The 144,179-nt window shown below is 43.0% G+C and overlaps 1 protein-coding gene and 2 pseudogenes across 8 annotated transcripts; 2 read left to right on the top strand and 1 right to left on the bottom strand.

Annotated features, from left to right (window-relative positions):
- The first annotated feature begins 25,039 nt into the window (after nt 1-25,039).
- Nucleotides 25,040-115,268, top strand: ELAVL4 (ELAV like RNA binding protein 4). 8 transcript variants are annotated; one of them, XM_038558084.1, is made up of 8 exons: nt 28,264-28,530; nt 60,176-60,225; nt 63,173-63,413; nt 89,684-89,787; nt 105,208-105,361; nt 107,000-107,225; nt 108,853-108,891; nt 112,258-115,268. In XM_038558084.1, exons 3-8 carry the CDS (start codon nt 63,185-63,187, stop codon nt 112,625-112,627), a joined length of 1,122 nt encoding a protein of 373 aa, XP_038414012.1. In that variant the 5' UTR covers nt 28,264-28,530; nt 60,176-60,225; nt 63,173-63,184; the 3' UTR covers nt 112,628-115,268. The 8 variants fall into 8 exon arrangements, with proteins under 8 accessions (XP_038414013.1, XP_038414006.1, XP_038414009.1 ...); XM_038558083.1 differs by lacking the exons at nt 28,264-28,530; nt 60,176-60,225 and adding exons at nt 28,935-29,308; nt 33,832-33,980; XM_038558078.1 differs by lacking the exons at nt 28,264-28,530; nt 60,176-60,225 and adding an exon at nt 25,080-25,208.
- LOC100684452 lies at nt 80,520-80,918 on the top strand (annotated as a pseudogene).
- Nucleotides 115,269-124,689: 9,421 nt separating the features above from the next.
- On the bottom strand, nt 124,690-125,846 carry LOC610049 (annotated as a pseudogene).
- Nucleotides 125,847-144,179: the final 18,333 nt, after the last annotated feature.

Below are 144,179 nucleotides of genomic sequence, written 5' to 3'. Positions count from 1 at the left end.
GAATGTCACACATATCCCACCCTGGGTGGGGGTCATTTGTGGGACATCAGCTGTGCTTTGTCCTCAGCTAGCCCTGCTCCCTCATCAGGATCCTAAAGAGGGAAGGAAAGAGAAGGGAAGGGGAAGAGAAGGGGGAGGTGGAATGGGGGGAGGAAGCAGGATCAGACCGAGGGAGAAGTGGGGCTACGGCACGGTCTCAGTGAAGACCTCAGCCAAGCCCATGAGGAGCCAGAAAGCTAAGATAGCGCTTCCAGTGTCCAGAGTCAGAGTAGGGGTGCCAGGTCTCTAGACCCTATGCTGACCAGGCACTGGATGTGGGGTGCCCCAAGAACGGGGCATGACTTTGGGAGAGACAAATCTGTCTTGTCAGCTGAGGGCTGTTTAGGGCATGAAGTCCTTCTATCCTGAAGGAGGAGCTGGGCAGCTCCCTACAGCCTCCACTATAGCAACTTCACGGGGTGTTTGGAAAGCTGATACTTGTAAAAGCATACTGGGAAATGCTAAACAAATGTAACATTTTTAGTTGGTAATATTAGCAGTAGTACATTTGGGGCTCAGGAAATATTTCAGCTAAGTTGAGTCTATTTTTTCAGGACAGATTCCCAGTAAGAATCATGAAGTTGGTATATACCGTGGTTTTATTCCTCTCACTTCCCCCAAAGACACCCTTTCCCCTCTTTCTTTTGTTATTAATATCCTCTTAAAAGTGCTTATGCCGTCCTATTTTAAAACCTCTAGGGTTGGTTTGATTTGATTTCCTTTCCACTAAAATGACTGTTCTGAACCCTGACCTTAATCTGGGGTGGTTGGAGCAACTGGAAGCACTTTCTTGACTATCTATCTATCTTCACACTTTATATTCCATATAGGCTTAGGGAAATTCTAAGTTCGAGTGCAGTTTTTAAACATTGCTAACATTAACTATTCCTATTATCAGTGAGGTTAATTAAACATAATTGAGTGCCAGCCCTAGCATTCCCAACTCTGTACTGACCCTGGAGTCAGTCTGTCAGCTTGTAGAGCTCAGACATGAGAACACCACAGCAAAAGCCGTCAACGTGAAAGATGAATGTTCCAGAGATCAAGAGTGTTGAGCAACTCTGAGTCAATTCCGGGGGCCAGCTGCTTATAGAAAGAACTATGTATGAGAGTTCAAAGGTGTAATATATTGTTGATTTCACACACACACACACACACACACTCATGTACCCAGGCAGTACCACTGTGAATTCCAGCATCATGTGATTTCTCTCAAACATACATGTGTGTGTATTTCTAACTCATAAATTTCATCATGTCCTTTCTCTGCCAAAATATCTTCTGTTGCTCCCTTGACATCTCCACCATAAAATCTAAAGTCTTAGCAAAGCTCTTTTAGTCTCTGAATATGTCAGGATCTTGTATGCTGTTGTGTCTTTGCGGATGCCATTTCCTTTACTCAAAAAAGCCTTCTCAATGTCACCCCTACCAAGCAGTCTTCCCTGGCTTCATCACAATGCCACAGTGTCACTTGCTGCTCTGTACAGGCTTTACTCCCACTGAGCCACCTGATGGGAGAGAAATGAATTCATGGACCTTTCAAGAGATGACAGGGTCAGGGTGGAGAGAGAACAGGAGAAGTAATAAGCAAAACCCTTTTACTTAAAACTTATTATATCCTATGGAGTCAATATTCAGTTATAAGCATGACTTTATGTATCTGATCCTTGATTTTGGTTTTGGTTTTAAGAAGAACCAAGAACCAACCACCTTTTGACCCAAGGATTAGGAGCTTCTAAGAAGAGGTTTCGTGACAGAAGTAAAACTTTCCCCTGACTGCCCCCTTGTGGAGGTGCTGCAAGAGCCCAGAGACGATAGACAAAAACACAAACCTTGTTCCCCAGGTTGAGAGATCTTGAAATATATTGTGGATTGTTCATTGCTTTGTTTAGTCAGGCTACCACGTGTAGATAGTTACATATTTTTAAAAATTAGAGTATGGAAAGTCGTGCCCCGAAATGAATTCAGTTTGCCTCTGGTAAATCCGATGGTTCTTCACAAACATTAGAATACACAAAGAGAAGGCTCTGAACAGCACACGAAAAAAGGTCACGTGTGGTTAAGAGAGGCCTCTGGCAGGTGAAGTGCTAGATGCACACCAGCTTCTACTCGCTTGCCTTCACAAACTGAAGACAGCACTATGAAGAACACTTTCAGTCTGTTTTTCTTAGATTAATGGCCCTTGCCGTGCCCAAGAATCACCCTATGTTAAAATGCTGATTTCTGAGCCTCTCTTCCAGATTCTGATTCAGTGGATCTGGGCTATAGTCCAGGAATATACATTTCAATAAGCACCCTAGGGTGATTCTAATGGACACGCATCTTGCAGTGTGGATGGGTTTTACAGAGCCATTTACACACTTTTCCGTGGCTAGGCACCTTTCAGTAGAAGTTATGATTTCAGATATTCTGAACCATTGTCCTTTGATAGCACCCTTTTTAGACTCATGCCCTGATTTTTGGCTTGAAAGACGTGGTCTTCATTTCTGCACATGAGATTGCTAGTTAGAATTATCATTTGACCTCCAACTATGGAACAGACTTCTCCTTTTCCACCTCCCTGTCTTTCTTTGTACCCATCTACCTGTCTACCTCGCTGTGTAGCTATGTACATATCCACTCATAGATTTATGCGCTTTGTGTTCAGTGAAGCAACGTGAACCACGGGATAAGCCAGTCTTTTGAGACACGGGTTACACTAGGGTTCTGGCATTTTTGATGGTTAAAGGTGAAATGTGCTGGCCAGGAACTAACTAACCCCCCTGAGAATAATACCAACAACCATTTCTTGAGTACCTGTGAGGTACTTGGTACTCTACAGGCCTTCTTAGGTACATCATTACTAACCCAGAAGAGGGTAGTTCACAGGTGAGGAAACCAGAAACTTAAAGAGATTATATAGCCAGGACTCCTGGGTGGCTCTCTGGTTAAGTGTCTGCCTTCGGCTCAGGGTGTGATCCTGGAGACCCAGGATCGAGTCTGGGTCAGGCCGCCTGCACAGAGCCTGCTTCTCCCTCTGCCTGTGTCTCTGTGTCTCTCATGAATAAATAAATAAAATCTTTTTTTTTTTTTAAAGTGAGAGGGAGAGATTATGTAACTACTCAAGTCCTCCAGAGTCTTGGAGGTTGAACTATGCCTGAATCCAGGTGTGTCTGACTCCAAAACTCTCTGCTTCCTTTCTCTCAATGAACTTGTATCTTTGGCTACACAGATGGGCACCAAAGTTCGTTGACCTTTTCCAGGTCCACTAGTCAGTTTGTTTTCATTAAACATTCAATTTTAATTGGAAACTCTGTTTTTAGGAAAGTTAGCAAATCAAGAATTTCTCCAGGGCACTGCTGCTAATATCTTCCCAGTTTCTGGGAAATCTAAAACTCAGTTGTACTGAAGAAAAAAGAATACTTGCTGTGATTTTTTTTTTTTAGAGGTTTCTGAAAGTTGTTTTAGGACCAAACCGGGCAACCATGTATCTAATTTTGTATTTTTTTTAAAGATTTATTTATTTATTCATTCAGACAGAGCTAAGAGAGGCAGAGACACAGGCAGAAGGAGAAGCAGGCTCCATGGAGGAAGCCTGATGTGGGCCTCCATCCTGGGTCTCCAGAATCACACCCCGGGCTGCAGGCGGCGCTGAACCGCTGCGCCACCGGGGCTGCCCTTAATTTTGTATTTTGTAGAGAACCTGCAGCATTGTTGACACTCCTAAAAGGTCAATAACAACTTGTTTGATATTTCAAGTTAATTGTGAGTCTCTGCATGTTTGCATAGCTGAACCTTTATTGCTAAAGGTCCCTTATAAATGTTGCATTGCCCTCAATGTTTGGAGCTGCCTTGAATGCCTTGTATGCCAGTGAAAATGCATTTGTTGCAGTGGAAGGGCATTTGATTGAACACAGTGTATTCATTTTCCTTTAGCTATCAGAACGTTTTAAAAAATAAAGTTTGTATTTTTCTGATTATGAACTAGGTTTGAATGTTAAAAATTAGGAAAATATAAAATGGTATAAAGAAGATAAATCACCCATAATCCTCTTATTCAAGAGTAATGGTAGTAATAATAAAAAATGCTTTTTAAATCAGGCATGCTTACTGTGTGTCAGCTCACTGTTGTGAGGAGACATAATTCTAATTTTATAGATTTGGTAACTAAGACTTGGAAAGGTTAAACATCTATCCTCCTAAGTGGTAAGTAGTGAAGCCTGGATATAACATTCGGGTCTTTTTCTAGTTCCAAAGCCAGTACGCTTTTTGTGCCTCTCCCACATAACCACTGTTAACATTCTAGTATGTTTCTTCCAAGTCTTTTTTTATGCGTATTTTTTCATGGCTGAGATCATACTGTGAAGATAATTTTCGACCCTCCCGTTTTCACTTAACATAATGGCATAAGCATTTTCCTTATACGATCTGGCTCTGCTTTTCTATCTGACTTCAGCTCATACCACCTTCCACCTTGCATGTCACCTCCCAGCCACACTAGCCTTCTGTCTTCCCGGACACACCAAGAATGTTCTTGCCTGGGGACATTCGCACTGGCCTAGCTCAATTGCTCTTGTCTCAGCCCTCAAATGATTCATTTTTTTTCTCAGCCTTCAGGCCCCAACTTAAATGTAGAGGGCTTTCCCTGAACATCTATCTCAAGTAGGTCCTGTTCTCTTTCTTAGCCCCCTGTGGGTTTCCTTTGTAGCACTTGTTATAACTTACCATTAGTTTATTTTATTTGCTTTTTCACTGTATCCTCATGTCACCTTCATCCTTTTAGGTCTAGCCTACCACGGGCTTACACATGATTCTATACTAGACATTTTTGTGTGTAATATACTTTATTATTATGGTAGTTCATCTACTGGGTCAAACTATAGGAACATTTTGAAGCATCTTGCTTCATATTACTGCCAAAATTTCATTCCAGGCCCCTGGGTGGCTCAGTTGGTTAAGTGTCTGACTCTAGATTTCAGCTCCGGTCATGATCTCAGGGTTATGAGATCAAGCTCTGCATCGGGCTCCTCACTGGGAGTGGAGCCTGCTTAAGATTCTCTCTCTCCCTCTCACTCTGCCCTTCCTCCCCTCAAAAAAGGAAAAAAAATTTCATCCTACCATCCCAAATATATATAACTGCAAGCTCTGTGAGCTCTGTGTGAGGATGCTGCTTTCACTGTACCTTTACCAGTGCGATCAGTTTTAAGTCTTAGCTAAGTATATATCTGTGAAACCATCACCTCCATAAATTGGTTTAAAAATAAATAAATAAAGTAAAATAGACCAAAAACACAGCTTTAGCTCTTTTGATATGTGACTCAAATGATGCCCACACATTTTAGGTGCTCAGGACATTTTTGTTGAATGAATAGAGGAATCTCATTTGATAAGGTTGCATTTAGCCAGGGTTCCAAGAACACTCAAATCCTTTTCTGGACTCCTTTTCTTGTGAGATCACAGAGCAATATAAGTGCAGAGAACGAGCAGAGGTGCACAGATGAACTCCATCTGTAGTTCTTATAATCTGGACTGGACCTTGTGAAGAATTCCTTTTGCCGGGCCTACATGCGGCCGGAGCCTAAAAATGGGGTTGTCCTGTGTCTCTTTTCCCCATTTGTTTTGGAATGGTGAGGAAAGTCCTATTCAGAGTAAGAAAGACTATTTGCCCTATCATTGCTGGTATAGACCTGTCCATATGCCATTTCCATATCATCTCCTTGACAGATGAGATACCATTTTTATTCAAATATATCAAATCAACAAAGCCTTTAAAAATTGATAATATTTAATGCATGACATGATCAAAACTTTACCCTGAGATCATGATCCAATAAAAAGCTCTGAAACCTGACTGGATTTATTCCTGCAAGTGTCTTCTTTAAGTGGGCAGTAAAGAGGGAGACAGATACTCAGACTTCCTCTTATCAGTGTTCTTTTAATGTACATAGTTTTTAAAACTAGCTGTGAGGTTAGATATTTTCCATACTTGTTAATCAGCTGTAAGTCCTCTTTTGGATAACTGTTTGCATGTTTTGCCTAAATCTATACTGACGTCTTTTATAATTTATGTGAGTGCTTTAAAAAGCAGTAGTCCTTTTTTATACCTGTGGCAAATATTTTTCCAGCTCATATTCTTTATAATTTTTATTGTTTTAGAGACTTATGGAAGTTTTGAATTTACACATACGTAGTCAAGCCTATCAATATTTTTCCTTGTTAATTATTTTAAGCTTAGAAAACTCTAGGATTAGACAAATGATTATTTTTTTCTTATTTTACAATTTGATAAGCATGTCTTGTTTAGAAAGTGCTTTTTAATGGTATAAAGGAACACTGAAATTGTTTGAGTTGTAAATAACTGGTTCTGTAGTACCTTCCCTAAAATTGGTGTGAACTTTTTTCCAATTTGGTTTTGAAAAAATAGATTTCAAAATTAGGTGTAACTAGATAAGCTTTAAAGATGTTTCTTTGTTTAGTTCCTTGGAATCATTCAGCTTTTTTTTTTTTTTATGCTCTCCCTTCTATCTCCTGGAATAGTACGCAGAGGAACTCTTTAGCATACTAATATAATAAGGATGCTTTTTATGGCTTAAGAGATCTTGGGAATCCTTGGGAAATTGTTCGGTGACTCTCTGCAATGGAATTAATGTTTTTAAGTCAGAATCTTGCATTCTATATCAGAGATACATTTTCAGAGCTCTTCTTGCTGTGAGCTCTCCCAGGCCCTCCTTCCTGCTGGCCGTCCTAGGAGTCGTGCATCCCCCCCATAATTGGATTGTGGCCAGTGTTCCTTTGTTGTTTGCTGTTCAGGGAGGGGAGATTGTGTATTATATTCCCAAAGGAATGGGGGCTGTAGTAGTGTCAGCGCATTGTCTCAGGGGTTCTGCAGATCCAAGGCCAGTTCTTCATTCTCTGTCCCTCAAGTCACATCTTGGCCTTGGCTGTTCTTCAGCTAAAGAGAAAGATTCCCAAGTGTTACTGATTATTCTTATCTATTTTTCCAAATGTCAGTACCAAGGAAGAGGGTGGGTGTGAAAGGGCAATTAATTATCTTAAGGGCTTAAAACTAAACAAAATGGAAAAAACTAAATAGATTAAGGATACTTATTTTATCATCCATTATTTTCCTTTTTAGACCCTTCCAAAGGTGATTCTTTTCCTAATCACTATACTATTTGGATCCTCAAAACAACTGACTAGAAATGGCATTCTAAAACATGGTTTATTTTAAATTGTGTTTTCTTGTTTAAACTAACTTGGTATGATGAGGAAACAGAGGCACAGAAAGGGCTGGGGACCTAGTCAAGGTGGCACAGCTAGTTAGTTACAGAATAAAGGTACTTGGTGTTCGTGCTTCCATTCCAGTACTTTCCATTGTCTCTTCTTACAATCTCCAGAGAAATATGTTTTACAACTTTAGTTATGAACAGCAAACAGCATACATCTTTTGGATTGTATTTTTTAAAAGCTAAAATAACCCATTGAGGGGACCCTGGCTGGCTCAGTTGGTAGAGCATCCCACTTTTAATCTTGGGGTCATTAGTTCAAGCCCCACATTGAATATAGAGATTACTTAATAAAATTTTTAAAAAATAACCCATTGAAGATAAATATATTTTTATTTCTGTTAATTACACCTTAGCAATGTCACTTAAACTGTAACCACATGAAGTAGGCACTGAACTTTCTGTATGAGAGTTGCAATGTCCTGAATTGTGTCACTCCAAAATCTATATGTGGAAGCTCTAACCCTCCAATGTGACTCTATTTGGAGATAGAGCTTTTTGGAGGTGATTAAGGTTAAATGAGCTCATAAGGATGGGGTCCTATTTAAATAGGATTGTTGGCCTTATAAGAGAGAGAGATCTTTCTCTTTGCCATGTGAGCACACAGCCAACACAAGGTGATCATATCTGCAAATCAGGTAGAGCATCCTCTTCAGAACCCATGGCACCCTGATCTCGGACTTACAGACTCCAGAACTATGAGAAAATAAATTTCTGTTATTTAAGCCATGCAGTCTATGGTATTTTGTTACGGCAGTACAAGCTGACTAATACAAAAGTTTTATTGTCTTATTAAATTCTGGTTCCTAGACCCAATACACCCAGATCTTTGATACTCTGGATACCTTTTGTGTATATGGATTGTGAGCACTTAAGAGCACTTATTTTACTTGTAAGAAATAACTTATTGTTGAGAAATAGCCTCACTTACAAATTGAACTGGTGGATGGAAGTTGGCCTGTCCTCCGTTGAACCAGGAATAAAGGATGCATTAGAATTGTGATGTCACTGCAGCCAGAGGTCTTTGCTGGGCTGCGAACTCAGTTCTTGGCTCCTGAAATAACTTAATTAAAGGCAAGTGCACATAATACCTGAACTACATTACTGCACTGGTTTTGTCTTCCCTGCCATGCTGAGTTATTCATTAACATTTGTGTAAAACATCTGAATCATAGAATCCTTTTAGGAGGTCATCCAGCTTTTTCTCTGTAGACCAACTCTTCCGCAAGCATCTCTAATGAAATTCTGAGCCTCTCATCTTCTCCACTGCAGAGTTGGTGCCCTTGCTTTGACAGATTCAGCTGATGTCAAAACTGGAAACAAATATTTAACAATGCAACCTTGGACAAAGTATGAGATCTAAAAATGTATGGCTTTGTACCTTATAAAGTTCTTGAAATAAGAGAAAGCCACCTGCTGGTCTTTATGTCTTAACTGGATAGTAATGTTACTTCCATAATGTTAGCCACCAAATGTCCTCCACCTCCCAAGATGGTCAGGCTCCTTGGATCACTCAGGGCACTAGAAACAATGAAACAAGAAAGAACACCCACCCACATAGCCAGCCAATACCTCTACATCTTTCCACTGACCCTGCTCTCCAAATATTAGACAGAGAATAATCAGTTAAGCCTTGGTGACTGTCAGTAATACTTCAGATCCATTCAAATGACTGTGTTTGGTTCCTACTCAGAGTTGGTAGTTACTCTGTAAAGTAGGCTGGGTGCAACCAGAGCCCCATTTCACAGCTGATGATGCTGATGCAAAGCAAGGCTTGAGGGCTCCACAATAAAGGAATCGAGCAGCTCTGTTACTATGAACCACACTGAAAATTAACCAGCTCCTCAAGGATTATCTGGCACATTGCCAGGCACTGGCATTAAGAGAAGAATCGGGCATGGTCCCTGCCTGGCCTTGCAGAACTCTTAATATAGTGGGAAAGAAAGCCCCATAAACTGATCATTAGAGTGGGGAAAGTGCTGCAGTGTTAGAAAGGAAGCAGAGGCGGCTGTGAGGGCAGAGAGGAGGATACCTAATGCAGATTCTTAAAAATTGGTCAACTTAAGTTAAAGAGATAAGATATTGTTACTTAGGAAGGTTTTCCCTTTGATTCCAAGGTGATCTCCATAGCTTCTAATGGAATGAAAAAAACAAGACTTTTGATATATATTGGCTTTCCTGCATTTTAAGGACTTTATTAGACATAGAGCCATACGCTTTTAGATCTCATACTTTGTCCAAGGTTGTGCTGTTAAGTGTTAGTTTCCAATTTTGACATCAGCTTGATTTACCAGTGCAAGGGCACCAGCTCTGCAGTGGGGAAGATGAGAGGCTTACACTTTCAAACTTTCGGAAACTTTGATTTAATTTCAACATTCTCTCAGGTGTTGGCTTTTCAAAAACATCTTTCTTTCACATCCCTCCTGTAGTTAGAATGGGCTGTAGGGGTGCATTTTCTCAGCAGATGCCACTAGGGATGGGAAGGATGAGTCCCGGTACAGAAGAACACAGCTATTTGCTATGGCCACCTGGAGAAGAGCACCCAGACGGGGAGACCCAATGTCCAAGGGACTCAATTGTTTGTTTTAAGAGTCATGAAAACACTTGGCATATGGGTCCTAACATGGAAAGCATAGCAACAGGGATTCTGAGGTTGGTGTTTGGGCATCAGAGAGATAGGTGGAAGTTGTGAGAAGGTTTATCCACAGAAGCCAGTTGGTAGGTTCTAGTGCTGAAATCAGTGGGAAATGGCTGTGCCCAAGCATACTCAGGTTATGTACATCAGCCTGCCTGAACATCTGTTTCCTCCTGTTTAAAATGGTGGTGATTCCTCATAGGGTTATTATAAGAGATCAATAAAATTTACATGCATAAGGAGGCAAGTCTTTGAGAAAATGTGGCTTTTCCCACCTCTCCCTCCTTCCCATATCCTCTTCCCCTGCCTTCCCACACTGCTCCTTTCCATTTTCAGGAGCTAATGGTACATAGAGCTATATTCTACATATATTCTGTACAAGTGCGCCACTAAGCCTTCTAAGAGAGATTGTATACAGGAACTCCTAAGACCCTTAGGCTGGTATTGCCACTTAAAAAAATTGGATGGCTGGTCTCTATGTCAGAATATGAATTATTATAGCAGGCAGCCCTCAAATGTCAGTGGCTTAAAGCAGTGAAAGTACTTTTCACGCATATCACAGTCAAATGGGTCTGCAGGAGGCTGTGCTCCTCATGGTCATTCATGGCCCCAGGCCCCTTCCACCTAGTGGCTCTGCTCTCCTTTCAGGCCTCAAGAGTTCAGCATTGTACCATCTGCATCTACTCAGTAGGCAAGGGAAGAAATAGAAGACGAAGCATCATACAGAAGTTGTTGAAGGACCAGGCTGGGAAGGATGTGCATGCATTATTTCCATCCACATTCCAATAACCAGAACCCAGGTACTCAGCTCCAGTATAGTCTAGCTAGATGGCCAGGCAGAAAAGGAAACAGGATTTGGTGGACACATGACAATCTCTGCCCCATGGCCAGACCTAACCCCAAATTGGTCAAACTACTAGAAAAGTAGTGAATGAGCTCCCTTTCACTGAAACTGTGTAAGCAGAGTCTGATGACCCCTTGTTTGGAATGTCGTGCTGGGGTGGGGTAGGACAAGTTCAAGCTAGAAGAATACAGAGGACGGTTCTCTCTCTCAGATTCTCTGATTCAGTAAAGCAGCAGAGAATTGGAGCCGATTTACCCAGCCGAATTTCCGGTGCCTTAAACTGAGTTCTTGGAGTAGAAATAGAACATTGAATTTCATTTCATAAATTGTTCTTCCAGCTTGACGTATTGGAGGTTTTTAGCACGCACACTCACACCTGGCTACCCGCCACCTTCTGCCATTGCAGATACGCTTACAGGAAACCGTAAGTGGATCTGCTTTTGATGCTGGCAGCATCTTAGTAAAATGCTTTTGCTGGCATCATGGAACAGGAGCAGAATTCAGCTGGGACCAATAATGAGGCTATTTAGAAAGTTCTTTCCTCCACCCCCTGACAAGGCAGATGTGGTGGGGATTTTTCCACTCCCATTCTGTCGATGGTGGCCGAAATTAGTTCAAGGCCATCAAAAATGTTTAGACCTCGAGTGTTGAAACCCCAGGCCCATAAAAAGGACAAATTCTTTCTCCTATCTAGCGAGAGCAAAAGAAACTCACCCCAGAGACTCCTAGCTCAGAGGTTTGTCACCTATTTGTCCTGTTAGCAGACCTAGAAAAAGCACAGCCATGTGTCAGTTTAGAAGGAAAGAAGTATTGGTCTAAATTTAAAGTATCTCCAGATAACATTACTGTGGCTAATGCTTCCCCTCCCCACCTGAAATCATGTTATATTGAAGCAACATTTTATTCTAAGCATTTTCACTTCTTTCATCTCATTTAAAACTCCCAGTCGTTGTGTGAGGAAGGGATTTCATGCTTTATCCCAATTTAACAGATAAGACTAATTGAGGTCTAGAGAGATTAAGTGCCTTCACTTAAGGTTAAGTGACTTCAGGATTGGCATCTAAATCTCTATAGTTCCATACTCTATAGTTCGCTAGACTACATGAGGTTATATCAGCTGGTGCTTTTTTTGGTGTGGAGGAGAGAACACTCCAGGTCATAACTGAGTCCATCTGTATGTTGATCCATTCATCTATATGTTCATCCACAAAATCTCCACCAGGCATTGTGCTTGAGATACAAAGATGCATGAGGGTCTTTGCCTTCAACAAGTTCATAGCTTAGTAAGGGAGATGGACCTATAGATAAATAAAAAATAGATACAATTAACTATATAGACAGAGTACAGTGGGTAATATATGTGGGGAAGGAGCAGAATTGGACACACAGTGAAAGCATGGTCAGTTTTTTTTTAAGAAGTTCAGGAATAGTATCACAAAGGAGGCCACATTTGAGCTGAATCTTAATGACCATCAGATATACAAGGGGTATTGGGGCATCCCAGGTAGGATACCGGCTTGTGCAAAAGCAAGGAAGCCTGAGAGAATGTGGCCTGTGTAAGGATATGCTGGCACACTGGGGATGGTTTTGGAGAGTGGTAAACCCCAGGGTGCAGCCTGGCAGCATTGCTGGGCTAAAATGAAGGATGATGATCTGTAATACTTGTGTTCACCTTCATTTCTGGGCCCATGGTGACATTCTAGTTCTCAAAACTTAGGGAATATTTTAAGTCTGATCCACACAATCTATCTAGTCCTTGAATATGTACCGTCTTGTCTTGTTCTGTCCCTGTTCTCATCAATAAACCTGGCCTCCCAAGTCTGATTATAAATGCTCAAAGATCCTGAACCATATCACATTTTTGCCACATCACCATCCCAATGCTAAGAACAGTGTATTGTGGGTGCCAAGAAATTGCTTGGTGTTTTAAAAATGTTCAGAAATCAAGCAGCGAGCTCAAGGGAATGTTAGCAGGCTATGACATTGCGAGAAAGAAAGTGTGGAGCTTTCAGATCAACTGGGTAACTCAGGACTGTGTCAGTCCTGGGGAACATAGATGAAGGTGGGTTATGGCCCTCAGAGAGCTCAGTCTTCAGTGAAAGGTAGACATGGAAGGCAGCCATTGCAATTCCGTGAGAAATGGAGTAATCTGGAGGACAAGTTCTATGAGAAGTCAAATAAGAAACTGCTAATTCTGTCTGGGGAGATTTGGGAAGCTTTATTGTGGACTCTCAGCTCAATGTAAACTCTTGAGGCAGAGGATGTATGCGCCTTGTTTGATGTTTAATATTTAGTGTCCAGCACATAGTGGGTTCTCAGTAAATATTTGCTGAATGAATTTGTGGGAAATAATACTCAAACTTTATTTTGAAGGATGAAGAGCTGTTCAGTGAGCAGAAGAATAGAGAGAATAGCTCATACAAAGTTAATATACATAAGTGTGCATTTTTATTTACCGGAGTTATTTCCCTAAATATAATTAAAGAGGGCATTCTGGGAGAGTATGGCTATCAATGGGATTTCTGGTTTGCATGGACGGTGCTGGTTTCTGTATCTTGTCTCGATGTGATTATTAATAGAGTCTCCTTGCACTCTCCAGTGTCTGGATTTGACCAAAAGAAGGAGAGGTCCCTTCTCTTGGGCATCAGTCAAGAAAAGTGGTTGATGTAGAAAGAAAGGCCTGCTACCAGATTTCAGGAGCACTAATTCAGTGCTTATTCAGCAGATATTTATTGAATGTGATTCTATCCTGGATACTAGAGACTCCTAAGGATGAACAAGACATGGTTTCTCCTTGCCTTTATTTTAAAGTGATGATTGCACATATCCTTTCTTGCTTGTAGTTTGTGTGAAAATAGCACCGTAAACACTGTGAATATTTGTTGAATGATTATGATGAGTCAGTATTTATTATTTAACCTCTCTGTTCTCATTAGTTGTCCTCATCTGTCAATGAAGAGATAACAGTGATAGCACCTACCTTATAGGATTATTGTGATTTAAGTGAGTTAATGCATGTAAAGAGCTAATACTAGCACCTGATATAGTAAATTCTCAGTACATAGTAGTTGTTGTGTGAAACCACGTTGCAAATGGAAGAGAGCTACCTATAGCTCTCTGCAGCTTAAAAATGAGAATAGCAACTCTTTGGAATCTTTGTTTAGGGAAGGTTGGATTTGTTAATCTATTCATCCATCATTTATTGTGAATCATATATGTGCCCCACCCTTTAAAGAGCTCAAGCTTGGTAGGAGAAATAGACATGCAAAAGAAGACTATGAACTTATATACATCTGTGTCATGAACTTATATACATTGGTGTCATGAAACAATATCCTATTAGCTTGTGGAGCTGGAGGTCTGCTGGGTAGATTTCATTGGAAATCTCAGCAGGACAGGGATGAACATTAATTAATATTAATTGAGGAAGCAATGTGATTAACTTGGAATCTTAGGTCGATGTGTCTGGCTAAAGGGGTTCAGTCAAAATTAGAGATAAGGATATATTGATGATAATAATCCAGGTGAGAGATACAGAGACTTGAGTAATATCAAGTGAGTAACATTGGGTATAAGAAAAGTTAGGGAGATAGAATCTACACAACTAAGTGATTGGCAAGACTCCTTAAGAAGCTTACAGTTAAGTTTTCTTGACTGGAGGGAAGTATATCTCTCAGAACAAGATCAAGACACTTCAATATGTTCTAAGCCCCCTAAACTTGTGTGTCCCCACTGTTAATTGTTGAACTTTGTGCTTGTGTAATTAAAGAATGATTGTGAAGTAGATTAGTTGTGGACCTTTAAGGTAGGTATAAAGTAGGAGAGGAGTAAGCACTGTCATTGTTCTCCTGTGTGCTTGAGAAGCCCCAGAAACTGAGGCATTGCGCTTGGAATCTTGCATAGCAATTACCAAATGCTTTGAATTAGAGGTACTAGATGAGGAGGCTTGGGCCTAAGATAGCAGCATTGGTTTTTGATTCTCAATTCACTTTTCTCCCCACTGTAGTATAGACTAGACTAGACTAGCTTTAGACTAGATTAAATTGGTTTAGTGGGACCCACTCTTTTCCCAACCAGGAAAGCAGTACTATTTTATTTGTTTAAATATTAGGAGTTCTAATAGATTTTGCTTGGATAAAAAGCACTTTCTGGGGGAAAAAAAAGCCTCAAAAGTAAATCCTCTGGAATTACAAACTGGCTAAATAGCCTGTACTCCTATAGTGCAGAACTATTGGCTGGCTGTCCTTTTAAACTAACTATATATATGTGTGTGTGTGTGTATGTATATATACCTATATATAATGATATAATTTTATACAAACACACACACATATATATACATATACACATTAAATATTAACAGTTATTGTTTATAAAGGCTGTAACATTGTTAAAGAATATTTGGAATACGCTATTAATTCTCTTAAGTACTTGCACTTCCTAGAGTTCTTCCAGAGTCCTGGTTGCATAGAGTGTGGAATGTGGGTAAATGATGAATTCATACTCCAGGCTTCAGCATCAGCAGTATCCTCCTCTTTCCCATGCCTTCCACATCAGACAGGACTCATTGGAATTGTCTGTAACTGTTACTTCTCCAGTAATGGAAGCTCAAATTTAGTTTGCGAACTCTCACATTATAGCCTCTAAATGAGGTTGCAGCCAGAGAGCATTGTCATCTCTAGTGGTAAAATAACAGTCTTTGTTGAAAGCTCATGGCTTCAGCACCATGGGTTTGTCCTGAAGAGCAACTTCCACTGCACAGTTCTTGATTTTAGTCATTTAAGCATTTGCAGAGGGAGAAAGACCTTACTTTGGCAGAGATTTCTCACATCAAAAAAATGGTTCTATGGAAGGGTAGATCCCAAAAGTTAATTTTTTTGGAGTCATCTTTGGTATTCATCTGTTCATTATTTATTTCTAAGAGAAGCCATAGCTTAACCTGCCATGTGAATATGTTCATTTTACTTTAGCAAATATTTACTGAGCACCAACTATGAGACCACCAATGTGTCCAACCAAAGGAAAACAAAGACAAATAAGAACAGCAGCCTTTGCCCTGGAGTATCTTGAAAGCAGCTCAGGGAGACAGACCTGTAAACAACTGGGGTGGAGGTAGAAAGAATAGGCCACTACAAAAGCTCAAATAATGAATCAGCTCATTTTGCTTAGTGAGGTTGAAGCCTTGAAGGATGAGTATGATTTTCCAGGGAGAGAAGTCATTTCAAATGGAAGAAATGAGCAGGAACAAAGACTTGAGGTAGAAGGATCATGGAACATGGGAGAATAGATTGGCATGTGTAGAGCTGTATATATGGAAGGGAATGTCCCAAAGGACCAGGAAGCTTAAATGAAGATGAGATTGCAAGGAGCCTTGAATGTCACTCTGAAAAATTAGACTTGATATAAGCAGTGAGGATCACGGAAGGTACTTTAGGCAGGAGAGTAACAACATAGGTTGAACCATACAAAAGTGACCATATTTGATTCTGTTTAACCTACAAAAATAATTGTGTGTGTTTCTCCCTAATATTAAAAAATGTTAAAAAAATGTTTAGTATCTTTGAATACTACATATAGAGCATATACTACACCCTATAATACATGCCGTGCATGCATTATCTCATTTAAGCCTTACAATCTCAGGCATGATTATTGTCCCCATTTTGAATATGATGACACTAAAGCTCAAAGGAACCTTTGAACTTGATCAAGGTCCTGGTCAAAGCTGTTGGTTTTAATGATGTTAACCAACCATCTCTAGTTCTATTTTATTAAGATAACTTTGGTGACCAGACAGGATATTGGAGGAATGTGATGCTAACTTGGCTCTTCATTTGAGGCAGATTTTAAAATCCTCAAAAGCTTGACTTCCCTTTAGCCAGCATTCTTACACTGTAAAGTCAGTTGAAAATCTGAGTTAACCTTACGGAAAATTTTGTTTGCTAATTAAAAACTATTTATTTATAGACTCTGACATATTAGAGCTGGCAGGGACTTCAGAAATTGCCTAGTTTCAGTTCTTATTTAATCAAAAAGATTCTGGTCCAAAGAGAAGAGTGCTTTGCCCAAGGTCATAGAATTATTAGTGGTAGAAATGGAACTGGCCTTGAGGTCTTCTGGCTTCTCCTGTATTCCCTAGTGATTTAAAATGGATCTTACTTTCAGGAATACACATTGAGCACCTACTGTGTATAAGGGTCATTGTTCTAGGCATGTTTATCAGTAATACCCTGACACACAGAAACATGTAAAACTTCATGTCAGGTGGATGGCACAGTTTAGCTATCTACTGATACCAAGTTAAAAGATGTCAGGGATCCTGGGTAGCTCAGTGGTTTAGCACCTGCCTTCAGCCAGGGTGTGACTGGGATCGAGTCCCGTATCGGGCTCCCTACATGGAACCTGCTTCTCCCTCTGCCTCTCTCTCTCTCTCTCTCTCTCTCTCTCTCTCGTCTCTCATGAATAAATAAATAAAATATTTTAAAAAAAAAGATGTCTTTTCACTCCCCACATCTTGGAATTGGCACACAGAAATCAAAAGTGAAGGTGTTTGTTGTCCTAAGCCCTTGTGCATTTTGTGCCTCAGGGTACCCATGTGCTAATAAATAATAATACACTCAAATAGACATTTATATATTATCCTAGTTACAAAACCTTTAAGATGACAAAAGAGCTTCAAAATTTTTGAACAAGATAAAAATGTTAATGACAAGGATAATATATATGACATGTACATTTTATATTCCTAAGGGTTTTTGAAGGCTAGCAAAACCTTTTTCCAGCATTCTCATTTCACTGACAATGTAAAAACAATTAAATGTGATGACTTTTTGATTATCTCATGATCCATTTTATAGATAATGAAGTGAGCAAAATAAATATTGAATAATAATATCAATAAGTACCAGTTGGGGGTAAAGTTGGAATTTCTTTTTATATTTTTCTTTAAACTGTCCACAGAACCTTAGGTTATATGTAATAAATATAGTTTGTAAAACCCTGATGTAGGTTTTAAAAACTGTGATTTTAGTTATTCATTCTTCTCAGGGAGCAAACTGAATAGTGAGGTCAATATCAATAACTCTTTTTAAAGAACTTAAGTGTAATTTCTGTAATAACCCAGGATTAATGGTGACTTGATAAAATAAAAGTTATGTATTTGTGAATAATTTCAGAGTAGGACCAGGGCTTGTCTAGGGACTGAAATTTCACAGAAGCCCAGCATCATTATGGTTGCCTCATAATATCATAAAGGAAAGTTAGCATTAAATAGGTATTTGTAGACTACAAGGCTTTGGGGGTTGTAATGTTAAAACATCTGTTCAAAAACCTTACATTAAAAAAAATACTCATCTTCGTTAAAGATGTGATCCTTTTCAAGGAGGTATTTTGAACTTGAAGCTGCCGTTGCTAAGGGGTTGCTAAGGGAAATGAGCTACTCAGCACTAATGTGTAACTTTATTCGTCTGCTTAAAAGTAGTTAAATCATTCCCCCAGCTTCAGAGTCAAAGAAGAGAACCAAAGAGGGTCAAGTGGAGAGTTTCCTCTTTCTGACAGGTATATAGCATGCCTCTCCTGTTTTTCACTTTTTTTCTTCATCTCCTACAGAAAAAGGAAGCAACCTTCTTGGGCATAAGAAGGGTGAAAAGGTAAACTAGACTGCTGTGCAGGGCAGGGCTTATAATGAACGTATACTGTCCCTGGCTAAAGCAGAAGCAAGTCCCTGACCACTGAGAGAAATGCTTCTGCTGATGACCAACCTCAGGAAAGGGCTTTTTATAATAACCCTGCATTAAGGGTGACACGAGAAAGAAAGGTATGTGTTAATGAATAAAGTACCAAACAACTATGCCCTAAGCATTTGGTTCAAAAGTTTTTCTAAAATATTGGAATCAATTATTTATGTTCTTTTACTGAGTGCCCACTATGTCCTAGGTACTGACATTCTTCATGCTGGGATGATAAGGCAAATAACATACAATTTCCACCTTGTAAGCTCACAGTACAGCGTGAAAGTAACAAAGAACTGTAATTCGTTGAACACAATAGGTGATAGAATTGTTTGAAAATTGTTGAAGTTTAGAATTATGCCCGGAGTTGAATTTTTGATAAATAAAATTTGGAAAATATTTGGAAGGATTAATATCTTGGGGCTTTAGTAGACAATTCCATTGGAAGATCAAGCACTCTTTCCTCCACTTCGAGACGGAGGCACACACAAAAAATAATAGCAGGCAAAAGGTGACCCTTGTAATTCTCACCCCTTCAGGCCAGGATTCTATCATCACCTGGTGGCACAATACTGAAATTGTAAGCATAGATTAGGGTTTTTTTGTTCTTGGGGTTTTTTTTTTTTTTATTGTTTTTGCTATAATGTCAACAAATATCAATGACATTGCTTTTTTTTTGAAGATTTATTTATTTATTTTAGATCATGCACACACCAGAGGAGGAGGAGCTAGGGAGAGAGGGAGAGAGAGAGAGAGAGAATCTCAAGCAGACTCCTTGCTAAGCATGGAGCCCAATGCAGGGCTTGATCCATGACCCCCATGACCCTGGGATCATGACCTGAGCCAAAATCAAGAGTAAGATGTTTAACCAGATGAGCCACCTAGACACCCTGACATTACTTTTTTTTTTTTTTTAATATATAAGAGATTTATTTATTTACTTTAGAGAGAGAGGTGGGGCAGGGACAAAAGGAGAGGGAAAGAGAATCCTCAAGCAGAGTCCCTGCTGAGTGTGGAGCCCGACACAAGGCTCCATCTCAGGACCCCAAGATCATGACCTGAGCTGAAATCAAGAGTCGGCTGCTCAACCAACTGAGCCACCCAGGCGCCCCATAATAGACATTATCTTGAATGTTAGATTCTGAGTGTAGAATAATATAGAGAATAAGACTTAAATTTCTCTAGATCTTCACTCTTCTATGTAGGGTTGTATTTGTAGTGAAGAGTGTGAACTGAGGTTAGACGTATATAAATTTGCCTCTTACTAGCTGTGTGATCTTGAGCAAATTCTCTAAACTTTAGTTTTCCTAATTGGAAATCTCAGAGTTATGAGATTTATAGGCAAAGTACCTAGTGCAATGTTGGACACATAATAGATGTGCAATAAATGTTAATTCCTACTCCTTTTATGAAAGTACTTACTGAATAAAAGGTCTGTTCTCCCACAGTCATCATAATATTCTTCTATTTATAACTTTTAAAAAATGGAAGAGGTTGGAATAGATTCAGAAGAAATCTCATGGGGGATCTAGCTAGAATGAGCTGGCTGCCACTATCCCCTTCCTGTCCTCCTCCCCACCTTTGTTCTTATATGGAATATCTGGAATTTTCTTAGACAAAGCCTATCATTCTTTAAGCTTAGCCTTAGTTCCAGCTTTTTCCAGAAAGCCTTCCCCCATCAATCCAGATGGCATTGTCACCATCAACTATCCTTCACTATTTCATTTCGATACTCACTCTTTTTATATTCTCTACACTATCAAGATTCATGCATAAAGAGGGAAGTTCCTTTTCCAACCAGACTGTAAGCTCCTTGAAGGTGGGATCTATGACTTGTATTTCTTTCTGTTCTTCACACTCAGAATTTAGCACTGAACTTTGCCTATTGGGCAAAATCCTAATCTGCAACAGGCATTTTCATCAGAACTGGAACAGATTGGGGGCACCTGGGTGGCTCAGTGATTGAGCATGCCTTTGGCTTGGGTCATGATCCTGGGGTGGTGGGAATGAGTCCCACATTGGGTTCCCTGCAGGGAGCCTATTTCTCTCTCTGCCTGTGTGTCTACCTCTTTGTGTCTCTCATGAATAAATAAAATCTATTTTAAAAAAAGAACTGGAACAGATCATTCAGACTTTATTAGTTATTATTCTTTTACTATTCTCTAATTGTTTTTGAGAGTCTCTGAATTGTATCATCCTCAACATGATTGAATTCTTTTATAGCTAGGTACTAATTCATACAGTTTTTCCCTGTTCTCCATATTAATAATAGGTACCACTTCGAGTGCGGCCTCCACCAAACCTATATCTGTTTTAATCCTGGCAACAAACATTGAGAGAAGTTTTACTGTGCCCATTTTACAGAGGAAATTGAGGCTTAGGAAGCCAGCATATCTTTTCCCCTAAAATGGTGTTCAGCGCCCCCTAGTTGAAGCACATGAAATAGGCCTTGGGATAGTTTTTGAGGTGGTGGTCAGTGAATTGTTAATCTTTATTCCTTTCTTATAACTGAGTGTTGCCTGGAACCAGGCTCTCTCCTGTAAGGGGCTAAGGACATAGAAGTTCACCTAACCAATGTTTGCTGAGCCACTGCTCTATGTAAGGAGTTTTGCCAGATTTGGAAGAAGTAGGGAATGAGGACCTAATGAGGTACTCACTCTACTTGCTAAGATTTTTTTGCTTTCCAGCTTTAATCCTTTGTGTCTCTCTTACTTCAAATGTATAGCCTGGTCATAATGATAGATTAAATGAGATATATTCTGAGGACATGCTGAGTTAGAAGCACATCACAAAGAAATCTCTTGGCCCCTTTTAAAAAAAAGATTTTTATTTATTTATTCATGAGACACAGAGAGAGAGGCAGAGACGCAGGCAGAGGGAGAAGCAGACTCCATGCAGGGAGCCCAATGTGGGACTCGATCCTGGGACCCCAGGATCACATCCTGGGCCAAAGGTAGGCGCCAAACCGCTGAGCCACCCAGGGATCCCCTCTTGGCCACTTTTAGATGAGGAAAACATCTTTCTAGAAAAATGCTTAGTTATAACCATTGTCACCACTATGATGGCGTATGAGATTGTGCACGTCAGGTACCTACTGTAGTGTTCGGTATACAGTAGATTCTTGGTAAAAAAAAAAAAAAGTTTTTATTTGTACTTTATAAGTCCTGTTATTTGTTTCATTATCTCCTCCCTTTCCTCCCCTTCCCTTTATCTTTCCTTCCTTCTCCTCCTCCTTCTTCCTCCTACAAACTTCCTTCCTTGCCTTTTACAATACATCTATTTCTTTATTTATAGTTACAGAATTATACACGAGTCCAGGGTTTTGTTTTAACTCTATACTGAATTATTTTCAAAACTATATTAATATGGATAAAAACTGTATCTTTTGGTATGGCTACTCCGTATTTATCTGCTCAATGGCCTCTGATTTGGAAAGATTAATATTTATACGAAGGTTTATTGTTTCTTTACTTTAAATTTTTAGTGAAACTTATCTGAATTGAAATGGAAAGATTTCAAATCCCTTAATGCAGGGATTTTCAGAAATCTCTGTGTTTGCACATTGACCCTGTTGAGTTTTCTTAGGCTATGATGAAGAATATAACAGTGAAACGTCCAGACAGGGACTCCACCTAAATTAGATTTTTTTGATGAATGTGTATTTACCTTTTTAAGAATTTTGTAAGTAAAGCAGATTTCCTGTCCTTTAAATTTTTTTTCCCAGAAAAGACATCCTAATGCATTAAGGGTACAGTCAAAGGCACTTCTGAAAAAGTGTACATTGATCCTAGAAAGAACCTTCTACTTTCAGCTGCTATTGTAGTGTAAGGCGTAGGAGTATGGAAAGAAAACAGGAAGATCAAGTGTGAATCAACCTGGAGGTTGGTTTACCTGCACAGGTGGACTCTTGGCAATCTAAGTGGACTAGACATCCATTTCTCACATTTTCCTACACAGTAGCATCCTTGTAGCTCTTTCTCACAATCCATAGTAGATGAAACTACTTAGGAAAGAGAAAAACATCATATGGTCGGGTCATATATCTCTAAGAGAACATCGACAGTGAAATCCTGATCTTTCCCGTAGGCTCCGCGTCAGTCTGGTGCATCTTTCTCGCCTCTGTGATATGTTTGTATTTTTCTCATAAAATTTGATTTAATGTTTTTCATAGGAAAAAAAGACAAAACCAATACCACAATTCATCGAAGGAAAATTAGGTTTTAAATTTTATCAAAAGCCCTTAAATAGAATATACCATCATCAGGGCATGTTGATTGCATTTTCTCTAAAGAAGAAAGACCAGCAGTTTAGGTTGAGTTTTCAAGGAAAGAAGGAGAAGATAAAAAGAAATAGCATTACAGGAAAATGTCAGGTCATAGTCACTGATGATGCTATTTAAATCGTGTGCCATAATCATATTAGGACAGAGCACATGGAATTCCCGATTTCTCATGACAGTGAAGAACGGCCAGCAATTATCAGTGTGTGTGTGGTGTGTGTGTGTGTGTGTGTGTGTGAGTGTCTGTTTGCTCTACCTTCCCACCCTATTTTACTAATTCCTTTAAGTGGCAGGAAGAGATAATCCAGACACCCAGAACAGGAGAAAAAGGTCTGCAGCTGTGCTGGGAGGTTACTGGTATGAAGAGAGAGGCTCAGTCAGACTTGGAGTTTTGTGCTATTGCACGTGAATGCTCTGGAACTGCCCTAATCGACTGAAAATGAGCCGGCTACGGTCATATGGAACAGGTCTGTTTAGCCACATCGCTGGGTAGCATGGCAGATGGTAGGCCGTCAATGGGTGGTATTGATTGGCTAGATTTGCCTTAGGGTAACAAGACTATGGTCCTTAAAACCCCGCTTCATCTTATTTTCCTTTGTGCAGCTACGTACAGTTGTGGTTTTCTCTTCTCACTCCCCAAGCCCCCAATATCTCTTTTTTCTTCCTTTTCAAATCAAAAGTCTTTCTTGGTAATCAAAATAGAGAGGTTACCTTGAGATAAACACTCTTTAAATTATCACCAAGGCAAGAAAAGTCGAGAATATTTTATTTACTGGGCTGATTACATTTTAATGTTTGAAGAAAGTGACATTTTTTAATTAGTGTTTAAGACATATGGTGAGTGTACAAATTAGCTTATTTCATACAACCAGAATTTGATGAGAGCAACTCCTCCTTCTCATTCCCCAGTTAAAAATTGTCACTTGAAACTTAATATATGCGAGGAGGTTAAATGGTATTAAGTGAAGCAGCCTTGACTCAAAGATGAAGGAGACAGTCACTGTTGTGTGTGGCTAAATATTGCCTGGATGGGCTGGAAAAATACTAGTATCGACATCTGTGTTTGCAAAAGGATGTGGAAGTTCCAGGGCTTTAATTTTGTCCAGCCAAGAAAACAAAGTCCCAGGTATCTGTGCGTGTTGGTTTCTCTTTTAGATACGAGGGGACGTAGAATAGTGGATGCACGCTCTGTAATAAAATCCTCCTTAAAATCAGGCCGTATAACAATGTAAGTGATGAGATTTATTTTTGTCCAGGTGGTCCTTTATCTGTGAACATCCACCCTCCATCACTTGGAGCTCTCAGCCTGGGACATTCTATTTATTCCTGGCAGAGGAGCAGATTAATTGGAATAGAATTGTACAAAGGAGACACCAAGTTAGCTATATACCCAAAATAACACAGGACAGAAACGTTCCACTTGGAGGCAGATCTTAGGGAAAAAGAACAGAACTGGGGAGAGATATATGATTACTTTGCTCTTGTGGTTGTTTATAGCTATTCATATAATTGGATTTTTGAAAGAGGTGCTTAAGATCTTGCTTTTGTTTTACTTTCAAGCTTTTGGGTTATTTCCTATCATGAAGGACCCTATCAGACAAACCTAATGCTTTACCCAGAAGCAAAGTTGCGCCCTCAAACTCTTGCCTCCATCTTGTATGTGCTTCGTCCATATGTTTACTTTTGAATTGGTTTTTTATCATGTGAATCAATATTCTCCTCCCTTTGCTGCAGGAGGATCATTTCCGTGGAGTTTCTGGTCGTCCCCCACCACCCGCTTGCTCTGTGTTGCTTGGGTTTTCCTTGCTCATCCCTCGCTGAATGAAACAAAGCATGTTTGTGTTTCCTTCTTCACAGCTCTTATTAGAATTGGTGCTGGTGTTTTGTTTTGCTTCCTCGCTAGAAGTCAGGAGATGGAATTTTATTTATTTATTTTGACAAGATACAGGGAGAGAGGAGACCCGGTGCCCGTTAGGAGGCTGGCGTTTCTCGCATCACACTCCACACCTGGGGCGGGGGGGGGAGGGGGGGGGGGACAACAGCCCTCTAGGATGGTTCATCTGAGTCTGTGCCCTCTACCCACCTGGTGGCTGTGTCGTGAACTGTTACTTTAAAGAGTAGTTTAGACACCAGCCATGTTTGGGGCAGGCTGCTCCTTCCTGCAAAGAGAGCAGCGCACGTGAAGGAGCCCACGGTGGGGGAGATGCGGGGAGAACGCGGCTCACGGGCTCAGGTTTTAATGTGCAAACTCCGGGGAAATCCTATATTGACTGTTCCGGGGCGCGCAGCAGCACTGAAGAACCCTTTGCAGACGGAGTGCTTTGCAAAGGATTCTAACTGTTTCTCTTAAAACAAAATCTGTGGCAAGATGTTTGAAATCAGCAGGACGCTTAATGCTGCTTTGTTAAATAATGAGGTAATATTTTGTCACTTTTTTCTGGGCAGCATCTGTTTCCCCCCCCCCCCCCTTCATTTTTATCCCCCTATGTTTATGAAGGATTCTCTTTTTTTTTCTTTTTTCTTCCCCCTCCCCCCTTTTTTTCTTCTCCTGGAAGTCAAGGAATACAGTTCACGCTTCCCTTTCTGTTCCTTCCTTTTGGTGCTTTTGGAGAATTTGGTTTGTCTTTTCCGTTTGCAGCTTCAGCCGGCTGCTGTTCGCTGGCCCATTGTGCCACGTAAGGCTTCTGCGCTGCGCGGAGTAGGGAGTTATTAACGCTGAATTGGCTTCTGGTACAGTCCATCTGGACCCTGTGTGGGAAAGCTGGCTGCCGGCGACTGATGCTGACATGTCTGCAACCCTTGGGATGTGTGCATGGTGGCAAGGGGCTGACTGATAGGAGAGTCCTCCTTTTAAGGGAAATTGTTATTAATGAGTCCAGAAACTGCTCATTTATGGTAAGAGGGATCCAGCGACGCTGGCGGCCCCACAGCTCCGGGGTGTCATTTTTAGGTCGCCTTAGCTGCCCGAGTGAGACAAGTTTATTTCTCTGGTGGTGGAGGATTGTGGCAGAAGGAAAAAAAAAATCCTGCATGACTGGGAGACTCGCCTGCCTGATTCTTGAGATAATATATTGAGAATCTGTTGCTTTACAAATGTCACACCACTGATGGAGCGGTCAGCCCCTCACTCTGAAAGATGAATGGTACTATTGGAAATGCAATAATAAGGTTGACTTTTCCCAGCAATAGCATTCGGCCTTTGTCTTTAGAGAAAAGGCCTCTGAGGACATTTGTGCATTTGCTTGAGGATTCCCTTGAAAGACTTCGGAGTGGAGGGTTTTTGGAGAAGTGATCAATATACAAAGTGCATGGATTTTCCAGCCTCGCAAGCCAGCTGATTACTTGGGCCGTAGTGCACAGTCCTGCTTCAGCTGAGCGGCCACAGCATCTTCTGATACACCTGATGGTAATTAATAGCTCGCTGAGCGTGCTGGGGTTAGGCTGGATGCGGGAGAGTGGTTTTAAGAAATTCTGACTTTGGTAACCTCCAGAGAAAGGCAAAGGAAATATTTTGCTCTGGAGTGAGCTGTTTTCATCTGTGTGTTTTTCAGCCCTGCGTTCATGGGTTTCTCCTCACAGTACTCCGTGTGGGGGAGATGGCACTCAGGGCTGCTGTCATTGATTTAGGGCACCTGTCCCTGCCCTGCGTCTGTGTGTTGCGCTCTGTAGAACACTCAACCTAGGACTTCATCCCGGGAACATAGTTCAGCAGATCCAGTAGTACTATTGTGACTTGTACGACTCTTTGTGTATTTGCTAGAGAAATTATCTTAAAAGTTTACTTAATTCAGTCTGGTTCCACTTGAAGGGATTATAGTTTTGACATTTCTACTTTTCTGTTTCATGGATTTGTATTTCCAACAGCTCGATGCGTTAATATTCAACTCTAATTTTCCATATAGTGTACCCAACATGTATTATTTCATGGTGTATCTGTATTTTTCAAAGCGTGCATATCTAAGCGTGTATATTTATGGGTGTGTGCTTGTGAAATAGTAGCTGGGAGACAATAGTTCTAATTTTTTAAATGTAAAGGTTTTTTCCTTTTTGACTAATTTTTCACGGGCCCATCTATTCTCGGACTTGGGGTCCAGAGTGTAGCATGATTTTCAGTCTGTATTTCTATTCTTCCCAGGCCCATCTCGCTGCCAAGTCCAGCCAAAATTTAAATTATGTTGCATTATTTCTTTAGTAACATTTGTTACCTCTCTGTATTTACTGAAGAACAAATTGACTAAACTATGAATTAAATAAATAGTGATAAATTAGCTTTTTGGTTAGAAGTAAAGCATAAGTTCCTCAGGTAAGCCACCTTAAAACCCAAACCAGAGCAAATTACTGTACCACTGAAGGCTGGTATCACAGAGGTTATGAAATGCACAACATAGGCAGGCGGACTGTATACATCACCACACACTTGCTAGATGTCTCTTTGCAAGTCTTTTAAGAGGCCGAAGGAAAAAGACATCTTTTGGAGGAGAGAAGCAAAATCACGTGTTCAGTCAGCAAGATGAGCACTTTGCACCGGTCATGAAATGACGCTGTTGTTAAAAGCTTGCTTTACCATTCTTTATAGCAGTGAGGATAGTAAAGAGAGATTGTGTTTTAGTGGATTTTTAAAAATTCAGATCATGCCCCATCCAAGTTGAGAAATAAATTCATTTAAATAAATCATTCATCATTCTGTGTTTTGAAAAGCTCAGACAGAAGGCAGAAAGGTAGAGGCTGACAGCTGCCCTCCTCCCCGCCCCCCCCACCAGCTTTTTTTCTTTTTTTGTTTATTAGGAAGTAGTTTTCTGAATCAAACTTGGAGGAACCCAGTTTGTGGAGCAAACACAATCTCAAACTTGCTTTCTCCTGAAACGCTGGCCTGGTTAACTGCAGAAGGAGCATTACTTACTAAAAATCAGCAATATTAGGAAATAATAAAGTTAAAATGTAGATGTATTAGCACATTAAAGTGCTTTTGTTGTATCTTTAAGCCTAGAGGCAGATCATTAAATATGCATTTCGCTAGAAAGCAACTGTCGAGAAAGATAAGGTGGTTGAAAATATTCTATCCTGGAAAAGCCCTCTGTCAAAGGGGTTTGGCGTTGCAGCCCTCAGGACAGGGGAAAGGGGGGACACTCCCACCATTAGGGTTTGCAAGCAGCGGCCGTCCGGTGACCTGCAGTTGTTACAGTACTTTTGAGCTAGGAGGAGGGAAAAGGTAAAAATACAAGTATGGCTGTTGTTGCTTCAGCCTGGCCTTAATTACCAGACACAAGAAGCAGTTCAGAAATCTGGTCTCTGTTGTTGTAGAGGTCACCAAATCATTAACATCGTCAATCTGGCAGTAGCTAATTTAAATAGCACCTGATGTTGCAACGCCTCCCTTCGTTTTCCCAGCCAATCAGATCCTGGCTTCGGCTGACAGATGGTCCCATAAATGGATGTAAAAAGGGGAAGCTTCGAGCCAATTTCAGCAAGGCTCTGTTCAGTTGTTCTTATCTACATCCTAGAATCGGGGGTTTCAGCTCACTGCTCCTTTTCTTTCTTTTTTTTTTTTCTTTCTCTCCCCCATCCCCTCCCCCCAAATAATTGATTTACTTTACAATCATCCACATTGTGTTTTGTGGATCTTTAAATATATATAACAATAGTAGTCATTTAAAAAATATATCCTGAAACCTTTGCAAATTTTAAAAGAAGAGTCGAAGCTCTGCGAGACCCAATATTTGCCAATAAGAATGGTTATGGTAGGTATGACTAGATTTATAATCTGTTGTTTGTGTTGCTGGAGGGAAGAAAAGCATCTACACCTTGACCAGTCTTATGCTTGCACAAGAGTTTAGTTCTCTGCTGCTGTTTGGTTCCTACATTTACTATCTCTTTTGTGTAGAGAGTGCCGGTAGGTCCTTTTATTGAAAAGCAGTGGGGAAATAGATTGTCATTTTTAACAGGTCATTGTCAGTTTTCCCTTCAACATAAAGGAGGGGGCTGGTATAGAGGGGAGGTGGACTGAAATAATTGCTGGTTTGCTGAAAGAGGTTATATTACATGAGACCATATTGGCAGAAAAGGCTTTTTTTTTTTTTTTTTTGTAAGGGAGAGGGGGGTTTGTCTATGTGCCTGGGTTTTGTGGGGCTGGAGGTGGATGCAGCGGGGCTAGGAATCTCCATTTCCATGCTGGAAATGTAAAGCTTGAGAGGCAGCTCCTGGATCCTGAACGTTGAGATGGGCAGTGGTGTTTCGGGGGACTGCGCAGTCAAAACGGCAAAGAGAGTGATTTATTTGGGCTTCAGTAAATGCTGCATCTTGTATTTCAAAGAGTTTCCTGTCATGACCTCATAAAAAAGAGGAGGCGGCTTGTATGTGTAGCGGTGCCTGGCGTGTTGAGTTGTTGCTTCCTTCCCTGGGCAGCAGCTCTGTAAGAAGGAATGTCAGCTTTTACATAACGTTCCTTTCCGCTTTTGACACACTGTGTGAGGGTCCATCTTCTTCTGATCACAGATGGAGTGGAATGGCTTGAAGATGGTAAGTGAAAATTCAGAGGAAGGCAGCTTGGAGATTCCAGCCGTGTGTGTGTGTGTGTGTGTGTGTGTGTGTGTAAGGATGATGGACCGTGCATCGTAAATCACCGTGCAGATCGTGTGTGTGTATGTGTGTGTTTATTAGTATTTCTCTTTTCTGAAAGCCAGAATCCATCTCCAAGTGTAATGGCACTGCATGCACACAAGGCACACACACTGCCTCTTCCATCGAACACACATTTAGCCAAGCAAGGTTGGTGCCTTTTTTGACAATCACAATGTCACCGTCGCTGTTGGCTGGCGTGTCCACCGCCTCTGTGAGCTTTCAGCAGAATTACATGACTGTTAAAGTTAAAGGCACATTTCTTTTTTAGTCTCCTACTAGGAGTGATGGGGAAGGCTGGATATGAGGGGTGGGGAGGTGGGGTTCAGTACCAGCAGATGCATTTGTGAAACAGGACTTTGGGATGTGGAAGGGGAAGTGGAAAACCTTTCTGCCAAAGTAGTAAATCTATTTTTAGTATCATCTTTTTCGGGGGAAAAAAAAAGAAGCAGGGAAACTCCTTGAGTGCCGCTCCTGTCGCCTGATGTTGACCCCGAAGACATGGCACAAAATGGCACAATCAGATGCCACGGGTGCCCACTTTGACTTTGAATTTCACCAGCAATAGCTTTCACGGGGGCTTCAAAGCCGGGTGTGTGGGGAGGCTGTAAATTCATATCCATCTCACTTATTTTTTGCTAGCAAAGCCTGGGGAGGACTTTTCGCTCTGCATAGATGTTATAACAAAGCTGTGGTCTTTTTCCCATTCTTAGAGGATTGCCTTTGTCTGGCTGCTTGTTTTGATGGGTGTAAAACAAATAAGATTAGACCGAGCAGCCCAACTGAAAGCGATAGCTGGGAGGAAAACCCAATGAAAGGTTGCCGGGGAAACGAACAGAGGAAAAGCCGAGTCGGGAGCAGGTGGCTATCATGAGAACACACTGCAAACAGTGTAAAAAGGGGGGAGGACAGGACCTCGATTATCTTTGCTGTTCTTTGTGGCCGGCCCAACTTTAATTATTCTTTATAAATAGGTGTTAATTACATTTCTAACTCTGGTTTACAGTGATTTTTAGAAATCTATTTTTAAGCATCTGTTCTGTCTCTCCTGGGTTTTTGTGTTTTGTTTTGTTTTGTTTTTTTGTTGTTGTTGTTGTTGTTGTTGTTTTTTTTTTTTGGTTTAAAAAACAGAGAGGGAAGAAGACGAGGGGGAAGGGAGGGTAGGGAATCTTGCTTTTTTCCCCCCCTTTCTCTCTCTCTCTCTCTCTCTCTTTCCCCCTTTTCCCTGCTGTGAAATTGTACGTGCGAAAAATCGCAAGGAATCCTGTGAGGCCATTTGAAAAAAATGTAAATTATATTGAATGAAGTTGACGGAAGCATAATAGTGAACTCCCACAGCTGATAGGTTCTGCAAATGATTTCTTAGAAATTTCCAGCAAATATCCATAGGAAAAATATAGGTAGAATAGATTTACCCTAAAGCAATGATTTTGTGCTAGGTGATATTGGTGTTTTTACTAAATCAGATGTTGATACTACAATTCCAGGGAGTTCATTGCATCCCTCATTTTATATCCTAAGTAGAAATTACTTTTAAAAATAATAAATGAAAAACTGCATTTTGGCCTTTGCTTCGTTTACCACTCTATACCTCTAACCACAAGGTCCATCAGGCTGCACCCTTGCAGCAACTGCAAGGCATTTGGTCCTGGGTCTGATCTTGGCATAAACTGAGTGAAAAGCTAATTTTTTTTTTTTTAGTGTCTCTGAACGTCTAGGACCCGTGCGTGCGCTGGGTGACAGGCGTCTCTCCCTTTTTCTCTGAGTGTGCTTTTCTAGTAGGCTCTTTTTCTCGTGATGGTGGGTACCAGAGAACAGAAAGGTATAGTGCTTAGGCGAATAGGAGGTAGCATAAAACCATGATCTGTTATGGTTCCTTCCAAATTAGATACATGATCATGTAGCTAATGTTAAGCCCAAAAATGAGAGATTAAAATTATACTGAAATATGTTAAAAGGTTAGGAAATATAGTTGGCTTTACTGAAGGTACTCTTAATTTTTACTCTCTCCATTGCAAATCTCTGCACTCACCGCCCCCCCCCCCTTTTTTCCTTGCAAAGGGCTTCTTTTTGTTTTGTCTACTCTTGAGGAAATATATATAAACTTATTTTTTGTCATATGTCGAACACTCGAACCTTTGCATAGCCATATATCTCTTAAAGATTAGACTAGTTTTTTATTATCTCTAATAGAGTTTTTTTTTTTCTGAGAAATTTCTATCATTTTTTAGTTAGGGGGAAAATCGTTTCCATAAGAACTGTCACCTTGTCATGGGTTGTAAAAAAGACACGTGGTTCTACTGCTGACCTTTCTTGCTTCTTTGTCTTAAAAATATTAATGCCTACTACCTGCATGTGGAGGTGTGCCTTTATGGAAACACAGGGCTGAGTGTGCATTTATTAAGAAATGAAAATCTGATCAGAAATATTTCTGCAAAAAACACCTGACTACATCGCAGTTTTAATGATCAGAATGTCCGTATATATCATTGTAACATCATGGCTACATCGTTTAATATTTAAATTTTTAAAAGGATAAAATGAAAATAGCTAGGGAAATGGCTGAGAAACTGCTTTGAGAATCACAGACTTATAAGATAATTTTAATATCTCGGTTAGAAGAAAAAAAAAGCCTAACAAGCAACTTAGCCACTCATTTCTGTAGTCCCATTCATTTCTAACTGCCATTCATTCAAGTCATCGTCCTGGCCAGATACAGATGAACTTGCTTCTGTTTGATAGTTTTCCAAAGCCTTAAAAGTTTTTCCTCTCCCTATAGCCCTTTATTGGTCCTTTGAATATTCAAGGATTTTGTGATGAGAGGAGGGCCAGAGTGTTGTGAGCTAATAACAATGGAATTTTTCTCTTAAGGAAAGAGAAAGAAAATGAGCTACGCATCTGCGTTTGAGTTCGTAACTCAGTCTTGAAAAAGGGTTTGAGACCTGGTTGACTTCACGTATTTTAAACTTAGCATTTCTGTTGGGGGTAATCTGCTTGACATTTCGAATCTAGAGATCATGCCTGAATAGTGCTTTGTGTGTATGTTCAGTGTCTCTAAAAGAATTTGTGGGTGAATCAAGGTGTTTTTCTCAAGTAAGAATTACCACTAACAATGAAAAGGTTTCCTCAGGGCAAGTCCTTTCTTTGGTTTGATTTCTTCCCTTTGCACTTATTTCTTTATTGTGGGTGGATTCTTTTCCTACATGTAGACCAAATACTGTTCCTTCCATGAGAATATATGCTGCTTCACTTAGTCCTTGGCATCTTAATGCCTTATTTTAATAAAAAAAAAAAAAAGAAACAAATTGTGTGTACCGCAACTAAGGAATGGCGGGGTTGATAGAGGTCATTGTGTGTGGACGGAGGTACTTTGGCCTTGATAAATTTCTTCATCAGTTCCAATGATCTGTGGCCACCAGGCACTTAATTTATATGCCTGGACACTTAATATGTACATTTGTTGGTGAGCTGGCCAGCGGATGCTAGACACATGAGTGTGCGCTGGCAAATGCTGCAATGCAGTATTTTTTCCCAATGTCATTAGGAATTTTGGGGGTATAAAGGGGCACAAACATTCTCAAGCTTTTATCTTACTATCTTCCAGTAGATGGACCATGTTGTAAAGAATTGGCCAAATCTCCTTTTAAAAGTGAAGTCAACCTTTTATTGCCCGCTGTCTGTTCTTCCATCCATTAGATAGATATGTGGCAAATATGTATATGTGAAAGAGGGAGATTCTGTGTGTGTGTGTGTGTGTGTGTGTGTGTGTATCTGTGTAGGCATGTGTGTTTCTGGAATCCTGCACCTGTCTTAGGTTTTCCTTATTTGGTATTACCAAATGTGTATACATACTTGCAAGTGTATGTGCATCTAAAAATGGAAAGAAAACCAAACTGGGCTGGCTTCCCATAAGAAGTGGCTTCTCCTCCTCACAAACTCCAAGAGTTTTCTTATTAGAAAAATGCAAAACTTAATCAAAAAGATATATCCAGACCCTGCAGACTTCCATTAGTAACCAAACACCTTCCTTTAGTTGCCACTTGAGAAACTACAAATGTGCAGATCCATAACCATATTTGTGATCTCGAAGCTGCTCTCTCAATCAAGGGGATGGGTTCAAATTAAAATGTACATGTATGTGGAAGGAGAGTTGCTTTTTCTTTGGGAGCATTTGAACCTAATCTTTAACCATTGGAAAAACAAGTAGGAGGTAGGGTGCCTGTGTTCGCAGTTCCTGCATTGTTTTGGGAGTTTGTGTGTGTATGTGTGTGCTTCAGAAACATCCTCGTATTTTTAAGATCTCAGTGTATTTTAAGGGTAGAGGGCTATTATAGGTGAGTGGCTTTTTAAGGGTGAAAAGAAAGGTGATCTGTGGATGGGTGGGAGTTATCACAAGCAGTAATTGTCATAAATTACTCATCTAGAAATGGAAAGAGAAAAAGGCTGGAGGACAAGAATGGAGAGGGGCACCAACATGTGGATCTGCGCCTGCCGATAGAAGAGATAATGAGTGAGAAATTTGAACTGGTGCAGTGCGGGAGCCTGATCATTTCTCAGAACCTTGACTTTGCAGGTTCATTACTTCCTTGCTTGCTTGTTCACACCTTTAATTATATCCAGTTTGGGATGCTAGCTAGGGGCACCAAAGATGAGCCATTTTGTTTGTTGTTTACTTCATTAAGTATTCAGGCAGAGTGCTCACAATAGCTTTGGAGCATCAGTGTTAGGAATCAAGCACTTTGGAAATGGAATTGTTACAAAAGAATAAAAAATAAGAAAGCAATCAGCCAGCTAGCTTGCTTTGGATGTTCACTCTGCTTAATGGTAATATTTATGCTGTTCCTTGTACATTCATTAAGAAATAAATTATGCAGTGTCAGTGCTCCTAATATGCTGGTTGCTCCCCCTGCCCCCCTCGCTCTCGCTCTTCTCTCTCTCTCCCCACGCTCCACCCCCAAGATTTTGCCTTTTACTTGGCCATTTTAGGATGGACCATTTTTGCTATGGGGAAGATCATCCTTCAGTTCCTCGTTCTATTTAATACGAGAGATGTTTTCCCCTCAATATGGATCTTTCTCCATCAGGATCACGAAATGCTGAACACCATAAAGGAATCTTTAAATAATTTTTGTTGAGGAAGCAGTGAAAATGTTGAAGAAATAAGGTCAATGTAATTGTTGTGCTTGCGCTTTGTTTTTTGTTGTTTTTGGAAAGCCTTATTTTTAACCACAAAAGTAAAGTGCAAAACTAGCATATGTGATTTTTTAAAAATGGAAAAAGATTACAAGTCATAGGTCTCTCTTAAAAATAACTCACCTGGGACTCTTGGTTTGAAAGATAACATTTAAACTCGAGTTTAATTTTTTTAATTATTCATGTTAAAGCTATAAAAATATAATTCATAAATATATTTTTTCTATAAGAAGTTTAGTTCTATTTTCAGGATATGAGGAAGCAGAGAAACAATTCTAGCAAGATGCTGAATTCTGAAAAACACACCACAACGTGGAGGTTGCCTCCTCTCTGCACTTTGTGGCGTTGAATCCACTCCTGCTCCTTCTATGACTCAGTTACCTTCTGTCGTCTACTGTCTTGTGGCGACTAGCCCTTGAAGTTGTTTTCCCAGCTGTGTTCATCGAGGAGGCTAGGCTATCATCTGTTGAGGACTTACTATGTACCTTTCTCTGGAAGGTGGAATTCAAGGTCACCGTTTCTTTTTCTTCTGGCACTGATCAGAAGACAGAATAAGAGTGTAAGTAAGTCCCTGTGGTTGGGGCTAAGGTTCAGGTGAGGGCTTGTAAGGTTGGTTGTTACGTAACCCAGTTTGTGTCAAGCTATGGGAAGAGATCTGTTGGAACATTCAAATACACAAATGTTTTCTTTTTGTATTTGTAAGAGCCTAGGCATGACTCCAAAAGATAGAAGTCAAAGATCTTCTGGATATTTTTGTCTGTAAGGTTCCATGTATGGAGATGTTCGCTTCCAGGAAAGGTAAAGTTTAGACAGGAGTAGGAATTTGTCTTTCTGTCTGCTACCCATGAGCTTGGCTAGAGCCAATCAATTTTACAGAAATGCAAAGGCTGTTCTAACAGAGATGCTTCTTTGAGTACCTCTCCCTCATGTCACCTTCCAGGAAGGACCTCAGAAGATAGTGACCCTCTTGGCAGGCCCTTGTGCAAACGGTAAGTTTGCACATGGAGCAGATGTCATAGAGTAATGTCGTGATACACACCCACATCCTGCCTGCAGCGGGGTGAGGATGGTATAGATGGACAGCCACGATGCCCAGTGTGCTTGGGATGTGCCGATAATGACTTCTCAAGTAGCCTGTTTTCCTAAGCTGGCAGTCCGAACCTTTAGAGTTTTCCTTTTTAATTTGTACTTGAAAATTAACAGGCTGAGTTGAACTTTTCTCTTTTCAAGTGCCCCCTTTGAAGATGCAGCAGTAGTAAATACAGCTTTAATGATAAACTTTAGCTCTAAGTGCTATTTAAAAGTCTGTCATGGAAAGCCTGAGAACTTGCAATCTTTACTAATGAAACTTTTATTAGGAGAGTGCTCACTTAAAATGGAGTAAACGACTAAGTCCCTGGAATGTGTGATTTTGACCAGATTTGACTCATCCTCTCTTATGTTACTTTTTGTAATGCAGCCAACCACACATCTAAAATTCTGGATATTGTACTTGTCTTCAATATTAATTATCTCTGTTGATGCACTGGGTACAGACAGTACAATTCCCACAAGTCCAGATTCTTACTGTAACACCAAAACAAAAGTGATATTTATGAATAATATTGGGAAAGTTGTCTTCATAGTAACCATTCCCCAAAGGAAACTTTACATAAATGTGCATTTATTATTCAGGATATTAAAAGGGAATCCTTAGCTTTTACTTTTTAATTTGGGCTAAAATATGTAAATTGGTTTTATTTTGGAGTTGCTCTGTTTTAGGTGGCTTTGGGGGAGGATAACTTTCCAGCTTGATTATATTTTAATCACCTCTGTAGTAGAAAAGGTTCCAATCCTGAAATCAACCTTGTTATTGTGATTAGGACCCAGAGGGCCAGTGTGCAGATGGAGCTAAAAGCATTTACATCGACTTGTACGTATGTAGAAAAATTAGATTTGTTTCTGCTAGATACCACTATCCCCATGTCCTTAGTGGCAGGGCCAGCTCAGAGGCTACGGAACCACAAGTCTTTCTCTGGATTCACAGGATCTTCATGGTGTGCCTGGTACAGGCAACCAACTGGAAAGGTTGCATCTTGTTTTAAGAAACCAGGAAGTGCCAAGGACTTTGAAGTCAGGTGGACTGGGGCTAGAATCCTGACTTTCCCTATTAGTAATTGAGTGATCTTGGATGAGGTCCTTCAGCTTTCAAGCTTCAATGTCCTCATCTTTAAGAGGAGATGAGAAGGCCTGACTCACAGGGTTTTGTGAAGATCAGACGAGACACAGTATGGGAAGGCACCAGTCATACAGCTGACTACTAAAGATGCCTAGAGAATGTTAGGTCTCCTTCAGTCTCCCTGTGCCAGATGTCCTGGGGAGAAGTGACATTGAATGCTCTCCCCAGAACTCAAGGAGGGTGGGGGTGACATACAGTAATTTTTAAACACAAACAAGCCCTCAGTTCTTCCCTGGAATTGTGTGGCTTTATTAGGTTTTCTGCATTCTCATAGACTTTTGCAAGGTGCATTCATAGTCCCCTTTGGAATTAGAATTAACTTGGGATTTAGTTGTTAAAAAGAGAAAAAAGGTGAATATAAAATTAATTTTAATCAGCGCTGTTTTTTCCTTTTTTAATTTCATGAAAGAGTCTGTTAGGAAATTCAGAAGTCAAGCAGGAAAAAAAATGGGTTAAGCTAATGAATACAGTCTCATCTTTGCTGTCTAAAATATATTATTATAACCTGTGAGCTATTTGACTTTGGCCCAGAAACCAGCTTACTTTGGAGCTATTTTTTTTCCTCTTTACCACACCAGCTTTTTTCTTCTATCCCTCTTATTTCCCCAACAGACTGAATTTTGAAGTCCTATTTTTCAAGGAGTGGTGAAGAGGTTGAGGCAAAAAGTGGCTTAATGAGATTTTTCTAACTTGCCATCAGTTTTCTTTCTCCTGCTTGGTGAGGCAGGATGATGGATGGCTTTGGCAGTGCAAATAGCTCTAGAAGCGATTGCATTGACTGGAGAGGTGTGGGAGATGTGAGCAGAATGCTGGCCCTCAATTTATGACCCTCCCATTTGCAGAAAGGAAAGGACAGGACGAGAGTCACCATAAGGGCCTTGATGTCACTGCTGATCACATGCACTTGGGAAGGGGTAATGGGAGTTGTCAGGACCGGTGTTAGGCCGAGCCTAATTTTGTGCCTTTTCCCCAAGGCTCGCAAAGGGGGAATAAACAGGCACGTTCAATAAAATTCACAGGTTGTTCTAAAATGAGACCTGTTGCTGTTACCAATGAGGGTGAAGAAACCATGCAAGTAGTACCTGAAGGGGTTCACGACTGAAACTGAAAAAAATATGTAATGTCCTTGGAACAGTATTTTAATGTCATGGATTTGGGATTTCACTTTATATGATCATGAGAAGATTGTGAAAGGGAGTCATTTTTTTTCCTTCAACTGAATCCTTAAAATCAGGGGAAGGATTATAAATTGATTTGATCCCCCAAGCACCATTTTGCAGGACCTACGCTTCTGTTAAAAAAAAAAAAAAGAAAAAAAAAAAGACTCTTTACTGTGAAACAGACAATAGAATTTTTCTCTTTCCACGTGTATCTATTTCAAGGCTTCACCAAGTTCTTCTAAGGATTTTGCAAGCAGCCTTGTGCACCAGCTTTCTGGAAGAATTTGGTTGATTTTTATAGCATGTTTTGGTACGGGGGGGGAATACAGTAGTGGAAGAAGGGAGCTTGAATGTAGAGAGGCTAGAAGATGTTTGTGCATAGGTTAGCCTAGAAAAATCTCACACCTATTAATGGTGGATCAAAAAAAGAAGATTGGGTGAGCTATTTGAGCAGGTGACTGGGCAGGAAAGGGGCAGGTGGATATTCTTAGGATCTCCTTGCTAGATAAATATTTATATTTTGTTTATATTATTAAAAAAATTGCCCCATATTTAAACCAGTACTTGAGTCTCCACTCCTTTATGCTTTACACCTTTGGCTTAAGGTTATCAGCAAGAAGAAAAGACTTTTAGCTTAGAAGAACTTTAGTAAAAACTCTTAAACAGGTCTCTAGTTGGTGGATTTTGGAGACATGGGCTTACAGTTGGCTATAATCATAACAGTATTCTTCCTGAACTATCGTCATGTCAATTTTCCAAGAACAGAGGAGCTTGTATTTCTAGAACTTCACAATTCCCAGCACAGCTCTGCTGTAATGGCTCTGTGACTAAGGAGATGATTTCTCATATTCACTTCACATTGTATCATTTTTGCCCTATGGTGTTGGGTTGATCTCCCTAATGTAGTTAGGGCAGGTGTTGTTAACCCCTTTTTATAGAAAGTAAAGCTCAGCTGCCTGCCCTGGGATACATGTTTAACAGTATCAGACGTCTTAGCTCCGGAGTGCTGAGGAATACGTTCAGCTCAGACAAAGTTAACTTCCCTAGGAGCAAAAAGCAAAAATGAAAGCAAATCAGTAGAAATAATTCCTTTTCTAGATCAGATTTTTCAGTGTGGAATAGGCAAATACAGTTGCATGTCTGGGCCTATGAACCACATTCTGGGTGCCTCCTGGAATGTCACAGTCTTTAAAACATGTTCTAAAATAGTGAGTAAGGACTATGACAGGCAAAATGTGCAAAGTGTCTCAGCAGAGGAGGTCCAATAGACAGAAGAAGAGACATCCCATGCTGCTGGGGGAAGGAGACAGTCTTCAAGGAGGAAATGCCATTTGGGTGGAGCCAGGAAAGATGAGTAGGCGGGGAAATCAGGAAAACGGGGCATCCCGTGTGGAAGGAAGAGTATAAGTAAAGGCACGAGATGGACACTTGCCTAAGGAATGATAATTAGTATGGTGTAAATGCAACACAGGATGCGTAAAGATAAAGCTAGAGAGATAAAGAAAACTTATCATTTAGGAAGATTAAGGTGTCTGACTTGGTTTTAACTTTATTTGAATCAGTAGCTACGAAATGTCTTAGAGACTTATAGTTTCCTGATTGTCTGGGAGGGTTGAGACTTGCCTTTATTGGGTCATGATTTCTCAGAAGTTGAGGTCATCCAAAAGATACTACTGAATTAGACATTGGTTATTTAGAGAGAATTGGCATTAAAGCATTCTTCTAATCAGAGTGTGATGTTATGATGATGATGCTGCTCACTGGTGCAGTCACATCGAGGATTGCTTTTGGGGTTACAGTGCCAAAAAGCACTAGGAGGAAAAAATATCAACTTTATTTCAGATTGCAAAGAAGTGTGCCATTAGAGGAGCACGCTGCATTCTCTCACCAGCTGCTCATGTCATGGGAAAATGTGTGGCCAGAGAAAGGATGATGGTAGTTGGGGAATCAGCTTATTTCCTCCAGAATAGAAAACTACCCACTTCAGACTTCCAAGTGCATGTGCCAGAGCATGCTTGTCTTCCCTGGTAGTCTGTGAGCTCTGGAGAGCAGAGATTGTGTCAAATGCTCTCTGATTCAATGTTGGGCACACGTTTATTGAATTGAGTTATAATTTTTTTAGAGTCTGAACTACAGAGTTCTGACTTGAGAGTTTAGGTCTGTCCTTTAGTTTATTCACCCAAGCCACCTAACCTGGCTGAGTTCCAGGTTCTCAATATGTAAAACACATTAATGCAACTTCATGTCTTGATGGGAGGATCAGTTAAGCCATATCCTCGATACATTCCAATAGATAGAATAACAATATTAGTAAATTACTAGGTTCTAGTTTTGCCTACAGTTATTTTACTGGGTCTTGACCAGAATTTTTTTAAAATGAAAACATAAGTGAAATGGAAAGGATCAGTGGCTAGTGCTTGTTAAGGGTATTATTTCGTGAAACTTTTGTTTCAGTTACCTATGTTTTGAGTTGTGATGTGAAGTTGCTGTTCATTATATGTCTTACTTTTTTTGCTTTGTTGAATCCTGGTCAGTAAATTTGAAAAGCACTGTGTTTTTGGTTTTTGGTCGTTTTTTTTTTTTTTTTTTAAAGATTTTATTTATTTGACAGAGAAAGAGATTGTGCATGCACAAGCAGGGGGAGAAGCAGAGGGAGAGGGAAAAGCAGACTCTGCTGTGGAGGGAGCCCAAAGCAGGGCTCGATCCCAGGACCCTGAGATCAGGACCTGAGCCAAAAGCAGATGCTTAACTGATTGAGCCACCCAGGCGCCCCTAACGAACACTGTTCTAGGTGATAGTGAGCTCTGCATTATCCAAAGGAAAAAAACCAGTCACCTTTTTTTTTTTTCAGAGCTATGCAATGCAAAATCTCTAGGATCTTCCAAATTATTAAAGAAAAAAATGACATCTGATTATTTTAGATTTAATATGGAAAATGTATTTTTTAAGATTTTTTTTATTATTATTCTTGAGAGAGGCATAAGCAGAGAGAGAAGCAGGCTCCCTGCAGGGAGCTCCATGCGAGACTCGCCAGGGTCCCTGGGATCACACCCTGAGCCAAAGGCAGACGCTCAACCACTGAGCCACCAAGACATCCCAACATGAAAAATGTATCTTAAATCTTTGAAAATTAAGGCTATCTGCATGGTATATGTTGGGGCTCTCTATTAAAGTATTTATTAACTAGCAAATTTTATACCTTGGTCATGCTACCTAGCTGAACCTTCAAAGTAATAATGATAATGAGAGTACTAAGTAGTGGAGGTGATCTAGAGGTGGGACTAGAAATAATGAAATTAGCTTTAGCTTCCCTTTCTTGAGTTCTTACTCTGAGTCAGGCGCTGTGCCTTACACATCATTCCTTTTAATCCCTAGAGCAACCTTAAGAGGTAAATGTTAATTTTCCTGTTTTATGGATGAACTAACTGAGATTTTGAAAGGTAAACTAAGGTGACACAGCCAGCAATTAGGCCAGATTTGGTTTAAACCCAGATGTGTCTAATTCTAGAACAAAATGTAAACGATTTATTCAATTCCATGAAAATGTACTAAGGTGCTTACTCTGCGTTAGAACTTCTTTACAGGGAATGGTGGGTCAATTGGTCTCTGCCCTTGAGGGTTTACTGTGCATGGAAGTGGGTGAGATGTGATCTAATCACAAGAGGACAGGCACAAAGACTTTCTTACTAAGTATTTAATTTTGGAAGTAGTGAGAAGAGTACCTGCCACATAGTTTAGGTATTCAGTAAAGATTTGTTGAACTGAACTGAAATTGGATTAACTCTCACCTGGTGATTTGGAGGAGAGTGGGAGCCTATTGAGGAACCTCTGTGCTGGGGAATATCCTTAAACCTAGAAAGTGGCAGATCCATCTGCTCGGTGCCCTTTGGAACTCATGAAATTGGCAGCAGCAAAAAGCCAACCAGAGCTCACGAACTCAAATTATGAACTTCAAATTTCATTCAGGCAGAGAGAACCTTTTTCATCTTAGTATGAAAAGAGAGTCCTGTGGCAGAAACATTTCGAGAATGACAAATAGAGGGCAAATCTTAGATTGAAAAATAGTCATTATTGTTGTTATTGCTATTTTTACTATTGCTGTTTTATTTTTATTTTATACTAACCTCATAACCTCAAGCAAGTCGCGTTACCTCTGTGAGCCTCCATTTCCACGTTTGTAAGATGATTTATACTTCTTGGGGTTGTTGTGAGGATGGAATAGTTCCGTTTGAGAAAGCCTCGTTCAGCACTTACTGTTTAGTGGTCTCTAAGGACTTAGTGTAAAGGAGGCATAGCTCCCCGCCCTCAGGGAGCTGAGCGTCTGGTGAAAGTGCAGCGAGGCTTCAGCCCCGCTACCTGCAAAGCCCACACCTGAAAGAATGCACCCCTTGCAGTCTGCTTTCGGTGTATATGTTATCGTCATGCATGTCTCATTTGCATCATTGGAAGTTCAAGTTTATTGAGGATAAGGATGCCATGATGGTCATCTTTTTATCCTCTGCTACCCCTCGGCCCCTGCCTTACCCATTGGTGCAGGGTTGCCTTATATAGTTATCACTCAATAAATCCAGCCCAGTTCCGCAAATATTTACCAAGTTGTTCAGGGTGCTGTGCTGGGAAAGGGAGAGTAACATTTGCTCAACAGAGTTGAGTTGAAAAAAACTCTAGAGTACAAAAGGGGAACAGTATCATGAGGTGGTGATAAACTACGCTGTGCTCACAATGCCTGTGATCTATTCAGGAGGAAAGGAGGGCCCCAAAGACAATTTGGTGGTGAACCTAAAAATTAATGTATTCTTTCTTTTTCTCCATGCTATTTTGTTTGTATTTCATGGGAAACCAGTGTATTTGCTGCAGGCACACAGTTGAGATGTGATCACAGAGATAGCCACTTAATAGATTTGTGGCTCAGGATCAAGCCCAGCCACCTTCACAACGCCCCGGACACCCTCTGTGGCCTGGCTGCTGCCCTCCTTTCCAGCCTCCCATCCTGCAGCTCTCTGCCTTCCATTCATTCTCCACTATGGGACTTCGCTGTGCTGTTCCATCCACACCTATGTTCGAACAGATCCCTTGGTCTCAAACATCATTCTGCTTTTCTTCACTTGGCTTCAAGAGACCAATAGGAGGTGACTTCTCAACCAGGAAAGTGTCCCTGACTCACGCTGAGTTAGGGCCTCATCTTTGAGCACTGCCAGCATCCTTCCGTCATTGGTCTTCCCCACGGCATTATCATTTGTTGATTTGTCTTGTCTCACCACCACGTCAGCAGTCTGGGGTCCTCTCTGTGTCTGGCCTCTAGCAGGTGCTCAGTAACGAATTGCTAACTGAATGATGGAGTTGGGTGTTGGTTAGATTGTTCATAAAGGGCTTGCCATCAGATACCCTGTTACCTCTAAGCTGTGAGAGGGATGTGGGACCCAAAGCCCTCTATTGTGAAGACTGGTTTTGACGCTATTGTTGCTCACCAGCCACAGTTCTGTAACTTTGGATTGAGGATCTTGAGTGTATCTATTTACACGAAACTTTTCCTGACTACCATGACTCACCTGCACTTCCTCAGTAGTTCTCCTTTCTTTCAGACTCCTTTATGTCACTTGGTCTTTACCATACAGTTAACAACGATATATCACGATAATAGGGACCCTTTATAGTGTATGTGTCAGGCTTTACAAAAAGTACAGACTTAGCTTATCTCATTGAACCTCACAACTAGAGGAAGCAGGTATTTTTATTCCCATAAAAGAAGGGAAGAAAGGACACCACGTGGTTTACATAACTTTCATAAGGTCACTTGGCTAGGGAGTGTCAGACTTGGAATTCCAAGCCTCGTCTGTTTGATTCCAGAGCCCATGTTCTGTGTCCTGTTTTGTATTACTCATTTCTTAAAGAGAAGTGACTAATGAGAGACATTTAGCCTAGTGGTTATTAATAGACTTGCAGGCAAGATTGCCAGGGTTCAAATCCTGTCTTTACCAGTTACAACCTTGGGCAGATCACTTATCCCCCCTATGTGTCAGTTTCTTCAGGTGTAAACTAGGTTGTTGTGATTTAATAGACCAATGTGTATTAAGAAGTTAAAACAGTGCTTGGCATATAAAGTGCTGTTGATCATCATCATTATTATTATCATGTAATATTAATTTGTGTCCCACTCTTCAAATAGTCATTGAGTGCTTGCTATAGGCCAGACACTGTTCTAGGTACTGGAAATGCAGTGGTGATTAAGACAAGTCTATCGTGGCCATTGCTGCTATAAACATCGGGGTGCAGGTGTCCCGGCGTTTCATTGCATTTGTATCTTTGGGGTAAATCCCCAACAGTGCAATTGCTGTTACTCAGCTATTAGAAATGACAAATACCCACCATTTGCTTCAACGTGGATGGAACTGGAGGGTATTATGCTGAGTGAAGTAAGCCAGTCGGAGAAGGACAAACATTATATGTTCTCATTCATTTGGGGAATATAAATAATAGTGAAAGGGAATATAAGGGAAGGGAGAAGAAATGTGTGGGAAATATCAGAAAGGGAGACAGAACGTAAAGACTGCTAACTCTGGGAAACGAACTAGGGGTGGTAGAAGGGGAGGAGGGCGGGGGGTGGGAGTGAATGGGTGACGGGCACTGGGGGTTATTCTGTATGTTAGTAAATTGAACACCAATAAAAAATAAATTAAAAAAAAAAACACGGAAAAAAAAAAAAAAGACAAGTCCCTGCCCTCATGGAGCTTTCGTTTTATTTCATTTCATTTTTCGGTTTATTTATCATTATTTTATTTATCTATTTTTTAATATTTTATTTGAATTCAAGTTGCCAACGTATAGTATAACACCCAGTGCTCATCCCATCAAGTGCCCTCCTCAGTGCCTGTCACCCAGTTACCCCATCCCCCACCCACCTCCCCTTCTGCAACCCTTTGTTTGTTTCCCAGAGTTAGGAGTCTCTCATGGGTTGCCTTTCTTTCTAATTTTTCCCCAACAGTTTCCCTCTTTTTCTTCATAGTCTCTCTCATTATTTCTTATATTCCACATATGAGTGAAACCGTATGAGAATTGTCTTTCTCCAATTGACTTTGGAGCTTTCATTTTAGAGGGGGAAGACAGACAATAGAGTAAGTAAATAAGTAGAATTAGTGGATATATTATGTGATATTTTATAATTTCATGTGATGAAATATTATTTAAAGAAATACAATGAGATAATGGGTTGAAGAGTGACACCAATGAGAATTTGTTTGTGAACATGTAATGAGGCCACAACAGTTCAGCCAGTGTCTTGCTTCTGCTTGGTAAGTGGGAGCAGTCATTGCCTGTTGTGAAAGGCTGGGCTTTGTCCAGCTGCTGACTCTTGGGGTGACAGACTTGTCCTACCTGTACTCAGTGTGGGGTGGTCATCCCTGGGGTACCGGAAAATTAAGAGATTTGTTTGGGAATACCCAACAAAGAGAACTCATAATAGACCAGGGGTCTCCAATATGAGGAAAAGCCTCCAATCTATTTCCCTATAGTTGAGGCTGCAAACTGGGTAAATGTTCCAAGAAGATCAGAAGGAAGGTTAGGCCAATCATTTAAAAAGTGCAGTAGTCATTGGCATTATCATAGGATTCTTGATTTCTTTTTTTAAAAATATTTTTATTTATTTATTCATGAGAGACACACAAAGAGAAAGACATAGGTAGAGGGAGAAGCAGGCTCCCTGTGGGGAGCCTGATGTGGGACTCGATCCCGGGACCCCAGGATGATGCCCTGAGCCAAAGGCAGAGGTTCAGCCACTGAGCCACCCGGGTGCCCTGGATTCTTCACTTCTATAAAGGTATTCTAGTGGTTAAGAGCATGGGCTTTGAAGTCAGAGAAATTAAGGGTTTTTTTTTTTCTCCCCACTGACAAGTCACTAACTTGTTCTAGCCTCAGTTTCCTTGTCTGTAAAATGGAGTTAATACCTACTTCAAATACTAGTTTAAAGGATTGTTAGCATATGTAAAGAGACTGGTTTGGGGCCTGGCACATAGTAAGCATCTCATAAAGGAACATCTAAAGATATAGTTCAACCCCCCCCCCCCCAGGATGTGTATTTTAGATATTGGTCATTTTTTTTGCAAGGCTCATAGGGAAAGAAGATCTAGAATAAAATATGCAGGCTACTTCCCATTTCATAACCTACAAAAAGGAGAACAGATAGCCTCAAAACTGAAGATATATCATCCCAGAAAGGATCACAGATGCCAGAGGAAGATAAAAGAGCTCTGGAGTGTGGGATCCTGAGTTCAGGTCTTGAATCTCCTGCTTTCTAGTTTTAAGTTAAAGTGTTTACTTTTGAATATGTATTTTCATAGGTTAAAAGTACTCAGGCCAAGAGTCTTATATTAGCTGGAATTGTAAATAAGCCTACTTGATGCTCCATTGTGAGCAACTAGAAAGCATTAGGTTTAAAATATAGATACGTGTATTTTCATCTCCTTTCTCCATTGTGTATACTATTGCATAAAATTAGATTGAAATCTTAAGATTAAAGGAGCGATAGAGTTTATTCTCGTGCCAAAGCTCTTTTGTTTTCATTTGCAATGTATGGATTTAAATTACTTAAAAGAAAAAGCCAAACTCTCCATCAAATGTTTCTGAGAGTAGAAGAATAACTGAACACTTGGCAGGTACCTTTTGTGTAGAGCACTGGATGAAGCCCTAAGTATTTTCTGCCTCTTGTGTTTAGTGGCATGTAAGGATTGTGATTCTCCCAAAATTTATTTGCCCTGCCTTTGGCCATTAGTTCACATTTGTTTTGATCTTGATGCCTGCACTCATCTAAAATAAACAGTGCAGGTAGAGTGAGGAAAAGGCTTAAGAAAAGGATTTAAAAATATAAAACCATACATTTCTCTTCTGATTTTCTCAGCACACTGCAGAGTCTGGTGGGTTGGGAAAAAGGAAATCTGCAATGTTCCCATGTCCTCTCCCTCTAAACCTCCTAGCGCCCTGCACCTGCCTCTGATCACTGATTCATTCAGCAGCCTTATGGTCAAATTCTTCCTGTATACTGCATGCCTGGAGCAAGAAGGCAAGTAAAATTCGGGTCCTGCTCTCAAGGAGCTCCCAGTAGTGTAAACTGTGATGAATGTGGAGTGGTGAGTGCCGTGACGAAGGGGAGAGAGGAGGTGCCGAGGCCGCGTGGGGCAGGGAGGCAGCCTTCAACTGAACTTTGCAATTTAGTCGGGGGAAGAGAGGAAGCACACATGTAACAGCAGGGAAGAGACATCCATACCACAGAAGGCATTCAGAATATGGCACTTGCTTTGGTTGCAATTTGGAACTTTGTCTCTTCATAGATCTGTCTACTAACCACTGCCACCCGCCCTCCCTGTCCAAGCCTAAATTCCTAGAGGGCAGGGATCAAATGCCAGGGAACTCAGTTCTCTAACCATAATAATACATTTAATCTCTGCCACATTCCTATGAACACTGTCAACACTGAGAAAACATAGACACAGAATTGTTAAGTAACATGCCCAAAACCACACAGTGGAATAGGGATTTGAACCTAGGCGTTCAGGCTCTGGTGCATGTGTTCCTAACCATTATGCTGTGCAATAGATATTGGAGACTTGCTAAAATTGATTTGAATTGAATGAAAGTAGAAGTTATTGCGTGATAATGTATTCGCTCATTTGTTAAAAAAAACAAAACAAAAACAAAAACAAAAACAAACCAAAAACATGCAAGGCATTCCTAGCTCTGATAGTTGTTGCAACAAAGTAATGAGTCCCCATTGGCTTTTTTGACTTTGGCTTATGTGACTTTTAGGAACTCTCAAAGGTGGAATTTTTCTGTGGGACTCTTAACCTCTAGACTGCAGCCAGATTCAGACCCAAAGTTAAAATGAAATAGGAGTTTAGGCCTGATGCAGAGGCAATCCGAGTTAGAAGGAATGTGGAGGTAAAGAAACAGAGGCTATGAAAATGGCCTTAAAAATACGTTCTTTGGGGACTGTTTGAAAGAAGCTGAAGAAGGCAAGAGTGATAAGGGCAATATAGCTTTAAAAGATAAAAGTGCTCCTATTTTTAAATTGATTTTGAAGAGGTGAGAGAGATACGAGAGAAGTTTATGATGAGAGCAGAGTGGTGGGGAGCAGAACAAGGAAAGCAGAGTTAGCTGTGGAGAGCAGGTGAGCCATAGAGAGCCATCCCTTTATTCATTTGTTCTACCAACAAAACCCAAAACTCTGCACTGGTCCCTGGGATGACGATGACTCAAACACAGTCCCTGCCCTCCACAGGCTCACAGTCCAGTGGTAGAGACAGGAAGATGGAGAGTCTGGGGCTGTGTGGTAAACGTCTGTGAGGGAAGCGTGTGCGATGGATGGGCCTGGAGCTGGGACAAGAAGGGGAGCTGGGGAAAGGCAAGTGAGGCCTGATGGTGGGAGAGGACGGCTTTCCAGGCCAACAAGAGTGTTCTTGCAGAGTGTGACATGGAACACACCCAGCGTGTACTCATTTGTCCTTGCTGGCTGCAGAAGGATGTTGCTGGGAGCTTGCTTTCCTGGGTTTATGGAGGTTGTGGTGGGTAAAGGAGGAAGAGGAGAATCAGTGACAGGAAGACCTGTCTGGTGTAGATTCCAGCTCTGCACCTTGTGAGCCAGGGCTAGTCACTCTACTTTGTTTACTCCCTGACCCCTGGTTTGCTCACCTATAAAATGCAAATGATGCATGGGACTGTGGGGGAGAAGGAGGCAAATCCCCGCTCATCCCTCAGGGTCTTCATGAAGATGGGATGGGGTGTTAGGTGTGAATGTGCTCACAGAGTCTAGCATGTGATTTAAAGGATTCTTTCCAGTGGCTTTGTAAGGGTTCATCTCGCTTCTGCAGGGAGTTAACAATTTCTGTGTTTTCTCTGTACTTCCCAACACATCTTTCCAACTGTGCCCTGGAAAAGCCTCTTGAAGTGAATTTGGTCAATGTAGCTACTCCTTTGGGTCCATAAGAAGGAAGGAGCAATCCAAACGGAGGGTGGACCAAGGATGACCCCCGTTCTTCCAGCCTGAGCAGGGTATGGAAAGCCAGAAATGCCCTCTGCTATCCATACCCAGAGCACACTGTGGCAATTTCCCGAAATTTCCCATGAAAACAAGAGGGTTTTCCTCTTGGGAAATCAGAAACCTGAATGACTGCACTTATTACATTTGAAGTATCTAACTTTAAGCCATTCACAGCAGAGGGTTTTTTAAAAAGGCAAAGTGTACCAGAAATTATGTTTGTAAGTGTTAAAAATGGTGCTTTCATGATTCACTTTTTAAAGTTCACTTAATCCCTTCCTCATTGCTCAGTATTTTCCTGACTGGTATTATTGTAAGAACTTATTAGTTAATGTTTGTGAAACATTTTGAAGATGAAGGAAATAGCTATTGACAGAGGTGATGAGTAGTAACATTTTTAAGTGTTCTTTTCCATTTCAGAAATTAAATTCCAAGGATAAATGTTACCACTTACTTCTTAATCGACTTTGCCACCTCATTTTAATGGGAATATGTATTCAGAAGGTTCCATTTTTGATAAGGAGAGTGAACATGTATTGAGTCCTTACTCTGTGCCCAGTTGTGAGTCAGATGCCTTAAATTTGTTATTTTTCATCTTCACAGCAACCCTGCAAGGCAGATAGAATTGTGTGTATTTTTCGGATGAGTAAATTTAAATTGCACCTCAGAGAGTCTGAAGTGTCTAAACCGAGGTCAAGGCTGGAGCCAATTTTCAAACCCAAACTCTCAACTCCATGCTCTTGCCATTGCACCGTGTAGAATTTTGAATTAAGATCTTTCCTCTAACAGCTATGTATTTGGCAGTTTTAGTGACTAACAGCAGATACGGTTTTAATCAGATTAGATCGTTTGCTTTCTCCAAGAGTCCTCGGTTGCATGTTACGGTGTTAGGAACTCTTCCCTCCAACTTGGAGGCTTCAGGAAGGGTACAGAGTTTGGTTCACACTTGAGGTCAAGATGCAGTTCTGGCTAAGTGAGACTGGATATTGCCCGAGGCCTTACTTCTTCATCCTGTATAGAGTTCAGTTCTTCAAGCCTCGGTTTCCCCAACTCTAAGTGGGGTGAATGACAGTTACCTATTTTGCAAAGTTGTGGGAGAATTAAGTGAAGTAGCATACCTGACAACATCTGCCCCCATTTATTATGCGCTAACTGCTGGTATATTGGAAGGAGTTCAGAGTAATTGCTTGCCTAAACCTTTTCTCGTGTAACCCAAAGCACTTTTTAATCAGTGTTACCACAGGAGCTCTGTTTATTGGGCCTTTGCCATGTTCGGGGCAGAGACTCTGCTGGGCACTCCGTATGTGCTTCTCTGTGACCACGTTTATGACATTATACATTACTTCTTTGTTGATTTATTTACTTCCTTACAGACAGGAACCCCCTTTCTCTCCTGTATTCCAGGCATTTGTCATAATGGCTTCTGGCCCATTGAAGGAACCCATTAACGTTAAGGAAGTTAGCTTGACTTTTGTCCCTTTGTACTGCCTTTCCTCTTCTTTTAGGAATGAACCTCAGTTGTGGGGAGGAGCTGTTCAAATGGAGGACAGTATCGTCATTATTAAATTGTGACTTGCTTTAAAATATGCCTGAAACTAAAAAATAATAATTTGTTTGCCCTAATTTGACAACTGTTGATTTTGAATATTTGTTAGCCTTTCACTTTTTTTAAGATAAATTTCTGGGATAAAAATACTATATCAAGAGTTGGAGAAGATTGCCAAGCAAATTTACTTTGTATCTGTGATTTTAAAGGACATGGTTACCTGACTCAAAGAAGTAAACTCTTTTCAGTACTTGAGTGTATACATGTATCTATCCAAATTATTCTTAGGGACTTATTAAATTAGTCCTAAATGGGTCTTATCTGAGAATTATATATAATACAGTTTGAATTTTAGTATAAAGATAATCATTTTGAAACCTTATCATATATCTTAAAAACTCTTACCATTTCTGATTTTTTTAAATGTCTATTTTACTCCTGCCCAATTGGTATGAATTAGTGAGATTTCAAAAGCATATCTTGAAAAGCAAAAGGTTATTTGTGAAGACATAACTATTAACTTATTTATTCTTTGTTCTAATCCAAAATTTTCTGTTGTTACAAGGCAAATCATAAAAACACATCTATTAAATGTCTTATGCTTTGAGGCAAAAAAAAAAACATCTGTTTTTCTTTTTTAAACATATAACAATGACGAAATTTAAGTAAAGGAAAATTAAGAGAATAGAAAAATAAGAAATTCAGAGGTAAAGTTTGTGTTTAGAAAGAATTAAAAGTTTGCAGCGAGATTCTGTGTTCTTTCTTTAAACACAGAGGGCTACAGATTAGCCACTCATTTTCCTAGCAATATTACAAAGCGGGGACCCAATGAATTACAAGATGCAGAGGCCATAAAACTAAAGCAAACCCATCATACGGAGGACAAAGAATGTTAGCGGTTCATTGTCCTAATAAAGTATTTGTCTTAAAGTGGATAAATATTCTGATATGTGGTATTTGTGATTTTTTTTTTGCCTCCACACATTGCTTGTTGTTCATGAGATTTTTAATAAATATGTATTAGGAAGATCTCCGTATGCAGGAAGGAGAGAGGGAGAAGCTTAAAGAGCATGGCGTGGAATGCCGCTTGACAGTGTCATACATTCACAAGATGTCCTTGAAGATGGAGCACAGAACAGAGATCAGGGAAATCTTGGCAGCTGCAGTTGGGAAAATAAATGGCTGTTGTGTGATTGGGCAGATCCTAAAAGCAGGCTCCTGCTCAAACCATGTAATTAAGAAAAGTGGGAGCTTTTGTCCAAGTGCAGAATGTTCATAATATCAGAGTTTGTCAGCAGGAGCTCTTAGAACGGATCAGTACTTTTCACTCCCTGATCCAGGGAACGGGGTTCTTATAAATCATCTTCTCTCCTTGCTGTCCTCCTGAAGGTTGCTGCCGGGCGATAAGGCCGACTTAGATTGTAACCTTGCTAATACACAGTGATTTAGGTGAAGGAGAGACCGAATCACAGTCCGTTTCAAGAAATGCGATTTTTATTCATTTGGGTTCCTATGTGTCCTCTAATGTAAGAACAGAGTGTGGCCAAGGAGAGAGTCTGCAGGACGGCTCTGGGAGGGAGATGGAACCATTTTTAAACCTGTGACTCTAAACTGCTTTGAAGGATTTGCCATTTTCTTTCATTTTTAAAAATAACTTCCTTTCGGATCATAAAAGTGCTGTATTTTCATTATAAAACAAAAAACTTAGAAAATAGAGACAAGCATAATCCCACACTTTATTGTTAGCATTTTCATTTTTCGCTCTTATGCTGCACCTGTTTATATAATCAAGATAATCAATTTTTTATTTCACTTTTTTCTATATTTATCATACGCATTTTCTCATGTTATAAAGCTCATTATACACATGATTTTGCCATCTGTGGAATGCTGTATCATGAAACTATACAATAACCTACTTAGTCACTCCTCCTTGTTGGGCCCTTAGATTATTTCTGTTTTTTCACTCTTTTAGAGACCCTTTTCATAATAAACCTTATCATGCACACTTTTGGTCTTTAGAATTTTGGATTCTTTTCTGAGCTTCAGAATGGATCCTTGGGTCTAAGAATCTGAACAGAAGGATCAGAAAAATTGTGCCAAATTATATTTCCACCAGTGATGATGAGAGAGACTATTTCACTGCACCTTCTTAAGGCTTGCCAGTTGCAAACCTTGAATTTCTGTGTTCTCTGTAAGCAAGGTGTCCACAAATAATTCAAAGATACACTTCTCCCAGCCCAGATCTGTATTCTTACCAAAACTGATATGATAGAGTCCTGTTTTACTCACACTCATCTGCCTTCCCAGGGGGTGTCTAGGATCAAATACCTTACTAAAGTAGTTGACGGATAATGTTCTCCTATCAGACCAAAAAGTCCTTTTTCTAATGCATCTTTCTTATTTTTTTAAAAAAAAAGGAAGAAATGAAACAGAAGAAAAGGAAAAAAGAAAAAATTCAGAGAAGGAATGAATCAAAAATAAAATTTCAAGTGTGATAAGTAATTTTTAAATTTAAAACTGCCCTATCAGAATGATGTTCAGGATTTTTTCACTAATGAATGTGTAGCTATAATAACATGAGGTTGTGTGAATAGTCCATGGGTCTAATTTTTCGTGGCCACTTATATATAACATTGAAGTACTGAGAACCATTTTCTTTCACTCAGGATCTTTAGCTACAAAATGCCCCCAAATAATCTCTCTCCTTTGAATTGCACAATTGGAAGAGCCATTGGCATCCTACAATTCTTAACAAAGAGAAGGTTGCCCTGTGCAGATTTTCCTAGATACTGACTCCCTCTCTCTCTCCCTTTATTATCCTCTCCATCTCCACCTAGGTTTGTTAAGAAAACAAATATAAACTTTCATAGTAAAAAATATTTTATTTGTATTTCTGAATAATTTAATCTGTGCATAAGACAAATTCAGAGATGTGACCTAGTGCTGGAGATCATGATATAGATACAGAATAGCACATTGCTTTGTACAGCTGAATCTAGGTGAGTTTGCTCACACTCTGAGCCAGGAGCCAGGCATTTTATAAATACACAATATTTATGTTTATATGAATTGTACCATTGGCTCTTGGTTATGCATTTAATCAGAGATAAGCTCAACTTAATCAGTCTGGGGGCAGTTTTATAAATGATTCATTAATGTTCTTTCTGTGGAAGATGAAGGTAACACATCTACCATCACAACTGGTTCCCACCCCAACAGGTGCCCATAGCTTCTCAGGAGGCATTTTGGTTATTTTATCTACATTAAACATTCAGAGTTTGGGAGCTTAGGGGGTTGGATGGGAACAGAATTGTTTTCCAATTGATTTTTTTTATTAGATCTAACATTTTTTTGCAGGAAGCCGAAGAGCTTGGCCACAAAATTGCATTTATACTGAAATGAAAACATTTATGCTCTTCAGATATTTCTTTAACAAAGAAAGCTTATCAAAAGTTTGAGATCATCTTTATTTATTGGCCATTTTGGAAAAGAGGACTGAACTGGGGGCTCAGCGGGTGAAAGAAAATTATTTTAAAAATCATCTTTATAATGAACTGGATGTTCACGCCACCCCTCAACCCTGGAGGGTTTGCTGTAAAAGTCTGCAAATACCAAAATACCCAGGAGTTTTACTAAGACTTCCCCAGGTTGGGCATACCGGAAATCATTTTATTTATTTATTTATTTTTTAAATTTTTATTTATTTGTGATAGTCACAGAGAGAGAGAGAGAATGAGGCAGAGACACAGGCAGAGGGAGAAGCAGGCTCCATGTACCGGGAGCCCGACGTGGGATTCGATCCCGGGTCTCCAGGATCGCGCCCTGGGCCAAAGGCAGGCGCCAAACCGCTGCGCCACCCAGGGATCCCCCGGAAATCATTTTAGACCCAGACTGAAGCCCTAAAGAAACACTGTAAGATATAAAGGAGGCCAGTATTTGTTTAGGAGGGCAAATGTGTGTGATGTATCTGGGGAGGAAGATTAAAAATGTGAATTTCTGTGAATTTGAGAAGAATGCCTAAGAGAAATTAAATTTTGATTATGCTTTTCATATCCATCCTGGCCCTGCTATTTTTAAGTATTAATGCTTCTTGTTCTCTCCAGCGGCTGCTGATTTTTTAAAAACCCTGACTACCCCCACCGAGAATACTCTTGGCATGCCTGGTATTCCTCTTCAGTGAAGAAGATGCTGTTTCAAAGGAGTAATGCCTCAAGCTTACCTCCTTGTTACGAAGTCATTTGCTTAGGACGTAAGCATTTAGACCAGAAACAGGACGGTCAGTTCAGTGTCAGGACATGTCTGGGTGTATTCCTGTCTGTGCTCTTTGGCAAGGAGGGAGAGTCGTTAGAGAAACTCTGGAGGCAACTCCATAAAGGAAGGGGTATATGCGATTGACTCTAATAATTTGTTTACCTGCCCTCCTCTCCCATCCTCTTGTCTTGAACCCTCTAAGGGCAAGGACAAAATTATTTTTGTTTTCCAGATTCCTAGAACCATGGCTTGGTCTGTAATAGCATTCAATAAACTTGTGTTGAATTGAACACACTTGTTTTAAGGATATGCCGAGAATTTATTGCCACATAACTTCCTAGAGTAAATAGGTCCTTCAGGTTATTTGTGCCTCTACCCAAAGGTACTATTAAACTGTCAGCATGTTTTCCCCAGTTGGAATGAAATTTTTTTTCTAGAGTTTTCTAGCTACCTTCCAGCAGAATTACAGAAACTTGCTACAAATGGTTTTGAGGGACACACGTACAGTCTTCAGCCAGATTCTTCTGCTCCAGGGGTCTTTGGGAGTCATCACCTGTAATTTGGTTTCGATGGTGGGGTGGGGCGGTAGGGGGGAGCTATTCCCAAGTTCCCTTTTCCTAGAGTGATCAGATCATCAATCTCGGCCCTGCTCTTGAGCCCCATTAATAACATGTGTCTCCTTCCCAGTTGAATCATAACCAGGAAAGCATTGCATTTAGAAAAAAATATTAATCTGAAGGGACTTGAGCGAATTAAAGCCTCTTGAAGAGAAGGAGGGGAGAGTATGGATTTTATGAGCTGACGGACGAAACTTTTAAAAAATATGAAATTGGGGGGTTGTAAGGACATTTTTAGTATCTTTCAAGGAGCAAGGAGAGAAGTGAGGAATTATTCCTAAAAATAATATCTGTCTTCAGGAACACAGAGCCTGCTGTGTAATTTTCTAACTTTGGGGATTTGTTTTTCAGGCTTTCGAAAGGCGGGTGAGATGCAATAGTCTGGGCTGCACCACCAGAGTCTAACATACTGCGTGTCAGGATTTTATAAGGGTTAAGTGGGAAATGCCTACAAAGAGAATTAGGACTTTTATTTTTGTTCTTATGAATAATTTAAATCTATTTCTTTAATGGTTCGATTCAGTGACTGCCCTTGGTAAACATTATTCTTCATGCTCTCGGGAGCGCTTGTTCTATTACATAAGGGTTAGCCTTTATACATAAATTTTCAAAAGTCCTTCCAACACGGTAAAAGAAAACACCTTTAAATACTCATTAAAATATTGAATAAAATACGTGTATGTGTCACAGATGTACACACTTGAGACATGTTTGCAATCAGTACACTCCATTAACATCTTTCTAGTTTCTGGGAGTGCTGACATTTAGAGGGCACTGGAGGTAGAGGGGAGAGGATTTGGAACAGAAGGATCACATTCCTATGACCTTCTTAGTTTCTTTTCTCTAGATCCTTTTGCCTGAGTTGAACATCATGACCACCCCTCTGCCAGAAAACCAGAAGTTGAGGACTGCTGGGAGTATAGGAGGTGTGCCCTAGGCTCTTGGATGACAAATATCATTAGTGAGTTCTACAGTAGCACAGGTTCCTAGAACATAAAGCCAGAACCTTTTATGTGCCTCATGAAATAAATCCTAAGAGTATAAGTAGGTTAAGATGTGTAAATGCAAGACCATGCAGTTTATTGTTGGGACTGCCATTTTTTATGGAAAATATTGGAGCAAGGCCACACAGTATGGCCAACAGGATAGGATTGGTGAAGGGGCTGTGGTAGGACCTCTGATGTGGCTGGCTCTCTGGTGCCCAGGACAATGACTGTCCTTAGTGGTTAGGAGGACCAGCCCTCTAACTCTCAGCCTGACTCTCCCCAAATTTGAGCAAATGAAAGCCTGTCAAGAGTAGGGGAACAGAGGGAACTGTGAAGACTTCTTGAGCTGGTGGAAGAAATATTAAATGCTGCTTTAAGTACATTTTTAGAAATTTACAGTGGTCTTGCTTAGTACACTTAAAGGGCCTTCTGGCCTTCTGGTCGTGCTTGCACTCTCCTCTGGCATATAGACCCTTCAGCAATAAATATTTGGTTAACGAATGAATGAATTCTGAGAACAAGAAACTATATGAAAAGAATGATTGGGAAGGAAGCGAAGTTTTCGCACTTTGATTGTATTGCTACTCTTAGAATCAACCAAAGGGTTTCAATCTGGAGACAAAGAATTGCCATTAGTGTACATAAAATGTGTGTGTGCATTTTTCTGGTGAGAATGGGCAAAGGCATTCAACAGGTTCTCAAGGGGTCCTTGTCACCCAAAGATTCAGCCCCTCCTCTTGAATGAATGCCTCTTAAAATCTATATTTGAAATAATACCTAAAGGTATGCCTGACATATAATAAGTACCCAGTAAGTGTTCTCCCCTCTTTTGTTATATGTAAAATTGGGTTGACATTAATACCTCTTTGGCTTGTACTTTACAGAGTTGTTTGAGGGATTTAGTGAACTATTGAACATGCAAGGGCTTTCATTCATTCAATAGTCTTTTATCCAGAACCTACCAATCGTCAGGCCCTCTTCTACATGCAGGAAGAGATGCTATAATAAACAAAATAGATGTGGTCTCTGAGCTATGGAGCTCAGAGTTCAGGTCACCATTCTTTGTGAACTGTAAAGTGCCATATTCAGTAAAGTATGGAGGTAGACATGTCTCCACAGGTCTGTTAAAGTGCATTTTTATGATATGGCTACCCCTCACTGCCTCTCCCCAGAAAGGGAAAAGTAAAACCTCATCTAAATGTCTATGACTGCACTGTCACACTGTACCCCGTCATTGTATTCATGTGTACTCAAGTGAGGTAGTCTGTAGACCTGGGCTCAAGTCCCATTTCCTGCTCTAACTAGCACTGTCATCCTGGGCAAGTCATTTTCTCTTTCTGGTCCTCAGTTTCCTCATCATTAAATTATGGAGTTGGGCTCTGTGGTCCCTCATGTTCTCTGATATCTGTCATGCACCCACATCGTGAACTCAGTGAGGGCCAGCTCCTTGTCTTTGTCGTCTCTGTATCCTCAGGGCCTGGCACAGTGCCTGGCATTCGAGGGCTCCATCTCTGTTCATCTAGCATTCCCAGATCTACCCATAGTGGAAGTAAACCTTATTTTTTATGTGCATTTGACCTGACAAGTCCAGGAAATAGTGTAGCAGATACCTTGGGTGGACAATAAGAAAAGACGGGATTGGGCAGGTAATTGGGGTTATCAGAAAGGACCTGGGGTTCTGGCAATAGAGATGCTCCGAAAGGGTTGGTTTTTTCAGGAGCACCCTAAGAAAGAGGCTGAACCTGGCCTCTGCTTCTTACCTCCCTCCACAGAGATAAATGACCCTGAATAGCGATCCAGCAGCTGCATGTGTGAGGCCTTCCCTCTTGCTTTTGTTGTATATTTTGCCGGAAAAAAAAATGGTGAGAGGGGTGAGGTTAATGTGTTGAGTGTGAGTAATTAGTCATTCAAACCATTGACATTTACAATGACAGGATTTGAGTGCGTACGTTATTGTGCACTGCTCTAATAGTTTATCCCTGAAATTTTCTGCCTGTATAATGTTTCTTAAAATATATCACAGGAACATAAAAGATTTAATGCAGTGCTTTGTACAACCATTAGAATTTGACGTCAACTGAACCTCCTCAATGCTCTATCCTGGATGCTCACTGTAATTCTGTTCTTAATTGCCATTCAGAAGAGGGAAGGAGGGCAAGTCAGGGGTTTGGAACCTGGTCAGCTGCAAAGTTGGCCATGTGACCCACACAGACTGTTTCAAGAAAGTACATAGGCATACTTGAGTAACTGATACATTTATTTGCAATGAAAATTGTGCTGTTAGAATTTCAAAGGCTTGGGGAAGGAAGTGTTCTGGTCTTGCTGAGCAGCCTCCGTTGCTTATTGGAGGATATGCTTTCCTGCTAACACACATTTACCTCTGGTCTGTTTCCCAAGTCGAGATTACAGGTGTCCTTCCTTTTAGATGTGTCATTAACCTTAAAATATTATAGTTTTGTATTCTTGAGTTTGATATCTTTAGAGCTTAGCAATTTCTCTTATTTTCCAAGTAATGTTTTAAAATCCTCTTGGTTCACTTGTGTGTCAGATTTCATCCTGACATTTGCTATTTCTGATTCCTTTTTAAAGCCTGTCTTGTATCTGGGATGTATCATTAAGACCAATGAGGGGTCTTATTACATAATGTATGTTAACACATTTGCAAGTATTTCTCAGCTTTAGAATGGTACGTGTTTATTGAGCAAACTCTGTGCATGTGTGTATTTTCATCAGTTCTTTCTGAATACACAAAAGGATAACTGTGTAGTGTGTGTGAACTGCAAAGAGATCTCCATTTCCATAAACCAAGAATGACTTGGCCTAATTTATAGGTTTGGTCAGTGGAAGTAGCTTGGTACTGAATGTTGCATCTCATGGATTCTTTTCAGAGGTTTGGGTCCAATTAAGGTTGGCTGACCTATGCATGGGGCTCAACTCCAGGAGTCGGCGTAATTTAGGAAATCCACATAAGATGTGAGGAGACCAGAAAGCTGGTTGGGGAACTGAAATTACTTTGCTGTGGACTTGGTACTTCCTGGGCTTCTCTGGAGCAGGGAGGCCTGTGAAATGTTCACATGGATGAATGCTGGCTTTCACCACACATGTCTGTGAGGCCAGCATCCAGTGAAAAAAAGATGAAGCCGGCTCTCCAGTGACCTTTAATAGTCCTGGTCCCATAAAGTCTCAGCATGCTTAGGTATGACTTACATTCTTCATACTCCAACATTAATGCCCAAAAAGCTGCCTTGGTGCAGGATATTTTCTAAGTGTTTGTGCGGGAGCCATAGAAGGGTAACCTGAGAAAGATGGAGAGCAGGGGGCAAGCTTTACAAATTGTGGGACTGGCTTTTTTGCCATAAAATCAAAAGGTAACATTTGGGTACTCCGTGCTTCTACCAGCCCAGCATCCTGAGCTGGATAAATTCTGTTTTAAAGTTCCTTATCAAGTTGGCAGTGTTTCTTGTATTTGTTGCCTGGACACCTGACTTAGTGAAGCAGTGAGACGACATAGCAAATGAAGACACTGCTCAAACCCAGGAGGCCCAGCAGTTGGGCAGAGCAGAAACCTACCTCCCAGCCAGGAGCTGTGATGATGCTCTACGCCATCATCTCCATTAGCGTGTGCCTCCCTTGGGCTCATCTCCCTCATGTTTTCCTGGACAGAGCAGCTGAAGAGGCTTTGTTTGGGTACAGCTTCTATCAGTGCCGAGAAGAGCTTGATTTAAGATTCTTCTCAGAAACCCTTTGTTTTCTCCTTGCTGTCTGGACCAGCCTTTCAGAATCTCACAGTTGACCTGAATCCAAGAAGTTCTGATGATGTGGTAAGCGGAGCCACTTAAGTTACTTACATGATGGTAAAGAATCTTAGAAGCTCCTCACCTTCCTCAATCTGCCTTATTTCCCTGACTCCTCTTGAGACTTTTTTTTCTCTCTCTCTCTCTCTTTTGGTTTCATTTCCCATTTGTGATCATGCAGAAAAGGAAACAATTAGAGTAACACCTATGTAGGGCATGATGAAGAATAATAGTCATAATGTCTCCAGGCATTTATTCTGAAGAGAAACATGCAAGGGAGGCTTTATTCCAATTTACAAAGAGGAAACTGAGGCTCAGAGTATTGAAGTAGCCTGCCTGAGATCACATAGCTAATAAGTGGTAGAACTACAGGTTTTTTGTTTTTTAAAGATTTTATTTATTTATTCATGAGAGACACAGAGAGAGAGAGAGAGAGACACAGGCAGAGGGAAAGCAGGCTCCCAGGCTCCCAGGCTCCTGGGATCACAACCTGAGCTAAAGGCAGACGTTCAACCACTGAGCCACCCACGCACCCCTAGATCCACAGTTTTAAGTCAGCTGTTACCTTGACTAAAATCCTATTCCTTTTTTTACTTTATCCCTTCTGCTTCAGTGAGAAAATAAGCAAAAATCAAAACAAAACCAAAAAAAAGTATCTAAGTATTGATGAGGATGTACAGCAACTGGAACTTTGATACTCTGCTGGTGGGAGTGTAAGTTGGTGCCACTATTTTAAAAGGATATTGACAGTGTCTACTACATAGAATATACATCTACTCTGACCCAAAAATAGACTCCCAGGAATATTCCTAACAGAAATGTGTGTATATGTAAACCACAAGACATGTGCATGATGTTCATAGCAGCATTATCTATAATAATTAAAAACTAGAAACAACCCAAATGTCTATCAACAGAAGAGATAAATAAAATGTGATATTTTCATACAATGGAATTCGCTACGGCAGCGTAGAGGCAAAACCTACCACCGTATCTAACGACATGGATGACACCCAGAAATAATGTGTGAAAAGACATAAAAGAGTACATATTGTGTGATTCCATGTATATAAAGTTCAAAAGCAGATAAAAAAATCTATGGATTAGAAGTCAGTTACCTTTGGGGGATGGTATGAATGATGGAGATGGGGACACAAGAAAGGCTTCTGGGATGCTAGTCATGTTCTATATCATGAGCTGAAAGGTGATTACTCAGGTGTGAATTGTGTTCTGTTTATAAATATTCTTTGAGTTGTACTCTTAAGGTTTGCACACTTTACATGTATATAAAAGTGCTTATACCCCAGAAATTCTCTCAGCAGCTAAATGGTGATAATAATGGAAGCTGCTAGTTATCAGAAGTCTGCTAAGCCTTCCTTTCCTCATCTGTGGATGTAGAGAATATTAGAATATGCCTCACTGACTTTTTGTGAGGACTTAGTGAGAGAAGCCATGTCAGACGATTGGTAGAGTGACTTTAATGACTATCAGTGATGATGGACTACATTCCCACTACTACTCAGGGGCTTTCTTGTAAGATGGGTGGCCTTGTTCCCGTTATTCAAATGAAGAAGACTAAGACTCCTAGAGTTTCAGTCCCTTACCCAAGGTCACACATCTAGTGAATGGCAGAGCATGATTCCATCTTTAAGAATTGACCAATGTCAGAGGTGATGGAGGTCATATCATGAAGGACGAATAATAGATGATGATAGGAGAGAGTGGAAATGTGGGACTGCTGAGTTGCATTGGGGCCATGAAAACAGGGTTCAGACCCAGACTCTGCCCGTTTCTCGTGATGCCAGAATTCATTGGATGTCTCTGGAATTCATCTCAAACATGAGTTTTGAACTAGATTTTATTTCCTTAAGTGCTTTCTGGTGTTGCAGTTTTGTGATTCTCCATGTTTGTCATGCCACACAGGACCTCTTCATAACCAGGCCCATGATATGAGTTCAAATCCATTTTCCATGTAGAGCTTTAATCCAGCCTCATCTTCTCAGTACTTTCCCTGAATCCCATCCTGTGAAGCAGGATTATTGGCTCCCCTACTCCATGACCATTGTCCTCCTGGGAGCCTGTGCCTGTGTCCTCAATAGACTGTAAGCTCCTGGAGGGTAGAGACTAAGATTTATTTATCTCTTTTTGTTTCCCCCCATACATGCTGCCTGGAACAGTTCACACATTTGTGGCAACTTTTGTTTAATTAACTATTTGAATCCAAATTTAATTTAAATTTAAACTATTGACTTTTTGAGTAAAGTCTAAGAGGGTAGCCTCAGGCTGTGCTGGATCTAAGGTGGAGACCTAGAGAGAACTCTTCCTTTATGTTTTTTATTTTATTAGAGGTCCAGGAGAAACAGTAATAGAGCAATTAAGGAGAAAAATCATTAGATGACTTCGTAGCTCCCCAGCATGTGCTTATGAAATCTGAAGTTTGATCAGTGCTTAAGCATCAGTGAAAGTCTAAGCTCTTCCCATATGGAACGGCCCCACTTAATTTAATGTCATTTTACTTTATGAGATAGTTAATAAACAGGTACTGTATTTGATCTTGTGAGCATAGCCCTCTATATTTAGTTTTTCAGCTTTAATGGAACTATAATTTTAATCATGATTATTACTTTACATTTTAATTATAATTTGGTGTGGCTTAAGTATACATTTCTGAGAGTGATTGTGTAATGAAAACAGGAATTAGCTTTTCATTAACAAAATAATGGGAGAGTTCCCACTGCATTCTAGTCTGTGTTCAAAATCTATGGGCTGGCCTAAAAATAGCAAGGGGAGTTTAACATTTTGGTTAAAAACATGCTTCTAAATTGGCTGTGTTCACAACCCAGTCTCTTTTGCTCCATCTTGCTTTATCTTGTTCTCTTTCTTTTCAAAATGGAAAATAAAATCTTGAAAGAGACTTTAGTTGTGTCTTTGAGATTTCAGGAGACTTATTTTTATTATTTTTATTTTTATTTAGATAATTAGCACCATGGAGCCACAGGTGTCAAATGGCCCGACATCCAATACAAGCAATGGACCCTCCAGCAACAATAGAAACTGTCCTTCTCCCATGCAGACAGGGGCAGCCACAGATGACAGCAAAACCAACCTCATAGTCAACTATTTACCCCAGAACATGACCCAGGAGGAATTCAGGAGTCTCTTTGGGAGCATTGGTGAAATAGAATCCTGCAAACTCGTGAGAGACAAAATTACAGGTATGTTCTTCTTCAATGTTCTAGGATTAGGATTAGCAGCTGCATTGTTCCATTAGCTGTACAGACCTCAGCGGAAATGTACACAGAGGTGGATGCATCTAGTGTCCGCTATGTGTGCCTGCATTCAAGGATGGCATGGGTCCACAGTTGTAAACTCACATGTGTGTGTGCAACCACATAAGACCAGACCGCAGATTGAAAGGACTGGGAAGCAGATGAGGATGTTGGAGCTTCCTTGAGCTTTACTTTTTGTGAACTAATCCTTTGTTTTTATCCCCTTTTATTCTCAATCAGCCACCCCTTCCCTGTGTTCTATAGTTCTCTGTTCTGCCGTCGGCCCTCCCTGTACTCCACACGAGTTTTTATCTATTCCTTTATTCTCAAGCATTTGGTTTATGTGTGTCCAGTGTTCTTCCATGTGTCTGAGAGAGTGTTTTAAAGGGGGGGGGGGTGTTGTGGACTTTGGACGGAGATCACCACTGCCCATTGTCCCTGGGGAGAAATACACTCTAAGGATAGCAGATTATTCTGGAATAAAACTACTCCAGTAGGAAGGAGAAGCTTAGTGAAGGTCTGCAGTTGAGGTATTTTGTTTTGTTTTGTTTTGTTTTGAAGATACTCTGTGAGAAGCCAGAGACTTTTTACTTGAACGTAAAACAATACCCAAACAACTTCAATACTTGAAATTTTAGCTTCTAATTTTTTTCCTTATCGACAACCATTTGTTGAGGACCTAATGTTTGCCAGACACTATGATTCTTTGGGGGGTAACATTCTCCTGTAATTTCTTTCAAAGTGAGACTATTTTCTTGGAAAACTGCTGGGCTACATTGTGATGGCAGTGCAGCCACTGCTCTCTGGAGCTCCACTCCTAAAATAATTCACACTCAACGGAGTATTGGACATTTTTCAGCATTGACTTTTGTTTCCCTTTCGGTGGACAGTTTAAGTGATGAGCCTGTATTAGAAAAAGGAAACTCTACCATTAAAATAGGAAGATATATCATGTTGGTTTTAAATAGGGAAATCCAGCATACATGTGTGCGTGTCGCTATATGTGTTCTTCTGCTTCGCTTGTAAATCTGTCTCCCATATAAATTAAGGCACTTTGCAAAATCATGAAACTAAAATAACTTGAAAATAAAAGTCATATAACCCTCCAAACATGATTTCCTCATCTATAAAATTGGAAAAGGATATTTTTCTCAAAGGGCTTATTGTGAGGATGAAATGAGAGACCGGATATACACGGTACTGCCTAGCGTACCGTCCAGTGCCTAGCGGTCTCTCAGTAATCGGGAGATGTTACTATTACAGATACAGGTAGTAGGTTACAGGGAGAGTGGCTGAACAGAGAAATCTTATCAAGGTCTCCAAATAGGGCCAGGGCTTTGGTGATTTTATCTGAGAGCGCCGGATCATTCATCCTTTAACAGAATTGCCTGTGCTCTCAGAGAGTCAATGTTTAGATTTCTGAATAATCTTTATATAATAGGATGATAATTCAAACAAAATTAAAACCAGTTAACCATATGATTCTTCCTCCCACTCCTGTATAGAAAATGTATTTTTGGTGTAGCCTTACCTTCTAAATAGGGACTCTGCCAGCTATATTAGTGAACATTATTAATCACCTTTTCAAAAGAATTCCCTTAGAACTGTAGTGAGATTTTTGTAAAGTACTGATTCATGGTGTTGTTCCTTGTTTTCTAAAGACACATGTTTAAACAAGCAGATTCCTTTACTGAAAGAATGCTAATTTGGTAGTTCACCGAGTGGATTTGAATAGGAGTGACAGCTTCGAAGACAGCCTTTAATTTGGTATACAAAACCAAAATTGTCAACTTTGGTTTGTTTAGCACCCTCTCCAGCACAAGCAGAGACATACAGTAGCATCTGAGCTTAAAGAAGAAGCTTATGGGTTGAGAGCAGAAATATAATTCAGGCACAAATTTATAATTATGCATTTTTTTAAATTTCAGACAAAAAATTTTTTCTATTTGCAGAGAACTTATGAGAATGAGGCAAGGAAATATAGAGAGACCAGAGATATTTGCCCTCATTTGGTAGCAGTGTTTAATAAAAGTAGAACTTGTGGTTGTAAAGAGCGCTTATTAAATTCTTCATTTACACTACCTAATTAATTCTAGCATTTTAAATTAACAGTGAAACTGGTCCCTGCTGTACCATTCCATAGATGCAGCATATTTCCTCCATCCACCAGTTGTTCAGGTTTAATTGACTACGCTAAAAGTCAGAGAAGGAGGGAGAGATTAGGGCTGTGGGGAGGTGGGGAAGGAGTGAGAATCGCTCTAATGGAAGACCGTCTGAGGCCTACATTTGGTGGTAAGTGGTAACACAGGCTGGGAGAGGTGAGGTGTAATACCAGGCAAGTTGAAAGGCTGCTGCTGGTGGTTCAGAAGTCAGGGTGAATGACATCATAGGTATTTTTGTTGCCCTGATTTTTAACATCCCAGTCCCCCCTGTTCCTCCAACACCTCCTACAGATCTCAATACATCTCGATCCTGTGAAGTTTACAAGGAGTTCTAAATATCTAGTGGGAGGATCGGGGGGGTGGGAAGTGGTGAAGAGATAAGAATTCAAGATTAAGATTTTCCAGCCCAAACCACTCCCTAAGAGAATGGATTCCCTTCAAAGGTTCCAGCTTAACAAATGAAGAGAAAGAGAGACTTTGAGAGGAAGAGGAGAGAGAGACTCATTGATGCGTTGCATGTAGGCTGGGTTCCCTCCTGGCTGTGGCTTGTCAATGAATTCTCCATCTGAGAACACATAGAGGAAGTTTGGGCATGGACTTAAATGTTTGCTGCTAAGTGCATAATTGCTATTATTTAGCAAGTACTTACTCTATCCTAGTTACTTGCTAAGCACTGAACATACCTGAAACAGCCTCCATTTTCTTCAGTGAGGACACCGAAACTTTGTGAGGTCAAGTAACTTCCCCTGGTACAGTTGTTACCAAGTGGTAGAGCTGGGGTTCAACCCCATATTGGAAAAGCATGATCTTATGGAGAAGTGCGTGCAGGATGCCTCTGGCTGTGTTAAGTGAAGACCCCCGCCTAACCCTCAGCCCATAACCCAAGGAAACATTGTGATCCTCTGAGTAGCAGTTGCTGGCCACCCTCTGGAGGGTCTACCCAACGCACCACGCCTTTAAACTAGACTCCTGTGTACAACGGGATGCCGAGATAACAATATTTATCATCCTCTGGGGATACAACTCAGCCTTCGGAGTAGAACCAAATTTACTGAAAGTGCCAGGTTTAAGAATCTGTTACAGTGTTTTTGAACATCTCTGTTATTTATCTTCTCAGAGATATTAGATTTTCTTTTTTCCAATTGAGAAAGGACACTTATCAGGATAATCTAGGTACCAGGGAGAGAAAACACGTCTCCCAAGTTGCTTCCGTGTGCAGCTGTGGCCACGTGAAGCCATGTTCTTCATTTTTTTCCTTCATCCACCTGCAGCCTCTACTGCTGGAGAGAAAGGGAAGTGGTACGTGGGCCACAAGCTTTGTGCGACCTCGAAACTCAGGCAAGGAAACACCAAATCCCTGATAGAAATTATATTATTCCCGTGAACTGCAGAGAATTGAATTACTTTCTAATTTTTAATTTCGCTGCCTTTCTGTTTTTTTCCAAGCTTTGAGATTGCATTACAGATGCTCCGTGTTTTAGGGGAGGAAACTTGGCTTAGGTGGGAGGATACAGTTAGGTGGCTCAGGGTGTCTCTTAAAGCCAGCAGAGCTAGAATGCTAAATTACATTTTAATAATTGTCGATCTTGTTATCACCCCTCTCCCAAAGGAACAGAGAAAGGAGGAAAAAAGTAACAAAAGAAAAAATCCCCAGAAATCAGTGTACAACAGTTTGATCTGCCTATCTAGAGTGTGTGATGATTTGCATCACAGCAATCAAAAAGAATTATATTTTTACTTGATGTGACTCTTCATGTGCCCATGCAGTGTCATTTTTTTGATCCATTTCATGTAGGTGAGAGCTCTCAAGGGAGGGTTTTGAGGACAGAGTGGTCCAAACTGGACATTATCCATTATAAAGCTGAATATGTGGAGTGACCTGGATTTGGAACAGGTTGATAAAGGAGTGGGGTCTGTGTGAGCTGGAGCTGCGGGCAGAGGTTTGAAAGATAGGGTTGGGATTTAGGTAGAGGGAAGAAAACCAACAGTAAAGAGCTAAATTTCCAGTCTAAGAATGAAAGCCTTTCTTATTCTTTCGTGCTCTGGACCCGGGAGGTAGAGCTGGGACATGGCTCTTTGGAAGCAGCGATCCAACGTGAAGCGGCACTGCCAGGTGAAGTTAAGCATAGTGAAAAACGAAGCTAAGACAGCACTTCCTAAACCTCTCCTCTAGCCCATTCTTTCATTTTTTTCTTCATAAGACATGTCTTTGGCTTAATTAATGTTCTCATTCAGTGGAGAAAGCAGGACAGGCAAAAAAAGAGCTTTCACTGCTGTGGACATCAGGGTGAATGCTTTGCCACCACTTTTGTATCTGGAATCACATCTCTAATTAAAGGAACCAACTCTGTTTTGATTTGGTGACACTGGGTAACTTATGTTCTTTCTCGGATTTGTGAAAATGCTCTTAATCTCATGTGTCCCTCTCAGTGGGTGACGTGTGGGCCAGGGACTACGGCAGCGGGGAGGGCGAGGGCGTGGGGAGGGGCTGGCAGGGGGCCTAGGCCAGGAGGCACTACGTGGAATATAGTCTCTTGGGTTGAAGACGGAAAGGAGGCTGAGGGCTGTGGATTGCTTTAGTTACCTCGTATACCTTCAAGGAACTGGATTTACAGGACACCACGGGAATTTGATTGAGTTTTACTTCTGAGGTAACTTTATAAAACAATAAAAGACCCTGAAAAATTCTAAATATGAAAGTGCTTTTAATTCACTCCTAAAATGTGAATTCAGCCCTAAGGTGCGTTTATTGGCATGCTTTCTTACGTCAGCCAGCAAAGACAAATAAAAATAATAGCACCAGCTTTTGCACATTTGTGTGCACCTTATGTGTGTTCTGGGCACTATATTAGAGGCTTTAAACAGAGCAGCTCCTTTAAATAGTAAATTGGGATTTCTTGGAGACTCATAATAATAGCCAGTGTTTATGTGCACGTACTATGCACTACTGCTGAGATCAGTAGGTGGAATTTCATGTAATGCTCAAGTCGGTCATTTTATAGGTGAAGAAAGTCGGATTTAGGAATGAGTGAGTAATTAGCCCTAGGTGACTTCCTTCTAAGTAGGGGAGCTGGGACTTGAACCCAGGACTATCTAATTGTGAGTTGCCCAATTTGTAGTTTATCTTTGACAGTTTCTCGAAAAATACTCAACTGATTTCTCCCCTTTACAAACCAACGCAGCTTATATTATATTACCTAGGGAATGAAAACTTTTAATTCAGGGAAAACATAATTCGAATTCAAAATCTTTGTGTTGGAAAAGAGCGTACTATGCATTACAAAAAAAAAGTACCAGTGGTTTGTTCTGTTCTTGGTGATAATTTTTTTCAAGATTTTATTTATTTATTCATGAGAGACACAGAAAGAGAGAGGCAGAGATACAGGCAGAAAGAGAGGCAGGCTCCCTACAAGGAGCCCGATGCAGGACTCGATCCCAGGACCCCGGGATCATGCCCTGAGCCAAAGGCAGGTGCTCAACCACTGAGCCACCCAGGTGCCCCTGGTGATAAATTTTTTTAAGAAGATTACATTTTATCTAAATTCAGTTTGCCAACATATAGTCACCCAGTTGCCCTATCCCCCTGATTTTTTTTTTTTTAATTAAGCAGGTCACTGCTTACCTGAACAAGGAAAAACAGACTAAGAGTGGTTTTTAACTTCAGATTTTGTTTCTTCAAAAAATACCCTTCACTATGTTCCCCTTTTCTTTCTTTTGCAAGCACTGTATTAAAAATGGATGTTGCCTTAAAGTTAAGCATAGTGAAAACCCAGCCTCAATTATGCATAATCCAAGAAAATCCCAAGATATTGATTAGCTAAATAAACTTTTCTACATGCACATCAGAGGGATATCCACTAGTGATGGGAAGGGGAGAGGAAATAGTAGCCTTCATCATCACATTTTGCTGCTGACTTTGAAAACATGCTTGGTACAGTGCAATGTGTCCCTTGAATTTATAAGAAAATCAGGCAGATTTGCATCTGTCATTTTATTTGTCACCTCCCTGCAGTCATCTTCTATGAAGAAGGAAAGAATTTTGATTTGTTGACTTGTGGAGAAAAATGGATTCTTGTTGGGGTGAATGGAAAATAGTTATGGAGAAGATTTGGCAGCCTGGTGGAGACACAATGGGAGAACAGGGGTGTCCCTTATTAAGGGGAACTTGGAAAATGTCAGAATGTTAAGTAACGACAGTAGACCACGTAATTATTGTGCCTCTAACACACCCGTCAGGGCAGTCAGAGACCTCCCATCCTTTCTAATCAGGATAGGTTGGCAACCGAGTGGAGCCATGAGGGTTAGAATTTGTACAGGTACATTCTGCTTCTTTCCACATAATTCCTCTCTCAGGATGGCAGTAGTCAGGATTACAGACCAGGGATGGTTTCCTTTTGCCCCCTGGCTGTCTTCCCCTTCATCTCCCCTTCCCTATCAGATGGTTCTGCCCTGTTCCAAACTCAGATAACTGTAGGAAAGTATTCTCACTTCCCAGGAGAGATGTCTCAAAGGATTTTTACCTAGGATGTGAATCAGGCCTGGGTATTTTAAGGATTTTCTATTTCTGTACTTTAGCTGACTGTTTGGTTCGTAGGACCAATTCCCTGCTCACCCAGCCTCCCCTCCTTCCCCCAGTACATACATACACACCCCCCACACGCACACACTCCCTCCCTCATTCCCTCCCCCTTCTCTGGAGAATGACCTGGTTGATTGAGACTAGGAGCTAAGGAAGAAGGTAATGTCAAGTTGAAATTTCCACACATTATCTAAAAATGTAATTCATCAGCTTCAGGGTAGGAGGAAAGTGCTTTCTGAAATGTGTTAATGGGAAATTCATTTTTTTCTTGTCTTCTGGGAGGTGTGGCAGGGTGATTTCTCTTTTTGGTCTGGCTCCCCCCTCCTTATTCCACATCCTCCTTACTGCTCTTAACCGATGAACCCTGTATCTGTCTTTATGCCTTGTAAGAACTAAAGATCTTTAAGTTGCCTTTTTATTTTTTCTGCAGTCCTCAAATTGAGCTTTGATGGGAGAAGATATTTCTAGTTTGGAGAGAACATAAAATTCAGATAGAGACCATATATTTGTATAAGGCTTTTATATTTGTAAAACATTTTCAATCAGCCAACAGTATTTATTTAGTGTCTGCTCTCTCAGACCAAATAAATGTTATTCCCTTTCCTTCTCTTCTCTTAAATTCTGTATCAGGGTCTGTGAGGAAGCCAGAGAGGCTAAAACATAGTTTGTGCCTACATGTTGCTGCTGGCAGGGCAGGGATGGGGGAAGCCAGGACACATTATGGGGCCCTGCAGCAACCTGCAGGTCTGGGATGTGGACACATCACCTTTGCTATTTTGTAGAGGGTTTTGTTCTGTTGTGTGGGGATTTTTTTTTTAATTTTATTATTTATGTATTTGAGAGAGTGACAGAGTGCATGAGTGAGGGGAGAGGCAGATGGAGAGAGAGGCAGATTCCTCAGTAAGCAGGGAGCCCAATGCAGGGCTCGATCCCAGGACCCTGGGGTCATGACCTGAGCTGAAGGCAGATGCTCAACCGACTGAGCCACCCCGGTGCCTCTGTTCTGTTTTGTTTTTCACCAAGGTCCAAGCTCACCCTTTCTGACCTGCCTATTAATTTCATTAGCACAGAAAGACTCCTAACAGTGCAGTGAAGCTGGAGGGTTGACGGAAGGCCTGCTATGTGTCGGCTACAGGGCGAGGCACATCATGACATGCTATCTCACTGCAGCTGTGTGGCAGTCATGTGTAATCACTGGTATTATCTCCATTTTACAGATAAGGAGGCCAAGACTGAGAATCAGTTAGCTGGAGAGTGGAGTTAGATCTGTCTGGCTGCAAAGTCTACGGTCTTTCTCTTACCTTAGTACTCTGCCTCTGCTGAATGAACACGAAGACATCGGCTACTGGGGTTCAAAGGGGAACAAGATGATAGTGGGCTGGGGATCTCGGAACAAGTATCAAATAGGAGTGAGCTGGGATCTTGGTAGAGAGCAGGTTGGGGGAGACCGGTCGCTGAAGAGGCAGCAGCTGAGCCAAGTTTCAGACACCTCTCCAAGGAACAGTGAGTGGAACAGTCAGGACTATTCTGTGGGTGAGTGTTAGTGCCCCCTTTGTGTTGATAAAATAACTGAAGCTCAGAAAGGTTAAATAAGTTATCCAAGGTCACAGCTAATAAGCAGTGGGGCTGAGATTTGAACCCAAGTTTGTCAGACTCCAAAGTCTGTGTTTTTCTACTTTACTAATAAATAACCCGACCTAACGGGGAAGGAGGTGGACAATTTGCAGACTCTCCGTGGCGTCTAGGCCTTGAGAATCATTGTTTATCTTGCTGAGGTCAGTTACGTGTTCTCTCAGCGACTCTCTTTTCACCTCCTTCAATTTCTTGCTGACTTGTAAGTCTGGTTTTCTGCTTGGCCCTTGTTTTGTAGTTGATGTCTGGTGATACGTGAGGTCCCATCAGCATTAAGTGGATACAGCTAGTTAGGGTAATTACTCTAATTCCTAAGGCTGCTAATGGAATTTCCCATCACAAACATCTTGAATCAGATTAAATCATTTTACTGGTGGTATGGCTTAAAATGTATACTTAATCATCCCCAATATTTGCCATTTTTGTCTGTTTTCAAAGGCTTTTACTTTTAGTACTTCCTCTGACCCTGTTGAAATCACCAATATAGACAATGTCTGTACTCACTGCAAATGAGGCCAGTGCAGCCAAGGAAGACTGGAGTCAGGAGCACTTGGCTTCTTATTTTCCTTGCTCCTTCTTCTCTTTGCTCCTTCTTCTCTTTGCTCGTCGCCTGTCCTGACTCCTCTTTTTCTTTTTATTTATTTGCATGCCATTTGATTAAAAACGGATTTGAATTGGCTTTGTAAGATAGTACGGAAAAGAGATAGAATTAAAATAGCCATGGATTTTTTAAAAAGCCAGGTAGACCAAATTGTGTGTAGAAGAAATGGTAAAAGGAGAACGAGAAGGAAAAAGTAAGTTCAATGTGGCTAGGTGAGTTGTCCGAGAAGTAACAAACCACCTAGCCCAAGTTTTCTTTACATCAAGGGAAAATAGATGGTGACCTTGATCCCATTCTTAAGTGGTAAGCAGACCCCAGCCCCGGCCCCCCTCCCTGCCCCCACACTGACATTAGCCCGCAGATCTCCACGGAGACGCTTGCCAGCTATGATACAGGGTGGCATAGGGAGCCTGGAATCACATACAAAGAGTTTTCCTTTCCTCATCTTTCTTGCCTGAACCCATGTTGGATTGATTGACATGTTTTTGTTTGTTTGTTTGTTTTTCTGGCCAGGGCAGGCAGTGCCAGAGAGAAGCTGCCTGAGTGGAGTACCTGAGTTCATTGTTTTTGTAAATAATGTGCCAAAGGGGGTGTTCTGAATTGGGCTTCCTCACTTGCTGCCCTGAACTGAGGTATCCCAGCTTCAGTCTTCCCCGGCCCCTCACAGCCTGGCGCAGGGCACGTAGGCACTTCAGTCCTCTGCTTCCATCTCCCTGGGAAGGGTTCCTGCAATGACTTCTGGTGGGTTCCCCGCTGCCCGGGACTCTGAACTGGATGGCAAACAGGAAAATCAAAGGTGACTCTCACTTCTTGCTCCTGATCCTGCAAACTGGAACTGGTTTCAGTTCAGTGGCTGCAAACTCAGCCACCTTTCCTCTTCTCGGTGCCCCTTGCCAGGCAGCGGAGCCCACAAGGAGACAGACCCCACTCTAAGTCCAAAAGAAATAGAGCACTCCATCCAGTGCTCCACACTCCCTAACACAGACACACACACACACACACACACATGCACACACACACACACACAGCCCGGATGCTTCTTTGTCAGGAATTCCAGGCACGGTACAGTGAGACCGACCTCCAGGAGAGTCCCACACCATCCCCCAGCTCCTCTCACACACACATGTGACAGGTGTGCGCCCGGCCTTGCATTAGGCACTTTATCCCCACGGACCTCCATCTTCTCAACACATAGTAGGATAGATCCTTACCTTACTGTCTTTGCGTGGTACTTGCCATCCAAACCAGCTGACACACGTGGAGGCACCTGTAAGCTGAAGCAACCTGTAAATGGGAGGGGCCCTTTCTGTCTCCTAAATGCTTCCCTCTTCTTTCTCACCAAGTGTCCTACCCCTGGGCCAACAGATGGATAAAGAGAGAGGAAAGGACAAGCTGGTATCTGTATGTCCCTGGTTTAGTCCTCAGTTACGTAACTCCGAGTTGGAAGTAAGAGATGCCAGAGGAGAAGGCCGGAGAGTGGAATGGCACCTTACATTTATTAGGTGCCGCTGGATGCCAGTTGCTCTGTGGTTGTTATCTCATTTAATCCTGACCACAACCCCAAGAGGTAATAGCAGCCCCATTCTTTAGATGAGGAAACCAAAGCTCACGTTGTTTGAAGCGACTGACCAAACTGTCTGTGTACCCATGTCTGTCTGACCACATGCTGCTGCCAGTTGGAACAAGGGCCCTTCACAGAGAGGGCTCCTCGCATTCTTGCTGTTTCATCCTGAATCTTGCATGTGGCTGTGTAGGATGTATTCCAGTAAACCTCAGAAATAGCTACAGTAACAATGAACAGCCGTTTTAGTGGTTCTGGAAGATTGTAAATGAAAGCCTTTAGTTCAATATTCAGAAATGCCAGGATGATTTCTGAGATTGTTTTTAAAATCAAGCCACCTTTATGAGTGGCAACATGATAAAATGGAAGGACCCACCAAATTCTCACTCTACTTATGGGACTTTCAGTGGATCAAACCATTCTGTGCCTCAGATTATTGTGCATAAAACGGGGATAATAACACTGGCTCTTTCCACCTTACTGTGTCTCGACGTAAGATGAGCTGCTAATATGTTGGTAAGTCTTTAAAGTGTTATACCAATTCAGGATATTACTGTGTTCACCTAGAAGATAGGACATTGTAAGCAGGGTATTTATGAGGGTAAAGCAAATATAAACCCCTTGCGATAAGCTAGTTTTGCTTTCTAGTCTGCCTTCCAGATGTTTTGTTCAGTTATCTACGTACATCTCAACAAAAGCTGATTAACTCTCTCAGACATCAGTGTCTAACTGTTATTAATGCTCAAGCTGATCAAATTACAATGCCACAGATCCTACTTGTGCTGTTAATATTAGATTTTGGATTCCGGTCTATAATGAATGATTTTTCCTCCATGCATTGGAAAAATTGGTTAGCAGGGTTCATAAGAAAGTTTAATTAGCAGGCTGTTTGTGAAAATAGTGGTTGTGAGTCATCATTCAGAATGAACTAACATTTCTCAGTGCTGAATTTGTTCTTCTGTTCCCTGAGCAGCCACATAGGATCCTCGTGTTTGGGAAGCTGGTGTCTGCATGCTGCCCACTTGAACTGCCTGGGTAATAAACTAATGACAAAAACAGCACATTTTAAATCCCAGAGAGGAAGAGGTGTAGGGTTTTTGTGTATTTGTGTGTGTGTGTGTGTGTGTGTGTGTGTGTGTGTGTGTCTTCCCAGGGGATATCATGGACCTACTATAATCTGGAACTGTGCTGGGCAGCGTAGCCTGGTAATGGAGAGCTTGACTGCTTGCCTTAGTATCCCCACCTTACTAGTCACTAGCTGTTTGACAGGAAAATTCTTACCCTCTCTGTGCCTCAGTTTTCTCATTTGTAAAATAGGGATATTGATAGGATTATTGCGAGCATCAGTACATATAAAATACTCAAAAACAGCACCTGGTGTACAGTAACATAATTCTTACAGCAGTTTTGTGAGGTGTAGGTATTATTAGCCCTATTTTCAGGTGAGGAAACAAGCTCAGAAAAGTTACATAACTTGTCCAAGGTCATACAAATTCTAAATGTCAGAGCAAAATTGAACCCAGGTTTGTTTGGCTCTATTTTCATCTGCAATACTATATTGGCTCCCAGGGTCATGCGCCTAGTCAGTTAAGCATAGATAATGTGCAGATGTTTGTGTGTGCACGTATACATGTGTGCTCCTGCTTGGGAGTCCCACACACAATTGTATTTTGTTTTTCCTTTGCGTCTTTGGTTCTCTGAGTGAAACTCCTTGAGTGATTGCATGCTGACCACTGACACATAGTAAGCTAGAAATCAGACCTGTTACGACTTGTACCAACATGAAAATATGTCTTCAAAACGTCTGACCCCCTCCCCATCATGCATCTCCGTCCTGTGTAGATTATCCCAGAAGCAAGTCTCTGTGATGTCTTCTGAGGAACAGAATCATAGGTTGTTACAGTGAAAAGAGACCTTAGAAGTTCTCTGGTTTGGTTTCCTTTTTTCTGTGGGCCCCTCTGGTATCTCAGGAACTCTAGCTCAGAGCACAGGCCCAGACCCCCCAGTTCAGGGTAATTATATCCTGAGGCAGTATTCGGTCCTGTTTCAAATAGGAATGTTCATTTGGGAATCTCATCTAAAAGTCTTTCCAAAAGAAGTTTAATAGGTAATATGTTTTTTTAAAAGAGGTTTTGTGACCAAATGAGTTTGGGAAACGGAAGTGAACCAAGTTAAAAAGAGGTTTCTTTTTTATCACTACTTCTTTGAGTCCGTGCTAATGTGCATTATAAATCTTAAAAGGAAGGTATAATATGTAACCATCGCCTCAGAACCTTTTTTCCTCCAGCATTTTATGAACTATGGTTCTAAGCTAAGAGAGAGGGATGGAGCTCCATTAGGGATAAATTTGCAAGTAGAAGGGAACGAGGCAGTTTGGGGCAGTTCCTACCTGATGACCTCATTTCTTTTGTTAAGAAAGAGGTGAGGTCCTCTTTTGCATATGGGTGGGCAAGTGGAGGCCTTGGTGTCCTAGAAAAGTCTTGCTAGCTCCCCGAGAGAAACTGAATATGGTGCCAGATGGGTCCATCTCTTCAGCACCAACACAGCCCCATCACATATTAGGCATTTTTGTTGAAAGTCACCGAGTACTGAGCAAGTCCTGGGCACTATTTAAATCATGGGTTCATTTGGTTCTCTGTCAGGGTGACATTTCATTTTCCATTGCCCAAAAGAGCTGAGCCATAGAAGGTGTTTACATTTTGTGATTCTCACACACATTTCCGGGCATTCCTTCATTTTCACCTCTCCCAGGTACTTACTTGACTCAGTGTAATGAGGCTGGTCACACTTGCACGGTATAGCCATTCCCTGAGAAGCCCTTAGCTGTAAAAAGAAAGAAAGAAAGAAAGAAAGAAAGAAAGAAAGAAAGAAAGAAAGAAAGAAAGAAAGAAAGAAAGAAAGAAAATTAAAGAAGATCGCTTCCCTCCCTGATTCCTACTCTGCAGACCCATTTCTGTGTGAGTCCTTTGTTCTTGGGTTTTTATTTCTTGATTTTGTCTTATTTCTTACCTGCAAGCTGAATGGTGATAAAAAGGGGAAATGTGCTATTCTTTCTTGTTTCTTTTCTTTTTCATGGATCTGGGGAATTTCTCTTTTAACATTTGTTGGAACCGAACATGGTTGTGAGCTTCCTGTCTGGTACTTTACTATCAGTGAACTCCTTGATGATAGGGACGGGGTACTCATCGCCGCATTTCACACAGCTCTTAGCGGTAAGTCCAAGGCCAGAGATCCGCAAGCCCTTATTTCAGAAATGACACACTGATAAAGATTCTCAGAGAATGTCCTTCTCCAGCTCATATTTGACATCCTGACTTCTCTCTGCACAGACAAGTTATTTATCTCACCTCCTTCATCGAGAGCCATGAATTTTCTTTTACTTTGGATAGAGGCAGTTTTAATAGATTTATATTCAGTTAATATTTATGAAGCATCTACTGTGTGCTGGGCCCTCTCCCATAACTTATCTCACTTAATCTAAATCCCGACATGGTATCAGGAGCCTCCACACAGGCTTTATACAAATAGCGTGTGATGGGAGTTTTGGAAGCCTTGTCTTTAGTGTTAAACACAGCACTTCCTTTCACCCACAGACATTTCACCCACAGGCAGCCTCATTTTGCCCGAAGGCTAATTACAGTGTATGTAATTAGTACTAACCTGATAACTTTTTCTACCTCTTTTTCCTTTGTTGCTAGACCGTTGTCTAACATCGGCTGCATTTCTGGAATCACCTGTTGGTGTGCATCCATTCTGGGTAGCAAGCCTTGTCTGTCTGACATCCAGACCTTTTGTTTTATGTGAGAACAAGCCAACCAAGAATTAAGAATTCTGGTTCATTTCTGTGGGTAGCTGGGAGTTTGCCAAATCCTCCTTTTTTTCTTTCAACCCTTGTTAAAAATATGTTTAAATGTTTGACTATTTTTTCCTGTCTGTAAGAATATTCTGTGCATAATTTAATTGAATGTTGCTTCGATTAAGAACCTTTCATTGCCCCAGGGTCATCAGTCTGAACACTTCTCTTTGTGTGATAGATGCTGAGGGTGAGGTGGTTGTCACTGAGGTTTCTATTATCCCTGGCACATTCTCTTTTTCCCTTTCAGCTTTTTTTTAAAACTAAGTACTTGATACTAGCTTTTTATCTTATGAATCGCCTTTCTTCCCTGAACAGACAGAAGAAAAATAGGGTTCAGATTAGTTTCATTTTGTCAGTTATTGAGGTTTATTATTGAAATATATATTTGAAGATCTCTCATTTGGAGCAACTTATTTTATAGGAGAAACCAAAAGAGGCTTAAAAAAAACTCCTTTGAGAATTTGTTGGTTGGCTTTCTTTTTGGAATAATGTAGTTTTGTAACTGGTCCTTCCTGCTTTGGGGACTGCTGGAAATTGTTGTGTATAGTCTGTGCGTTTCCATGTGCCTCTCCCCAATAACAGAAGCTTTGTTTCACATTTACTTGAACAATTTGGTTGATACGATCTCTGAAATCGGGAAACTCTATCAAAAGCCTGTATGGACTTAGGAGCCAGATGGAGTTGTGTCCTGGGATCTGAGGCCTCTGGACATTAGTCTTCTGGATTATAAATGGTAGTGATAATGCCTACTTTGTAGAATTGTTTTAGGGAGTAGATGAGATAAAAGACATAAAGGAGTCAGCTAGAAAAATGTTCTCATCAAAAATATAAGTAAATAAATAAATGTATGCATATATCAAATCATCGTAATGTATACTTTTAATATCTTATAATCTTATTTGTCAATTGTACCTCAATAAAGCTGAAAAAACCCCAAAGAACTCAGTACAGTGATTGGCACATGGTAAGCACTCAAAAAAATAACTATTTTTCTTTTTTTAGAGAGAGAGAGCATGAGAGCCAGTGGGTGGGGGGAGGGTAGGGCAAAGGGAGAAGGAGAGAGAGAATCTCAAGCAGGCTTCACATTCAGCAGGGAGCTGACACAGGACTCCATCTCATGACCCTGAGATCGTGACCTGAGCCAAAATCAAGAGTCGGATGCTTAACTGACTGAGCCACTCAAGGTGCCCCCCAAATAACTATTTTTATTCCTATTTATTCACTTGTTGAATTTGTTAACTTATTCATCTGTTCAACATAGATTTATTGAAAGCCTACTATGTGCCAGACATTGGTCATACCAAGATTAATAATATCCATGTCCCTGCCCAGAAGGGCTTTAGGGTTCACTAAGAACTGCATTTCGTTCAGCAAGCTTCTATTGAATGCCTCCTGTGGGACAAGTGCTTTTTGCTCATTGCCATCTTGATGCCACATGATGAGTTCTCAGCTTCTGGGGAAATTACATCTACTTAGGAAGCCAGAATGTAACCTCTGGAAATAACCTAGTACCGGTTCAGTGTAATTTTAAATACTTTGGGAATTCAAAATAAGGGAGGCTGGGTCTATCTCTTTCAATAGTGTTTGTTGTTGACAGAAAGCAGATACACTCAAAATTTCAGATGCCTAAATGATTCCTGAATATGCTCCAGAGGTCTAGGAAGATGTCATATATACATCTGAGCAGATTCAACTTGGAAGTGGTATTGACAGTTCAGGTTGATATCAACCATCAGCGGCCTCCTGGAAGTAATGGCTGTAAACTGAGTGGCAGATCTGTCCCCTCGAGGAATGGATGCTCATGCTGTCCCCTCCTGCTGGAATGCCCTTCTCATCTATTGCCTGGCTATCTCCTATCAATCTTTTTGGATTAGTCTCAGAAAGCTTTCTCTCCTTCTAACTGTCGTAACACTGAACCATACTCTACTATCATTGATTCATAGGTCTGACTGTCCTACTAGACCATGAACCCCTTGCTTCTTCCTTGGTCCTCAGTTTTAGAGTTTATAGAACAGACTTGAAGATGACTGATACCAAAGTCCTTTCCAAGACTGTCATTCTATGATGTACCAGATCCAGCTTGGCAGGCACAACCAAGTTAAAAGGTGGGACTGGGATACTTTGAGGGTATACATTGGAATTAAATGGAGAGAATGAGGACTTGGAGATAGTACTAGAAAACCAGGCTCTCTCAAAGTCTCAGGCACACTGTGCTATGCATGTCCAGCAGGTGTGTTTAGCATACAAATGAGCACATATTCAAGAAACCAGGACACAGCAAAAAAGTGCACAGGCTCTGGAATCGGACAGGTCTGGCTGCTACTCCGTGGCCAAATAACCTTGGGTGTGTGATTTCTACTTTCTGGGTCTCAGTTTCCCCTTCTATAAAACAGGGATAGAAATGCATGCGTCAGAGGTTGTGAAGATTTAAATAATGGTATATGTAAAGTGTTTAGCTTGTAAGAGGTGCTTAGTAATTATTCTCTATTCTTTTTGTTCCCTCAGTTAGAACTCAGGATAAACTGAAAGAAGTTGGGAGCATAGGGTCTAAAATAAATATAATTTAGCTCTTTCCCTGCTGACACCAGGCAGCACAGAGGCAGAGGCTCAGGTGCACTCAAGATTTGCCCTCCCTGCCCCGCCCCCCAGTCGCCCACTGCCATGGCCAAGAAAGGCGTTGCTGATGGAGGTGTAATGGATGTTAATACTGCTTTACAAGAGGTGTTGAAGACTGCCCTCATCCATGATGGCCTGGTGTAAGGAATTCCCAAAGCTGCCACAGCCTTAGACAAGCACTGAGCCCATCTCTGTGTGCTTGCATCCAACTGTGTTGAGCTTATGTATGTCAATTTGGTGGAAGCCCTTTGTGCTGAGCACCAAATCAAATAAATTAAGGTTGATGGCAGCAAGAAAGTAGGGGGATGGGTAGGCCTCTACAAAACTGACAGACAGGGAAAACCCCGTAAAGTGGTTGGTTGCAGTTGTGTGGTAGTCGAGGACTGTGGTAAAGGATCTCAAGCCAAGGATGTCACCAAGGAATACTTCCTATGCAAGAAATGAACAAATAAAAAACCTGGTTTTTGTTCCTCAAATAAATAAATAAAATATAATTTAGAATCTTTGAACCGTAGCATTAGAAGGCATCAGTAAATCTTGCTGACTGCTCCACATCCCCTGGTAAGACATTGATCTGGCCTGTTTGCATACTTCCAGTCATGGAGCCCTTACCACCTCACGAGGCAGCCACACCCTTATAAATCCCTACTAGAAAGTTCTTCCTTTTATCAAGGCAGAAGTCTACTCTACAACTTTCTTCTCCCTGGTCTTTGTTCTCTCCCTTGAGCACCACACGGCAGGCCTACCCCTCCCTGCTTTCCCATGACAGCCTTTCCAATATTAGGATTGGCTCTGAGCAGCAATAAAGTCTCCTTCAGACTAGAGACTGCAGGTCTGTCAGGTGTATCTCATGAGTTTGGTTCCTCTGAACATGGTAAGGCCCTGGGAAAAGAGTTTGCTGCTCTTTCTGGTTTCTTTCTGTTCAGTGTATAAGAGATTGAATGTGGTCAAGAGGATGTAACTATGTATGTGAAGAGATATTTATCCATTCACCCAACAGACATTTATCCAAAAATGTCCTGGAGCCTTTGGTAGGTGCTGGGGTACGGAGATGAATAAAATACCATCTTGGCCTCAGGTTGCCCCCTGTCTAATGAGGAACAGAGTCACATCAAGAGATGGTTTCAGAACCATCTTTATCTGCAAGATGGAGGAGAGGGGGCTGAGTGGTTTTCCTACATGTCTTATTCAAGAGCACCGTAGAAGTATTTTAAAGAAAACAGGGCTGCTCCTTTCTTCTTTTCATGCATTTATCAAGGGCAGTGGTGTGCTGCCCTCACGTTCACTTGTGTCATTGCTCCAACATGCCACTCATGGTTCTGCCCCAGGGCCTTTGCACATAAGATTTCCTCTGCCTGGGATGACTTTCCCTCAGACCGGCTGCCTCTTTTCCCTCAGGTCTTTGCTGTCATGTCACCTTAGTCTTACTTAACCACTCTGTTAAAAAGTTGTAGCCTCATCCCCTACACTGTCTTCCCCCTTCTGTGCTATATTTCCTCCCAAGAACTCACCATCATCTGACAAACTTTATATTTTATTTACCTTTCTCATCTTGCTCTGTCACCCCCAATCAGAATATAGATTCAGTGATGGCAGAAACCAAGTATTTTTGTTCTCTGCTATAATCTCAGCAAATGGAACTATGTCTGGCACATAATAGGTGCTCAATAAATACTTGAGGGGTAAATGTATGCCGTGCTTGGATTTAGCCCTTAGGTTGGAAGCTGATCATCCCTTTATGGGAAAGCCATACCAAAATTCTACTGTTTCTTCATCTCTGAACCCAAATTCTCCCACCTCCAGGAAGCCTTCTGCACTGTGCTAAGTCAGAATCAGTCTCCATCTCCTCTCTGTTCCTGTATATAGTTTTTTGTTGTTGTTCCTGTGTATAGTTTTAAAAGAAATATCTCTGATATACTTATTATTTTTGCTGAACTAAAAGTAATTCTTTTTTTTAAAGATTTTATTTATTCATGAGAGACACAGAGAAAGAGAGAGAGAGACAAAGACATAGGCTGAGGAAGAAGCAGGCTCCATGCAGGGAGCCCGACGTGGGACTCGATCCTGGGTCTCGATCCTGGGACTCGATCCCGGGTCTCCAGGATCAGGCCCTGGGCCGAAGGCGGCACTAAACCGCTGAGCCACCAGGGCTGCCCTAAAAGTAATTCTTATATCCATCTTTCCCTTCTGCATATTAAGTCCCCTGAAGTTAGGAACAACTTCTTGGTTATTTTGGGGCCCACTCAAGTATGTAGCTCATTGTAGGTGCCTATTATGTATGGAATTTGTGCCTGTTGCATATCGTGTGCTCCAATATAAGAGTAAAGCATCAAAAACATTCTCTACCTTTAAGAAGGTTGGGGGCCTTACTGAGGAGATAGCATTCTCATAGACGATTGTAGAAGGCAGTATTTAATGTGATGTGGGAGAAAAAAGGCAAGGATCCACCATCTATTGAGCATCTATTATATGTCAGGCACTTTGCATACATTATCACTTTTAATCTTCCTAAAAAGTAACATTAGGTTCATTTTACAGATGAGATTACAGTAGCAGAAAGGGACAAAGTAGGAATGCAGAATTGGGGGAAGAAAAGAAATAATATATACAAAGAAATTCTGAGAACTTTCGTATTGGAGCTTCCCTTCCTTGTTACTATGGATTAGGATGTGTAGCTTTTTCAGAAACCAAGGTGTAGGGAGGTTAACTTAACTTAGTTCGCTAAGGCCACACAGCAATAAGCGGCAGCTGCATTTCTTATATCATTACATTTCTGTATCAAATCCCCAGATGATGCCAACGATGCTGGTACAGGGGCCATCCTCCCAAGACTTTAAGCCATACTTAGTTTGAGGCGATTGTATGAACTACTAAAAGAAAATAAATTATCTGACTAGTTGTTTCTACTGACCCTGAGCTTGCAGGAGAAAAGCCAAGACTCAGACTGCCTAACATTGTGTAAAGTCCACAGAGGTGGGCTGGGTGGGAACAGAGCCATGGGTGCAGAACCATGGGTGCTCCAGCATCTCAAAGCACTCCCCAGTGCAGAGTGTGTGCATCCCCGAGTGCTTACTTGATGCTGAACACTGCTGTGCCTTTTCACAGAGGCCAGACCCCGTGGGGAGAAAAACATGGGCTGAGAAGTCATACAGACCTGGGCTTATTCAAATCCTAGCCATGGACCCTACTTGCTGGTTGTCTTTGGGCAGGATACTTAACATGTCTTAGCCCATTTTCCTTATCTGCAGGATGGGCCCAGTGATACCCACTTTGCACAGGATTAAGCTAGGAAACATTAGTAGGGAGCTTAGCACTGTGCTTGACACAAGATAGACCCTGTTAGTCTACATGTTAACATAGTTAATCCTCACAGTGATTCTTTGTGAAGATAAGGGATCATCCCTGTTTTTCCAGGTAAAGGAACAGGCTAATAAACCTTAAGTGACTAAACCAAAGTTACACAAGTAAGTATAGTTTACACACACACATACATACACATACAGAGGTATGTAGAGTGTGTGTGTGTGTGTGTGTGTAGTAGTAGTAGTAGTAGCAGCTGCAAGTCTCTCTGACCCTGTTTAGGGTGTGTTCAGGTCAATTTTGAGGCATCTGACAACAAGGAAAGGTATTTCAGGACTGGCAGGGAGGGAGTCCTGGGAGTTAGAGTTGGCTGCAGTTAACCCAGCATGTGGATTACCGCTATGCAGGTGATCTTAAAGTGACTGGGGATTTTATCATGTGCTTTGAGAACAGAATTTCAGCCTGAGCTAGGGGTTCTAACATTAAAAAAATTCCTTACTCAACTCAGAAGTTTTTATCAACAGCAGCTACCCATCTGGCTGCCCCCTTGGGGGCTTTATAGTTGAGGGGAGTAGCTGTTAGGTTTCTGGAGAATGACGATTTTTGAAGAAAGAAAGAGCCAAGTGTGCAGGTTGGAGTGCAGAAATGCTGAGGTCCCTTCCAGCCAGCCCTGCAAAGGGGTGGCCTCTCTTGCTGCCATCAACCATGAGGATGTCACATTTGGGGTCCTGCTGTCATAACCCCCAAAGCCCCAAAGACAAGGGAAAACAACTTCTATCCGGAATGACTGGGAAAACGAGGGGTTATAATCAGCTATGATGGTGATTCCTAGAGTTTGGATACAATAAAAACGCTTAGCACAAACTACTAAAGGTAATTTCGTTTTTCTTAGATGATTCAAAAAAGTAGCAGAGGTATTTCAGGGCTTTGGAATAGTTGTCAGTGACATTTTAGTTCAAATGGAGTAACTGTGAGTATGGCAAAGGATACTGGATTTAGAGTCAAAAGATCTAAACCAAGGGTCAGCAAACTATGGCCCAAAGGCCAGGTTGAGCCTACTGCCTGTTTTTCTAAATGTGTTTTGTTGGAATACATATAGCCTATGTATGGCTGCTTTCAAGCTGTAATGTCAAAGTTGTCATGGCAGAGACCAGAGGACCCACCAATCCTAAACTACTCACTATCTCACCCTGTATGTAAAAAAGTTTGCTAGGGGGCCTGGGTGGCTCAGTCGGTTGAGTGTCTGCTTTCGGCTCAGGTCATGATTCCAGGGTCCTGGGATCAAGCCCCACATCAGGTTCCCAGCTCAGTGGGGAGTCTGTTTCCCTTCTTCCTCTGCCATTTACCCTGCTTGTGCTCTCTGGTGTTGTCTCTCTCTCCGCCCCCCGCCCCCAGCCTGTCAAATAAATAATCTTTAAAAAAAGAAATAAGTTTGCCAACCCCCGATCTAGACTAAGATCCAGCTCTATAATGTAGGGCAAATCACTATTTCCTCTGATCTTCAAGTTCCACATCTATAAAATGATGATTATGTCTCCCACAGGGTTGGTGTGAGAGCCAGATGCAACAGAATGGGCGGCCAGGCACTTTGGAAACTCCGAGGGTGGGCAGCACCTGATCTGTGCTGGAGGAGAGCCCACCCAGACATTCTTAGTGTTTTCTTTTCCAGTCCTTGGTGCCAGCTTGTCATGCTCTCCCTTTCTCACAAAAGCAAAAAGAATTCCCCAGGTCCCCCTCCTTCCACCCAAACAAAGTGTTCTTCCAGAAAAGGAGGATTGGTGCGGACGTGCATATCCGCTCGTTCATCTACCTGTTGAGCACCTGCGTTGGAGGAAGCACGCTGTATAAGCCAGTCCTTGCGAGAAGAGGTGTTTGGTTTCCGGGGGGAAGTTTGTATACAAATCATCCTAGCAGAACGGAGAGGTTGCCATGTCAGAGGAGGACACATCGTGTGTGTGTGTGTGTGTGTGTGTGTGCGCGCGCGCATTTGTGCAATTTATAAAAACAGAAATATTCAGGTTCAGAGTTTAGAAAAGCTGGTTAAAAACATGAACCTCTTTTTCCAAACTACCCTGAAATGCCTTGCAATGTCGCCACTACAGATAACGTTTCCCCCTTGAGAACTCCGTTCTAATTTTAAGTTTCCACCCCAAACTGCCAAGAATGCATTTCCTGCCCCTGCCTGGCTACCAGAGATCTGTCATCCATGCCTTCTGGACAGGACCATGAGGGGTGGTCGCATGTAAGTGATGTGGATCACCTGAGCTTCAAGGAGCCAGGTACTCACAATAGTTTATGAATTTGGGAGACACTCTTCATTTCATAATATCCTCTTTTCTTTATTGATTTTATTTTTTATTGATGATCAATAAACATAACCTCAGTGGTTTTTTTTAATCAACTTGCTATCAAACGCATACATTGAGAAGAAAAATAAAGTTTAAAAAAATGTTCTGTTCTGAAAATACTGTCGCTATACCTCTATGGTCAAATCTTGCTTCCACTGATGGAAGAAGCTATTGTTATTTGGGGGAAAAGGAATAATAAGAGGACCTTATCTATTTCTGGGATGCGGATACACACACACTTCGCTCTAGGCTCCAGACTGGGTCCCCTGGGGTCTTCCCAGCATGGTGGCTCTGTTGGTCCCCATGGATCTAGTGTTGGTATTTTTTGTGAATGTGTTTCATCTGTATTTTTCTATGTGCGTTTAAATATAGAACTGCAAACCCAAAACTCATCACCAATGTATGCCCACCGTACATACAAGTTAAAACATAAAACTCTTCCTCATTTTACTCTCCCTGGCTACTAATACTTTTTGAAAGAAATGAGGCTTAGGTTTTTATATTTTCTACCTCGGGATTTAATCCTCTCTAGAGTGTTTTAAAAGAGATTGCTTAGCTCCATTGAGTATTTTTTATTTGACTTAGCTGGACTCCTGTGTTGGCAAGAAGCACGTGCAGAAGCTGTTCTTGAACTAGGCTAACCACCGGCCATTTCCTCGGGCAGCAGTTTATCTCCTGTCTTTCAGTTCACAGGCAGCGCTTTCCACCTCTGTCCCCCTCTTGTTCAATGAGGTGCTCTGTTTTGGAGTTTGCACCTCGTTATTTCACATCAAGGAGGACCTCCAGTCTTTCCACCCCACCTTCCTTTCTGAAACAATGTTCATCTGGTTTTTAGTTTTTCTCAAAAGCACCCTCATTCCTGATGTTAAGTGCAATCTGTCTCTAAACCTTGAGCAGATGATGATGGCACAGTTGTGCTAATTGCTGCCAACCTGAGGTGATGGTGGGTGTGGGACTCATACAGGCAGGTGAGTGGATCTGACACAGCTTGCTGGGCTGGAGTCCTTTCTTTCTGGGCACCTGGGTGGCTCAGTTGGTCGAGCGTCCGGCTCTTGATTTCAGCTCAGGCCATGATCTCACCGGTCCTGGGTTCGAGGCCCTGCATCAGGTTCCATACTCAGCAGGGAGGCTTCTTGAAGATTCTGTCCCTCTGCCCCTCCCCCTGCTCTCTCTCTCTCTCTCTAAAATAAATAAATAAATCTTAAAGAAAAAAAGGAGTCCTTTCTTTGACTTGACCTTCAGAACCTTCCTAGGATCTGAAGCAAGGGTCTAAAACAAAGATAAAATATAGACTGTAGAAATCATAGCCACTATATTTGTTGCACATTTCCATAAATAGATGAATAATTAGAAAGAAATACCAGGGAACGTGCACCCCAGGTAGGCATGATAAATTCTTCCATATACATTCCATCAGTAGGATGAATCATGAACTATTTGGGTTTAGGTTCAATGTTTGCAGTTAAGTGGTGAGTGTTTTGTCTATATTTTTTCATATTTCAATTTTAATTTTATACAAATTCAATTTAGCTGGATAGATTGTCTGACTTGTTTCCTAGAACTCATAACTAAGGTTTATCATTGAGATTATTGCTTTTAAAAATGCCCTTTAAGCATCTCAACTTGGTGCATGACTGTTTAAAATGAATAATTGTAAGAATATTTTGGTACTGCAATTTTTAAGCCTTCTCTTATTTACAAGGAAAATGGAACTGATAAATTTGAATGATGAAAATGGATTTAATTAGGTGAATTTAGTGAGGCTTGATGAGGTGGAGCCAAATTTAGGATAAATGATATTTTTAAACTAATGTCTCTTATATTTTTGGATTTGCAAAAGTTCCTCAGAACGTGTAGAAGGGTCATGTAATTCACACACACCTCTCTCACACACACACATTTACTCTCTTGCACGCACGCACGTGCACACACACACGCAGAAGGGGCCCTGCAGCTGGAGTATGTTCAACATTCTCCCCTCCTGCTTCAGTTACTAATTCTGCCTATAAAGGGTGTATCTGGCAAAGTTTGCTTCTGTCTTTCCTGTTCTAACCCTGTAATTCCCAAACACAAAGGAATATTCTAATGGAAAGTATTGTCATTTCGGGTTTTCCATTTTGGGGACAAAAATGGGCACTTAGCCATTCCTCGTGATTCTCTTTGCTTGCGTCCTATGAAGGATAACAAAGTCACCCATTTTCTGATCCAGAACCCAACTTGTTTTCCCAGGTTCCCTCCTACAACCAACACAAACACAGACATTTACCAGCAAAACAGAAGCTGTTGGAAAGATTTTTTTGGCTGCCGAAATGGGCTCCTGTCACCAGGACATGGCAGGCTTTTTGCTGTATTGTCTCCCAGCCCTGGCCCGGGTACTCCAGAAAGAGCTTTATGTAATCAGTCTTCCCTGACATGTGACGTCCTGTCATTTCCCTCCCCTTGGGCTCTGCTGCCGCCCACAAATCAATAACATTGCCGGGGAAGTTCAAGCTGGTTTTGCAGCCACCCTAAGCTCTGTGTTTCTTAAAGGCTATGTCAGAAAATGTAAAGTTCCCTAATGATATTTCTGGCTGATGACACATGGCAGAGCTGATGGACTATTTATAATCAGTGGCACGATCGCAAGCACATTATTTTTATTTCACTTAGGGGGGAGCCCTGTCACTTGCTACCTCTCTTTGCAGACAAGTCGATGCCATCTCCACCTAAAGGAGCTAAGCCCTCTTTGCAGAATGCGTTTGCACTCTCCCCTTTGTGTTAGGAGCTCCCCGGTTCTTTCCAGTAGAACCCTCCCCCCCCCTTTTTTAATTGTTCTTGGGCTGGGGGGGATGATAAGGGCAACCAGTGATTTGTAGCAACTGCTTTAAATTCTGGTCATGCCTTCACTATAAATGTCTCAGTCTTTGCTGCTCAGATCCTGCTACATTCCTCGGAGTGTGGGTGTGGCTGGCATGTGACCGAGGCAGCAGGCGCAGCTACTGCATTCAGGCGCTCGCCCCACTTTCACAGGACTGGGCATAGCACAGCGGTCTTTCGTTGAGCAGCTACTATATCCTAGGCAATGTACTTGGTAGGCATTTTATGCACAGTGTCTCATTAACACTTTCAAACCTGTCGGTGCCAAGTGCTGTTATCTCCAAAGAAGACGTGTGGGGGAAAAAACGGGACCTTGAATGACTTCTCTCCATCGCCACACAGCTAACAGGAAAAGCCCCATGACTCCAGTTCAAATCTAACAACCCACACCTGCTCTCTTTCCACTACCTTCTCACTTTTTTCAATTAAGTGGACCCTTGTGTATATATGTCGATGTGCAGGGGCACTTACACATTCCCAACTTGGGCAGCTCCTGTGAGTTCACAGACTGACCAAAGTGAGAGATGGAAAAGCTGGAAACTTTTCCACCTGGGGTAAACCCTGATGTAAAAGGAACCATGTATTAGAGGAGGGTTTTGACTCATTGCAATGGGAAGTGTTACTGCTATAAAGATACTGAGCTCTCTCTCTCTCTTTTTCTCTCTCTCTCTTTCTCTCTCTTTTTTTTAAAAAATGTTTCCACAGGACAGAGTTTAGGGTATGGATTCGTTAACTATATTGATCCAAAGGATGCAGAGAAAGCCATCAACACTTTAAATGGACTCAGACTCCAGACCAAAACCATAAAGGTAAGAAGAGATATGCTGGTTCCTGATTGGGAAGCACTGGTTACATTTCATCCCTTTGCTCTAATAAATCCAGACTATGAGGGAGCTGGAAGTGGTGTCCTTGATTTATGCAAAGGACATTTATCATCCCCTGCACTAAGTGGGGGACACAGATCATTACAAGGAATGAAATGCAGGCTGAGTAGAGGGAAGGGACCAGAGGGCAGATGGGGTGTCAGGGTCCACGAAGAAGACCTGTGAGCCCAAGTCTGCAAAGATGGCCAGAACTGAGCCATGGGAAGAAGCTGGGGCAGGGAAGCTGTTCTAGACAGGGGGAACCACACATGGGAAGCTGTGGAAATGAACGTAAACATTATGAGTGGGGAACAGCATACAGAATAGCATGGCCTAAGTTTGGATGGGAGGTGGGCAGGGGCCTCGTGTGCCGGGCTGAACAGTTTGGCTTTACCTAAAGGTGGACAGTTAGTCTCCTGAGACTGGAAAAGAAAAAAATCAGTTATAAATAAACCCTGGTGTAATAGGGATGGCTACATAGGAACATAGTAGAGGAATGACAGAAAAACTGGCATTGGAGCAATTGGAAAATAATCAGGGCTGTAGATCATATCTCAGATGGGATTGTTTTAATTCGAAAAAGAGAAACAGTCACCCAGAGCCTGCTCCTCCAGACAGGTTTCTGTGCCTGGGTTGTCACTCTCCCCATTCAGACTTCACCTTGTAGGGATCCTTGAGGAAGCATGCTGTTTGCTTTGAGGGCCCCCTCCGACAGCCAGTGGTGGTCTCCTGGATGGAGCTTTCTCCTCCTCAGCCTCTCTTCCCCCGCTTCCCCCGCCCCCTCCAGGCAGTGTCCGCTTGGGGACAGCTGCCAGCCCATTAATGAGTCCCATCCTTCATAGCCTATTAAACCACAGGGAGGTGTCTCCTGGGCGCTCTTATCCTCACGACAGCAGGTCTGACGCAAAGTAGGACAAAAGAGAAACCTCTCCCAGAATGGAAATCTATAGATGGCACCAGCTCTCAGCGTATGAAAACACAAAAGCAGAACTTTTGGGTTCAACAGAGCTACTTTTCCAACATCCAGACTGACAGAGGAGACTATTGGTATAAGATAACCTTAGCTCTAGGAGGTAATCAAAACAAAACCAAAACCAAAACCTTCTCTTTTTGTAATATATTATATGATTGTCTTCCTTCCTTCCTTTATTTTAAGCAGCTTTACTTTTGTAATTGAGTTTAGTTTTATTTCTAAAAATGATTGCTTTCCTGACCTCATACGGGCTATGGTGCACACAGACCCCAAAATGGGCCTGACTCAGGCTGCCTCCATCTCATCTTACAATCAATCCCTATGAGTTATCTACTGGAGAAATAATTAAGAGTTGTTTAATTATGGGGTAGTCCTCTGAGAGGCAGGAGGATTAATTTCTTTCAAAGGAAAAACATACCTATTTTTATGCTTTAGGTGAAGATGGGAGGCTCACGTCCCTGGCTGTTTGTTGAGGCCACACCAGGTGGAGAGCTGTATTTGTGGGTTTGATTGATTTTTCTGTGCTATCTAGTTCAGCATTAGAATGTCAGACATTTACTCTTCCCTTGATGGACACCCTGACCTTGAACTGAGAAAGTACTTTTCTTTCCTCTACAGTTTTCTTGAAACCCAAACCTTCCCAAGAGTTTAGGATCAAATCATCAGCCATCCATTCTGCCTTTTTTTTTTTTTTTTTAAATATTCCATGAAGCTGTTGGGCTTCCTGTAAGACTGATTGGACCCGGCTTTTCTGATCTCAGAATGCACCCCCTGATCCATCATGCCGTTGGAAGCAGTGCTTTGTCTAGGTGAACCATACAGACAAGGAACATTGATTATTTTCATTCTGTGAGGAGACAGTCTGTGCCACCCCCTCACCCACCCTGGGCTCACCCCGCATCAAAAGGCTGCCAACACATTTGCACCCAGCAGTAACGTGGGCTTCCGAGGTACCGTAGGATTCAGAATGCATGATGCCACGACTGAATCAATAATTTCCATTCTCTACTACGGATGAAAATTTAATGTGCAAACCTAGGGATTTCAGCCCTTTCATTAAAGCAGTTTATTTGCCATACTAAAAATTAAGTTTGAGTGATAGGTTCCTTTATTAACTTTTCTTCCCTTTCCTAAAGGGACACAATGTTTAAGGTAAAAATCATATTAAAGGGGAGGGGGGAAAAAAGCAAACCCTTTTCATGTGCTGTTAATAGTCTCATCATTTATTAATTTTTTAAAATTGCTTTTCTGCCTTTCAGGCCACTGTTTACTTCTGCTTCAGTTTGCTTTGATAAGTGACACGAGATTTATCTCTTTGCTCTGACTCCCATGAAGGAATAGATAACTTGCCTATCTGGAAAACACAAGTATCCCGGAAGCATGCTTTACAGAGATCTCCCCAGAATCATCTAGCACATGTTTGCAAGATGTGGTCAAGTTTATCCCTCCTTCTCACCTTTCTGGACTGCTTCGTGTAAAAACACCCCACTTTAAATGTAATGCACAGTGTGGTTACAGGCAAAACAAGAGTTAATTCCTAAATTTTGATGATTAATGATTAGCAGCTCAATTCAGGGATAGTTCTAGAAAGCCCTGAGGGAGTGGTGAGACTTTGGTGAGCAATAAAAACAGCAGCCCGTCTTCAGCTATTGCTGATTGTTTAAGCCCTGATTATTGCCAGATCTTCCAATTATTCAATAAAATAATTGAAAAAAAAATTTTTTTAATCTCTCAATTTTTAAAGGTTGGAAACCAACTTGAAAATTTTAAAGCATAGGTGGTCAGGCCAAACAAAACTTAATAGTTGGCCTGTGGACAAGCAGGTGGCAGCTTCTGGAGTCAAATTTGGATACACAAACACTGTTTTGCCTATTGGAAGTAAATGGTTCGTTACTGGGCTGCTAGGGGAAGGTGCCCACAAATGATGGTTCCCAGTTAACAGATTTTCATCACCCCTTTAGTAAGGGGGATGTAATATGACTATGTGCCAATACCGAGGGCATTGGAGGGCAAGGCCAGGCCTTTGTCCTCAAAGAGAATACAATCTTAGCCTAGACACAACATCAAAGCAGAGAGAGAGAGCATGACTCGTTAATTAAGCCCCTACAAGTAGCATGGATGACTGCTGATAATGTGCCTATCTGGAAAAAACAAGCATATTCTTTGGAAACGTGCATTACAGTGATCTCCTAGGAACATCTAGTACATGTTTGCAGACATGTGACTGCAGATGGATTATTCTTTGGATTATAACTCGTTTAGTGGGAGAAAGTGGCCAGGCTCAAAGATGACATGACTTGTGCAAAGGCACGCAAGTGACCAGCAGCTGAGCTGAGTTAGCATCCAAAGGTCCTGTGAAGGATCCTGCTACAAGCAGAGCTGCTTAATATGTGAGCATGAGCTTAAAAGGAAATGATAATAATGACTTATTATACTAATAATTAATAATAGTAATGCTACCTTATATTGAATATTTTACTCTGTGTCCAACAGTATTCCAGCCCCTTCACATGCTTGATAGGATTGAATCCTTGAAGGAGCTCTAGGGCTGGGGGCTTTACATACATTAATTCTACTTAAGAAGCCCGGTAAGAAGTACTCCTCACTCCTTCGTACAGTTGAGGAAACTACAGCCCACAGAGGTTAGGAGACTTGCCCAGGATCACACAGTTGGTAAGTGAGATTTGGAGACAGGAAGTGTGTTTCAAAAATAACTCTGGCAATGGGTCATAAGTGTTGGAAGGTCATGCATTCTGTAAGATTGTGTGGGTGTGTGTTGGCTCTGCACACACACACACAGGTTATACTCTCCGGCATTTTTAGGAGCTAAAAAAAGGAAACAAACTGTGTGGTCCCTCCGGGTCCCTCAGTAAACAGACCCATGGTTTGAGGCTTTTGCCATCAATCTGTGGATAGACCTGACTTGAGGCTGTTTCTTCTTGAATCCCTGCTTTCCAGGCTCTGTGCTAGGTCCTGGGATTTAGGAGACCCCGAGAGGGCAGTGCCCTGGGCATTCTCTCATCCACGTGTGTCAGCGAGCATGGCATGGACCATGGGCTTCCACATCTAGCTTGCCAGACCAGCCTGGTGCTCCACTTGGGAAACTGAGTCTTTTCTGAGGATTTCAACTCTGAACCCAGTGGAGATGATTTGCCCCGTTTAGGGCTTTGGAATGCATTTTTGATTAGCTTTTTTCCTCACTTGTCTCCAATGGAGATCCCTTCAGACTCTGGGAAGCAGTGGGTGAAATGGCTGTGGATTCTGGATGCCCGTCCCTGTCCTGGGCTCTTGCCTGTCTCCACGTGCTCTAAAACAGTAGCTTCGGAGTCCACACTGTAATTTCAGCCTCTTACTAGGAAGCCCTGCATCGAATCCAGCTGTAGCATTCCAACTCTTTGTTGCATTAATTAGTAACAAAATGAGATGGTCTATAGTACCTTCAAAAGGGATATCTTTACAGAAAGTGTGTGTTGATATTCAAGTTACACTGAAAAGCTTCAGTAAAAAGTGACCCAAAGTGGAATATGAGGATTTGGAATCACTCCCACTAAGCCTTTCAGGGTAGTGGGACACCAGTTTGGATTTTAACTTGAGTTCAAGGAGCATGAGTAAAGCAGTGGTCATTGCTCTGCCTCCATGGGGAGCTCCTGTCTCACTTGGGACACAGACACACAAAGGGCCAACTCTACTGCCATGAGATGGGGCTGTCGGGCTGCGGGGGTTTCCATCGGTTTGGGGGCAGAGAAGCTGGGAGTAGGAAGCTGTGCGAGGTTTGAGCAGGAGAGGGACCTGGTCAAAGGGAAGTTCCAAGAAGGCTCATCTGGCAATGGTGTGTCACTTGGGGTGTTTGACGAATGAAACCAGCAGCTTGCAGGCTACGGGGCTAGGTTTTGTCAGCCTTAGACATTGGTTTTCATCAGCTCTTTAGGAGCTTTGTTACTCATTTTAAAAGCAAGGCATACATATTTATAAATAATTTGGAAAATAGGTTACCATATAATGAAGGCAGTATCAGCCATTCCCAACTCAATACTGTAAACACCATTTTATATATTTCCTTCCTTTTCTCATTGCATTACAGGCTTACAAATGATGTTGTGTCTTGCCTTTTTCTAATAATTGCATTAAGCTATTACTCAAATTATAAAAATATGGTTTTTTAAGAAAACGTTCCCAGAGTACAGCTTTGTGCAAACCGGAGGTGTGAGTGATTTCAGGACTGGAGCAGGAATGAGGGGACAAAGGCTGCTTCAGCCACTCAGAGCGAACCCAAGGAGGTTGGCACTCAGTCAGGAGAGGGGCCGTGAGAGTAGGAAGGAGGCTTTATCACAAGGCAGCAGCCCAGCTCCGGAGGGAGAAGGACTGGAGAAGTGGAAGGTGTGAGTGAAGGCTTTTCAGAAGGAGAAAACCTCCCTTCTCTGGGAAGGACAACAGACTGAGCCCCTGTATCCGGGCATCTCGGTGCTGGGAGGCTGCTTAGCCATTTCTCCACACTCGCCTTGTTCTAATAGCCTAACGGGGCCTCCAGGGGTCTCTGGCACTGGAGTTCTGCTCAGTCCAGTTTGCCCCTCCCGCTTCTTCCACTTGCCAAGGGTCATCAGGGCGCTGCGCTCCCCTCCCTCCCTCCCCCCCTCAATCCACCTGCCTTGCTAAAGGCCTTCGTTCCGCTGAAGCATCTTTTCTTTGCACTCGGCATAAGCAATTATTTCTCCTATCACTGCTCTTAATGCTTCCCGGACAGTTAGCAGATCATTTTTTTGCTGACGGGTATCACCCCACCCAGAAATGATAGACTGCCTCCCCCAATCTTATTAATAATAAAAAGGCATTTTTCTCTCCTCCTCCATTACAGCTAGAGACAGAGCAGTGTGGGAGCTCTCCCCTGCCAAAGTCAGCAGGGGAGGCTGGATCATTGAATCCCCAAGGAGCCAAGAGAGGGAGGGCATGTAGCCACAGCAGGGGAAACTGGAGAGCTGTGTACCCCAGTTGTACCAGGCTGCTCTTTCTCTCCTGTGAGAGCTTCTGTTCGCTCGCTCTGCTCCCCGGTTCCCAGCTGACTTCCTCCAAGTGAGTAATCTCAGGGACAGGTGTCTATCCCTGCTCTCCCTGCCCAGTGAGGTTGTTGTGATTTCAGGATCTTAAAGGTCATCCCCAGTGTCCTGGGTCTGGATTACAAAAGAAAATCAGATGGATCCAGGCTGAGAGGACACGTGGTTTCAGAAGTGTGTGGAATGGGGCTTGGGGGCATTAGCTGTCTGCAAGTGGGGAAGAAGCCAGCAGTAGGATGTGAGCTGCCTTCAAGAAGCCAGCTAGCCGTGGCTGTTAGGAGAACTGTGGATTCGGGCTTCCAGGCATCCAGCCTGGGCTACCTGCCCTTGGTATCTGGGTCCCATGCTAACGGGTGTCCAGAGGCAAGTGGGGAAGACAGCAAAGATGGTGCAGGCCTCAGAGGTTCATCCACGCTGGTTGCTCTTCTGTTCTCTATGGGAAAAGAAGCCTGCAGTGCCTCTGAGGCTCCATCCTGTATTGCAGGAATCCGGGAAGAGACCCGTTGCAGCCATCAGGGCAGAACATTTGCCTTGGGTGGGAATGAGTCTCTGTTTGTCGGGGACATCCTGATAGAGTCATTGGGGTGACGTAGAAGAGATTCCTATACCACATGGGAGTCTGACCTGAAAGTCCCTTGAGCTCGGAGATTCTGTGTTTTTGTGACGTTTCTAGGCTTCACACTGTTCTCAAGTAGAGTAGCCACTAGCTACACAGGGCTTCTTAAATCTGAATTTAAATGAATTAAAAATAAGTAAAATGGAAAGTTCAGTCATGCTAGGTACATCTGAAGTGCTCGGTAGCTGCATGGAGCTAGTGGCCACCATCGAACGGCACAATCCAGAACATTTTCATGATCCCAGAAAGTTCTATTGGACAGTGCTCGCTTAGAACAACAGCAACTGTGGGGAATACTCTCTTCTCTGTGGCCATCATGAAGCCCCAAGGCAAGTCAGCTGGTCTGTCACAGGTCATAGAGCCAATCCCACTTCCCTTCCCCTTTGTTGTCCATTCAGAAGAGCCCTGAGTTAAGATGAAGAGTCAGTCAGGTCCCAGCTCTGTCAAAAACTACCAGGATGACCTTGGGCAACTTACTTTACTTCTCTGGATTCATTTCCTCATCTGCAAAATGGTGTTTTCCAGCTCTGACAATCTCACTAATAAAATATTATAGCGTGATCTTGTCAGCTTGGTAACTTTCCAGGGAAAGTAGCAGTTTGCGCCAAGCACACTGCTTTTATTTCACTGTCCAAGTTAGCCTGACATAGTGGAAAGATCCCAGAGCTTGGAGTCATATCCAGCTTTGTCTTAGCTTGGCTGTGTGACCTTGGACAAGTACTTGATCTCACCGAGCCAGAGTTTGTCACCCAGAAAACAGAACGAATAATACCTCACTTCTCGGTCATCATGGTTTATAGCAGGCTGCTCAAGTAATGCTCCCCAGAATGAAGACAAAAGTGAGTAGGGTTACCCCCTAGGCGAAAATCACATAAGCGGGAAGGTTTGTCCCCATCTACATGTTTCAGAACTGTACATTCTTCAAAGATGCATAAGAAAGTAAGGCCAGAGTCTTGAGTCTTACTGAGACTCAGGCAGCATATATAGAGGCTCTTGTGTGGTGGGAAGTAGAGTGGGGCTCCCAAGTGGCTGCAGTCACCTTATCAAACTTCCATAAGGCAAGATCAGGAGTTGCAGTTTAGTGAGAAGACTGTCTTAAGCTCTAAGTCTGAGACCAGCTCTTCCACTAACCAGCCCGTGGAACCTTTAGCACATCCCTACCTTCTGGGGACTGCTAGACACATGGCAAGATCCTTGTACTAAGGAAAGCCCCTTGGTAATTTAACGGACTCTGTTAAAGTTGTAGGCATATGACTAGATCACCCCACCATTTTTTTAAAAAGAAATACTTATCCAGTCTACTGTATGCCAGATATTCTCATGATATTCCCAGATACTCTTAAACACCATGATGGAGGTACTGTGAAAGCTGCTGCCATGGAAATGTGTGTCATCTGTAGAGTTCAAGGAGATAGCAGTCATTTGTGCCCAGGCCTTGTGGAGGAGGCAGCGTTCAGGTGGGGTCTGTGGGGATGGGTAGGGGTTCATTTTGACATGATGATGAACCAAGAGAAGTAGAAACATTAAGTGCATATTCAGAAAACTGACCTTTTTAAATCTGAACTGAGGCACAGGGCGCATGAGAGTTAGCAGGAGACGAGAGGTTGGCCCAGATCCCAGAGGGCCGTCAGCGCTCCCACATGGGATGTGAACATCCATCTCAAGGTGCTGAAGACCCACTGAACGTCTTTAAGAGGGAGAAGTGGCACCATCAGGGCTCATTAGAAACATGACCATGGGGTCTTACCCCTGATAAAAGAATATCATGTATCAGGTGCCAGGTGGGGGAAAGTATGAGGAGTGGGGCCACATAAGCAGACACCTGCTCTGCCTGTGGGCAGGGCTGCAGCCACAGGCACGGGGCGGGGGGGCGGGGGGCAAGCTTATCCTCACAATCAAAGCTGTTGTTTCTAGAAGCCAGCCGGCTTTTTTCTTCTCTTCCTGCTCCCGGAGGTGGGATCAGAGGTACCCGCAAGGGTTTGCTTCTAGAAGGCCCTGGTGGCACCAGAGTCTGTTCCCTGCTGCCATTTCTCCTGTCTCTTTGGAATGAGTATCCCGCAGGGATCTATATGCTCTGGGGAGTTTGCACTTGCTCAGAGAGTAGGGCGTTACAACAGATTGGGGAAAATCTGTGCCCTGATCTTCTGAAATGGTGGGTCTCTGTATGTGTCTCCTCTGCTAGACTAATAGTCCTGCATGTCAGGGATTGTTGTGTTCATCTCTGTTCCTGCAGGGTCTCACGTAAGGCCAGAGCAGTAATATCAAAGCTGCTATTTATTGAGCACTTCCTGTGTGCCCGGGATAGTGCCTAGAAATCTTTTTTTTAAAGATTTATTTATGTATTTATTTTAGAGAGAGAATAGGGTGAAGGGCAGAGGGAGAGGAAGAGAATCTCAAGCAGACTCCCTGCCGGGAGCACAGGGCTTAACATGGGGCTCGATCTCATGACCCTGACATCATGACCTGAGCTGAAATTAAGGGTCAGATGCAGGATGCCTGAGTGGCTCAGCAGTTGAGCGCCTTCCTTCAACTCAGGGCGTGATCCCAGGATCCAGGATCGGGGCCCACATCGGGCTCCCCGCATGCAGCCTGCTTCTCCCTTTGCCTGTGTGTGTCTCTGCCTCTCTCTGTGTCTCTCATGAATAAATAAATAAAATCATAAAAAAAGTCAGATGCTTACATGACTGAGCCACCCAGGTGCTCCAGAGTGCCTAGAAATCTTATACGCAGTAGCTTGTTTCATGCTCCAAGTGCTCTGTTAGAAAGCTTCTAATCTATGTTATTCAAGTGATACAGCTCAGAAAGGTTGTGACTTACCCAAGCTTACGTAGCTAGTAAGTAATCAGGATTTAAATCCATATCTTTCTAGCCCCAAAGCCCTTGCTCTTAACCTTTGTCTCTTTTCCATTTCAGAAATAGATGCTCAGTGGCAGTTAAAGTAACATAAGCAAGAACTTCCTTGGAATGGCCCGTCTCAAAATACAGTTGCTTACTGCCCTAACACCTCCCAACGAGAGAAACCCACGAGATAAGGGGTGATGTGGACAGGAAGGATGCTCCTGTCCTAGTGTGTGGAGCTAGAACAGAAATAGGAGGAGGATGGAAGCTATAGAAGAGACAGGTTTGAACTCAGTGGAAGGGTGAGCTTGCCAATAATCAGTGATGGCCAGTGATGGGGCGTGGTGCCTCGTGAAGTAGTGAGCTTCCTGTGTAGCGCATTATGCGGGTGGCTGGCTACCTGGGGTCTCACCCAGACCTTTGCAGGCCACTTCCAACACCAAACTTTCTGTGGAGCAGATTTGAAGGATGGTGCTTTCTACTGGGATCGCCGATGGCACCTGTCACCTTTATTTCCACTTACCCTGAGCCGCAGTTGTAGAGATTAGCAGTTTTGTGAATAGAATGCCCGGCTCATGAAACCATCCAGTCAATGACAGAGATCCTTACTCTATTTTGAGGGGGCCTAACAAGTGATGCCCTTGTTTTCCACATCCTAGCTGTAAGTCGGTTGAGAGAGAAGACGAAAAGAGAAAGGTGTATTAAATCCTAAAGTCCCCTTTATTACGGATTTCATCCTGGATGGATTTCCTGAACACAATGGGCTTCCTAACACAGAACCCCACACTTTGACAGCCCTTGTCACAGGTGCTATGGACCCCACAGGCCTCCCCCACGAAAGCAGAGCCTGCTCCCACAGTACAGAGCCTGGGCCGGAAAGTGCACTTCCAGCTGTGTCTGGCTGCTGAAGGGAGCAGGCAGCAGCTGAGGCCCCCGTGCCCATTGCCTTTCCTGAAGCCTGTCCCAGTGGTCCCAGTACGTCCCCTGGGCGGGGGAGCGGGGGCACTGAGAGGCCTGGACTGCCACCCCAGGGGCTCCCTGCACTCAGAAGCTAACACCCGGGTGGGAAATGAGGAGCCCCTTGCCCGGGACAGGCCCTGTACGGCACCCGTCATTTACTTGCTCACTTCCTCACTGGACCACGGGGTCCTTGAAGCAGAGGCACCGCCAGCACCCAGCACCCAGCACCCAGCACCCAGCACCCAGCACCCAGCACCCAGCACGGGGCCTGCCAGACAGGAAGTGCTCAGGAAGGGGAGGAATGAATGAACTCTCTCATCTTCTTCTAAGGCCAGGATTCTGCTAAAGGAGCACCTTTCCAAGGCAGAGGAAGACGTCTTTATCCTACCAGCTTCTCAGCACCCCAAAGCGAGCATTTATCAGCTTTCCCAGTCCTCTCCTTTTCCTGTACCGTGGCACATTAGACAGGAGGGGAGGGGTGGCCAGAGGATTCGGGATAGGTTTCTCCCCAGGCTGTGCTGTCCTTCCCGCCGTGCGCAGGCCAAGGCCTGGCTGTGAGCAGGGAGTGGAGCCTGCGAGTGCTGGGCAGCACGGGAGGGGCAGCCCCAGCCCTGGGCCTGCCATACCATGTTGGTGAGAATCACTGGCAGCACCTTATGAAGTCATTTTGGAAACTAGGAAGTACTTTGTGGAAACTGGGAAGTACAGCGGAATCTGTAGGAATGTGCTAGAGAAAATGCATGGCAGCCAAGTCGTAAAGGATGACTCCCCTAGGCTGATGGAGGAGGACAGCGGTGCCTCTCTAGGTGCTCACTGGTGGTATCCCAGATGTTTGTGCAGTAAAACTGAGGTGTGTCCAATGGGGCTAGAGTTCCACGCTGGCCCACAAAAGCCTGTAGTACCTACCACATAATAATATTTACTGGAGATCTACTAAGTCCTAGGAATCTGCTATACACATTAAATCTATTATCTCAGTCCTTCACCAAAGGAAAATTGTCCCCCTTTATACCAGTAGAGAAACTGAGATTTATCAAGACCAAATTGCCCCATGTCGCACAGCTAGTGAGCGCCGGGGCCAGCCCACAGTCAGGGCTTACGTCACGCTGTACTGTTGCGCTTGCAGAGCGCTGAGTTAGGTCGAGCCTGTAGAGATGGGGACTTTGGAGAGACTGTAAATCTTTTATCAAGATCATGTGTAAAGTCACCTGCCTTGGGCCACCCTTACCCAGAGAGAAAGGAGTGGCTGCCCAGCTCCCAGCTCTTTCTGAGCTCCAGAGCAAGATCATTGCGGCCTAGAAATGCCAGCCCTGTCTTCAGGGATTCTGGGGGAATGAATTGAGGAGGATCCTGAAAGTCAGAGGCACGTGATTGTCCTGGGCGCCGCCTTTAGCCCTGGAAGCCCTGGGCTCTAGGCCACTAGTTTAGTGGGGTTAACAAAACAGCAATGGCAGGCCCTCTGCCGGGGCTAGGAGTGGATAATTTTTGAGAAATGTTTTAGCACAACGAAGTGCCTGATGCCTGTAGTCACTCGGGATTTCATAAAGGTCTGAAGCACTTTAAAAGTGCAAATACCAGGACAAGCACTCAGATATTAAATGCTAATTTAAAAAGGAGGTCCTTTTTCTGTCATTTTTGCCCACACCCACTTCTACAGAGTTCCTGGACAGGGGATTGAGGGAACAAAAGCCTTAAGGCTCCAAGTAAAGGAGAACAACTAAGCAGGAGTTAGGTTTGGTGAATGATCTAAGTGCCATGTTCATCTTTGGGCCTTGTTTTGGCTCTGTGCTGTGCTGTGTGGCAGCAATTCTCCCCGGATGAGGTTTGGGGAAATGGTTTTGGTTCTGCCAATGACTTTCCAGTGGCAGCTTCTTTTCCTAGCAGGTCTGTCCCCAGCCCACCTCCTCCCCCAGCTCTGGCTGCCCAGACCATTGGGTGTCAAGGTCATTAGTATCCATTGCATGTCCAGCAGGCTCTGCACTAAGCTCTTGACTGTCATCATCTTATGTCCTCACAGCAGAGGAGGGCTATCACTAGACCACCGGTCCCTGTCCCCACCACACACCTCTCTCACAACCAGTCTCACCTCGGCTCTGTCTTCTTCTTGGCCCTTTTAACCCTTTATCAGAAGGGCTAGTAGTCTTCCCTTCTCTGTGTTCCAGTCCCAGCTCTCTAGCCCTGGAATAGCACACATCCTGGGGCATTGTGGTAATTGGTCCATATGCGTGCCATTCTTGCATTCAACTCATGTTTATTGGGTACCTCCTGTGTGTTGTCCCCACTGGACTTGGAAATCCTTTAGAGCAAGAAACCACTCTTTGTTCTCGCTTGTTGGGCATCCCCAGCACACAGCACGGTGCCTGCTGCATAGCAGATCCTCAGGAAATGTTTGCTAAGAGAAGGCCTCTAGGTGATGTCTAGTCATAGAACCATCTCCTTTCAGTCCTTCCAACCCCAGACCCCGGGGAATAGGAAACCTATCTCTTAGCTCTTAGCTTAATAGGGAAACACAGCTATGATTCTGGATGCTTAACTCTTGGTGAGGCCCCTAAGTGGAGAAACCCAAGCTGCAGTTAGCCCCAGAGAATCACCAACACCTACATTGTTCAGTATGTTTTATGGGCATGTTCATTTATTCTTTCTGTCAGCGTTGAGCATTCTACAGGTATGAGGCTCTGTGCTGCAAGGTAGAGCCCACAAAGATGAATAACACACACACACACACACACACACACACACACACACACACACACACCATGACCACAATGAGATCAGCAGACCAGATAGAAAGGTGGTGAATCAAGGTCAGAATGGGTTAAGTATGGACCATGGGTGCAGTTCATTGAGAGCACTAGTAGTGTGTTGGGGGGATTTTTAGGAGGAAGTAAGATCAGGGAAAGCTGTCAAGAGAACATGGCTTTGGAGCTGCGCCTTAAAGGAGAATACGATTAGGGCCTGAGAAAGTAGGTGGAAAAGTTTTCCCCATGAGCAAAGCCATAGAAGTAGGAGGGTATGTTATGGGGTATGTTATGGGGCAGCACAAATGTAATTCAGGTAATTAATTTGTCTAATAATTGGCAGGGGTGAGACAGGGGTACTCTTATTACTGTGAATGTATCACTACAGTGTTCTTATTCCCTTCTCCCTACCACTCCTTTCTCATGCCTAAAAATTAGTTCTGCTGGGTTATAACCTGAAAGACTTTGTTCCTCAAAGGATGGGGTAGGAGAGCCTTGTGTGGAGTGATGGTCTGTGCAAGCAGTCACATGAAATTCCTGCTCCTTTAGCCCCCACTCCCCAGGGACTGGCCATGTAAATGTCCCTTTGCACGTCAGCCCTCTGCTGGGAACCAGCCTACTGGGGCCAGCCCTGAGTTTCTAGAAGAGATAGATACTGCAGATAGGCTGCCTCGCTCCAATAGAGGGAGGAGACCAGCGAGGCAGATTCGTCACTCACATCATTTTATCTGTTGAGTCAACATCTATTTTTAGGGACCTGGCATCTCTGTCATGGAGTGGGAGCGAGTGCCAAGGGTGAGGGGTCTGCTAAGCCTTCATTCCTCTTTGCTAGATCCACTGTCAGACCCATTCTCACATGCAAGCTCTGCTTCACCACTCGAGATGTAGTTCTTGATGCCAAGGGTCCAGTTTAACATGTACACTTTCTTCTGTACCCAGGCTTCTGTGTGTGCGCAGTACACAAGCACATGCACACTCGCTCACCCCTCTAGTCTTAGCAGGCCTTGTAAATTGGTTATATGGATTAAATAAAACTCCCAACTGAAAAATGCTAAGGCATATAGGTCCCTTCCTGTCCAACATTGTCAGATGTGCTCCGAAATGACTGTTTTCATCATCTATTCTGAGCCATAACTGCCCCAGAAATAGCTTTAGCAGGAAAGTGCTTTTGTTAGACTAGCTGTAAATTATATTTCAAATGTCTGATGTTGTTTTCTTAAAAAATAAATAAATAAGTAAATGAAAGTCTAAAATTAATGACTGCTGGGGTTTGCTTTGCTTATGTGTACTGCTACAGATTTGGCTTCTTGCAGATGGAATTTCAGATCTGTTTACACTTCTGTGTTAGCTTTTTGGGGGAAAAAAAAGCAGTTGAGAGATCTGGGAGGACAAATTTACAAAGTCGAACTTATTATAACCATCCGTGAGGCTCGCTTCTTTCTCCCCCTGCCCTCTCCCTCCCTCCTTCACCGTCTCCCCCCGCCCCTCGTTTTGTTGATTGTGGTTTTATCTGCTCCTCCTCAAAGTTAGAAGGCAACTGGTTCTTGCAGATGTTATGACAAGGTCACATATCCAGTTTCACAAGCAGATGTTCATGAAGCCCCATTTCACCAGCACTTTGTCATTCAGTGAGAGCAGACCTTGTGGGAGCAGATTGGAACAACACAAAGGACGGGACATAAAAAATCTTGCAGAGAACCTGATTGCTTTAATGTGTTGAAGACGAAGGGCTTGGGGGTGGGGAGGGCGGCAAGGAGAGAAATCTGCAGAGCAGAATTTCATGGAGGTTTTTTTTTTTTTTTTTTTTTTTTTTGGTTTATTCAAAGATTATTATGTGTTGGATACAGTAAATCATCTATACACCCACATCCAGGAGGTAAATCTTCAGAACTCCGTGCGTGGGTAGTTCTGCATTTAACAGCTGCCATACAGTAGCTATTTTGTTCTGCTCTAAGAGACCCTTATCTGTGCATTTGTTTTAAGTTATCGCCAACTCTCCTTTTGTTCCTCTATTGCTGTTCTCCTGATTCTCGTTACCATTGCAAGAGTAGCGAAGAATCTCAACTACTGAGTTATTTCAACTGACACCATGAGTTAGAATGATAGACGAGGGGCTGCCATTTCAGTTGTTGACTCAGCCTCTACTTGGAGGGTGTTGCTATAATGGATTTAGCTCCTCTTGCCTTTTCCCAGGTCTCATATGCCCGTCCGAGCTCTGCCTCAATCAGGGATGCTAACCTCTACGTTAGCGGCCTTCCCAAAACCATGACCCAGAAGGAACTGGAGCAGCTTTTCTCGCAATATGGCCGTATCATCACCTCTCGAATCCTGGTTGATCAAGTCACAGGTTAAGTGTTTCTTTGTCATTTCTTTCCTTGTGTCTCAATGCCGCAGCCAGTGCCCTGTGACCCATTGGAGCAGAGAGATAATGGTTACTTACGGTAAAGGAGATACGGGTCATGCGTAGGTAGATTTTTGACTTAGGAGAAAGACTTCTTACCAATCAAATGCCCACATCTAAAATGGGCCATCTTAGGAGGTAGATCTCCATCATGGGAATTGTTCCAGCAGCAGCTAAACTACTTGGCAGGGCTGTAAAGCAGATTCAGGCATCAGGTTGTGAGTGGGACTGAATGACCTTCAAAGTCTCTTTCAACCCTCAACCAAGTAACATTACTTTTATGCGTGAAAAGAACCTGCATTAGAGCTCCGGCTCCGGTGACAGCATCGTAGAGCTGGAGGGAACCTCATGCTGCCTCATTTCACACATGAGAAAATGGAGGTCCAGAGTGAAGGCTCTGACTCCTGCCCGGCTAGTTAGTAGCAGCACAGGGACAGGAACCCAGGGCCTGGTACTGTGCTACTTTGTCCAGAATAAAGAAAGGCAACCACCACCTCTCGGTAAGAAATGTAAGGTGCCCTGGGTTGCGTTTTTAGTGACCGAATGTTTTCACCTACTCCACATCTGATCCCAATTTAAAACACCCCCTGAGAGCAGCTTAGCGTGTGTTTATCATTCAACGCATGCAACAAACCCTCAGTGAAGGCAGCTCTGCCCCCCAGACACTGTGCAGAGGGACACTGGGGACCAGGGATAAAGGAGGCACAGTCCTGCCCTTGCTGGACTCCAGTATGATGAGCACCTGCTAGGGGCTGTCCAGGGGACCACGGGAGCTCAGGAGAAGGTGTGCTGCACCTTGTTGCGAAGGCTCCATCAAGGAAGTGATGTTTGAGCAGGGTTTTGGAGGATGACCTGCAGTTACTTGGCACAAAGGAGGGATAGAGATTTCTAGGTGGATGTGATGCATCCTATAAAATAGGTGGATAGGACATATTGTAAGGCGTGGAGTCGAGAAAGAACACAACCTGTTCAAGGAGTAAATACGGCTGGCATGAGGCTCAACAGAGGATTTGGGGCCACATCATCAGGGGCATTAGATGCCGTACTGAGAAGTCTGACTTATCTGTTTGCAACATGGGCCCACGGAAAGGGTTTTTGTGGGTTTTGTTTGTTATTCTGTGTGTGGAGTGGGAAACAGGTACCATGCACAAGGTAAAGAATTGAAAAGTTATGAAAAATGTATAAAGGATGTTTTTAAAGAGTGTAATGTGGTCAGAGTTTGCTTGTCAAATAGATTACATAGTTGCTAGGTGTGAAGGGCACATGGCAGGACTAGACGCTGAGTGATGGGTGACAACAACTAAGGGAGACCAGGACTGAACGGGCCAGTGCTAGAGGCTGGAATGGATGTAACAGGTGCCTGTGTTCTGTGGGTGGCAGTCACTGGTCCAGAGCCGTGGTAGCAAAAACACAGGCAGATGCATCCTGATGGGTGAGAGGGATTTGGGGAGGCAGGCTCAGCCCTGGCCCCACTAGTGGGCTGACTCCCCCTAGAATATCCATGTGGCCCAGCCCATCTCTTCCCAAGGATGTTTACCAGTTTGGTTTGTTCATGCTTTATGAAGGCTCTTTCTCTTTCCCCAGGAGTGTCCAGAGGGGTGGGATTCATCCGGTTTGATAAGAGAATCGAGGCAGAAGAAGCCATCAAAGGGCTGAACGGCCAGAAGCCCAGCGGTGCTACGGAACCGATTACTGTGAAGTTTGCCAACAACCCCAGCCAGAAGTCCAGCCAGGCGCTGCTGTCCCAGCTCTACCAATCCCCCAACCGGCGCTACCCTGGCCCGCTTCACCACCAGGCCCAGAGGTTCAGGTAGGCACAGCCTCCAGGGAAGGGCCCTGCTACACAAATACACAGCTGGGCGAGGGCCAGGGAAACCCACAGCCCTGAAAGATGGGGCAAAGCCTAAGAACCTCCGCCCCCAGGAGTCCCTGTGTGAACGAACCTCCCCACTGAGCCTCAGTTTCCACTACTGTAAAATGAAATGGTTGGACCAGATGCTCTTCCAAGCCCCCTTTCAACTTACCACTGTGACTGGTTAAACTTCAGATTCTTGGATTAGAACAAAATTTCTACATTTAACCAAACCAGAAGGTTCCATTTCAACAAAAGTTCATCCACAAATAAATGGCCACATTCAACACCTTAGACTTAAGGCTGAGGGAATGGCTTTTAATAAAGTTAAAGAAAAGTGTAGGCCAGGAGGCAGATCCTCCCAGGGAGAATGGTTTGGCCTGTCCTCCTCTTTCTCCTGCAGGTTACTCTGTAGGGTAGGTAGTCTCTTTTGTGTTAACTTCACTCTGACTCTGAAGTCAGCAGATTCTGGGAAGACAAGAAGGAAGATTTTTCTAAGCCTTGTTAATGTTTCCTCAGGCACCCAACCCTCCCAATGTGCTGGGGCACTTCCCTTCTCCTGGGACATTTCGGAAAGGCAGGTTTCACTCCTTGAAGCCAATCAACCTGACTGCCTTTGTTGTACAAGAGATAGGAACATTTTTGACGTGTCCATAATAATTTTAAATACTTATTTTATTCCACGATCTCCCAACTACCCTTTAATTGAAAGGGTTTTTGTTTTTTGGTTTTTTTTCTCCTTTTCAAACATCACATGGAAAGATAGCAGGCCCTCCATCTGGCCATGACGAGGAGGAAAATCAGCCTCAGCAGTGTCCTGTCCTGGGAATTTGAAAGGGTTAATGATTTCATGAAGAGTCCAAGTCATCTAATTTTTATTTTGTGTGAGAGCACATGCAGTATTTATGTAAAAAGCCTTTCCAGCAGGCTTCTAATGGTGGAAACTATGGTTACTACTGCCCCATGGTGTGAATAGCTTGTCCTCCAGTAAAATACTGAACATGAGGGAGATTATAACATAATGGCAATTTGCTAGGAGGAGCTTTCAGGTTGTAAATAGTAAGCTAATTGTAAAAAATCTTAACCCTCAAACTCCTTCTTCCCCCCAAAAAATGTGTGTGGTAAGAAGATTTAGTTAATGTAGCTAGAATAAGAGAAAAGATCCATTCTGCTATGCATTGTGCATGCACGTGTATTCCTTTCATGCACGAGTTTAATTGCAATAAAAGGTGAATCGTAATAAAAGGTGAACGATGTAAGAAACTGCCCCCTTTTAATGATTTCACACACGATATAAAATGAAATCCACACAAATGTTCTGAGGGGGGGGGAGTGGGATTAATTCAGACCTTGAAAGAAAGGGAGCTTCATTAGACACTTGCTTTAAACTCTAGCATTGACCTGAACATGAATTACTCATAGTTGGAGGCAGAAAAGGGGGAACTACCAGTGGATAGACTCCTAAGCATTGGGGAAAGTTATTGAGCTTTTCTTCTTTGAAAATGGAGCATTCTTATTAATAGTTCCATTGAGCGATCTTGCCATCTGTGAGGCATTAACCCAGAGACCCTCCTTCTCTTTGCAGGCTGGACAATTTGCTTAATATGGCCTATGGCGTAAAGAGGTAATTAAAACTCCACAGATTGCCAGATGTCCGTGTTGGCACAGACTGGGGCTAGAAATTTTTTTTTTTTAATTCACTAACTTTACTTTTTTTTTTTTTTAATTCTTCCTTTTTCCTCCACCAGCATGTCAAATTCTTAATTTTAATTTCAGACCTCAGTTGGTTTTGTTTCTTTTAGGGCACACAAAGTGTGCTTGTGTGTTTCACTTTTTCTTTTATTTGCAGGTGGGCTTCTCCTACGGTTCAGGTGCCACAGCTACCAAGCCCTTCATAATCTGGTTCTCTGGATGCCTCCCCTAAGGGAGAAGGCTCCTACTCTTTGCCAGCTGATCTTGCAAACTTGCAGAGCAACTGTTTGGCATTAGCAATGCCAAGATTCAGTTAAGAGGGCAGATTCCAGCAAATCAAAATTAGAACATTTTGCTAATCATGGTTGACAATCTTATGATTGTCAGTGGAAAAATTAGATTTTGGACTACCAGGCCTGGCCGAAGCATGAATAAACGTGTGGATGACCTGCTGACTCTCACCCCCACCTCAGGGTGCATTTCAGGGCACAGCCTGAGAATGAAGTGTATCTGTGTGCACCTCAACCAGGAGTTTCTTTTGTTACAGGTTTTAGCAGTTATAAATCCTCCCTTGGTTTTACATGTATTATGTTTTAAACTTGCGGTTTCTTTAATTTAAAGCCTTTCTGTGGGGTCGGGGGCTCAAAGAGAATCAAGGTTTGTGGGGCTCTCTGAATGCAGTCACAGGAATGATCCAGACCTAGTCTGAAAGCTGAGTCTCAGGAAGTTGAGTACGTTATGTCACTGTGTCCATGAGATTCCCATATGTGCTTTTGATAAGCTCCACTGAGCTGCTAGGGACATAGCATCTTCATCATCCTGCTCAATAGAGCTGCACACTTTAATTCCCCTTCCTACAGTCAGGCAAAGAGATGTGGTCCTTAATAGTCCCAGTCACACTCCCATATGAGGCAGTGTTTCACCACTTGGCCATGCATGGTAAGTACCCCGACTCTGGAAACTGGCACACAGTAGAGGAAGTAAGCTGACTGCAGACTCACTAGCACAGCGCCAGCCTCTCAGATCTCAATCTTGGCACCAGGAGGATGACTGTGAATTACTTCCATGTGTCTGGCACACTGCTTGCCTCTTCCCTCTCCCACTTTTACATTTTTCCCACCTCAGGCCTTCATTACCCTCCAACTTCAGGGAGGTGGCACCAATTATGTACGGATGCTTAGGCATGATGAGGCCAGAGAAGGCATAGCAGCAGCATGCACGCTGCCACCATCTCTGGTTCCCCACTCAGAGCAAACACCACTAGTCCATAAGAGCATTCTCTTTTCCTGTTGGACCCAGATTTGGATCCAGACTCCTTCCTCCCAAAGTGCTCCAGGTGGCCATCACCCACTAGAGCTGAGACTCTGCTTGAAACCTCTTTGCTGGCTCCTGATTTTGATGGCCTTAAAATAAATACCTCGCTGTTCTCTACCTTTAACCTGAACGGAGTCAATTCACTCAGTTGGAGGAGAGAAGGCTGAGAAGACAGTCTTCAGAAATAATGCAAATAACAGACATGGATTTGCCCTTCTAAGAATCCTTACCATGCTGTTTTTTGGTTTTGTCTTGTTACTTGTTTTTAAGCAAGAGACAAGATTGACTTAGTGACTGATGCCAAAATTAGTACCTATTGAGTTGTTATGTTTAGCATATCTTCAGCAGCCATTTGATTATCTAAATTCTCTTTAGATGCAGAACTGTTCTTTCATTGGACTTTCAGATCTCCGAGAATATTTGCTTATTTTAAGACATCCTAGGGATGCCTGGGCAGCTGTCAGTTAAACATAGGATTCTTGATTTGGCTCAGGTCGTGTTCTCAGGGTTGTGAGATCGAGTCCCTAATGTCTAATCAAACTCCCACACTGGGTGTGAAGCCTGTTTGAGACTCTCTCTCCATCTTCCCCCCCTCCTAAAAAACAAAACACAAAACAACAAAACATCCTAGATATGGGACACCTGGGTGGCTCAGTGGTTGAATGTCTGCCTTCGACTCAGGTTGTGATCCCTGGGTCCTGGAATTGAGTTCCATATCGAGCTCCCTGCATGGAGCCTGCTTCTCCAGCTCTGCCCATGTCTCTGCCCCTCTCTATGTGTCTCATGAATAAATAAATAAAATCTTAAAAAAAAAAAGTCCCAGATAACACTTTACTCCATTCTTTCCCCAGTTTTGCTTCCTCTCTTCTTCCTATCCCCTTTTTCATAAGACAAAACAAAACAAAACCCAACCACATGAAAACCAGGACACTAGTCAATGGATAGGGCCCAAATCCCTGTATACGTTTGGTATAAAACAAAATGTTAACAAATATTTTTCTGCCGTGGGCCCTGGTTACCTAATCTAGATGCATCCATTATGAATCACACATGGATATATTTTATCAGACAGTGAATAGGATCTGAAGGGTTGTTTTGCTTTTCAAGATAACATGAAAACTGAGATTTCAAAGCCCAATACAAAAGTAGCTGTAATAGGGCAAATAACAGTTTTCAGCTTTTCTAATTCAAGATACATAAATGCACAAACCACTTGAAATCTCACTCCTGTGATGCTTAGAAATGAATTCCAGATAATATAGCATCAAGGAGTGATAATGTCTTTATTATTATGGCTTGGGGGTTTTTCTTTTGGAACTCTTTTGAATAGATGCTAAATGAAACAGAACCACCCATCTGATTAATAACAAGGTATGTCTGTTCATTCTCATGTGTCTCTCTCCTCAAAATATCAAGAGATCTTTGACAACCATAAGTCAGGGGACTGCAAAGACGGTAGACTTGAGCACTCCTGGGGCCATCTCCAAATCTGCCCTAAAAAATAAATAAAATTTCCCAAGCATTGATATCCACCAATGTTATTCACTCATGCAATCAAGAAGTATTTACTGAGAGTCTATTTTCTATGTGTCACTATGTCTGTGATGTTCCCGTATGTGCCCAGCTGAATAAATAAGTAGAGCAACAGAATGAATGAAACCGAGCTCCTCCTCCCAAGAGCTCGCTGTCTGTTGTGGGGAGGGACAAGAAGGATCAGGGTGGGAGACCCTATGACCATATACTGTGGCAGAAGCATAATGGAGCCTTGCTCTGGGAGTTCCTTGTGGTTATTAGGAATCGACCTAGCCTTTTTCTTGCCATATATGGGCCTTAGCCAGTTTAGCCTTTCCATTCAAAAGAAATGCCACAGACACTAGTTTTTTTGTGTTATGGTTTTTAAACCCTGAAGACTCTCCTTGCAAACACTCACTCAGCCCTCTGCCCCATGTCTGTGTCTGTGCATCTGTGTGTTATCCGTGGTCAGACTGATGTCTGGACCAGTCCCCCCTTCTACCTGTTCCCCCAGGTTCTCCCCAATCACAATTGATGGGATGACAAGCCTTGTGGGAATGAACATCCCTGGTCACACGGGAACGGGCTGGTGCATCTTTGTCTACAACCTGTCCCCTGATTCCGACGAGAGTGTCCTCTGGCAGCTCTTTGGCCCCTTCGGCGCCGTGAACAACGTCAAGGTCATCCGCGACTTCAACACCAACAAGTGCAAGGGCTTCGGCTTTGTCACCATGACCAACTATGATGAGGCGGCCATGGCCATTGCCAGCCTCAACGGGTACCGCCTAGGAGACCGAGTGTTGCAAGTTTCCTTTAAAACCAACAAAGCCCACAAGTCCTGAATTTCCCATCCTTACTTATTAAAATATATATATAAATATATACGAACAAAACACATGCGCGCACACACACACACACACATACACACGCACACACACAAAAGAGAGAGAAACAAACTTTTCGAGGCTTATATTCAACCATGGACTTTATAAGCCAGTGTTGCCTAAGTATTAAAACATTGGATTATCCTGACGTGTACCAGGAAAGGATTTTATAATGCTTAGAAAAAAAGAAAAAAAAAAAAACAAAAAAATACCTTTGATGCATTGAATGTTCTTTCATAGCTGTCGTTGTTGAATATAATATACATAGATAGCGATGTGCAGGGATTTTAACCCAGCCAGCTAACTTTACTACCTTCCTTGAAGGTGGGTCTTTTTAAGATGACCATTCGCTCATTTGAAGAAGAAAAACAAAAAACAAAAAAAAAATAATAAAAATAAAACAATTTTTACAAAGTAATGGGATTCAAAGAAAGAAAAAAAAAAGATTTTTCTTTTTTGTCACAAAGTTGATCCAATCAGATTGGTAAAAACCCCCCACACAAATCAAAAGAGGAATAATAAAAATTGCAAAAATGAAAAAAAAACTTTTGCAAATTTTTTTATTTTTCCTTTTTTCTTTTATATCATGTGAACTAAAAACAGTCTTCTGTTAGGGGATGGGGGCAAGGGGGATACCTGATGACATTAACAATTTAATAACATTAACATTGTTGCCAAAGAGGTGGTCTCTTTGCTGAAAATGGGTTTCAAGAAAAATCTATTTTTATAAAATATAAAGAATTTTTACAAGAGAATCTGGATTTGAGAAAAAAATATTTTGACTGGCTAATTTAGGGGAAATTGACAACTTTGTCGCGTTCATACTGCACTGGTAACTTTTTAGAGATCAAGATGTGTGTTTTAAACTGGATTCGTAGACTGTTTTTTGAAGGATGGGCTATAAACAGATGATCTTCATATCTTTTCATAGCATGTAATAATAATAAAAAACAATTATTAATTACTAGGGGAAAGGAGTGTTCGTTCTACCCAGGGTACCACAGTTCCCCACAGTCAAAACCCAAAAGCAAGGAGATGAGTTGAAAGACAGTTTTTCTTTAAGTCATCAGTATGGGATGTCAGCAGAACAAAAATTAAAAAGATTAATTTTCCTTTTGATCTAAAACTTCCTTAGTTTGAGCAGTAGGTGCTACGAAATTATTTACATATCTTAGTATCATAGTTAAATGTAATGTGTTTAGGAGAGGAAAACAAAAGATACATTTGCTTTAAATTCATTAAGGAATTTTCAAATTCACTTTGTAGCCCATGCTGATAGAATTGGGCTGTGTTGGTACATTTGAAACACTGTTTATGTTGCTTGAAACACTTATTTATTTAATCGCCGATGTGATGATGCCTATGGCCGAGATCAAATATAGCTAGATTGGCTAGACTACTTATTTGTTTACTTAAACTATGGGAAGAAGCATATTATTGTGTCATTCTGTTGTGTGTGTATGTGTATATACAATATAAATATATATATATAAAGTTATTTTTTCTTTGGGTTAATTTATTATAAGTTGTAACACTTGGCTAGTTTTGTTTGTATATGTCTTACAATGTTTTCTTAAGATATTTAAGTGACAGTTAAAGAGGTATCAAGGTAACTTGTGTAGAACTATTGTTTGATATATTGTCATGTTTGTTGTGAATATTTTTTCTTACTGCACAGTAGAAAAATAAAAACAACTGGGTCTTTATTTTAATGTAATTCAGATTGGGGAAAACAAAACAGAGCTAAGGGAACAAAATGACTGAGGGAGCATCCTCCCGCGTCCAGTGCACTGATCATTTTAGTATGTTTGTGCTTTGTACGGTTATATATTTAAAACAAAAACAAAACAAAAAAATACAAGGGTTCATGCTCTTCCCTGGGTAATAGAAACAGTTACTCGCTATGCATAATCTAGTTGATAGTTAAATTTGCTATTGCTTTTCTTGTCTTGTTATATAAAATCTTTTCAATACAAGTTTAGTCTTAATGGTAATAAAACGTTATGGTTATTTATAACTTGTGCTTATTTTGTGCGTTTTTTCCCATGCTGAACCCACTAAGTGCATGTAGAGAGAACTGTTGTTTTCACACTGAAGAGGCAAGCTTTGTAGTAGCAGTCGTAGTGGTAGACAGATCACGAAAACCAAGGCTGCATCATAGACTCCTCCTTTACATTTTTTTTCTGTTTTTTTTCCTCTTTTCGGTTGCGGAAAAAAAAAAAAAAAAAAACAACCACCAGATTTCAGTTCAGAGAACACTCGTTCAACATTCAGGGAAAACTTTTTACATCGCCTGCTATGAATGAACGCAGTTTGCTGGCAAAGTTTTGATGCATTTGCTGAGCATTAGTGGGAAAGGCATGCCAAAAATCTCTTCTCTATAATGTGTTCACTCTTGGGGGAAAAAAAAGGGAAAAAAAATCTTAGGACCAGGCAGTTGTATACTTTAGTTATAATGAATGACTTCATGTTAATCTTGCTAGTTTAGATGATTTCTGAGGGGAAGTATTGTAAATGTTTTTTTTTTCCATAACCTTGTTGTGTTTGAATTATTTGTACTTTATCTGTCCAGACAATAAATGAAAGTGTGTAGAATGGATTTGAGCTTCCCAGATTTTTAAATGTGTTCACTCAAACTTTTTTTTGTAGCATCTTCAGATTTCCCCAATAATTTTATCATTAAACAAATGCAAAAACAAACAAACAAACAAACAAAGTAGAGTAAAATTGTTCTTTGCAACTTAGCCCAGTCTCTCCAAGTCAATTCTGTATTCAAAAGTCACTGGCCTAGTTCCTTATGACTGAAAGTGTGGCTCCAGCCGCCAGTATCTGCATCATCTGGGAGCTTGTTAAAATGCAGAATCTTGGGCTGAATGCAAATCTATATTTAAGCAGATTCCCAGGTGAATCACCGGCACTTTAAAGTGAGGAACACTGCCCTGATTGATAACGAGCTGGCACGTTTGGCTTTATGTTTGGCATGATGATACATTGGCGTCTGTTATCCATTTATAACTTATCTGTGACTTATTCAGAAGAAAGGAGATCACTATTTGCAGAGCATCTATTGTCAGGCTGTGTGGTGCCCTCTGCATTCTCCCACTTGGCTCCCCAGCAATCCGGGGGAAGTGGATAGCACTATCCTCATTTCACAGATGGCAAGACTGAGGCACAATAGAATAAGCTGCTTGAAACAGCCAGCAAGTTCCCAGCTGGGTTTTGGATCCCAGTCTGATTGTACTGCACAGCACCTCAGCATCAAGGTCACAGAGCTTGCGCAGTTTTAAGGAAACAGACCTTAAAACAGACCTTTGCATTGGAAGTGACAGCTAAACAAGAAAGGTCACCTTTTTATTTTAGCATTCACTTTTGCATAGAAGCGGCAAATATTTGACTTTCTTACCTTAAATAGAAACCCTAAGCAAGGACTTAAACAGTGTATATAAAAAAAAATAAAAGTTAAAAAAAGCCATGGATTTTGAGCTCCCCTGAGAGGGGGCACAAAATGCCTAAGGTATCATGAAGTCATATTAAAATAATGCCTTGAACTTTACAGATGAGCTTTTTAGTGATTTCCTGATACGATCACTCTTGGATGATCTACTGTCTGTCTTTCGTTTCCATTTTCTCCCTAATTGAAAATTCATAATGCCCCATAAACCATCACCGTCCATAAACTGACACTTGCAGAAGAAATGCTCCCACTGAGCCAGATGAAGGAATAGTCAGATTCTCTTCCATTTCTCATTAGCCACCCCCCTTTTTATTATTATATTAAATTACCTCAATGGTTGGGATAATTAAATTCAGGGCAAAGAATGGGATTTAATTAACCAAGCTAAATATTAAAACTAAGTCAGCCTGAACTTCACGTAGTTGAACTTAAAGATTCTTATTTTAGTTTTATTTAAAGACAAGCCCCTATGTTCCTTTTCTGAAGAAAAATGGACAAACTCCTAGCTGCTCCCAGGAATAACAGAGCTTCACAATGTGTGTATACGATCTAAAAACGTCACTGCTAAACCTGCAATGGTTATTACTAATCATCACCACCTCTGATCCTTAAAGGTGTCGTTTTAGTGCACTTTAAGCAAATGGATATATTATTTTGGAATATTAGAAGTCGGTGGAATCTTACCAGTTCCTAATGTTCACTCCCCGGCTTCCAACAGATCTATCCTGAAAGTTTCACAAATGGCTGTAGGCGTTTAAATAGGTCTGTAAAATATCCATAACAGGCCATTCTACATACACTCTCTTGGCAGCACTTCTCAACATCAGCATAACATGTCTGCCTAACATCTAATAAAAATTTCATCTTGCTGTGAGTGTAAGCCTGTTACCTTAAATCTCCAGGCAAACATTATATAGTTTCTGTAGGTGTTTGTGGGAAAGTTTTAACAAATCACAAGAATGCAGAAATTATTACATTTCTTTTAGGTCCTAGGTACATTATGTTTTGCTTGGATGAAAAATTGCATGCCAGGGAAGGCTGAAGGCATTTACTTAGTGTTATTTCTGTCAAACCGATAGGAAGAAAGGAAGGCAAAAAACATGAGCTTGTGTCTGTAACCATCCCGCATCATCACCAGCATCAACACTAACTACATCTGGCAGCGAAGATCAAGCAATGACCAAATGTTATTACAGCCAGAAGATTTTATCAACTTGGGTCCTATTTAAATTTCTTTCAACAAGACTAGTCATTATTTGTTCATTTATAAATAAAAAAATTTCAATCCCAGAGAACATTTAAAAGTACATTTGAAACTCAAAGTCTCATAGTGCTTCTCTGCAGACAGTATTTGTGTCTAGCTACCTTAGCCGTGTCAAAATTTGGCACTTAATCGCCTTTCACCAGAGCTGGTTCAGGAAACTCTCAGTTCTTCACATTGTTTTGCACTTAACTTTCTGCAGGCACCATGCCTTTGTTCTTTAACCAACATACGCATGCAAACACACGGAGGCAAGCATTCATACAACTGAATAGGAAATGGGTGTTTTACTTTCATTTGCAAATTAAAAAATCATTCCTGACAAGGCATCATTAACAGCAAGAGTGTGTTTTCTAAACGGAAGAGTCATTACAATCTTAATTCGAGTCCATCCTGCCTGGATCCATTCCACAGCCCTAAGAAGAGCCCCTGGAACACAGCTGTATAATATCCCTCCATCCTCCACTGCCTTCGTCCTACCTGGAAAAGAGAATAATAAAAGGAAATTACATTTTATTTCCATGAGCTAAAATCAAGTTTTAATATTGTCCAAAAATGACTCGTACCATTCCTTTATCTTATTAGCTTTTTGGCATATTAAGTAATAAGGTAATTTCTCATGGTACAGTATTTATGTAAGAATCATATTTCTCGCCATGCAGATCACTTACAGAAGTGTCTGTTAACAGGAGAGAATGATGCATAATCGGCACTTAAGATTAAAATAGACTTGAGAACATAAAAGTGTTCCTTCAATTAAAGGAGTAGCATTTCTTCAGTCTCCTCTTTTTTGTTTCTGCGGCAGGATGAAAACTGGCTTAAAATCACCCAACCCCAGGTTAATTACAGGAAGGTTTCCCTGTGCAAGTCCGGCTTAATCTGCTAGTGGTTCAAATGCAAAGTAGACTCACATGCCACTCCAGGATACCATGTAATTATCTTAAACAGTTTCCACCAAAGTCCTTGAGGTTTAAAAGATTATTTCTAGAAAGAGCACTAGCATTTATTACCGTTCTGCTATGCCAGGCACTATACGTTTAGCGTTTGGTCCTTCGGCAAAATCAGTTAAGAGTATCCTCCTTTTACATAGAGCAAAAAGAGACTCAGAGAGATTTGTTATCTTGTGCAAGCAGGTAGGTGGTAAAAATGGAATTCAAACCCAGATCCGCCTGACCCCAAAGCCCCTAGTTATACCACCCTGGCTATGAGCCAATTCTATCATAATTAGAACCAAAACCGTTACCAAATGGTCCTTACTTCAATTAAAGGTAGAGATGAGTCCTGTTATGTAAGGGACAAGGGAAATAACATTAATGCTTTGTGCCTGGGGCTAATCCCCAAATCTTTAATGGAAAAACAGATCCAGTAACAGTGGTTTATACGCAAATTGGCAAGGAAAAACTAAAAATGAGAGTTTTTAAATACTGATGAGCAACAGCTTTTAAAAATGAAAATTTCGTTGACAAGTCTATTCAAACCACCAAAAGTCAATAAGGTAGAAAGGAACTGATGATAGAACCGTAAGGTAAGAAATGCTTACAAGCCAACTCAGCCACCCTCAGAGCTGGCCCTCCAAGTCTCCCTAAGAGATGAAGGTGTCCTGTGAACACTAGCACCACGATGAGAGCTCCTTTTCCTACCCGTATTGCCTCTGAATCCTTAGAACATTCCTAGGAGGCACATAGTATAATCCCTATTTTACATCTGAAAAAATAGGCTCAGAGATATTAAGTACCTTGCCCAAGATTTTACAGCATGTTGCAGACCTGGAATTTATACCCAGGTTGTCACTGCAATGTCTTTCCACTAAACCACACTGATGGCCTTTCAGTGTGATACCACCACTTGTCGCACAGCCACCTACCTGTGAGGTATGGCAGGCTGAGGGTGGAGACCCAGCCTAAGCCTTGTCTACACCTGAATCCCTACCCTGGACATCTGCCACATGCCAGGCGCTGAGTTAGGGGGCACAGCGATAAGCAAACATATTCAACACTTTTTTCTGCCACCTATTTTGTGCAGTGGATTGTGACAGGAAACAAACAGGCAAAGGGAAGGACATTTAGACTTTTGTTATAAAGACAAGATATATGAAACAATTAGGTAGCCATGCCAGGTAGTTTCTGTGCTGTAAAGAGAATTACAGGAAATTTTGAAAATTTGTGTGGAGTGAAACAGTATTTTGGTAGCCAGGAAGGAAAGAGAGTGTAGCCTGGTGGAAGGAGAATATGCTTGAGGGAAAGAAAGTTCTAGGTCTGGATCCCTGGGTTACTCATTTAGTGTCTCTGAGATTTGTGATCAGATAAAGAAGGATTAGAGGTAAAATATGTCAAGTTCCTGGCACTTGATGAGGAATACATTTGACCCTTGAACAACACGAGGCCTGTGGCACTGACCACCACATAGTCAACAATCCACATATAATTCTTGACTCCCCCAAAACTTGAGTACTAACAGCCTGCTGTTGACCAGAAGCCTTACCAATAACACACAGTTAACACGTATTTTGTATGTTGTACGTGTTATATACTCTATCCTTATAGTAAAATAAGCTGGAGAAAAGACGATGTTATTAAGAAAATCATAAGGAAAAGAAAACATATTCACAGTGCTATAAAAAAATCCGTGTATAGATGGACGCTCACAGTTCAAACTTCTGCTGTCTATGGGTCAACGGGGGTAGGAATTCAACTGTAGCCAGAAAGATTCCCAGAGGAAAGGCGCTTGGGCCAGACCCTCTGGCAGGGGAAGTGGGTTTGGCGGGTGCCGATGGATGGATGGATGGATGGATGGATGGATGGATGGATGGAAAGAGCACAGAAAGCCTCAGGAGGGGGGAAATAGTAGGATGAAGGGAGAGCGAGCACTGGGAAATCTCACTCGGCCTCATGGAATTAGAGCAATTCTCTTGAAATACGACAGCAACTCCAGCCACATGCCATCGGGGCTCTGACTGCCCCTCGGCAACACAGGCCCTGTGCACACCCCTCCCCCACCCCGGGTGCCCGGCCACCGCAGTGACCTTCTCACCTCACCTTCAAGGATGTCCCTTTCCCAGCGGCCGGCGAGGGTCCTTGAGAGAGAGGGACCGTGCGGGCCCTGGGTGGTTGGCGTTTAGAGGCTACTGTCTCCGTGAATTCTCCTTTTCACAGACCACCCAGTGCAGGTGGCTGAGGCCGGGCTGCAGTCCTGTGCGGAGAGCTGCAAAGGAGGGCCTGGGGGAGCTGCCCCCAGCAGGGGCTCAGCGGGCCAGGTGGCCGGCGGAGACACCAGGGCAGAGGAAGAGGGCACCCCCAAGCCCTCCCCATCTTAGCTGTGGGCACAAGAAAGACTCATAAGTTCTGACTCAAGACAAGAAAGGGATCCAATTGGACCATTTGTAAAGGGCAGCCCTCCCCCGTTTGTCACCCAGTTGGCCTGTCTTGCCTGCTCAGCTAGCTGGGGAACACCCTTGGGAGCTCCTTCCATCCCCGCATTTGAATCTTTGGGAGAAAAAGGACTTTGGGTTCCCCGACCCCATCCCTGGTGACTAGCTCCTTATTCTATCCTACAAACATTAGGATTCCTCTCCTTAAAAAGCCCTTCCCCTCCTCCCCCCCCAACCCCAGGCCCTTTGTCACTCAAAACACACATGAACACTTGCACAGTCCACATGGCCAATCCTGCTTGTTCAGCTCATGGTTCACAGCCTCCTGAGAACTTTCCCTGACCTCAGGCTGGGTTAGGGATTCCTGGACAATCCCATATCCCTCTCCTTTCCTGTCTCACAGCACACTTCACACACCACATTTGTACTGCTGCGTGCATGCCTCCCTGGGGACGGAGGAATCAGATGCAGTGCCTGCCTTGGAAGAGCTCAAACACAAGCAGAGCATTGAAGAACAAGAACAAAGCTAGAGGGTGTTTGGGGAGCACAGGGAAAAAAGACAGTCAAGTGTAACTTTGGCAGGGGAGGGTGAGATTGAGGTGTAATAAGAAAGGCATCCTAGAGATGTTTAGGAATCGGCTTTGCCTTGAAGGATCAATCAGACTTGGACAGCCGGCCACCGGGGCAAGGTCAGGAGCATCACAACGGGAGCCAAGAACGTGACCCAGGACCAGGATTCAGAATCCTCAGCCTTCCCCATGACTTACTGTGTGACACTGGACAAGTCAATACACCTCACTGGGCCTCAGTTTCCCAGAAGTTAAGGGAAGGTGTTGGACTAGATGGTTCCTGATGGTCTTGCTCCTGCTTTCTGCTAGACTTTCATTTTCCTTATGTTTTTCTTTGATTCAGCAAATATTTATTGACCACCTCCTCTATGGCATTAAGGATACAATGAGGGGACAAAAGAGATGTTTGTATACAGCGGGGGATGAATGCTGTTAAAGTCAAGTACAGGCTGCTCTGACAGTAACAGGGACACCTGCCTGTCTGAGGACAAGGAATGCCCTGCTTCTGTGGCATTTGAGTTGAGGTCCGAAGGATGAGGGGGCATGTTGCCTCCTAGGCAGAGGGGAAGAGCACGGAGGGCCAGAGGTGGAGAGGAGGCTCAGCAGCAAGGAGCCAGTGAAGGCGCTAGGGCCGGGCTGGGAGTGGTAGCAGGAACCCGATACCCCAGGGCCTCACTGCAGAAAGGACTTTGATCTGTACCTTAAGAGTAATGGGAAGGACCTGCATTCCAGCCAATGGATCAGCTTTTCTCAGCCTCAGTTTACTCATCTATAGACTAGCAATGATAAAGTTCCCAATTCATATGGTATTGAAAGAATCAAATGCATTAATGTGTTAAGTGATTAAAGCCCAACCTGGCAAATAGCAATACAAATGTTTGCTATCATCATCATCATCATCATCATCATCCCGTCATTATTCATCTGGCTAATTCTCACACATTCCTCAAAGTTCAGCATGGAAGCCACCTCCTCTGAAGCTCCTTCCCTAACTTCCTTTTTTTTTTTTTAAGATTTTATTTATTTATTCATGAGACACACAGAGAGAGAGAGAGAGAGAGAAAGAGAGAGAGAGATGCAGAGACACAGGCAGAGGGAGAAGCAGGCTCCATGCGGGGAGCCCGATGTGGGACTCGATCCCAGATCCCCAGGACCACGCCCTGGGCCTAAGGGAGGCACTAAACCGCTGAGCCACACACACCGCCCCCCCCCGCCCCCCCCCCCCCCCCCCCCCCCCCCCCCCCCCCCCGGCTCCCTCCTTCCCTAACTTCCTAGATCGGATAATGGACCACTCCCCTGGGTGCCCAAAGTTTCTGTGCTCCCCTGCCTCAGCCTGCAGAGTCGTTTGCTGCTTACATCTCTGCCTTCACCCCTAAACTGTAAGCTCCTTGGGCAAGGGCTGTGACCTATTTGTCAGCACAAGATTGGGCACAAAAAGAACGTCAGTGAAGGTGCTCAACTGCGGTGGGCGGAATGAATAATGCCCCCCAAGATGTCCACGTACTGATCTTGGACCTTGGGGTATGTTACCTTATTACATGATAAACATGACTTTGCAAATATGCGCGGAAGTTAAGGATCCTAAAATGGAGAGATTATCCTGAATTACCTACGTGAGCCCAATACGATCACAAGGGCAGCCAGAGGATCAGTCAGTAGTAGGAGATGCAAAAGGTTGGGCCCAGGAGCCCAGGAAGGTGGTTGCAGGGGGTTTCTGCAAGCTGAAAGGGGTAAGGACCTCCAGAATCCTAAGAGAATAAATTGGTGTTGTTTTAAGCCACTCAGTTTGTAGTAATTTGCTACAGCAGCAGTAGGAAATTAATGTCCCAGCCAAGCGCAAAGCAGGGATTAGAGAAGGAATACTTGTGGGAGAGCCGATGCCCAACCCAGGCACTCCCCGCACCCCTTGCCCCAGTCAGAGCCAGGGTGCTGTCTGGGTGGCCCCTGGGCCCGCCCGCTTTAGCCTTGTCAACGTGGCTTCCAGAAGCACGATGCCACCGCCATGGGAATCCCACCCCTAGGATCTCATGACCTGGCGGGTGGACAAAGGGGGATCAGGGGACTGTTTTCCAGGTTCCAGAGGATCGAGGCTGGAGTATGAAGTATAGTAATGGAAGGAACACTGGCCAGGAGACCTGGCCTCAATTCCCAGCTCTGCCACCAATTTCTTGTGTGATTTTGAACGAATTACATATTCCAGACCTGCTCTTTCTCTGCTGTTCCACATCCCAATCCGTGCAGGGAAACCCAGCGGGCTTCTTAAAAACCCCACCCCTTTCCCCCAACCACCCAGTCACCAAACTGATTCTTACCTCTTGAATATTTCTCAAATCCATCCCCTTCCCCCCCTCCCCGAAGCCGCTCTCCTAGTGTGAGCTCCATCAGGGCTCAGAGACCGAGCTGGGCCCCTCCTGCGCCTGTGGGTTCTGGCACTAACCCCACAGGAGACCCCCTCCTCAGCCCCTGCACCCCTCCCGTCCCCTCAGTCAGAATGAGCTAAAATATCCATCTGACCAATCCCTTCGCAGCCTAAATCCCCAGAGGGGAGCCCCGTCACCCAGGGGACTCAGTCCGGATGCCCCAGCACAACTTCAAGGCCCTGTACCACAGAGGCTCTGCCTGCTAATGAGCCTCATCCCCTCCCCTTCCTGCCCGCAGGTCCGGGTCTACCTGCGCAAAACTGTCCTTATGAACTCTCTCCTTCCTTCCTAACAGAACCCTAATTTTATTAGGCAACAAAACGCCTAGCTTCGACACGTCCTCCAGCCTTCCTGGCAGTTGGAGGTGGTCACGTCTCACAGCTCCAGCCAAGGAGATGTAGCAAGTCCCTGGTGAGGCTCCCAGGGAAGCGCTTTAAAGGAGAGCAAGCTCAGCGGACATTGTTTTCCCCTTGCCATCATCCCCCTACACCTCTTCTTTCTTCCCCCTCGGAATGCTGATGTGATGTCTGGAGCTGCAGGGGCCATGTGGCAATTATGAAGGCAACAGCCAATAACCATAGATGGCAGATTAGAAACATATGGGGCACCTAGGTCCTTAGTGGCATCTCTAAACTGCTGCAGCAGCCCTGGATTATCTGCCCTGCACTTCTTATTACACAAGAAAAAATACTTTCCTTACTGCAGAGTTTCCCAACCAGTGAGCAAATTTGTTTTTTTTTTTTTTTGGCTGGGTACAGTATACTTTATTGATGGTACATGACAAGGCAGGGCTCCCCAAGCCCCTCCCCTTCCTCTGGGTCTAGGATGTAAGGTGGAGGTCAGGAGATTCTCAGTGTGTTGGGGGATTAAGTTGGGGCAGGGACTCCCCAGCAGCTGAGGGCCTCTCTCTTCCTCTTGTTCTTGCTGGGGCTGGTGGTCCAGGAGGCTCTTACTCCTTGGAGGCCATGTGGACCATGAGGTCCACCACCCGGTTGCTGTAGCCGAATTCATTGTCATACCAGGAAATGAGCTTGACGAAGTGGTCATTGAGGGCAATGCCAGCTCCAGCGTCGAAGGTGGAAGAGTGGGTGTCACTGTTGAAGTCACAGGAGACAACCTGGTCCTCAGTGTAGCCCAGGATGCCCTTGAGGGGGCCTTCCAATGCCTGCTTCACTACCTTCTTGATGTCATCATATTTGGCAGCTTTCTCCAGGTGGCATGTCAGATCCACAACTGACACATTGGGAGTGGGGACACGGAAGGCCATGCCAGTGAGCTTCCCGTTCAGCTCAGGGATGACCTTGCCCACAGCCTTGGCGGTGCCAGTGGAAGCAAGGATGTTGTTCTGGGCAGCCCCTTGGCCATCGCCACAGCTTCCCAGAGGGGCCGTCCACGGTCTTCTGGGTGGCAGTGATGGCGTGGACAGTGGTCATGAGGCCCTCCACAATGCCAAAGTTGTCATGGATGACTTTGGCCAGAGGAGCCAAGCAGTTGGTGGTGCAGGAGGCATTGCTGACAATCTTGAGGGAGTTGTCATACTTCTCGTGGTTCATGCCCATCACAAACATGGGGGCATCAGCAGAAGGAGCAGAGATGATGACCCTCTTGGCCCCCCCCTTCAAGTGAGCCCCCAGCCTTCTCCATGGTAGTGAAGACCCCAGTGGACTCCACAACATACTCAGCACCAGCATCACCCCATTTGATGTTGGCAGGATCTCGCTCCTGGAAGATGGAGATGGACTTCCCGTTGATGACAAGTTTCCCGTTCTCAGCCTTGACTGTGCCGTGAATTTGCCGTGGGCCGAATCCTACTGGAACATGTACACCATGTAGTTGAGATCAATGAAGAGGTCATTGATGGCAACAAGATCCACTTTGCCAGAGTTAAAAGCAGCCCTGGTGACCAGGCGCCCAATACGGCCAAATCCGTTCACTCCGACCTGCACCATTGTGTCTCGGGGACAGAGCTGGCCCTGCACCAGAGGGGGCGGCTGTCTGCGAACGGGGAGGAGCAAAGAGCCAGCGCGAACTTTTATTGATGTACTCATTCTAGTTCCTCAACACTCTGGGCAGCCGAGTGAGGCCCTGGGCTGTTAGAGCGCCCAAGCTGTTTGCTCTGGCCCTAGACAGTCTGTCCCTCTACCCTATTGTGACATATATTTTTGTATGTTTGTCACTATGTGGGAAAGGATAGACGACTTTGTCTCACTGATTTAAGTTTGATTATGACCCTGTCTGACTGGTCATTGCCTGCGCCTCTCAACCTGACAACACTGATGAGACCATGTTGGTCTTCAGACCCACCCCAGATGTCTGATGCCTCTACAAATGCCTGCTGTTGGGGCAGCCTGGGTGGCTCAGCAGTTGAGCACCTGCCTTTGGCCCAGGGTGTGATCCTGGAGACCCGGGATTGAGTCCCACATCGGGTTCCCTGCAGGGAGCCTGCTGCTCCCTCTGCCTGTGTCTCTGCCTCTCTGTGTGTGTCTCTCATGAATAAGTAGATAAAATCTTTTTTAAAAATGCCTGCTGTCCCCACTTCTAGGAGTTCCATCCCCACCTGTCTCCGTAGTGTCATTGCCATGCATCTCAGGGCTCCCCATCAGGGGCACTGGCCTATTTTTAGCCCCTGATGCTCCTTGTGGCCCCAATTCCCACCACATCGCTGACTGGAATATCTCAGCGTCTTTGCTCACCTCCAGATCTGTAGGGCTCATTTCTCTCTCACTTGCTCACTCTCACTCTCACTCATCACTAGGATGCACCCTCCCTTTCTCTTATCCCCCTTGGCTAGGAAAGAGTCAGGCCTGCCACAGAGTTGCTTAGACCCCTAGTGACTCTTTGGATTTGCCAGGGTGGGGGTAGGTCACAGTGGGCTAAGAAGGGCCCACCCGGCGCCTTTTGTCTCCAAGCCTGTTTGCTAGCCTGGTCCCCTGTGCCACCCCCCTCCTCACTTACAGTGATGTCTTCTCTTGCCACCCTGTGGTCCTTAGTGTAACCTGGCTGCCAGTGGCCCATCCCCATGATCTCGATGCCCATCAGATATGCTTACATATGTCTGAAGCTCAAATAGGAACCGTCCAAGTTCTCACCCATGGAGTCCACGTGGACCAGGGATGTAGCTAGGCCCTGGAAAGGCATGGGATGTATGTGGAATCCTGAGCCTCCTGCCACAGAATGAATGATTACAGTATCTAGGCCTCAGTTTCCCCTTTTGTGATCTCAGCTCCACCATGCTGACTCCAGAAGGAACCCCAGGGGAAGGCTGGAGGCCCCAGAATATACAGAACCAGTCTAGGAGCGAGAGGAGGGGGAGCAGTGTGGGGGAGAGGAAGTTTTCATCAGGTGCTGAGCTTTCACTGCCAAAAAATTTCCCACAAACAAACCCACCCCAGCAAAGGAAGCTACTGTCGGCTGGCACACTGCAGAAAAGAAGGCGGGCACGAGGCCTCATTAATCCAGCAACTGTGGGATCAGTTGCAGATACCCCCAGCCCACCCACTTCTCACCATCTGCTGCTGCTGCCGCCGAGCCGAAGGCGGGCGGCTCTGGTGGGAGTCCAGCCTGCAACCAGCAGAGGGCCTGGGCCTAGCCCCAGGCACATGTTCCCTCAGGGCCAGCTCGGAACCCACCCACCCCCCATGCACGAAGGTATGTCCTGACCCCCCAGAGACTTCTGTTTTGGAAGCAACTGAGGGAGAGGCCCCAGCGCCCTGACCGAGCACTATGCAAACACACGACTAAAGGACATTGACAGAGAACCCACCGTGTGCCAGGCGCATTCCTCACTCCCAGCGTCCCCCAAACCACGCTGAGACTCGCTCCAAAACCAGTCCGACGGAGCCTGGATGATGTCAGTATGCACAGAGGCGAGCCCTCCAGTATCCCGCTTCTCCATTCCTCAGCCTTGGCTTCTCCTTCCACCTCGTTACTCCCTTCTGGCTGCACCTCGGGCCTTACCACCTTCTGTTTCAAGCTCCTCTCCAGCTCCCTCTGTCAACCCCCTGGGACCCTCAGCTCCCCTTTCCCTGTCTCCCCTCTCACTCCCCCATCCCACTGTCCTCACTTCCTTTCGACCCAGGGTCAACTCAACGGTCAAACATCTAGGTCCTTTGGTGCATTCTCGCTGTCCTCGCCAGCCCTCACCCACCGCACCGTCGAGCTCTCCGGCTACTCTCACCTGCTCCTTCACACCTGAACAGACCAGAGGAAGGCACCTGCTAACGCTGATCACGCTTCCTCTAAATTAGGGACCACCAGCCTCAGGGCCTGAAATTGCCTCAAGGAGCACTGTTTCCCTAGTTCGTTTTCTCTCCCTCTCTCCTAGATGGCACTTTCCTGCTCTCTCCTCCTTCTTCAAACTTCCAATAGCCCCACCTTCATCTTCATTCTCAAGCAAAGACTTTGCTTCCTATCCTACCTTTCTGCCACTCCTCAGTGTCTTCCTCATCTCTTTGACCTCTAAATGTTGAAGGCTGAGTTCTTAGGCCTTTTCTCTAACTACATTCACTCCCCAAGATCATTCATCCAGAGTTTTGGCTTTTAGTATATTAATATTCGGATGACTCCCAAATGTATTTCCAGCCGATCTCTGCCCAGAACTTGGGAGCCATATACACTATTGCCAAGTTGACATCTCCACCTAATTGTATAAAGGGCATCTCATACTTAACATAATTTAAAAAATAGCTTTTTACTCTCCCATCCACCCAACCTGCTCCCTTCCCCATTTTAGCAAATGGCAACCTGTCCTGCCAGTCATTCAAGCCCAAAGCCCTGCAGTGACACTAACTCCATTTGCTTTTCTTCCGTCCTTTAGAAAGTCTCCCCATCATGCAGAGATTGGTATCTGTTTTGGTCACTATCACAACCTTAGCTCCTGAAAGAATGGCCTTTAGTAGGTGTTCAAAAAATTTTTGCTAAATAGATGAATAACTAAATTACTTTAATTGAGTGTCTTGGATACCAAAGTATTCATCCATATGTTCATTTAATAAAATAATTAGATTAGGTAAAGGCTGGGAAGAAAGATGTTGTGGGAGAAAATAACAGAGGGGTTCTATTTCCCGTAGAGGTCTTTTCCCTCAGAAAATGATTTTGAAATGGGACTTGAAGGATGAGAAGGAGTCATTATGGAAGAGCCAAGCAAAGGACATCAATGCAAAGGCCTGATGAGTTTAAGGGGATCTAGGAAATAACAGATGGCCAGAGGGGTGAGAGAAAGAACAGGGAAGAGACAGAGGTACCAGCAGACACTGGATTACTGAGCAGGGCTGGATCAGTAGGCTTTTGCAGACCCTAGTAAGGAATGTGGATTTTAATTCCAAGGTCACTGAGTTCACTTGTCAACTTCCTAAATAAAAAATGTAGAGTAATGTAGAGACCTGAGGATTTGGCTCCCTGTTCTATCAGGCTTACAGTATGTGACCCCTAGCAAGTATCTCTCCCTTTCTGAACTCCACATCTATAATCTAGGGATAACTATTTCTGACCTGCTTACCTTGTACCATTGTCTTCAGATTCAAGTGAGATTAGCCAGGGACCTTCAGAGGTGTCATTACCAGAGCTTAGGGGACATTTAAACCAGATTGTTAAAGACGTGGACTAAGCAAAATGGAAAGCTGGGAATGGTTTGCATTTAAAGACGTTAAGTATGGTTAAAGTCAGCAAGGGTTATTTAGCTATGGTATAAGTTAAAAGGTATTTCCTAGCAATGCCTGAGGCATTCCAGCCAAGTTCCTGGCATTTGAGAGACAAGTTGAGAAGTGACCTGCTGACAGAAAAGATCCTGGAGTCCCCGATTGAGTCTCACATCGGGCTCCCTGCATGGAGCCTGCTTCTCCCTCTGCCTGTGTCTCTGCCTCTCTCTGGGTCTCTCATGAATAAGTAAATAAAATCTTTAAAAAAAATTTTTTTTAATTAAAAAAAAAAAGAAAAGTAAGTACCTGGAGGTGAGAACTCCATCCTCTTGAGGCCTCCTCATCAGGGCTCCCTTTGCCTACCCCCACTCTCACCCTCCTCCCTCTGCTAGGCTTGCACGCCTCATCTCTGCTCAGGGAGAGTTCATATAAGCCAAACGCCACTGTAGCCACTGCTATCTGGAGGTCAGGACATCCCCAGAGGAATTACAAAAGGAGTAAGACATCTGAGTCAGGCTGACCACGTGCCTTGGTGACCTAAGAGCCAGGCTAGGGTTCCAAGCCAGCACCGGCCGGGCAGAGCGGTAGCTACAGGCAGCACATCTCCTCCTGCATTTTCAGACAGTTGCCTACGGCTGCTCAAAGGGAGCTGAAGCAGGTCAGGGAAGAGGAGAGACTTCCACTGCTAACGTGGCCAGGCCAGGCCCTGGCATGGGGTCCTCAGAGCTCGGAGCAGAGGTAATAAAAACAACTGCTTTTTCACGAGTACCAACCAGGAGCCTAAGGCTTTAATACATTTTCTATGATCCTCCTAACACCTCTTTGAAGTACATATATTTTCCCATTTACAGGTAAGGAATCAGAGGTGCAGAGGAGCCCTGTAAGCTTTCCAGCATCTACGGCTTGGCCATGGGGAAGGGGGTCTGTCTGGCTCCAAAGCTCATGAACTCTTTCCACAAAGTCTCACTACCTTTTCCATGGGCATCTAACTTGTCCCTCCTTTCATAGAACCAGAGGGAAGGGACATCTAAGGCACCTTGGCCCCTTACAGGTGGAAATTTAAGAATAGTTATCTTGTCAGATTGTTGGAAGAATTTCAGGGACTTAGAACTCAGGCAAGCACATAGCAAGAGCCTAGTACAGGTTGGTCCTAGTCATCGTTGTGTAATTTGAGCCAGTTTCCATTTGCTCCTTCGTCATTCCTAATAATTCCTGATGTGCTGCATGGCTGTTCTCCTGGTCCTACTCCCCATACACGCAACAGCTCTCCCCTAAGGCAAGACACAGACACTTTGGAAAGAGCGGGGATTTGGGTCAGACCTAAGTTCATATCCCCACTGTATCACTTACTGATCTAACAATAGTTGGCTTCCTTTTCTAATAAAATGTAAACAAAAATATCAACCCCATTGGGTTGTCATGAGGGTTAAATGTGAAAATAAATGTAAACACACCTAATAAATAACAAATGTTGTTTTTGTTGTGATGATCTTAGGGCCTGTGTCAGATCATCCCTCCTAGATGAAAAGGTCCTCATGGCAATGACTTGGCTTCTTATGAATATAGACTCCCTCACCTCAGCATCTAGTAGATGCTTAAGAAATGTTTGTCGGGGGGCCTGGGTGACTCAGTCAGTTAAGCATCTGCCTTTAGCTCAGGTCCATCCCAGGGTCCTAGGATCAAGCCCCGCATCAGTCTCCCTGCTCTGCGGGATCCTGCTTCTCCCTCTCCCTCTGCAGCTCCCCCTACTTGTGCTCTCTCTCTCTCTTAAATAAATAAACAAAATTAAAAAAAAGAAAAAGAAAAATGTTTGTCAATGAATATAGAGTTTTGTTAATAATTTCTTGAAAGACCCTGATATACAAGGTGGGTAGCACAGACACACCAAACCAAACTTGACCCACCCTCCCTGAAACCAGCATCCAGTTATCATCATCCTTATACACATCAGTAATTAGGCACATTATAAAAATCCCTCAAAGTAACTTCCCTCCCAGCTGTCCCTCAGGCTGCAATGAGACAATAGAGATCTGACATCTTCATCACATAATTGTTAAAACAACCTTCTTGAGTTGCCATTTTTAAATATTTCCCTAACTTAGCTGGAGTTGGGTTGAATTACAGGAAGAATGTGGGCTTCAGTTAGGTTGAGTTGGATTTAGGGAAGGGGGAGCAGATAACTGGGTCTCTTTCACTTGCCAAAGGACTTTTGCTGGCCAGAAAACTCCCGAGTAAGACTGGGCCAGTCCAATAAGGCAAGTGACACAAAAGAAACTTGGAAAGAAAAAGAAGGTCATGGAGCAAGAGTTTGAGAAGTCCTCACTTCAACTAAAAAATCCTTCAATGTCTCTCCAGGGCCTCAGAACACAGGCCAAGATGCTTAGCCTGGCATTCAAGACTTCTAGGATCTGGCCACACCTCCAATCTCTGCCACCTTGTGCTCCACCCCCCAACTCCTGACCTCCATGTGCCCATTGACTTCAAGGACATCAGGGCTCTTCCAGACTTTTTCTCTTGACCAGGGTCCAATTTTATTTCTTTTTCCTATACAGTGGCCTAAAGTGGTCTAGTCTATCAGTGAATAAATATTTATTGGGGGCTTATTATGCACCCAACATGGTTCTAGACGCAGAGGAAAAAGCAGGTAACAGAACAGGTAAAATTTCCTGGCCTCCAGGAAGAAACAGACAATACAAATGACCACATAAATAAACAATACAGTCTTTTATTTTTTTTTAAGATTTTATTTATTTATTCATGATAGACATAGAGAGAGAGAGAGAGAGAGAGAGAGAGAGACAGGCAGAAAGAGAAGCAGGCTCCATGCCAGGAGCCTGACGCGGGACTTGATCCCGGGACTCCAGGATCGCGCCCTGGGCCAAAGGCAGGTGCTAAACCACTGAGCCATCAGGGATCCCCTAATATAGTCTTTTAAATGCTGTGATAATTGCTTATCATATTAGCTCCTCTTCCCTTTTTGCTAGAACTGGTAAGTGAAGGTGCCAAAACAAAATTTGTGCTTGATTCAATGTGTAGTTTTTGAAACATCTTTGATATTCTAAAGACTCACAGAAGCACCCTTTACCCTCTCTAACCATTGCACTGAGATCCATTAACCAATATTTACAGTACATTATATTGTCCTTTGGATTAGATAGGGAGTTGCTAGAAGGCAAGAACAGAGGTTGATTCACACAAAGGCATTGGAGACTATCTGCTGAATGAATGAGGGAAAGATTGTGCCAACCCTAAGCTGTCCATCCACTGACCCCCTAGTCATAAACCTTTGATTCTTTTCTATGAACGTTCTGCTACCCTTGCAGTGATCCTGTCCTGGTCTCTAAAGTGGTCTACTGGGGATAAAATCTCGTGATCCCTGATGACATGATAGCATCCCAGAAGCAAGCATGGCATTTTCCAGCCCAACTCCATAAAAATAATGCTTGCAAACATCATCATCTAGTGAGCACCTTGTATTGCCAGGTGCCATGCTAGGCCTTTGACATAGAACATCTTTTTAATAAGTAAAAAGTTCTCCTTGGTAATCCTCCCAGTGCCAATAACCGTGAGAAATACATGGAAATTACTAGCTGCTATCAATATTACTGTGTCTAAAACTACCGTTTTCCCCTGCATTAGAACAATCTGAACATTGTTAGGCAAAGACATCTAAGCAATTTTAAAATTATTTGAGTCATGACAAAGAGACTCACAACTGAAATATTTACCTTTCAATTTCAGGTGAGGATGTTCCCAGAGATGGAAGATGTGACAAGTTCCCACATCGTGTGAGCATCAGAGAAAAGTTCCCCTGACAAGTCACATGCAGAGATGGGAACCTCTGATTAAGGAGAGGATTAATTTTATCTTCCAAGTATTTCTGCCAGGGAAATACTCTAAGATTTGTAGAATGGTGAGGCTTGAAGGGTCCTTTGAGGTCTCCCACTCCACCTCTGTGCCTTATGAATGGGGAAACCGAAACACATCCTAATTGTTCAGACTGCTCCCTTACGTTCCCTTTTCCGATCCCTTCACCACGTGAGATTCATTGTATGAACAAATGAATACAAATGAGGAGGATGTTTGAATTTTGGTTCATCCTTTCATTTGCTCAACAAATACTGAGTATTCACTACTTGCCAGACACTGTCCTAGGCACTGGCAATATAGCAGTAGACAAAGCAGAGAAAAATCTCTACCCTCGTGGAGTTTACATTCTAGAGAAGGGAGGTGAATACTAAAAATACATACATAAATATGTGAATTACACAGGCTGCTAAATGGTCTTAAAAGCTAGAGAGAGGAATACTGCAACAAAGTGATAAGCCGGACCAGTAGGGGAGGAGGGTGGAGACTTAATCGGGATGGTCAGACAAGGCCTCACTTAGAAAGAGATAGAAGCAAAGAAGGGAGCCATGTGGATATCCCATGGTCAAAATCCAGATGGAAAGAATAGCAAATGTAGAGGGCTGGAGTGCCCGAAGAATCCTGAGGCCAACGTGCCTGGAGCACAGTGAGCAAAGTGTGAGATTTTGGACATGAGTCCAAAGACATAATAGGGGACTGGGGAGGCGTGCGCCATAGCTCAAAGGTCCTGTGCCAACCTGTGCTGGTTTCCTCTCATATTCATCCTTCCCCATACTGCTTGCTCCCTTGCCCTCTGGCTTCTGGTTGGCAAGGTTTGGGCTCCAGTGGGACAGCTCCAGCCTTTGGGCTCTAGCAACATGGCCTCCTCCTTTTATTCCTCTATCCCTAGGGGAAGGAGCAGCTGCTGCAGTTGCTAATTTCAGAGTTGCCTCACCTTTTTGGTTGCTCTTTCAGCTCTTCTAACACCTTTGTAACTAACTCCCTGTATTAAATGTTCTCCACTAGATTACCTGGTGTGAGTTGTGTTTTGCCAGCTGCACCAATTGATACAGGCGCCATAAGCCTCTGTAAGACTTGAGCTTTTACTCTAAGTGAAATGACACCATTGGAGGGTTCAAGCAGAGGTTCATGAAGGGCCTTGAAAGCCTGGACAAGGCATCTGTGTTTCCATAAGTATTTCTTGAATTGAAGACCCTTGAACCAAAGTTACACAAAATATGTGATGGAACAGACCCTTGGTCCTTGCTTCTCTGCTCTCTACTCACAGCTCAATAAATGGCACGGAGGATCCAGAAATTTCAAAGACAAGGGAAATCATTTGCATACTCTTAAGCAGTTTTCCACAGGACTCCAACTCTTTGAAGACCTTTGGGGGTCAGGAGGGGAGATGACACTATGCAAAGGAAGACTTTTATCTGGTTGATTTCCCAGGAGCGCTGGCAGAGATGGAGAAGAAAAGCTAATCCTTAGGAAACCCTTGCAGTATCCTAGGCACCCTGCCAGGCAATTTCACATCTAATGGCTCATTTAATCCTACAAGGACACTACTCAGTGGATATTATTATCTTTATTTTGCAAACAGTTTCTGAGTTTCAGAGTGGTTAGGTAACTAGTCTAAGGTCACACATCCTCCTTCTCCACTGACAAGTGGATCAAGGATCAATCCAAACCCCCTGAGGTGGCCTTCAAGGCAATGGAATGAGAGTTCTTTGGACAAAATCACTGGACAAGAGACCAGGTCTTTGGCCTAAAATTCATTTACCCCTCCGAATCTCAATTTCCTCATCTATAAACTAGGAATAGTATCAATGAAATCCATTTCAAAGGATGGCTTTGAGAGTTAAAATAAGCAGCTGTATGATAAGAACTATGCACATTTTAAGCTCTATATCAAAAGTTCTTAATTTGAGGTTCAGGCCTGAGCTTTGAGGCCCATGAACCCCTTGAAGGTGATACTGAAATGTGTATGTATAGGCATAGATCTGCTGATGCCGCAAAAAATGTGACTTTCCTTGCACCTCTTTTATAGGTAAGCATTCTCCTGTGTGGCTGGTGATTCCATTACTTATTTTTTTTTAATATTTTATTTATTTATTCATGAGAGAGAGAAGCAGAGACACAGGCAGAGGGAGAAGCAGGCTCCATGCAGGGAGCCCGATGTGGGACTCGATCCCAGATCTCCAGGATCACGCCCTGGGCTGAAGGCAGGCACTAAAGCACTGAACCGCCCATGGATCCCCCTGATTCCATTATTTAAAAGCTTTTCTATACTACATGGCTCCCAAATGTAAACCAACTGACTACTATGTTGACAATGTACTCCGAATAATTCTAGGATAATTTTGATTCCATGTGATTTTTTGCCTCACAGACTATCTTTAGAGTCCAACGCCTACATAAGAAGTGACTCCTCTGTATTGTGGAAGGAAGGTCTGTGACTCCCAGCAACAGATTCTCAGAGGAGAAGGTAACCCAAAGTTGGTTGGAAAGCACCATTCTAGACAAATTTTGCAAGTATTACAATGTTAATAATGATCATACTATGGTTTTTGTCTTTACATATACATTTATTGAGCACCTATTCCGGGTCAGATATAATTCAAGAATGAATTAGAGAAATCCATGCCCACAAGGCTCATAGTGCTGTGAGGATAACAAATCATATGTAGCTGGCAGGTCTCTTGGAGGAGATGGGATATGAGTTGGATCCTAAAGAAAGGTGGGAACCTTAACAGATGAAGATGGCAGGAGAGCCTGCCCAGTAGAAGGGATGTCTTGAGAAAAGACATGGAGTAAAGAAGGTGGCAGGCTGGCTTAGAGAACCAGGTGCAACTGGAGTACCAGCCGAGATGTGGACTATGCAGGAAGGAGGCAGAAGTACTTTTGGAGAGAGAAGTAGGGCCTGGCTACGAGACCTTCCATGTCAGCCAGGCCACAAACTCTCCTCTCTGTCCCAATATCCACAATTAATTCAGCCCTTTCTCTTCCCCAGCATCCATTCCAGGGCTGAATACCTGTGATGCTTTGGGAGAGGAAGACACTTAATTCAGGTAAGAGCAAGATCGACTTGGTGTCTAGTCCTGATTCATTGACTATCCAGCTGTGTGATCTTGGGCAAGACTCTTCCTCTCTCTGAACCTCAGCCTCTTCATGTATAAAATGAAAATAGTCATGCTTCTTCTGCCAATAGTACCCAATAAGGTGTTTGGCATTTACTGGGAGCTTACCTCATGTTAGTTGAATTGGGCTCTTGGAGGGCATCAAATGAGGTAGTAAATGGTCAAGATATTAGGAAGAAAGATCAAAGATAGCCTCAAAGTCTTGTGTAATTGTGGTCACTGACCTTGAGCAGCTCTCACTCCATCCAGAGGCAGCAGACTCAGCTGCTCCTGTCACACCAAGCTCCCTCTGCAGCAAAGGAGACAAGAGAGAAAGTCATCCGTCGCCTGGGCTGAGCCAGACATTGGAAATCTCCCAATGCATGCTAATGCCATCGACCCTTGCTGAGATGTGCAAGGTTTTCAAATAGGCTTATTTGACTCTGATTCACCTCTGGAGAAAAGAAAGGTTACATTATTGATATGAAGAAATACCAGGAACAAAATCCTCCAAACAACAATTCTCCTCAGGCTTCAACTTGCACAACTTCTACTTAGGTTTAAGTGATAGGCCCTTCTTAGAGAAGCCATCATGCCAACATCTCCTCACTTGATTATCTAACAAATGCTCACTGTCAGCAGACCATGAGCCAGACCCTGGGAGCATCAGGAGAACACAGAGCAGATGCTATGTTAAAGAAGCTCCTGCATCCCCTGGGTGGCTCGGTGGTTGAGCATCTGTCTTTGGCTCATGTTGTGATCCCAGGGTCCTGGGATCGAGTCCTGCATCAGGCTCCCCCCTCTGTCTATATCTCTGCCTCTGTGTGTGTGTGTGTGTGTGTTTCTCATGAATAAGTAAATAAAATCTTTTTTTAAAAATGAAAAACAAAGAAACTCCTGATCCAGGGGCAAGAAAGGAGCAAAACCATAGATCCAGACAACTGCACACAGTAAGATGTGATAGACCATAGGGCAGAGGAGTCCAGACTGCTGTGGGAGCCAGAGAAGGGAGCACTCTGGTAGGCAAGGCCAGAGAGGTTTTGAAGACAGCAGGCCCTGTACAGACTAGGTCCAGCTGCAGCCCAGGTGCTCCTTTTCACAACACCTGCTCTCACCAACTACAACACCACGCTGATGACTTTCAGCTTTTCATCTGCACCAGGCCATCTCATGCATTCACATCCATGATGAGGTATGTAAAAATAAAGTTCGGGAACTAATAAATTAAGCCCTTTCCTGGAAGATGATTCAGATAAGGTCTCACAGGGCAATGCTAGAACGAGTAGGAATTCATTAGAGAACATGTCCAAGGACTCTGTGTGGCATGTGGGTAGAAAGGAAAGCATATGCAAGGGATGGTATGGAGTTTAATGTAACTAGAGCATAAGGTAAGTGTGGGGGAAGGTGGGATTTGAGGCTGGGCACAGGGACAAGGTGGCCAAGGGTCTTGGATGCCAGGCTAAGGAGTTAGGACTGCATCTTGTATGTGATGGGGAGCCCTTCATGGGTTGTAAGCAGAGTAATGGCTTGGTCAACCACCATGACTCTGGGGTCCTTGAAGTAAGTTCAGAGGAGGCCAGGCTTCTACAAACTGCTGAAATCTAATCCATAGGCAAGAAAGTGCATTCCAGATCCCAGGAGAGCCTCAGCCAAAGAGCAATCCCTCTCCCTCCTAGCCCACAAGGGACCAAGGACTTCCCAAGGTCACCCTGATGGCCTTTGAAATCTCTAGCATTTCTCCCCTACCTTCCTAAACCATCACCTTTCAGCAGACTCTGCACCAAGGACAGATTTGATGGTGAGCAAATGGCCCCCTAGAGAAAGAAAATGCTTGTTTCTTCAGCAGGAAAGGCTGTTGGGGTTTTTTGTTATCATTATTATTTTTTTTCTCTGAGCCAAACAAGTGACAGGACATAATAATATCATTTATTCTAACTTGCTCTTGCAAATCAGAACTTTTTAATATTTTCCTTTCAAATGAAAATGCCATTTATCATTATCAAATGAAGTGCTAATGAAAACAACATGTATAAGAAACACATTCTCAGAGCCGAGCATGATGGAGCACCTTGTCAGCAGTCCATAGTCTCGCCGTTAATTTGATTTCTGCCAAAAATCACTTAAGTGAGACTTGGAGATTTTTTTTTTCTCAATGCTCCAGGCCCTTCTACTGAGGCCTGTTTATTCCCCTCTCCTGAGTAGGCTCTGAAATCCCAAGCCAGTTTTAATCTGACTTTTAAGGGAACTCCCATTGATTGCATGAGGGATGTGTGTGCGTGTGAGGGAGCATGGGGGGCTATGCTCGCCTGTCTGCGTGTTACTGCACATTTCTTCCAGCCAAAACAGATGTGGCCGGTAGACTTTGGCCGTGTCCTTGTTTAGGTATGTGTGTGTGTGTGTACTGTGGTCTGGGTGTGCCTCGGTAGATGATTACGTGTTTGTGTCCTTAAGCCATGAGGACAGTAATTATGTCTATTTGTTCCCCACTGTAGGCCCAGCATCTGGCCTACTGCCTGGCACGTGGTAGGCACTCAATAAATATTTGTTAAATGAATGTTAAGTGAATATGTCTGCATGTCTTCATGAGGCATGTGTTTTTGTCTGCATGGGTTCATATCTGTGTTTCTATTTACATGTGTGGGACCTTCGGGGTAGGAATTATCCTTGCATTTAGAGCTTTGTACAGTGCCTGGCACATGGGAGACATTCAGCAAATGTTTGTAGAATGAATGTGTCTATGGGTTTCCATACATTTTTTAAAAACTGAGGTGAAATTTGCATCACATAAAACTAACCATTTTGACTGTACTGTTCGCTGGCACTTAGTACATTCACAATGTTGTGCAGCTATCACCTCCATCTGGTTCCAAAATTGCCTCGTTGCCCCAAAAAGAAACCTCGTACCTGTTAAGAAGGCACCACACATTTCCCCTCCCTCCAGTCCCTGGCAACCACTTATCTGCTGTCTCTATGGATTTACCTATTTCGGATACTTCATATAAATGGAATCATACAATGTGTGACTTTTTGTGTCTGGCTCCTTTCACTTAGCCCCATATTTTCAAGGTTCTCCATATATGTCTTTATACTTATGTGTACCTAAGTCTTTGAGTGCGTATTTATGTGTGGGATAGTTGGCACCAGTGCTATGTCCCCAGGACCTAACCTAAGACCTCACAAAGAATAGCTGAGCAAGGAGGAAAACCTCTTTTGCTGTTTCTCCACCCTCATCCTTGCCTGACACCTCTGAGCCTTTGCATAAGCTGTTCCTCAGCCCAGATCACCTTTCCTCACCCCAGCCTTTGCTGTTTCTGGGCTAACTCTGAATGATTTCTTGGCAATCTTTCCAAGCATTATCTACTCCAGGCAGCCTTTCTCTATGCCAGTCTGGGTTACAAAACCCTCCTCTGGACTCCCACCCTCCTGTGCTTTCTCTTGTCACTGCCTTGCCCCACAATGTAGTCATTCATAATCAACTCATCTCTCTCCCAACTGTCATGGGTTCCTAAGGGTAGGGGCTGTATTGTCTTCATCTTTGCCGTGCCAGTGCTTAGCATGATGTTTAGCTTAGAGTGAGTATCCCATAAGTGTTGCTTAAAAAAATGAATGAATTTTAAATAAAAGACATTCCATGTAGAGAGAACAAACTGTGCAAAAGCCCTGAGGCATGAGAGAGTACATTCATTTTTTAAAACGACAGCAGTTTGGTATGATGTGAAGACTAATGTGTGTGGATGAGGTGGAAAGTGAGAGTTTAAACAGAAAGCAAGAAGTAGAAATGGGCCCATCACAAACCACCCTGAAGACAACAGGAAGCCCTGGAAGGGTGTAAGCAAGGGCACGGCATCATCCAATTTATGGGCTGGAATGATTCATCTAGCTACTTGGTGCAGAATGGTTGGGCTTGACCAGGATGGAAAGGGTGGACCATTTAGGAGAGGACTGCAGAAGTCTAGGTAAGTGATGAGGGTGCCTTAGTCCAGGGTTGTGGCAGTGGAGTTGGAGCCAAAGACTTGAGCAGTGCTCAACAAAGCCAAGTCTGTGACCTGGGGCTAATCCACGAGCTATCACAGTCCGCAATGAGAGAAGTACAGCGGCGCCTTGCTCCGAGGCACACGAGCCTCCGTGAGAACTGAGAGTCACAGCGACGCCCCTGCCCGTCGCCCCCATGCCTAACCAGCCGGGGAGCACTGGGATCCCAAGAGCGGCGCGGAGGGGGCCGGGGAGCACCGACTCGGCAGCCGGACTGCCCAGGACTGAACCGTGGTTCCGCCACTTCCTACCGTGGGACCTACAGGACCTACAGTCCTTGACTGTGACGACATATGCCCTTCCGGGCCTGCTTCCCTGGTTATTGTGAGAACTAGATGACTCACACGTCAAATGTTGAGACTGGTGCTTGGCACATGGCGAGAGTTCCCTGTGTTCCCCGTTTCGGCCACTGTCATGTTGGTTGCTTCTACTTCCTAGGTACCTAGCTCCTGCACAAAGAGCCTCTCTCTCCACTCCTGGTAGCACTGCCCAGTCTAGGCCACAGACACAGCAACAACCTCCTCCCCAGTGGCCTCCCTGTCATGCTTTGGGCCGCCCATGACTACACTCTGGCCACAGAATGCTATTTCTGAACCATGAATCTGGCCATGTCACTTCCGGCTTAAAACTCATCAGTGGCTGTCCATCGTCCCCAGGATGAGGCCCACGCTCACAGACATAACTCAGGAGGCCCTCCATGGGTCTTTCCGGCCCCCCACAGCCTCAGACTTCGCCACCAGGGCCTTCGCCCTCCCCATGCCAGCCGCATGAGCCTCCCTCCGCTCCCCAGGTGGCCTTTGCATATTCTGCTCCCTCTGCTTGGGCCAATGTCCCCCACTCTTCTACCTTCTTTAAGGCTCAGCTCAGTAGTTGCTCTTCCGGAGATGCCAGCCCTGATTCCCCAGGCAGGATTAGGAGCACATGTTCTGGGTTCCCACAAGGCCTGTGCTTCATCGACATAGCACTGACCACACGGTATCGCCTTTACGTATCTGCCCCCCTGACTGTGAGCTCCTCCAGGGCAGACCCTAGGCCGTACCCATCTGTGTAGATGCTGGAAAAACCCATAAGAAATGGGATTGAATTGGAACCAGCCCAATATTGCATTTTAAGAGCCAGAAAGCAGAATAAAGTGGCTAGATCCAACTTCTCTAGGAGAGGCTCATGCGTGGGCAAGGGGAGCATGAGATGTTCTTTTCTCACACCGTCCTCTTCCTGCTGCCAACCCCCTCCTAGCCGTGTGAGTCTCGTGAGTTGACTCCATATGGGATGGGCTTGGCAGTGGCTGCCTGGCTGGGTGCCCACCACCCGTGGGCGCCCAGGAAACACTTGCTGAAGGGAGCTGAGCACCACCAAGTAGTCCAGCTCTGCGATTCCTGCTGTGGGGCCTCAGAGACAGGAGTAGGTGGTGAACAGAAGGTGAGCAACCTGAATCTACAATATCTCTGGACCTCGGTCCTCTCTATGAAATGAAGTCAATAATCCTTACCTAAATTGTTGTCATGGGGAGACCATGAGATCACAGATGTGGGGACGTAGCGAGTGCTTTTTACTCCTGTCTGACCCTTGTTAACTTTCGTGACATCACCAGGTGAAAAGAGTGAGGAAAAGCACAACTTCAGGTAGGATCCCACTTTGGTGCAGCATAGATAGGGAGGTTCTCTGCAAATGTATGATATCTTCTGAGGACCTGGCTTGTTTTTAAAAACTCTCATGGGAGGTGAACCTGGGCACTGATTTACAATGTTTGGGAAGCAGAGATAAGCAGTTCAAGAAACACAGGATTGTGTGTATATGAAAGGGAAGTAAACTGAGATACCCTACTGCCAACAAGAGCTGACGTCTATAAACTACTTATTACTGACAGAGACTGTAGTAAGAGCTATATGTGTATAATCATATTTATGCTTCATAATAGCCCTATGAGGAAGGTATAATTATTATTATTCCCACTTTACTGATGAGAAAACTAAGTCCAAGGAAGTTAAGAAATTTGTCCAAGGACCCATCAACTCAGAGCCAAGATATGAACCCAAAGCCGTCTGATTCCCAAACCCTTGCTCTTTCCATCCTGTGCTGGATGTTGTCATTGATCTTTGACTCTATAACTGTTGTTCTAAATTCTCCCGGGCATCCGTAGAGCTAGAAACCTGAGAACTACATTTCTCAGGCTACCATGCCTACTGGGTTCCAGTCTGGGTCTGCAACTGGAAAGCACACGTGGGCCTTAAGAAGGCCAGGAGAAATTGATGTCATTTGTGCTTTCCCAGTATGGACTCTTGGGTTGTAGGAACTGAAGCAGCATCAGTTCCAGGAATGCCAGAGGGGTGAGGCCGCCACTCTCCCTCTTTTACTTCTCTAGATGAAGAGCAGTGATGGCTTCCTCTCAGTACTGGTTTCTGGGGAGCACACCTTTTATTTCTTCTTTTGCTCTCCAGCCCATCCAATAGCTTTACAACAAAGTCTCTCTGCTTAAAATATCTAGAGGGGTTTGCTTCTCGGCCAGACACTGGCTGACACAGTATTGTTCTTTCTCCTGCTTCAATCAAAGGCAATAGCCAATTCTAGGATCAAAGGTGTCTGCCAAAGCAGGCTGAGGGCAAGGCTGAGGCCTCTGCTGGATACTGGAGATCTATCAGGGAAACTGAGGCAAGCTTCCATTGGGCCAACAACAACAAAGGACGATATGGGTTAGAGTGCTCCCAGCAAGTATCCAACATGCTAGGCTTGGGCTCAGGGCCTAATTCCAAAATCCACCCACACCTAAGGCTGAGCCCGAAAGCTATCCCACCGGCATCAAGAGGGTTCAGGACTTGAGTGATGTGAGAGAAGCTGGGGCTCGCCTCTCAAGCTAGGGGATGCAAAGCCAACCTTCTGCATGCCTCCCCTACCCCTAGAAACCCATCTACTTTGTGTTGACTATTGTCTTCTCGTGAGAGCTTAACTGCAAACAAACTGGAAATTTGACAAACCTGAGTCTCCATTCTTTACCAGCTAGTCCTGTTAGTCACTTAGCCACTCCACTCAGCCCACGGCCTCCTTGTTTATAAAAGGGGGGCTGTCATGTCCACTGCACAAGTGTGAGGACTGAGTAAGATAATGTATGTAACGTACATTGGGGCCCAACTCCCGGCCCATTGCAGAGGCTTAATAACTATGCATTCCCGCTTTCCCCGCTTCCTAATCATAAGCTCCCTTGTTTAGTTATTGAACATATCCTGTATGTGTGTCTCTCAAGCTCCATTATAAGGTCTGGAAAAGTAAAAACCATGTCATAATCTTTGCCTTAGTCAGAGCATCTAGTTCATTTAAAATAATAATTTGCTTTTAATAATAAATAAACCTTCATGTTCTCAAAAAATAAAAAGAAGATGGGAAAACAGAAATGAGGCTTCTCTATTCGGCCTGAATATGGGGCATTGAACAAGACTGCAACTTTAGAAGCTGCTCAATTTATTTTAGTATAATTCAATCCTCTTTCCCCACCTTTTTGCTTCCTTCTTTCCCTTCCTTTTCCCCCACAAAATATTTATTTTCCAAGCCTGGAGATGAAGATAGAGGGTCTAGGCATTACCCGAAGAAGTCCAGATTCTAAGGTAGGAGACATGTTGTAAACAGGTGACACCCACGGGTCCCACGGCAAAGACCAGTGCCATGACAAAGGAAAGCACAGTGGTGTGTAGGCCTAAGAGGATGCTCCCTGTTCTGCGCTGGTCTTAACCGCAAAGTGGAAAGGATGACGTGCAGGTGCAGAAGTGGGAAGACACAGCAAAGGAGTCGGGCCAACTGCAGTGAGAGTCCTCTCA

Source organism: Canis lupus, chromosome 15 (genome assembly GCF_011100685.1).
Source record: "Canis lupus familiaris isolate Mischka breed German Shepherd chromosome 15, alternate assembly UU_Cfam_GSD_1.0, whole genome shotgun sequence".
NCBI classification, from domain to species: domain Eukaryota; kingdom Metazoa; phylum Chordata; class Mammalia; order Carnivora; family Canidae; genus Canis; species Canis lupus.
Note: the sequence above shows the minus strand (reverse complement) of the source record. Positions and strands in the feature narration are given on the sequence as shown.

Excerpts from the sequence above, each read along its gene's own strand:
- ELAVL4 (XM_038558078.1), top strand. The coding sequence starts at position 25,161 with ATGTTTGAAATCAGCAGGACGCTTAATGCTGCTTTGTTAAATAATGAG. Across the intron at positions 89,788-105,207 it reads TCCAGACCAAAACCATAAAG|GTCTCATATGCCCGTCCGAG; the intron begins GTAAGAAGAGAT and ends GCCTTTTCCCAG. Across the intron at positions 107,226-108,852 it reads CACCAGGCCCAGAGGTTCAG|GCTGGACAATTTGCTTAATA; the intron begins GTAGGCACAGCC and ends TTCTCTTTGCAG.